Source organism: Saimiri boliviensis, chromosome 4 (genome assembly GCF_048565385.1).
Source record: "Saimiri boliviensis isolate mSaiBol1 chromosome 4, mSaiBol1.pri, whole genome shotgun sequence".
In the NCBI taxonomy this organism is placed as follows: domain Eukaryota; kingdom Metazoa; phylum Chordata; class Mammalia; order Primates; family Cebidae; genus Saimiri; species Saimiri boliviensis.
In genome coordinates, this window is record NC_133452.1 from 87,999,766 (window position 1) to 88,131,146 (window position 131,381).

The following is a 131,381-nucleotide window of genomic DNA, read 5'->3' on the forward strand; positions in this document are numbered from 1 at the left end:
GACTTCACCATGTGCACTCTCTCAGGTTCCTCTACCCGGAGCTCTCTTCTGTCTTTACGCATGTGATTTGGAGAACTCTTTTTTTTTTTTTTTTTTTTTTTTGCTAGTATTCTTCCTTCAGATTTGGAGAACTCTTACTCATCCTTTAAAAACCCAGCTTTAAAGTATCTCCTGTTTTCCCCTCTCTTAGTTTTTTGTGTTCTTTTGATTTTTTTTTTTTTTTTTTTTTTTTTTTTTTTTTTTTTTTTGAGACGGTGTTTCGCTCTTGTTACCCAGGCTGGAGTGCAATGGCACGATCTCGGCTCACCGCAACCTCCGCCTCCTGGGTTCAGGCAATTCTCCTGCCTCAGCCTCCTGAGTAGCTGGGATTACAGGCACGTGCCACTATGCCCAGCTAATTTTTTTTGTATTTTTAGTCGAGACGGGATTTCACCATGTTGACCAGGATAGTCTCGATCTCCTGCCTCGGCCTTCCAAAGTGCTAGGATTACAGGTGTGAGCCACTGCGCCTGGCCCTCCCCTTGTATGAACAGGATTGCCTACTCTGTCCTCCGATTCCTAGAGCTTTTCATTGACAACTGGGGACTGCCGGGTCCCTCCTTCTCTCCTAGCCTGCCCAGGGCCACCCCAAGCCCACAATAGATTTGCATTTATCTCTGTAAGAAGTTTACAAGGACTTGGAGCAAATTAGCATTACCCAAATGACGATGCTGCAAATGAGCGGTGTGCAGGGTTGGCGGGTGTTGCAGGCAGGTTTCCTGTCGTTGGCGCCACGTGCTGCAGAAAAAGGACCCCTCCCCCTGCGGGCCGCTGCTGCGCCCCGGCATCCGTCACAGGTACTATTCGCACGGGAGCTTGGGGCCCGGCTTCAATACCGTGGTGCTCTTTAGCTGCTCTGGTTTCTTTTTGTTTTTGTTTATCTGTTGGTTTCTACTTTTCTCATTTGTTTGTGTTGTTAGGGACAGCCTAGAGAGAAATTGGGCTTCAGGATGCACAGATAGAAAGGCCTCTGTATCTGCATCCCCGCCCCTGCGGGGGTGGGGGTGGGGATCCTTTCTGAAGTGGTAGGGAAGGAGGGTTTTGAGGTTTTTGACTATTTGCTTGCAAATATCTAAGTAAGAGATTTGTTTGCCCACATTTGCACTATCTTGGCTAGCAACCCGACAAAATATTTTCTGATGGTTTTGCGTATTTTGTTTTTGAGGGAGAGAATAATTTACACCTTGGTTAAATTGTGCTGAGATACAATGGCTGTTTTTAAAAATTGCTGATAACTGAGGGGTTGAAGCTAATATAATTCCCAGGGTCAGCCTCTTAGGAGGCTGAGTCTCCAATAGCATAGTCTCCAATAGACTATGCTATGAATTGTAACCAGCAACGAAAAACAAAATTAGACACAAGCAAAAGCAATTAAAGTATTTCTTCTCCAATATTTGCATTTCTGCATTTGTCAGCAGCTGTGGAGCTGTCATAAGATACGCTGATTTGGTTGTGGTATGTGCTTATCTAGAGGGGGGAGGATGAAGGCAGACTGTAAATAGATCATTACTATCACGTGTGATCAGTGGGTAACAGAGGTGTGTATCCAGTGCATAGAGAAGGGACTCACTCATTTTAAGCAATGTTTTTCAAGTGGGCGTCACCTCCATTAGTGGATCATGAAATCCTTTTACCAAGTGTCTAACAGCATTTAAAAAAATAAGACAATATAGAATGAAACACATCAAGATGCATCCTCCATAGAAAGTTTAGGTATTTTTTTCCAAAACCTTTGTTTCAATTATGTATCTACTGCATTACAATGTGAAATGTATTTCTTGGGATTGAGTCTCGAGCAAAGATGTTTGAAAGCCACTGAGGTAGGTGACCGGAGAAGGCTTCCCAAAGGAGATGGCATTGGAGCCGGGCCTTGAAGAATGGTGGACTTGTGCCACAGGAAAAGGGAATTCCAGGCAGGGGGAAAGGATATGTCCAAATCTGGATATGTTTGTTCAGGGCCAGGGTAATCTCTGTAAAGGGACCACCAGGTACTAGGAGAGGACTGGCTGCAGATGTGCCTGGGGAAGCAGGTGGAGCCAATTACTGAGCCATTTGAAAGTACGTACACCACTTCTCAGCTTGCCCCAGAAATTCCCATTCTCTGGTTGTGGATGTGGCTTTGAGAATCTGTTAGTTCTTTCTTTCTTTCTTTCTTTCTTTTTCTTTCTTTCTTTCTTTTTTTTGAGATAGAGTTTTGCTCTTGTTGCCCAGGCTGGAGTGCAATGGCAAGATCTCAGCTCACTACAACCTCTGCCTCTTGGGTTCAAGGCTCCCGCCTTAGCATCCCGGATAGCTGGAATTACGGGCACTCGCCATCATGCCTGGCTAATTTTTATATTTTTAGTAGAGATGGGATTTTGCCACGTTGGCCATGCTGGTCTCGAACTCAGATGATCCACCCACCTCAGCCTCCCAAAGTGCTGGGATTATAGGCATGAGCCATCGTGCCTTGCCAGCCAGCCCTTTTTTGGGCATCATGGTTCCCTGCAGCTTCTACCTACTGGGCTTAAGTAATCAGAGCAGTTTTGAAGGGTAGTTAAGTGATTTTTAAGAATAGTAAATGCTCCAGGAGACAGAAATTATTTTGTAAATGATTGTTTTGGAATTTGAGTGAGAGGCACATTATCTTGTGAAAAAGTCCCTCCAGGTGAGGTGTGACTGCATGTGTCAGTCTTCTTTTCTGTGACAAATAATTCGATTTCAGGGAGGAGACCTGAGGCAATTATGTTTCTCTTTTGGGGTCCAGTAGTTAAGGGAACTTGAGAGAACAGACATCCTGTGCTTTGAGAGAGACAGAGAACTGAGAGATGGGAGTTTGGGGAAGGAGAGGTCAGAGAGGCCTTGAGGCCGCTTCTTTAGTTCAGCATGTCACAGTGCCATATTTCAGGCTGTCATTTTTCTTATTTCTTCTTTTTCTTTTTTTTTTTTTTGAGACAGACTTTCGTTCTTGTTGCCCAGGCTGAAGTGCAGTGGTGCGATCTCAGCTCCCCGCAACTTCTGCCTCCCGGGTTCAAGTGATTCTCCTGCCTCAACCTCCCGAAGTACCTGGGATTACAGGCATGCACCCCCATGCCTGGCTAATTTTGTATTTTTAGTCGAGATGGGGTTTCTCTCCATGTTGGTCAGGCTGGTCTTGAACTCCCAACCTTAGGTGATCCGCCTGCCTCGGCCTCGGCCTCCCAAAGTGCTGGATTACAGGCATGAGCCACCACACCTGGCCCAGGCTCTTATTTTTCTGAGCCGGAACAGTTCCATCATTTGAGGGAGATAAGAGAATGAGGAGGAAGAAATAAAAAAAGAAAAAGAACAACAACAACAACACAAATGAGAATGAGGAGGAATCGTAGGCAATTGAAAAATATCCAGGGGTTGGTCTAGGTGAAAGGAGGGTGTTATAAACCTGCATAGAGACTAGAGAGGAAGAGCAAATTCAGAAAGGAAGATGATGACTCGAATTTTGGTTTTGCATGTGATTATTACTTGAGTTTGGTGCTTGCGTGGGACAGGAGTAACTCATCGCATTTTCACCAGGCTCCATGCAAAGTATCCCTTCAGAGCATCAGTGCCCTTTGCTCTGACCACCACTCTCTGAACATTCTCCTGATTGTCTTAGACCTGACTCAAGTTAACCTGACTCACAAGGATTGATAAACACACCTAACTGGTAGTTGATTGGAACATCTGGAGTATAGAGTACTTGTACCTTTGCTCAGGGTGTCACTTTTACAGTATGAGGGCCCCTGGGAAATGGAACTAGCAATTGGAAGATTTAGAAAAGAAAGAATTATATGGCCTAAGGGTTATTTCATCCGGCTCTAAAAAATGCCTGCTTAATTTTCTTGTGCTCCAGTAAGCATGGGGCTCTTTAGTGATCAGAATACTTGTCGGGGTTCACACAGTGTCTCCACTCCCACAGTTTGGGTTTTTTTCTTTATTGTCGAGGATATTTCTCGGCGCCTGCTTAGTACCCACTTATTTACTTGTCTTCCACTCATATTTACAAGTCATCTTTTTCAGAGTAGTTCCTTTTTCAGATGGTGTACTTCTTAGTAGTTTCATTTTCAGAAAGCACAGTGACATTTATTAGGCAAGTCTCTTTACACGGGTGTCTTATCTTAGAGACGGACTTTCTCACCAAGTTCCAAGTGTGCTTTGTAGTTAGCACCTTGAAGCCTGATGATGTGACCTCCATTCCACTTCCTCTCCACTCCCCCATCCTCCTGGGCATGGTGAAATTGAAGGAATGCTCTATTTAGGAGAGTTACAGAGTTCTGATAGAATACCAGGGGAACCTGGGAGCCAGTGAGTGGCACATCCTGAGCATGCCTTCCAGCAGCATGTGGTGCCCTCCTAACCTGATGGCTGACCTCCCCCAAACACACTCTGTGGGGAACAGTCTACAGGGTAAGACAGGAAGGCCAGTGGGAGTACTGAATGCCTGTTTTTTTTTTTTTTTCTTTAGCAGCTCTGCTATATTGTTTAATTCCTTATCCTTGTACTGAAAGCTTGTAGGAGTTCAGCTTTTTTTTTTTTTTTTTTTTAAGTCTGTCAAGGAAAATAACCAGTTTGAAACATATCATTTAATATAGAGACAAATAGCTTTAGTCTCTACAAAGATGATATAAAGTGTTTAAATTCATATATCAAATAAAATAATGTGGGCAAGGTGTTGAAAACATTTGTAATCATGCCAATAAATTGTTTATCGCTTTGAAAGTAATTCCACAGTACTTTTAATGATAACAACAAGAATGGCAACTGTTATTCAATACTATATATGGGACACTGAAGCAAGGGTTTTGTTTGTATTTATTTATTTATGAGTCAGAGTCTTGCTCTGTTGCCCAGGCTAGAGTGCAATGGTATGATCTCAGCTCATGCAAACTCCGCCTCCCAAGTTCAAACAATTCTCCTGCCTCAAGCGTCCCAAGTAGCTGGGATTACAGGTGTCCGCCACCATGCCTAACTAATTTTTCTATTTTTGGTAGAGGCGGGGTTTCATCAAATTGGCCAGACTGGTGTCAAACTCTTGATCTCGTGATCTGCCCGCTTTACCTCAGCCTGGGATTATAGGCGTGAGCCACTGCAGCTGGCCCTTATTTTTATTTTTATTCTTGAGACAGGGTCTCGCTCTGTTACCCAGGCTGGAGTGCAGTGGCTTGATCATGACTCACTACAGACTCGACCTCCCAGATTCAAGCGATCCTCCCACCTCAGCCTCCCAAGTAGCTGGGACCACAGGCACCTACCATCATGCCTGGATAATTTTTGTATTTTTTGTAGAAATGGGATCTAACCATGTTGCTCAGGCTGGTCTCAAACTCCTGGGCTCAAGTGACCCTCCTGCCTCAGCTTCCCAAAGTGTTGGGATTACAGGCGTGAGCCACCATACATGGCCAAAGGTTTTATATTTCTCATATTATTGAACTCTCCTCCCTGAGATATAGTTATTACTATCTCCATTTTACAGGTGAAGAAACTTAGGTGAGAGAAAATTTTAAAGAAGGCCAAAATCACATGACTAAAAAATGATAGTGATAAAACTGGAGAGAGAGAACTCTAAGCCTTTAGGCTATATAGTATTAACTGTAATCAACTGGGCAATGGTTTTACATCATTTAAGGAGACTTACTTTACCATCTTAATATATGGAGCTCTAGATGTAGATACACTAATTTCTTGTAGATCTTGTGGACTGGGCTGTTTTGCCTTTATTGCAAAATTATTGATTGTGAGCAAACTGTATACCAAATACTCTACTAGGCCCTTAGAGAATATAAGGATGGCGATGATGGTCTGGCATCCTTGAGGAGCTCCCTATCTAAGAAGGAACATAAGAGAAACATACTAGGTTGATTCATAGGAGATTGGCATTGAATATTCACATGGGAAGATTTAACCTGACACATAACTAAAATAAGGCAGTACAGTTGAATGTAGTGAACTCTCCTTATGTTCCAGGCACCATGCTAAGTATTTTACACTAGTTCCTGAAGCCTTAAAATAACTCTCAGATGTGGGTACCATAGTCATCCCCTATTCTATAGAGGAAGTTGAGGCCTTGAGTGGTAAAATGACTTGCCCAAAGCCACATACCTGTTAAGTGACAAAATTAGAATTTGAACCCAGGTCAGTCTGAGTATAGAGCCAGTACACTTAAACCTCAGAATATAAGTACCTCTGTAGGTATAAATAAAGGTATATACATTATTTATACACACTGATAATGTAAAAGATTTTGCTTTGCAAACACTCTATAGAACACTTACTAACTCTTCTGGTATGTGTTGCTGTTTCTGTGATCTGGACGCATCTGGTCATGCGTGTCAGTACTCAGTCTCCAGCATTTGCATTCTCCCCTTCTGAGACTGTTTAACCAACCAAAGGGAACATTTGGAGGGAGAGAAAGAAAAACACTTTCACTTTTCATTGTTCTGTGGACACTGGGCCTGTTTATTTGGAGATCCAAGCATGTGTTAGAACATTTCAATTATATTTACCTCCTTTTTTTTTTCCTGTCTGGTTGCCTTTCTAAGTCACATGCACAGATAGGAATCATAGGAGTTGCCATTTAATTGTACATAATTAAATTGTAGAGAATACAATTAAAGTTATTTGCATATAGTAAAGCCATTTTAAGAACTTTCCTCTTGGCCAGGTGTGTTGGCTCAAGACTGTAATCCCAGCACTTTGGGAGGCTGAGGCAGGCGGATCACGAGGTCAAGAGATCGAGACCATCCTGGCCAACATGGTGAAACCCCATCTCTACTAAAAATACAAAAATTAGCTGGGCGTGGTGGCACCAGCCTGTAGTCCCAGCTACTCGGGAGGCTGAGGCAGGAGAATTGCTTGAACTCAGGAGGCGGAAGTTGCAGTGAGCCGAGATTGCACCACTGCACTCCAGCCTGGCACCTGGTGTCTCACACCTGTAATTCCAGCACTAAAGGAGGCCAAGGCGGGCAGATCATGAGGTCAAGAGATCGAGACCATCCTGACCAGCATGGTGAAACCCCATCTCTACTAAAAATACAAAAATTAGCTGGAGGTTCGGTGGCTCTCGCCTGTAGTCACAGCAACTCAGGAAACCGAGGCAGGAGAATTGCTTCAACCCGGGAGGCAAGGCAGAGGTTGCAATGAGCAGAGATCGTGCCACTGCACTCCAGCCAGGCAACAGAACAAGACTCTGTCTCAAAAAAAAAGTTTTCCAATTTAGTATTCTGCTACCAAAATCCTGTCTATATAAACTATTATTTTAAATTTTAATATATGAAGGTATATCCCTCATTTAAACTAAGTTTTGTGGTAATCTGGGGAAAAAGTTGTTTTTGTTTTGCCATATTATTAAATAATTACAATTTTGGTTGTACCTGGAGAATCTGAAATTCTCCTACTGTTTCCCACTATTTTGCAAACTCTTCCTCCAGATTTAAAATTGGGTTGGACAACTGGCATTCTCAAAGTAGGTCTTCACTAATTAGACGGTTTTCCTTCTGTCTGTACCACACCACTGGACTCCAGTGTTAACATTGAAACAGCAAAGACTGCTTGTTCCCAAAATCCTTTTCAGGCCTGACAGAGAGGGTGAGTTTTGGGGTCAGCCAGACTTGGTTCTCCTGTCTGCCCTTATTAGACTGATGTCCCCAGGCAAATTCTGTTGGGAACCTCATCTACAAAATCAAGATAATTAAACCTTATTCTTCGGGTTTGAGTCAAAATTCATGTGATAATGTGTTTAAGTATCTAGCATAATGCCTGGTGGCACTTAGAAGACCCTCATTAAATGTCAGTGTTCTTATATTTGGACATTCTCTTTAAAAAGCCTGCAATGCCCTAGACTCTTTATGAGTATATAAATTCAGCTTTGTTAGGTCATCTTTTAAAGTCAGATTTCAGCTTCCTCTCAGTTTTGGCTGACTTGAGAGGATAGCTTTCTGAAATCTATTACTGTTTCACTGGAGGGCCCGACACTGTGGCTTACACCTGTAATGCCAGCAGGCTGAGGCGGAAGGATCACTTGATCCCAGGAGTTTAAAACCAACCAGGGCAACAAAGCAAGACCCTGTCTCTCAAAAACTAAAAAACTGGCCAAGACCTGGCGCAGTGGCTCATGCCCTATAATCCCAGCACTCTGGGTGGCCAACGCAGGTGGATCACGAGGTCAGGAGATTGAGACCATCTTGGCCAACATGATGAAACCCCTTCTCTACTAAAAATACGAAAAAAATTAGCCGGGTGTAGTGGCATGCACCTGTAGCCCCAGCTCCTTAGGAGACTGAAGCAGGAGAATTGCTTGAACCTGGGAGGTAGAGGCTGCAGTGAGCCAAGATCGCGCCACTGCACTACAGCCTGGGCAACAGAGCATAACTCTGTCTCAAAAAAAAACCAAAAAGTAAAAAAAAAAATGGCCGAGTGTGGTGGTGTGCACCTATATTACCAGCTACTAGGAAGACTGAGGCTAGAGGATTGTTTGAGCCCAGGAGTTCCAGGCTACAGTGATATATGATCATGCCTCTGCACTCCAGCCTGGGTAACAGAGGAAGATCCTGTCTCAAGAAAATAAAGAAAATACACACTCACAGACACATATATCATTAGAGCTATGGAGCAACAGCTGTAAAACTTGCTTGGTGGGTCCTAATTGCAATGCATAATATATGGACTCTCGAAATGTAATTCTTAGGAATCGGTATTATAATTAAATCTTAGCCAATCCAAAGGCACCTTAAAACATGATTAAAAAATTTTCCAAGCCAATTAGAAAACTAGTTGGTCCAACCATCAAGTATAGAGAAATATGCTAATTTATACAAAGACGATACTGTTCCAAGAAGCCCTTGGCTGCATTTGCAGCAAAATATCAGAGAAAACACCTCAATGATACTGTGATACTAAATCACTGAATATATTTTTAAGGCACATTTAAATATAAAGCATACATCATGAATGATAAAATGGCAGTACCAGAACAAGATACGGTGTTTTTCTTTGTTTTTGTTTTTGTTTTTGTTTTTGAGACAATCTTGCTCTATCATCCAATCTCAAGCGATTCTTATGCCTCAGCCTCTCTGGAGTAGCTGGGACTATAGCTGCATGCCACCATGCCTGGCTAAGTTTTATATTTTGGTAGAGACAGGGCTTTGCCATGTTTGCCAGGCTGCTCTTTAACTCCTGGCCTCAAGCAGTCCTCTCACCTTGGCCCCCCAAAGGAATTACAGGCATGAGCCGCTGCACCCAGCCAGATCTTTTTAATTTTATTATTTTTTAGAGACAGGGTCTCAAATCTTTTAACCTGGCTGGAGTGCAGTGGCATGATCATAGCTCACTGCAACCTCCAACGCATGGGCTCAAGCGGTCCTCCCGCCTCAGTCTCCCAGTAGCTGGGACCGAAGGCATGTGTCACACATACCTGGCTGATTTTTAAATATTTTTAGAGATGGGATCTTGTGCTGTGTTGCTCAGGCTTGTCTTGAACTTCTCACCTCAAACGATCCTCCTTTCTCAGCCTCTCAAAGTGCCAGGATTATGGGTATAAACCACTGCATCCTAACTAAAAAGATCTTCTATGTTGAAAACGACAACATGCCAGCCTTGACAGATTTAATTTATTCAATATAGTCTAGTTGTAGTATCCTTATATATGCAAGAAAGGTGTACTACCACTAAGAGTTTTTTGTGGGTTTTTTTAATGCTAAGGGGATATAGAAACCATGCAATCATTTCATTTAAATAATTTTAATCTGTGGATATTGAGAACTCACCAAATATCTGGGAGAAAAAGGTTTGAGCCATTTGAGAATGGCTACTCCATAGGCAGAGCAGCTGATCATTTGCTTTATCAGCATGATCCTATTGCTATATGCATTACAAATGAATTTTAAGGCAATTTATAATATTTCTGAGGCTTAATATGTACTTTTTTTTTTTTTTTTTTTTTGAGACAGAGTCTTGCTCTGTTGTCCAGGCTGGAGTGCAGTGGCATAATCTCAGTTTACGGCAGCCTCTGCCTTCCAGGTTCAAGCGATTGTCCTGCCTCATCTTCCTGAGTAGCTGGGATTACAGGGGTTTGCCACCACGCCTGGCTAATTTTTTTGTATTTTAGCAGAGACAGGGTTTTACCATGTTGGCCAAGCTGGTCTCGAACTCCTGACCTCATGTGATCCACCCACCTCAGCCTCCCAAAGTGCTGGGATTACAGGCGTGAGCCACTGCACCCAGCCAATCTATTGTTTAAAACCTGAATTACATTCTGTACAATTCATCTTTTACTTATCTGTGATGTTTATTTAAAATAAAAGACAACAGCAAAAACCCCAGTATATTTTGCGGGCATTTGTGGTTAACCTAGACTACAAGGCATCTGCTCCCACTCCAGGCCAAATAATTTTTTTTTTTTTTTGGTCTCGCTCTGTCACCCAGGCTGGGGTGCAACGTGCAGTCTTGGCTCACTGCAACTTTCGTCTCTCAGGTTCAAGTGATTCTCCTGCCTCAGCCTCCTGTGTAGCTGGGTTTACAGAAGCCCACCGCCAAGCCCAGCTAACTTTTGCATTTTTAGTAGAGACGAGGTTTTACCATGTTGGCCAGGCTGGTCTTGAACTCCTTACCTCAGGTAATCCACCCATCTCAGCTTCCCAGACTGCTGGGATTACAGGCGTGAGCCACCACACCGGACCTGGGCCACATAATTTAAATGCTTTGGATACTAGATGGTTTACGGAGAAGTGTCAACAATTTGAGATTTGAGATTAAAAATGGGTGGTAATTATACTTGGACCAAAGAATGTTAAAAGTTGACTAGCTCTCTTTTAAGAATGAGGGAACTATGTAATGAAAATTCTGCAAATATGGAGATAAAAGATACCGACATTAAAGAGAAGGCAGTAGAAAATGAATGTTTTGAGAGTGATTTACTCTGCCTCACTTTCCTTTTAGTAAAGTTTTTTGTTTTCCTTTTTAATGTTGACATACTGGCTTCACAGGTAAGGTTTCACAGAATTTTGGAATGGACAGTGTTGCAAAGGAAAAGTTAGTATATTTAAAAGTTAAGATGAACCAGTTAGTTGCCTAATAACTAAGTTAAAAGTGGTTTTGGTTTTAAATAGCATACGCAAAATGTATTTACTGAGGCTTGCTCTAATTAGAGTTCTAAACAAATCTTGCAGGGTGTTTTGTTTTATTTTTATTTTTTGGTCTTTAATCTCCCCCCTTCCCGTGTCAAGCTAAAACTGGGTGTGTGTGTGTGGTGTGTGTGTGTGCAGCCTGCAAGAGAAATTTAGCACGCACCTCGTGGATCTTAATAATTTTTTTAAAAGCCAAATAAAACTGCTTCTTGAATAAACCAATACAGTTCTGAAGTTAAAAAGAATCCCAAAGGAAACAGGAATGAACATCCTTGGAGCTTGATTTTACAGAAAAAAAAAAAATTTTTTTTTTTTTTAATTAAAAAAATCCTAATCTCCACATTTTTTGCCAGGCGAGAACCGAAGTTTGGAGGTAGACGAGCAGGCGAGCGGTTTGCCCGGGCACAGAGCATGAAGGCCGGGCGGGCGCGGGGAGCGGGCGCCCGCCGCCCGGCGCGGGGGTGAGCGAGAGAGAGAGCGGAGCGCGTGTGGCCGGCGCCGCTCGGCCGGGAGCTCCCGCGCTCGCGCCCCGCGCCCCGCGCCCGCCGCCGCCGCCGCCGCCCCTGTTGCGATGGCGCAGAAACCCCGTTGACAAGGCACTGCTTTTTCATGACGGTGAGTTTCCCTTTGAGTGTATTATAATTTTGTGATAAAAATTTCAAGGAGAAAAAAAAAAAAACACACAACCTCCTTCCTCTGCCTCTTTCCTTCGGGGAGGGGAAAAGCGAGGGAGGGGGGGCTGGAGATCTGTCTCCAGACAGACAGAAAAGAAAGAGGAGCAAATTAAACACCGAGTTGCCAAAACCAGGATATTAGGTTTCAGCCCAGAGAGCTATTGGCTAAGGCTGTGTTTTTTTTTTTTGGGGGGGGTGGGTTTGTGGGTGGGTGATGGTGGTGGTGGGTGGATGTTTAATGGACACGGAGAAAAGGGGAATCGGGTGTTTATGCCTTTCCCAGCGCCGCCGGGGCTCCGGGAAGACCAAGTTCAGTGTCTCGGGCGGGGGCGCAGGCGGGCAGGGGGCGGCGAGGCCGGGCCGGGGGCGCCTCGGCGGGGTGGGGGCCCGGCGCCTTTCTTTTTCCTTTTTTTTTTTTTTCTTTTCCGCGGATGCAAATTTCTGGAGCGGGGAGAGGGAGAGCCCGGGAAGGGGGTGGCGTGGCGGTTGGTGGTGGGGAGGGGAGGGGAGGGAAGCCTTTTAATGACTCATTGATTGAGCCGGTTTAAAATTAGTTGTGTGCGCGAGTGTGAGTGTGTTTTCCGCCCCCCGGAGCCGCCGGGAGCCGGGAAGGAGGGAGCGGGGCTCGGCGAGAGGAAGACGGCGCGGCGGGGCCGCGAGCAGGGGGCAGGGAGGGCCTGGAGTGACGGCGGGCGAGGAAGAAAAATAAGCTTTTCCAATCTCCACCCCTCTGTTTCCCCCCCCCCCCTCGTTTCTTTTCTCTCTCGGAAGCTCTAGGGTGTGAATCATATTTTCTTTCTTCTCGGCAAAATGGACCCCGCGTCTGGGGAGGGGGAGGGGAGGCGGTGGGGAGGGAGGCGGCGGGGACGGGGTTTATTTTTCATCCTGGCTTCCTCCTTCCCGCCGCATCTGCAGGAGGCCGCGGCGAGGAGAGCAGGTCCCGGCTGCGGCAGGGAGAGCTCCGGCCGGTGGGTCGCCCCGGCCCGGCTCCCGCTCAGAGCCCGCGGCGGCGCGCACCTGCCGGCGGGACTGCGCCTTCCCCGCCGCCTCGCCGACTTCCCGAAGCTCCTCCGAGGATCCACGGCCGGGTCGGGGCGAGCCCCCAGCCGCGCGGAGGACCCCGCGGCCCAGCCAGGCGCCGCCTGCGAGGCCCGCGCTGTCCGCCGCGCCGGCCAGGAGAGATGAGCGGCTGGGGCGGCGCTTTTTTGGCCGAGAGCGCACGGGCCTGACGCTGTTGGCGCCCCCCGAGTCGCCCCGAATGCCTGATTTTGCTTGGGTGGGGGGGTGCCGTTGGAAGGCGCTAAGATGGCGCTGGGCCTGGCCTGTCGCCAGGGCTGGTGGCGCAGTTGCTCGGCGGGCGCCATCTTTCTCGCGGCGCGGGCGGCGCCCTCCGAGAACATTTTGCTGACCAGGGTGCCGCGAGGCCGGGGCCAGCGGGAGCCGGGAGCAGGGTGCTGAATTCTGGAGATGGGGCGGGAGTCGCCCGGCCTTCTTCTTCCCCAAGCCCCCAGACCCAAAAGACGAGGCCGGCTTGGAGCGGGAAGGGCTGGGGCCAGCTTCTTCCTCCTTCCCACTTGTTTGTGATGGAAGAAGGGGGCTGAGGGTCGAGCCTCGAGGCTGATGGGTTCCCTCCCTGTTTGGCCCCGCACCCCCACTGCCCCCAGTCAAAATTGGAGGTGAGGAGTTCTAGCCATCTTCTCGCCTGCTATCTGAGAGTGGACGCCTTTGTCTTCCGTGGCCCGGCACAGGGCCGGGCATTGAGGCTTTGCCTTCATCCTCCTCCAGTTACTATTGAAAGTAGAGTCCATTCAGGTTACAAAATAAAAAAGAGTCGAGGACGGTGCGTCTGCCTTCCGGTAACGTGGTTCTCTATGGGTAGCTTACCCTTCGTTTCTTACTTTAAAACAACCCTGGGAAGACATTTACTAGTTGTCAGATTGTGGGAAGGTAATGGGTTCCAGTTATTTGAAACTTCTTGTTGGCTTTTATATTACTTCAAATCAAAACAGTTTCTTAAGAACTCTGATCTTTCAGTATGCTTTAAAACACTCTGAAAGTCTTCCTTTTTTAAAAAAGCATCCGTCTAAAGTATCTGTAGTATCTATTAGAGATGGGGGAGGGGTTTTTAACTTTTACATTGTTACTGAAAAGAGGAGGGGAAAGGTCTGTAAAGCTCTGATCTCTAGAAGTCCACAGACATGGAAAGTAAGTAGTTAATTTCTAAGAGAGGAAAGTAACACAGTGGTGTCACTAGGTGTGTCCTTGTGTTTATAAATACACATTAGTGGATGCTTTAGACCAATTTAAAAGACCGACCATATATTGAACACTTGCTGTATGCCAGGAACTGTGCTTGGTGCTTTGTATAATTTGTTTTATCAGTCCTGAAAGATTGATTTTATGATTTATCTACTTGGGAATGGATGAACGTTCATAGAAATATAGTAATTGTTCGAGATCTTGCTGTTTTACGTGGTAAAATTGGCATTGGATGACAGAAGCTGTGTTCTTCCCTCTACACTTATGATTTCTAAATCTGAGCATCAGAATTAACTGGGGAGATGTTTTTGAATATAGATTTGTAACATCACCTCTTTTACCATCATTTGCTAGGGCCAATTGGGTCATTTAATAACGTCTCAGACAATCCAGCTTCTTGATGTTCAATATTGAAATTCTGGCCCACCCTGTACCTGCTGCATCTGAAGATGTAGTATTCCATAGCTCTCCAGGAGATTCCAGTGTGACATAGATACACATTTGGGCTGCCTTGTACTATGCTTGCACTGTTCTGCTGGCTCTTTTTTGAATTGGAACATGAGAATTGAGGTCCATATCATTTTGAGTTTCAGCAGTTTTTTGCTCGTCAGTCTCATTTTTATTTTTCCTCTTCCAGATGCCATTTATCAAATAGTCAAAATTATTTTCTCAGAGAAAAAGGTTTAGGTATCCTAAGACTAAAATCTCAGTACATTTTTTAAAGTTATTGTCTCATTCTATTGGGAGGTTATACAACATACAGGCTTCTAGGTCTAGCTAGGCCATCTAGTTAAGTCAAGACAGCTGTGCAACAAAAATAGCATTGAGGCCAGGAGGGGTGGCTCACAACTGTAATCTCAGCACTTTGGGAGGCCAAGGTGGGTGGATTACCTCAGGTCAGGAGTTTGAGAACAGCCTGACTAACTAACATAGTGAGGCCCCATCTCTACTAGAAATACAAAAAAATTAGCCAGGCGAATCACTTGAGGCAGGAGAATCCTTGAATGCAGGAGGCGGAGGTGGCAGTGAGCCGAGACTGTGCCACTGCACTCAAGCCTGGACAACAAGAACGAAACTCTGTCTCAAAAAAAAAAAAAAAAAAAAAAGAATTGAATCTAGGCTTGATCCAGAAATTAAGAGTAGGGAAGAAAAGACCCTGAAATTGTCCGGGTGAGGTGGCTCACACTTGTAATCTCAGCACTTTGGGAGGTCTAGGTGGGCAGATCACCTGAGGTCAGGAGTTCCAGACCGGCCTAACCAACATGGAGAAACCCCATCTCTACTAAAAATACAATATTAGCCAGGCATGGTGGTGCATGCCTGTAATCCCAGCTACTCGGAATGTTGAGGCAGAATTGCTTGAACCCAGGAGGCGGAGGTTGCAGTGACGGAAGATCCCACCATTGTACTCCAGGCTGGGCAACAAGAGCAAAACTCTGTCTCAAAAGCAAAAACCAGCAACAAACTCTGAAATAAAGACCTGAAGATAAATCCTTGAAAGAAAAGATGGTTTCCTGAAGTTTGAATTGTGGACATATCTTCTGGGTATTGGGAAGTAGAATGGTCAAGTTATTCTAAATGTGGAACCTAATAAGAGCAGAATACGGATAAAAACACTGGTCAGGAAGAGGCATCTGTAGCAGGTGATGAATAGATCTCCTTACTAAAGTGAGAAAGAACCAAGTCAGTGATAGGATCATTAACTCCTCTGGATTAAGGATCATGTATTTTACTTATATTTTGTGCTTCCCCTTGTTGATTCTTCACAAATCATTGCTGTGTTTAGTAATTGCTAGGGAGAGTAGTTTAAAACTTAGATTTTTGGTGCAGATGTCAGAATTATACCATCTTTGCATATGTACACATTGGAAAATTTTTGTAAGGAGCATCTGTTGAATACCTCTGTATAGTCTGTGTCCAGTCTAGACCACTAGGTGGGTGGAGTGACTTCCAGTTTTTAAAGGGAAGTCACTTGTGGTTTTTCTCCCCTTGTTTTTTATGGTAAATGCCAAAGTAATTACAGTCTTTGACCAAAATCCATTTAAAGCTTGAAACGAGGGGGAAAATCTAAAATAAACCTGTGTAGAGGGAAACAGTAGCTTCTTTATCCTTTATTGGAATTCAAGACAGACAAGATCTCTGCACTCATGGAATTTACAGTGTAGTGAGGAAGGACAGAAAACAGTTAAACACAAAGATAATGACAGATTAAGAAAAATTGTAAGTGGCTGGTGGATCTAAAAGTATGTTGGGAATGACCATTTTGTCTAGTAAGGGTCAAGAAAAGTCTCTGTAGGGGTGACATTTGAGCTGAGACTTGAACCAGGAACTTGTGCTAGCCATGTGAAAAGCTGGAGAGATGTTCCAGACCTGGGAACAAGTGCAAAGACCTAGAAGGCTAGGTGTTAGACTGAAGAGAAGGCTCCTCTGAGCAAGGGAAGAGTGGAATGAGATGGAGTTGGAGAGATCCTATAGGTCTTATATTAAGCCATGGGAGGGGGTGATTTTTGGATTTTATTCTAATGGCAATGAGAATGGTTTTAATTTGGGCAGTGGTAATGTTTTTGTTTTTGTTTTTGTTTTGAGATGGAGTTTCGCTCTTGTTACCCAGGCTGGAGTGCAATGGTGCGATCTCGGCTCGCCGCAACCTCCACCTCTTGCGTTCAGGCAATTCTTCTGCCTCAGCCTCCTGAGTAGCTGGGATTACAGGCATGCACCACCATGCCCAGCTAATTTTTTGTATTTTTAGTAGAGACGGGGTTTCACCATGTTGACCAGGATGGTCTCGATCTCTTGACCTTGTGATCCACCCGCCTCAGCCTCCCAAAGTGCTAGGATTACAGGCGTGAGCCACCGCGCCCGGCAGTGTTTTTGTTTTTAAAGATAACTGGCTATGTAGAGGAAGAGAGGAAACAGAGACTATTGCAATAGTCAGTCCAAGATTGGTAGTATCTCAGGCAAGTAAAGTAGCAATGAGATGCAAAAGAGTAGACAGCAGTTTTCACATACATATTTTGGAGATGGAATCAGAAGGATTTGCTTACTGGGTTGGGTTGGCTTTGGAGGGAGAAGGAGGAATCAAGGGTCCCTTCAGGTTACAGGCCCAAGCCTCGGGCTGCCAGGTGGCACCATTTGCTGGTTGGACAAGGAACAGGTAGGGAGGGATGGGTAGCAAGAGTTCCATGTGGAACCTGTTGTATGTTTTAAATAATTGGGAGACATCCAAGTGGACAGTTAAGTAGGCAATGAATATTTAAGTTGAGCTGAGGGGAGTGACCTAGACTGGACATAAATTTTGGTAGTCACTAGTACACAGATGGCATGTCATGGGACTGATTGAGAATCTTTGTGGCCTTAGGATCAAGCCCTAGGAGACTGATTTGAGGACTAAAACTCTGGTCTCCCACACAGCCAGATCTGTGGCGGGCAGCGGGGTTGGGGGGGACCCACCCTAAAACACTAACAGTGGCTCAGCTTGGGCAAAGGAGACTGAAAGGCTCAGCCATTAAAGTGGGAGAATATTTTATCCTTTTCAAGAAAGAGGAAACGGTCACCTCTGTCAAATGCTGCTCAGAAGTTAAACAATGAGAACAGAGAGATGTCTGTTTGGATTTGACAACATGATGGTGACGGTTTTGACAAGGGGTTTCAGTGGCATATGAAGATCCAAGCCATATTGGAATGCTCTGAAGAGAGTAGGAAGTGAGGTGAATATTGACACCTTGTTAGGGAAATTTTGCTGCTGTAAAGTGGAGAGAAACAGCTTAGTGGCTGGAGGGAGATGGGGTCAAAGAAGAGAGCTTTTTCTTTCTTATTTTTTTGAGACAAGGTCTCACTCAGTCATCCAGGTTGGAGTGCAGTGGTGCAATCATGGCTCACCATAGCCTTAACCTCCTGGGCTCAAGTGATCCTCATACCTCAGCCTTTCCTGAGTAGCTGGGACCACAGGTATGCACCACCATACCTAACTTTTTTTTTTTTTTTTTTGTAGAGACAGGTTTCCCTATGTAAAGAAGAGGGCTTTTCTTTTAAACAATGAGAACTAGATAGGCTAATGAGAATATTTAGTAGAGAAGGTGAGGGTGAGACTAATCCAGAAGAGAGACCAAGTAGTACCAAAGGAGCAGCATTCTTTTTTTTTTTTTTTTGAGAAGCAGTTTTGCTTTTGTTGCCTAGACTGGACTGCAGCGACATGATCTTGGCTCACTGCAACCTCCACTTCCCTGGTTCAAGCAGTCCTCCTGCCTCAGCCCCCCAAGTAGCTGGGATTATAGGTATGCGCCACCACACCTGACTAACTTTGTATTTTTAGTAGAGACATGGTTCCACCATGTTGGCCAGGCTGGTCTCGAACTGACCTCAGGTGATCCACCTGCCTCGGCCTACCAAAGTGCTGGGATTACAGGCGTGCACCACACCTGGCCAGGAGCAGCATTCTTAAGGAATTCAAGACACAGGAAGAGCGCTTGCCTTTGGTGGCAACAAGAAAACACAGTGTGGCAGAAGACAGAGAATAGGGGCCCAAGTGCAAGGCGAATTGGAGGTAGAATATAGGACCTTACCTTCTGATGGCTTCTATTTTCTCAGTGAAGTCTGAGGCAAGACCAGCAGCTGAACAAAGAAGGGGTAGTGGATGATTTCAGTAGAGATGGATACTTCACCTTGAGCAGTAGGAAAAGGAACTGAGTGGGAAACAGGGTTGTTCCGATGCTGGGCCTTGTTGAATGCCTCACTGTGGCTTGGAGCTGTGCATTTAAGGTGAAACCAATCAGCTGAGCTAGTTGTGTGATTTTTCTGCCAGCAATATTCAGCTGTTATGAGGGCAACAAAGGGCAGGCAGGTGATCACCCAAAATTGGTGTTCTGCCCTGCAGGTTTGACAGAGGAGAAGCAGTGCCAGGGGCTTGAGAGTAGTTGCAGGGGGGTGATTTTGATGATGAACCTTGGAATGTTAGCTGGGTAGGAAAGGAAGAGAAGAATAGGAGTGGAGGCCATGAATTTAACCATGAAAATCGTGACTGGCTTAAAGTGAGTTAATGAGTACAGAGTTTCAGTTTGGGGAGTTGAAAATATTTCTAGCCAGGTGCAGTGGCTCATGCCTATAATCCCAGCACTTTGGGAGGCTGAGGCGGGCAGATCACCTGAGGTCAGGAGTTTTGAGACCAGTCTCACCAACGTGGAGAAACCCCATCTTTACTAAAAATACAAAATTAGCCGGGTATGGTGGTGCATGCCTGTAATCCCAGTTACTCGGGAGGCTAAGGTTTCAATGAGCTGAGATTGCGCCATTGCACTCCAGCCTGGGTGACAAGCGCAAAACTTGGTCTCAAAAAAAGAAAAGCATTTCTAAAGCTGGATAGGGCTATTGGTTTTACAACAATGTGAATGTATTTAATGCTACTTAACTGAACACTTTTTTTCCCCCCAAATACTTTTAAATGGTTAAAATTCTGTAATTCCACAGAGAAATAAAGGATTTTCCCAATCCTGAAAAGACAATGGTTAAAATTGTAAATCTTATATATGTTTCACCACAATAAAAAAATGAATTAGTCCGGGCCCTGTGGCTCACATATATAATCCCAGCAGTTGGGAGGCCAAGGCAGGTAAATCACTTCAGGCCAGAAGTTTGATCAGCCTGGCCAACATGGCAAAATCTGTTTCTACTAAAAATATGAAAAGAAAAATAGCCAGGCACAGTGACACACACCTGTAATCCCAGCTACTCAGGAGGCTGAGGCATCAGAATCACTTGAACCTGAGAGACAGACATTGCAATGAGCTGAGATCTCCCCACTTCACTCCAGCCTGAGCAACAGAAACTAGACTGTCACAAAAAAAAAAAAAAAAAAAAAAAAGAATGAACACTTAAACTTTTGTGGCAGATAGAGGTGTTATATGCATATGGAAGAAAATTACATTAGAAATGAAATCTGATTACTGAAGCTAAAGAGAAAGTATCTTTTCTTATGGTACCAAACTTGGGTGTGCATAAGTCACCTATACAGAGATTCTAGAATAGGACCAGGGAATATTACATTATCTGCTTCTGTGTTTACTGTTTTGTTCTAAGCCTTTAGCACGCATTCAAAACAAGTTGAGCACTCAGTAAACATTTGCTGACATAATACTTGGAGAACCTGGGTAGAATAGAATGACGGGAATCAAAAGGAAAACGGTATTCTGTAGAGATCAGCAATGCCTTACACTATTAGAGGGATCTGTGAGAAAAAGAATCAAGACCATTGACTATGTGGCAGCGTATAGCATTTGACATTCTGATCTGTGCAAGTGATGAGAAAAAAAATCCAATTTAAAAACGGAAGGAGAGAAATAAGCACTGAGTTTCATTTTTTGTCTGGTTTTGAGACAGGGTTTCACTCTGTTACCCAGGCTGGAGTGCAATGGTACAATTGTAGCTCACTGCAGCCTGGACCTCCTGGGTTCAAGGGATTCCCCCCTCCTTAGCCTCCCAAGTAGCTGGGACTATAGGCACATAACACCATGCCCAGATAATTAAAAAATTTTTTTTTTTTTTTTTTTTTGTAGACACAGGGGTCTCTGTCACCAGGCTGGTCTCAAAATCCGGGGCTCAAGCAGTCCTCCCACCATGCCCTCCCAAAGTGCTGGAATTGCAGGCGTGAGCTGAATCCTGCGTGAAAATCATTTTTTAGAGATTTAGGCTGGGCGTGGTGGCTCTTCCCTGTAATCCCAGCACTTTTGGGAGGCCAAGGTGGGTGGATCACCTGAGGTCGGAGTTCAAGACCACCCTGATCAACATGGAGAAACCCCATCTCTACTAAAAATACAAAAATTAGCTGGGTATGGTGGCAGGCACTGTAGTCGCAGCTCCTGAGGAGGCTGAGGCTGGAGAATCGCTTGAATCCGAGAGGCGGAGATTGCAAAGATCCGAGATCGTGCCATTGCACTCCAGCCTGGGCAATAAGAGTGAAACTCCATCTCAAAAAAAAAAAAAAAAAAAAGATTTAAACAATGTCAAATGAAAGTATGTAGCGCCCCCTCCTTACTTTCTTTTCCCCTTTCTTTCCTTGTTGAATCTCCTTGTCATTCCCTTTATCATGAGGTTTCTTTGCTCCCCAAATAGCCTAAACAATAACCATAAAGTGAGATTAGAGAAAATAAGAATGGAGTAGATGATGGAATTCAAAATAGCTGTCTATATTCTTCACTGAGAAAGATAGCAAGGCCATTTTTCAGGGACAGAGACAACAGGTTTGGAGTTAAAGGTGAGAAGAGCCAGTCTATGGAATGTATCCACTGGGGGGAAAACGTGAAACAGCATGATTTAAGTAACATACCAGTTGTGTTTCTGCATGGCATGGTTCTTGCTTGATGAATAATGTTCTGTATAGTAGAAGTGGAAAAGACAGCTAGTGAAGGAGCTGGCAGAAGGTGGGCTGGAGAGCTGGGGAAGAGTGAAATGAGAGAGGTGAGAGAGCTGACTGAAAAGGCATGTGGGGTGTGAGCTTTAAAAGGAAAGCCCTGAGATGGAAATCACTAAGGTGGTGCTTGGCTGCAAAGAGAGGGAGCCCAGGACTTGGCTGTGCTGGGGGTGGCCTTTGTAGTGCAGTTGAGGAGAGCTCAGGGGCTGCCAGCATGCTGTGTAGGAAGGTGGAAGAAAGCACCTGGGAGCAGCAGCTCTGTTCTGGTTTGTTGTTTACCCTCCCTACTTCGTGTGTACTCCCATTCAGGAAAAGATCCTGAGACCTCTCTGTACCAGATCTTCTTATACCCAGGTTCTCCTTAATCGCAATCACCTTTGATTTATAAAGTTACGATTTGTTTACTTATACATTTATTTTTAATAAAGTTGTGAAATCGAACACGTTCTGTTTTTGTGGGTTCTTTGGCTCTCTATCTTGCAAACACATTAAACACTTAACATTACTTAAAATTAAAGTCCTGTGTAAGAATGTGAGAGAATAAGATATGAATGGTGCTGCCTGTCTAGAATTGGTTTATTTCAGTTGAACCCAAATCCAGGACATTTTGGTTTATTAGGAATTGAACTTTGTGTCCTGGCCTGAAATTGATACTTTTTCACAAGGAAGAAAATGAGGAGGAAGAGAAGTCGAGTTTGTTAAACCTTTACCTTGTTTGAGACTCTGATGGGTTTTGTTTTTGTTTTTTGAGATGGGGACTCACTGTGTTGCATACGCTTGTCTCAAACTCCTGGGCTCAAGTGATCTTCCCACCTCAGCCTCCCAAAGTGCTAGGACTACAGGCATGAGCCACTGCACCTGGCCTCTGACAGATTTTTAATAAATACAGTCATGTGTCATTTAATGACGGATTTGTTCTGATGAATGCATCATTAGGTGATTTCATTATGTACAAACACCATAGAGTGCTCTTACAAAAACCAAGATGGTATGACCTACCACACACCTAGGCTATATGATATAGCCTATTGCTCTTGTATTGTAAGTCTGTACGGCATGTTACTGTACCTGGATACTGTATGCAGCTGTATTTGTCTATCTCAACATCCCTAAACATAGAAAGGGTACAGTAAAAATATGATACAAAAGGAAAAAATAGTACACCTGTATAGGGCAGTAACCATGAAGAGAGCTTGCAGGACTGGAAGTTGGTCTGGGTGAGTCAGTGAGTGGTGAACTAATGTGAAGGCCTAGAACATTACTGTGCACTACTGTGCACTTTATAAACACCATACACTTAGGCTACATTAAGTTTATAAAATATTTTTTCTCAATAATAAGCTTGGCTTACTGTAACTCTTTTTCTTAGGAACTTTATTGATTTTTTTCAGAGACAGTATTTCAGTCACACAGGGTTAGAGTCCAGTAGCATGATCACAGCTCACTGCAGCCTCTTAACTGCTAGGCTCAAGCCGCCCTCTGTAGAGTAGCTGGGATTACATGCGTGTACCACCATGCCCAGCTAATTTTTTTGAAATGGAGTTTCGCTCTTGTTACCCAGGCTGGAGTGCAATGGTGCAATCTCGGCTCACCGCAACCTCCGCCTCCTGGGTTCAGGCAATTCTCCTGCCTCAGCCTCCTGAGTAGCTGGGATTACAGGCTCGTGCCACTATGCCCAGCTAATTTTTTGTATTTTTAGTAGAGACGGGGTTTCACCGTGTTGACCAGGATGGTCTCGATCTCTTGACCTCGTGATCCACCTGCTTCGGCCTCCCTAAGTGCTGAGATTACAGGCGTGAGCCACTGCGCCCGGCTTTTTTTTTTTTTTTTAATGCAGAGATGAGTTCTTGCTATGTTGCCCACGCTGGTCTCAAACTCCTGGCCTCAACCAATCCTCCTGCTTTACCCTCCCACAGTGTTGGGATTACAGGGATAAACCACTCCACTTGGCCTAGATTTCATTTAACTCTGAGACTTTTTAGAAGTGCAAATAAGTATTTAGACATTGAAGCTGGGTGCAGTGGCTCATGCCTATCATTCCAGCACTTTGGGAGACCGAGGTGGGTGAATCACTTGAGATCATGAGTTTGAGACTAGCCTGGCCAACATGAGGAAACTCTGTCTCAACTAAAAATACAAAAATTTGCCTGGCGTGGTGGTGGGTAATCCCAGCTACTCGGAAGGTACGAGAATTGCTTGAATCTGGAAGGTGGAGGTTGCAGTGAGCTGAGATCGTGCCACTGCACTCTAGCCTGGACGAGAAGAGCAAAACTGTCTCAAAAAAAATAAAGAAATTGGTTGGTTGTTGATTTTATTTATTTATTTATTTATTTATTTATTTCGAGATGGAATCTTGCTCTGTTGCCCAGGCTAGAGTGCAGGGACACAATCTCGGCTCACTGCAACCTCCACCTCCCAGGTTCAAGCATTCTCGTGCCTCAGCCTCCTTAGTAGCTAGGGTTACAGTCGTGTGCCACCATGCCCAGCTAATTTTTGTATTTTTAGTAGAGATGGGATTTCACCATCTTGACCAAAGTTAGTAGTTAGCCAACTCCTAACTTCATTTGATCAGCCTGCCTCAGCCTCTCAAACTGCTAGGATTATAGGTGTGAGCCACCGCTCCTGGCCAGGTTGGCTTATTCTTATTTCCTGTTTGTATTGTGATTCTCCAGATCATGAGAGTTTTAGAATGGAGAAATCTGTGAAAGTCAACGCCTTTTCTCTAGGTGTAATCACACACATGAAGGTTTACAACTGGGATATATTTGGAGCTACTTCTATGCATGGCCTCAAGATGACTTTTTTTTTTTTTTTTTTTTTTTTGAGGCAAAGTCTTGCTCTGTTGCCCAGGCTGGAGTACATTGGCATGTTCTCAGCTCACTGCAGCTTCTCTAGTAGCTGGGCTACAGATGTACGCCACCATTTTTGTATTTTTTGTAACAACAGGGTTTCCTCATGTTGCCCAGGCTTGTCTTAAACTCCTGGACAAGATCACTTTAAAAAAATTTTAAAACTATGTTACTTGTTTATAAATCGGAGTAATAGAAAAAATTTGAGACAGGGGCTTGCTGTGTTGCCCAAGCTGGAATTGAACTCCTAAGCTACGTGATCTTCCTGCCTCAGCCTCCCAAATAGCTGGGATTACAGTCATGAGCCACCACTCCTAGCTACTATAAATTTCACTTTATATGTCACATGATGTACCTAGAATTTATTTTCTGTTAGAGCATGTATGATATAGATAAAGCAATCTGACAGTTAATGTCCAAAGAGAATATACAAAGAAAAATGACATTTGGGTAACCATGTTGTTTGAAAAAGAGGCTTGAGTGCCTTAACTTAGAAATGCAAAACATATTCTGTCACATAAAATACTTAATGCATGCCAGATAAAATTTACTTATCGTGTATGTGTGTGCGTGTGTGTGTATGTGTGTGTGTGTATTTTTTTGTCTGGCTGTGTACGCAGTCTGGCCTTGAACTCCTGGAGTTAAATGATTCTCCTGTTTACCTTGCCAAGTAGCTGAGACTACAAGTGTGCCCCATCATGCCTGGCTCATAAATATATATATATTTTATATGTTTTATGAGTACTAATATGTTACTCTGTTTTGTTTTTTTTTTTTTTCATTTGTACTGTCAAGTTGTAAAATTAAGTAAGAATTTACCGACCGAGGCCAGGCGCAGTGGCGCAAGCCTGTAATCCCAGCACTTTGGGAGGCTGAGGCGGGTGGATCACGAGGTCAAGAGATCAAGACCATCCTGGTCAACATGGTGAAACCCCCATCTCTACTAAAAATACAAAAAATTAGCTGGGCGTGGTGGCGCGTGCCTGTAATCCCAGCTACTCAGGAGGCTGAGGCAGGAGAATTGCCTGAACCCAGGAGGCGGAGGTTGCGGTGAGCCGAGATCGCGCCATTGCACTCCAGCCTGGGTAACGAGCGAAACTGCGTCTCAAAAAAAAAAAAGAATTTACTGACCAGGTGCGGTGGCTCACACTTATAATTCCAGCACTTTGGGAGGCTGAGGCAAGTGGATCACGAGGTCAGGAGTTCAAGACCAGACTGGCCATGGTGAAACCCTGTCTCTACTAAAAAATAAAAATATTAGCTGGGCATGGTGGATCGTGCCTGTAATCCCAACTATTTGGGAGGCTCAGGCAAGAGAATTGCTTGAACTAGGACCTAGGAGGCAGAGGTTGCAGTAAGCTGAGATCGTGCCACTGTACTCCAGCCTGGGCTACAGAGTGAGACTCCATCTCAAAAAAAAAAAAGAACTTACCATAAGTCACGCAAGAATCTATTTATTGATCTCCCCACCAACATTCACAAAGAGAATTATGCATGAACTACAGTCAAGACAACTGAAAAGATCTACATCTAATGTTAGAAAGTTGTTTAACTTGTTTTCCAAAACTCTCTGCTATTTGATTTTAAAATGTGACAAAAGGCCAGGTAGAGTGGCTCACACCTGTAATCCCAGCACTTTGGGAGGCTGAGACTGGTGGATCGCCTGAGGTCAGGAGACCAAGACCAGCCTGGCCAACATGGCGAGACCCTGTCTCTGCTAAAAATATAAAAATTAGCCATACATGGTGGCACACGCCTGTAATCCTAGCTACTTAGGAGGCTGAGGCACAAGAATTGCTTGAACTGGGAGGCAGAGGTTGTAGTGAGCCGAGATCACACCACTGCACTGCAGTCTGGGTGATGAATGGGATGTGAGTATAAGAGAATGAGCTGTCAAGGATAATGTGTAGGAAATGGAATTTGAACTGGAGCCCAAAGGAGAAAGAGGATTTTGTTGACCAGGAAAAGATGCATAAAAAGAGGAATTTAGGTGGAAAAGAACAAAGTTAGGTTGGGATTTTATAAGACGGGCAGACAGTAAGGAGACTTCTTTGGATGAAGCGAGAAGTTTAAAAAAAGACAGAGAAAAAGGAAGGCTGGGAAGGGACCTTGGGATCAGTTTGTGAAATGCACTAAATGTAAGGCCAAAGGATTTGAATTTTCTCTTATATATCAAAAAATCCTAAAGGTTTTCATGCAAGGAGTGACTTGACTTAAAAATGAAAAAAAAAAAAAAAAAAAGTTAGAGTTAACAGCTTTGGAACCAGACAGGTCTGAGTTCTAGTATCTTGCTGTAGGTACTGCCTTGAGTGAGTAACTTCCCTGAGGGAGTGTGCCTCAGTTTCTTCCTCGGGATAGAGGACTTACCTTTCAGATGGAATTTTGAAAGGGTGAAGTGAGATCATGCATGTAAATCATTAACATAATGCCAACCCATTTGGGTCTTAGCTATCACTGCTTTTTTATTATTATTCTTAAACTGTTATAGGTCAGGCATGGTGACTTATACCTATGAAAGCACTTTTGAAGGCAGGCGAATCACCTGAGGTCGGGAGTTTGAGACCAGCCTGACCAACATGACCAAACCTCATCTCTACAAAAAAATGCAAAAATTAGCCAGTTGTGGTGGTGCAAAGCTATAGGCCCAGCTGCTCCGGAGGCTGAGGCAGGAGACTCGCCTGAGCGCAGGAGGCAGTGGTTTCAATGAGCTGAGATTGCTCCACTGCACTCCAGCCTGGGTGACAAAGTGAGATTCAAGGAATGAATGAATGAATGAATGAATGGTGGATCCAGCTATGAAAAAGAATGAAATCATGCCCTTTGCAGAAATGTGGAGGTAGAGGTCATTATCCTAAGTGAACTAACTCAGAAACAGAAAATTAAATTACCACATGTTCTCACTTATAAGTAGGAGTTGAACAATGGTACACATGGTCATAAAGATGGAAATAATAGATACTAGGGACTTCAAAAGGGGACAGGGTGGGAGGGGAGTGAGGGTTGAAAATTACCTATTGGGTACAGTGTTGACTGTTTGGGTCATGGGTACACTAAAAGCCCAGTCCCCACCACTGTGCAGTACACCCATGTAACAAATATGCATCTGTGCCTTCTAAATCTAAAATTAAAATAAATCTTAAAAAAAAAGTCACATAAATCTGAAAAAGAAAAAAAAATTTTTTTTAATTAGAAAAAAAGGAGGCCGGGCGTGGTGGCTCACACTTGTAATTTCAACACTTTGGGAGGCCAAAGCAGACGGATTACTTGAGGCCGGGAGTTTGAGACCAACCTGGCCAACAGTGGTGAAACCCTGTTTCTGCTAACACTACAAAATTAGCCAGGCATGGTGGCAGGCACCTGTAGTCCCAGCTACTCAGGACGCTGAGGCAGGAGAATCCCTCAAACCCAGGAGGCAGAGGTTCCAGTGAGTTGAAATTGAGTCACTGCACTCTAGCCTGGGCAACAGAGGGAGACTCTGTTTCTAAATAAACAAAACAATTTTTTAAAAATTGTGTAGTGTTTGCATATAACCTACACAGATCCTCCTTTTTTTTTTTTTTTTTTTTTTTTTTTGAGACGGAGTTTTGCTCTTGTTACCCAGGCTGGAGTGCAATCACGCAATCTCGGCTCACCTCAACCTCCGCCTCCTGGGTTCAAGCAATTCTCCTGCCTTAGCCTCCCAAGCTGGGATTACAGGCAGGTGCCACCACGCCCAGCTAATTTTTGTATTTTTAGTAGAGATGGGGTTTCACCATGTTGACCAGGATGGTCTCTATCTCTTGACCTCATGATCCGCCCGCCTTGGCCTCCCAAAGTGCTGGGATTACAGGCATGAGCCACCGTGCCTGGCCTCCTTTTTAATTTTTATTTTTTATTACTGCTTCTTGCAGAGCCTGGCTACCCCATAGTCAGCACGCCCAGAGTAGCCAGTCATCTCCAGATTACTTACAATATCTAATACAATGTAAATGCTTTGTAACAGTTGTTATACTATATTGTTTTAAAATTTATTTTTATTGTTATTGTCATTTTTTTGTTGTTTTATTTTTCATTTTTCCCAAATAGTTTCTATCTATGGTCAGTTGAATCTGCAGGTGCAGAACCCATGGATATGGAGGGCCGACTGTATTTTTTTTTTTTTTTTTTGAGAGGGATTTTTGCTTTTGTTGCCCCAGCGCAATCTTGGCTCACCATAACCTCCGCCTCCCAGGTCAAGCGATTCTCTAGCCTCAGCCTCCCAAGCAGCTGGGATTACAGGCACACGCCACCACGCCCAGCTAATTTTGTGTGTTTTTAGTAGAGACAGGGTTTCTCCATGTTGGTCAGGCTGATTTCGAACTCCCAACCTCAGATGATCCACCCGCCTCAGCCTCCCAGAGTGCTGGGATTACAGGCATGAGCTACCGCACCCAGCTGGGCTGACTGTATTAACAGTGGAAATTTTTTACCCAGTAGAAATATATATATTTTGTAGAGACAAGGTCTCATTATATTGCCCGGGCTGGACTTGAACTCCTGAGCTCAAATCAACCTCCTGCCTTGACCTCCCAAAGTGCTGAAATTACAGGCAGGAGCCACCATACCTGGCCAAAATATTTTTATATCACATTATATTAGCAGATATCTTGAAAGATGACTGTTTCCCAAATGAGGGTAGTTACCAGATTCACCACTAAATCTTGTATTTTACTGCACTGATGAAGAATCACATATATGACTATTTAGGTTCACAGAGACAGAACAAAAAATATATACATAAGTATTATAATGAAAATTTTTTATAGTTGTAGTTCAATAAAATCGTACCTATATTATGCAGCTTGAAATATTATTCTGAGAAAAAATATATATTATTCTGAGAAAGAATCTATACTCTTTACCGGAGAGCAAAAGCACAACAAGGGTTGAGAAACCCATCCTTCATTAGAGTGATTTCTTACTATAGATGCATGATATGCCTGTCAGTAGGTTGTGGGGTGATCTGCCTCAACCTCCTATCCCATTGCTTGCTGGGGTTGAGTTTAATTGATGGGCCTGGATCCACTGTCTCCCGTCAGTGAACATCTATCCTGAAGCTACCGGCTTAGAGGAACAGGATACTTTTCCAGAAATACATTTTTAAAACATCAAAGATGTACAACTAGCTATATTCAAATGATTTCTTACAGTCTTTTTTTTTTTTTTTTTTTTTTGAGACGGAGTTTCGCTGTTGTTACCCAGGCTGGAGTGCAATGGCGCGATCTCGGCTCACCGCAACCTCCGCCTCCTGGGTTCAAGCAATTCTCCTGCCTCAGCCTCCTGAGTAGCTGGGATTACAGGCACGTGCCACCATGCCCAGCTAATTTTTATTTTTTAGTAGAGACGGGGTTTCACCATGTTGACCAGGATGGTCTCGATCTCTTGACCTCGTGATCCACCCGCCTCGGCCTCCCGAAGTGCTGGGATTACAGGCTTGAGCCACCGCGCCCGGCCTCTTACAGTCTTTTTAAATTCTTAATAAGAATATTTGTAGATGTGGCCAACACAGTGGCTCACGCCTGTAATCCCAGCACTTTGGGAGGCCAAAGGCAGGTAGATCACCTGAGGTCAGTAGTTCAAGACCAGCCTGGACAACAAAGTGAAACTCCATCTTTTCTAAAATTAGCTAGGCATGGTGGCAGGTGCCTGTAATCCCAGCTTCTTGGAAAGCTGAGGCCCAAGAATCGCTTGAACCCAGGAGACATAAGCTGCAGTGAGCTGAGATCAAGCCATTGCACTCCAGCCTGGGCAACAAAGTGAGACTCCCATCTCAAAGAAAAAAAAAGAATATTTGTAGATGCTTCATTCTTTTTTATTGTGGTAAAATATACATAACATAAAATTTTAACCCCCTTTTTTTTTTTTGAGATTGAGTTTTGCTTTTGTTGCCTAGGTTAGAGCTCAATGATGTGATCTCAGCTCACTGCTGTGATCTCAGCCCACTGCAACCTCTGCCTGCCAGGTTCAAGCAGTTCTGCCTCAGCCTCCCAAGTAGCTGGGATTACAGGTGCCTGCTACCATGCCCTGCTAATTTTTGTATTTTTAGTAGAGACAGGGGTTTCACCATGTTGACCAGCCTGGTCTCAAATTCCTGACCTCAGGTGATCTGCCTGCCTCAGACTCCCAAAGTGTTGGGATTACAGGTGTGAGTCGCCTCGCCTGGCCTTTATCCATAGTGTAGCGTTCTGAAGCATTAAATACATTAATATTATTGAGGACCTTCACCACCATTCTTTTCCAGAAGTTTGTTATCTTCTCCAACTGAAACTTTGTATCTCATGATCTCTTGATACAAATAATTGCAGTACAAATTCCAGTTCAGATCACATGGCATTTCTTAGGGTTTATTAAAGATTTCACGGTGTGACCAACATGGAGAAACCCCATCTCTACTAAAAATACAAAAATTAGCCAAGCTTGGTTGCACATCCCTGTGATCCCAGCTTCTCAGGAGGCTGAGGCAGGAGAATCACTTGAACCTGTGAGGCAGAATTTGTGGTGAGCCAAGATAGTGCCATGGCAGCCTGGGCAACAAGAGCAAAACTCCGTCTCAAAAAAAAAAAAAAAAAAGATTTCAATAGCTAGAAGTGTATGTCTCTTAAATAGAGTTTAGAAAGATGAGATTAAATCAGTATCTTTAAATTCTTTGTAGACACTCATTGTGGAACCTTGCTTGGAATAATATGTTACAAATATGTCCATATTCTTTCTTAGATCTTTATTTATTTATTATTTATTTCTTTTGAGACAGACTCTCGCTCCGTCTCCCACACTGGAGTGCAGTGGCCCCATCTCGGCTCACTGCAACCTCCACCTCTCAGGTTCAAGCGATTCTCCTGCCCCAGCTTCCCAAGTAGCTGAGATTACAGGTGCCCACCACTGCACCCAGCTAATTTTTTTTTTTTTTGAGGTGAACTTTTGCTCTTTTTGCCCAGGTTGGAGTGCAGTGGCACAATCTCGTCTCACCACAACCTCTACCTTCTGGGTTCAAGCGATTCCTCTGCCTCAGCCTCCCTAGTAGCTGGAATTACAGGCATGCGCCACCAGCCCAGCTAATTTTGTATTTTTAGTAGAGACAGGTTTCTCCATGTTGGTCAGGCTGGTCTTAGAACTCCCGACCTAAGGTGATCCTCCTGCCTCGACCTCCAGTGTTGGGAATTACAGGCATGAGCCACCATGCCCAGCTAATTTTTGTATTTTTTTTTTTAAGACTATTCAAGTGCAGTAGAGAAGAGGGGAAAGAGTAGAACAAGGAGTTTGATCTGTAACTGACTGTGAACAATCAATTGAGATAACTCACTATCTTTGGACCAGCCTAATTTTTGTATTTTTAGTAGAGATGAGGTTTCACTATGTTGGCCAGGCTGGTCTCCAACTCCTGACCTTGTGATCCTACTGCCTCGACCTCCCAAAGTGAATTTTTATATTTTTAATAGAAATGGGGTTTCGCCGCATTGGCCAGGCTGGTCTCCCAACACCTGATCTCAAGTGATTTGCCCACTTTCACCTCCCAAAGTTCTGGGATTACAGGCATCAGCCACTGTGCCAGACCTTAAATCTATTTTTTTTTTTTTTTTTTTTTTTTTTTTTGAGACAGAGTCTCACTCTGTTGCCCAGGCTGGAGTGAAGTGGCACGATCTTGACTCACTGCAACCTCCGCCTCCCAGGTTCAAGCTATTCTGCCTCAGCCTCCCAGGTAGCTTGAACAAAAGCACTCTTGTTTTCTCCTTGTTAAAAAATTGATTTTTCCACACATTTTTTTCTTTTCTTTCTTTCTTCTTTTCTTTGAGACAGGGTCTTGCATCATCACCCAGGCTGGAGTACAGTGGTGCAGTCTTGGCTCACTGCAGCCTCCACCTCCCAGGTTGAAGCAGTTCTTTTGCCTCAGCCTCCTGAGTAGCTGGGACTACAGGTTCGTGACACCATATCCAGCTATGTCCATATGTTTTCTATTTGCATCTGTCTTTATAAAAGAGAATCCTCAGTGTATCTTCCTTGGTAACACTGACTTTGTAAAGTGGAATTTTGTTTGTTAACATTATTAGTTATTTTAATTGGGCTTGTTTTTCTTGGAACATGCCATAAAACCAAAATATTTTGAATGTTACTCATTGAGAAAGAGCAGTCTCAAGAGTTTTTGTAATAATTTTAACCAGACCGTTAACACTGATGCTTAATAAAGGAAATATATGGCCAGGCGAGATGACTCAGATGCCTGTAATCCCAGCACTTTGGGAAGCCGAGGCCAGTATATCATGAGGTCAGGAGTTCGAGACCAGCCTCACCAACATGGTGAAACCCCATCTCTACTAAAAATATAAAAATTAGTCAGGTGTGGTGGCGGGCACCTGTAATCGCAGCTACTCAGGAGGCTGAGGCAAGAGAATCACTTGAACCCAGGAGGCAAAGGTTGCAGTCAGCCGAGATCACACGGTTGCACTCCAGACTGGGTGACAGAGCAAGACTCTGTCTCAAAAAAAAAAAGAAAAGAAAAGAAAAAGAAATGGTGTACTACTACTAGGCCATTTTGACTTTAATAGCTCAGTTTTTACCATACTGCATTTTAGTGAATGTTTTGACTGTGGGCTAGGGATACAAACAGCAGTGACCCATCCTTTTTACTGTTTATAACAGTAATCGTACAAAAATGTCCATTGTCTGTAAAAGTGGAAAATACCATGTTGGTAGTATTATTGCTTTTACTTCATTTAAAATGTTCTCTAAAATACGTTGGGCGTGGTGGCTCACACTTGTACTCCCAGCACTTTGAGAGACCAAGGTGGGCAGATCACTTGAGGTCAGGAGTTCAAGACCAGGCTAGCCAACATGGTAAAACCCTGTCTCTATTAAAAAACAACATTTAGCCAGATGTGGTAGCATATACCTATAATGCCAGCTACTCAGGAGGCTGACGCAGGAGAATTGCTTGAACCCAGGAGGACAAGATTGCAGTGAGCCAAGATCATACCACTGCACTCCTGGGTAACAGAGTGAGACTCCATCTCAAAAAAAATAAATAAATAAAAATAAAAAGTCAGCTGGGCATGGTGGCTCACACCCATAATCCCAGTACTTTGGGAGGCCGAGGCAAGCGGATCACTTAAGGTCAGTAGTTCAAAACCAGCCTGGCCAACGTGATGAAACCCCATTTCTACAAAAATACAAAAATTAGCTGAGTATGTTGGTAGGTGCCTGTAATCCCAGCTACTCTGGAGCCTGAGGCAGAAGTATCTCTTGAATCCAGGAGGCAGAGGTTGCAGTGAGCCAAGATTGTGCCATTACACTCCAGCCTGGATGACGTGTAAGACTCCATCTCAAAAAAAAAAAAAAAAAATTAAATGAAAGTTGCCAGGTAAAAAAAGAAGGAAAAAAAAAAGAAATTAATAAATACATAAAATGTTCCCTAAAATAAATTCTCTTTGCATTAGGAAAAGCATAAGTGACTTACATAAATCTCCATTTTGTTTAATAAAATATGTCATCAGGCTGGGCATGGTGACTCACACCTGTAATCACTTTGGGAGGCCAAGGCAAGAGGATTGCTTGAGGCCAGGAGTTTGAGACCAGCCTGGGCAACATGGTGAGCAATGCCTTCTGTATGAATTTTTTTAAATTAGCAGAGCGGCAGGCACCTTTGTTTCCAGCTACTTGGGAGGCTGAGGTAGGAGAATTACTTTGAGCCATTGCACTCCAGCCTGGGCAATAGAGCAAGACCTTATCTCAGGAAAAAAATATACACACATATGCATAAGTATTTTTCTCAATAAAACTAGAAATCAGATAAGTATCAGATGAGTTTCTGTTTAATATTCAGATAGTTTTTATGGAGAATATAGAAGTAATACTTACTTTTGGCTTTTTTGGCTTTTAGTTTTAATAGAGATGGGGGTCTTACTATGTTGCCCAGGCTGGTCTCGAACTCCTGCTCATAAATAATCCTTCCAACTTGGCCTCCCAAAGTGCTGGGATTACAGACATGAGCCACTGCACCCAGCCTGAGTTGTCTTATCTTTAAGTCTAGTGAATATACTCACTAGACCTTAAAGCCATACCTGGCTGTGTCAGAAATTCTTCAACTTAGACATTTACTTCTGAGTCTTTTAATGAACACAACTATTACTAACATAATAAATCCCTCTGCTAAGTTTTTGGAGATGTCAAAGAATTATTTTATATTTATGTTCAGCACATAAATACCTTTTTAAGGAGGTTTGTTAAATATTAAAAGGATTAAATATTAATGAAAAGACACACAATCTTTTATTCTGTGCATCTTTAGAACGGTATTTCCTTATGCCTGAGGGAAGTGAATTGTCTAATTTGGAGCAGATATGGGGAATCAGTTGATTCCTTACTTTTTCTATACTGGCTTGATAGATGCCTGGCTGGATAATAAGGGTCCAGCTTCAGCCAGTGGATACTGGACCATGGAGGACCAGCCTGCATCCCAAATCCTGTGTTGTACCATTGTGAAAAAGTGCTCACATGTAGCCTCGGTGCATATTCTTGGAAAGTAAATTAGTAACTGACATTACCCCTAAAAATGTCCTTTGGAGACCAGAATCTTAGGAATTAATTGAATTGAGTAAACAGTTATTAGGCAGGTATGTATCAGGCATTGCACTAAACTCTGCTAACACGGAGTTGAAAGGAAACTCATCCAGCCTTCATGGAACTTGTAAGTCAATGGAGAAGTCAGAAAAACCAAGTATAGTCTTGTGTTCCTTAACGATGAGGATACATTCTGTGAAATTCGTTGCTAGGCAATTTCATCATCATGTGAACATCAGAGTACACTTACACAAACTTAGATGATCTAGCCTACTGCAGACCCAAGCTATATGATATAGCCTATTGTTCCCAGGCACAAGGCTGTGCAGCATGTTACTATACTGAATACTGCAGGCAACCATAACACAATGGTAAGCATTTGTGTGTCTAAACCTATCAACGCACAGAAAAGGTACACTAACAATATCGTATTATACTCTTATGGGACCACCATCATGTATGAGGTCCACTGTATATGAAAGGTTGTTATGGGGCATGTGGCTGTATTATCATATATGTGTCAGGTGCTGTTAAGATGTCAGATGTCTTCTAGGGATATGAATAAGTGAATAATGAATTTTGCTTCTGGATTTAAATAAAACTAAAGAAAGGCAGTATCATTTTACTCAAGACCTTCGAGATAAGTAGGCATTGTCAGTTGACTGCTTGGAGGTTGGTGGGAATGTCTTCTAAGTAAAAGGAATGTGCAAAGTGAAATAATTGAAAAACAGATAAGTTTTGGGGACATCAAATGGTCAAAGTAGCAAAGAACTAAGGGTTTCTTACAGGGACAAGTGGGGTGGGTGGAGATATAAATGAGGCTAGCTAGTGCCTATTCAGTATATTCAGCTCACTGATGCCAAAAAATCATACAGTCTAAAAGTTGCCTGCCTTTGGGATGGGAGAATTAAATGCTGTCTCATCAGCACTCTCATAGCACTTTATGGTGTGTGTATTCATTTAAATTTGGGCTCTGATTTTTTTTTTAATTGGGTCTCACTATGTAGCCTAGTCTGGTCTTGAACTCCTGACTTCAAGTGATCCCCCTGCCTTGGCCTCCCAAAGTGCTGGAATTACAGGTGGGATCCACTATGCCCAGCCTGGGCCCTGCTTTAATTGGAAACAGAACATAAGCATAATAATCACAGAGAGCAGTGTCTGATCAGTGTCCAAAGATGTGGTTGCTGCTTTTAGAATTCTGGGCAGAGAATTCTAAAGACAGCTGGGGTTGTCAGAGAAAGATTCACAGAGATCAGATCCATACTAAGTTTTGAATAATGGTTGTATTTTCATTAGATACGGGAGAGGTAAAGAAATTGTCACCTGGACCAGGACAGATGCTGGGAAAGTGTGCATCACTGTGTTTGGAGGCTAGGAGAGTGGCAGTGGGCTAGAAGAGAGGGAAGGGGAATAGTGAACAATAACTTTAGCCCTGTTGTATGTTCTCAGCTTAAATCAAGTTCTTTGTTTTCCACTTTAGCTTGTTCTCCTATAGGAATAACCTGGTCTCCAAAGTAAGAAAAATGTGCTTTCTTGGAAAACTGAAGTTTTCAAGGAAAAGTGAATAAACACACTCTCCCTGTGTGCAGGTTTGCTATCTTGTGACCAACACATTAGAAGGAGTGATAAGTTCATTTTTAACATGTTTCCTGAGCTCCTGTGATGTGCCAGGGGCTGTTCTGGGTGCTAAGGTTCATTGGTGAACAGACACAAACCTCTGCCCTGATGGAGCTGACTTTCTAATGTAAATATGAATGAGTCAGTGTGCTAAAGAGAATAAGGAAGAAGTAAAGGAATTATTTGGAGGAAGGAGAAGAAACAGATTGATACTGAAGGTGGCTTGGGGTCATGAATTCCCAAATAGATTTTGCCCACAGCATCTTTCCTTCAGATTGCCAAGAAACAGGATTCGCCCCTTAAGTTTGGAGAGTTGGAGCCTCAGTTTGCGTTTCTGAGTCAACCAGAGGCCCTTATTTGCAGGTTCCACCTGACTCCACTCAGACCTGAACAGGTTCCCCAGTTTGCCTGAAATTTTCCCAAGGGCAACTAGTAACCCCAGATTCCTGGTGAATCAGAATCTCCAGGGTTGGGGTGGGGGAGGATAGGAGTCCATGGTTTTTGTTTTCTTGAAACAGAGTCTTATTCGGTTGCTGAGGGCAATGGAGCAACCATAGCTCACTATAGCCTTTACCTTCTGGTTTCAAGCAATCCTCTCACCTCAGCCTTCCCAGTAGCTGAGACCACAGGCATGTGCCACCGCAGCTGGCTAATGTTTCGTTTTGTTTTTGAGGTGGAGTCTTGCTCGGTTGCCCAGGCTGGGGTTCAGTGGTGTGATCTCGGCTCCACCTCCCCAGCTCAAGTGATTCTCCTGCCTCAGCCTCCTGAGTAGCTGGGATTACAGGTGTGTACCACCATGGCCAGCTAATTTTTGTATTTTTAGTAGAGATGGGGTTTCACCATGTTGGTCAGGCTGGTCTCAAACTCCTGACCTCGTGATCTGCCCGCCTCAGCTGGGACTACAGACATGAGCCACCATGCCTGGCCTTGTTTTTTTTTTTTTTTTTTTAAGATGGGGACTTACTCTGTTGGCCAAGTTGGACTGCATCTTGGCTTACTGCACCCTCCACCTCCTGGGCTCCATTGATCCTCCCACCTTAGCCTCCCAAGTAGCTGGGACTACAGGCATGTGCCACCATGCCTAGCTAATATTTGTATTTTTAGTAGAGACAGAGTTTCACCATGTTGCCCAGGCTAGTCTCAAACTCCTAAACTTAAGCAATCCACGCACCTTGACCTCCCAAAGTGCTGGGATTACAACCATGAGCCACTGGGCTCATGTGGCTTTTCATGTTTTTTGTTTGTTTGTTTTTTGTGGGGTTTTTTTTGAGACAGAGTGTTGCTCTTGTTGTCCAGGCTGGAGTGCAATGGCGCAATCTCAGCTCATTGCAACCTTCGCTTCCTGGGTTCAAGCAATTCTCCTGCCTCAGCCTTCCAAGTAGCTGCGATTACAGGCATGTGCCACCATGTCCAGCTAATTTTGAATTTTTAGTAGAGACGGGGTTCTACCATGTTGGTCAGTCTGGTCTCAAACTCCCGACCTCAGGTTGTCTGCCCATCTCGGCCTCGCAAAGTTCTGTGATTACAGGTGTGAGCCACTGCATCGAGCCATTAGAGTTTATCTTAATGAAATATGGCCCCTATATTTATTACTATTCTCTTGCTTTCTAAAATAATCTTGGATGTCTTGATTTTCGTGGATTCCTGTTTCCATTGCCAGATTGACCACTGTTGATGGTTGGTCATTTCTTTTTAATAGATGACAAGTTACGGAGTTCCTGGAGTTTCGGGAGTTTGGGAGCTGGTAAAGTTAAATGATTTTCAAACTTTTTTCTTGCAGTTGAGTAAAAATTGAGCTACTCAGCTGAAGGGTATGTGTGGGGAGAGGTGGAAGTGTCAAGAGTGCCTCCACCACAGCTCCTGGATACCTCAAAGAATACTGGGTCCCAAAGTTAAAAAATCACTGATGTGGTCTATTAAGTACATTAAGAAATGGGGACCATGACCCAGAGGTTGGAGCTTGTTCATCATCACATGGGTAGTAAATGTCAATATCCAAAACAACCCAGGTGACTTCGAAATGCAGTGTCCTTGACCCTGTGTCCCAGCCTCTGGAAAGCCTTGCCAGAAATTCTCCCCAGCCCTCTTTTTTTTTTTTTTTTTTTTTTTTTGAGACGGAGTTTCGCTCCTGTTACCCAGGCTGGAGTGCAATGGCACGATCTCGGCTCACCGCAACCTCCGCCTCCTGGGTTCAAGCAATTCTCCTGCCTCAGCCTCCTGAGTAGCTGGGATTACAGGCATGCGCCACTATGCCCAGCTAATTTTTTGTATTTTTAGTAGAGACGGGGTTTCACCATGTTGACCAGGATGGTCTCGATCTCTCGACCTTGTGATCCACCCGCCTCGGCCTCCCAAAGTGCTGGGATTACAGGCTTGAGCCACCGCGCCCGGCCTCCCAGCCCTCTTTATGGTTGGTCATTCTTTCCCCCATGCTACAGCACATTGTTTTGTCAGCTGGATTGCTTAATATGTTAGACTTATTTCCTTTATTTATTTATTATTTTTTTTAATATACTTTAAGTTCTGGGATACTGTGCAGAATGTGCAGGTTTGTTACATAGGTATACATGTGCCATGGTGGTTTGTGGCACCCATCAACCTGTCATCTACATTAGGTATTTCTCCTAATGCTATCCCTCCCTTAGTCCCCTACCCCCTGACAGGCCCTAGTGTGTGATGTTCCCCTCACCGTGTCCATGCGTTATTATTGTTAACTCCCACTTATGGGTGAGAACATGCGATGTTTGGTTTTCTGTTCCTGTGTTAGTTTGCTGAGAATGATGGTTTCCAACTTCATTCATGTATTCATGTCCCCGCAAAGGATATGAAATCATGCTGTTAGGCTTATTTCTGCCCCATCTCGTTCCTACTTCAAGTAAGAATTAAAGCAGTTTAAAGACCTTCAAATTCTTTATTTCGTGAGATGAACCAAGGTCGTATATTGCCTGTTAACTGTCTTTTCCAACTCTGGGAAACTTTTTTTTTTTTTTTGAGATGGAGTTTTGCTGTTTTGCTCTTGTTGCCCAGGCTGGAGCGCTGTGGCATGATCTCGGCTCATGGCAACCTCTGCCTCCTGGGTTCAAGTTATTCTCCTGCCCCAGTCTCCCCAATAACTGCAATTACAGGTGCCCACTGCCACGCCTGGCTAATTTTTTTGTATTTCAGTAGAGACAGGGTTTCACCATGTTGACCAGGCTGGCCTTGAACTCCTGACAAGTGATTCACCTGCCTCGGCCTCCCAGAGTGTTGGGATTACAGGTGTGAGCCACTGTACCCAACCAATTTTTTTTTTTTTTTTGACAGAGTCTCTCTCTCTCTCTGTTGCCCAGGCTGGAGTGTAGTAGTGCATTCATGGCTCACTGCAACCTTCACACTCCGGGCTCAAGCAGTCTCTCTGCCTCAGCCTCCTCAGTAGCTGGGACCACAGGCCCAAGCCACCACACCCAGCTAATTTTTTGTAGAAATGGACTTTCACCATGTTGCCCAGGCTGGTCTCGAACTCCTGAGCTCAAGCGATCTGCCTGCCTCAACCTCCCAAAGTACTGGTATTACAAATGTAAACCAGCTGGGAATTTTTATTTTTATTACTTTTTTGAGACAGAATCTCATTCTGTCACCCAGGCTGGAGTGCAATGGCACGATCTTGGCTCACTGCAACCTCCGCCTCCCAAGTTCAAACCCATTCTCCTGCCTCAGCCTCCCAAGTAGCTGGGATTACAGGCTCATGCCACCACACCTGGCTGATTTTTGTATTTTCAGTAGAGACAGAGTTTCACCGTGTTGGCCAGGCTGGTCTCGAACTCCCGACCTCAGGTGATCCACCTCGGCCCCTCAAAAGTGCTGCAATTACAGGTGTGAGCCACTGTGCCTGGCCAAATTTTTTAATTTCTAAGTTTTTCTTCTAATAATTTGTCTCACTCTTCTCCACCTTCTCCTCCTTGCTTTTAGAAGGCTCTAGCTGGTGACAAAATAAATTAAGAAATTTTTGGTTGGATAATAACAAAAAAACTTCAAGCCAATCATGCCGAGTTTGACAGCTGCTTTTCACCACAAATGGATATCATTGTGAAAATATTGTCGTGTTTTCTTCTAGCAAAACGTCATATTATTTCACAAAAAGCCCAGCGATTTCACCTGAAGAAGCTTGGGAAACTCCTGCCAAAAATTGTAGCACTTCTCACATTGCAATGGTAATGAATTGTTGCATGTCTGTCTTCCAAAGGAGAGTTCCTTCAAAACGGGAACCATGCCAGAAGGTGGAGTCTTATAGAACTTAACAGCACAGAACAAGTACAATATAGTAAAAAGAATAAGCTCAAAATACTTTATATCCTTATCGACATGAATAGTTACTTGCCCTGCGTAAGTGGCTATTCATGGCATAACTTTTTGCTGATGACACTCATTGGAAAACTGTTTGCTCAAACACAGTAGTTCACTTTTCAGCCTTGCTTCTTCTGTTCCACAAAATGTGAAGGATTTTTACATTTGTTATTACATTTATGTCGTATTATATTCCCAGCCACAAGAATAGTACCTAGTGCTAACGTTTGTTAAATGAATAATGAATATTCTTGATACCCATTGAACAGCTTTATTAGAAATAGGGATTAAGGGGCCGGGCGCGGTGGCTCAAGCCTGTAATCCCAGCACTTTGGGAGGCCGAGGCGGGTGGATCACGAGGTCAAGAGATCGAGACCATCCCGGTCAACATGGTGAAACCCCGTCTCTACTAAAAATACAAAAAATTAGCTGGGCATGGTGGCACGTGCCTGTAATCCCAGCTACTCAGGAGGCTGAGGCAGAAGAATTGCCTGAACCCAGGAGGCGGGGGTTGCGGTGAGCCGAGATGGCGCCATTGCACTCCAGCCTGGGTAACAAGAGCGAAACTCCGTCTCAAAAAAAAAAAAAAAAGGGATTAAGGAAGGAGCCTGTCTCATTCCCTAAGGGTATAAACAAAAGGAGGCACAGGAGAAAACTGTGTAAACAATTTAAATATATCTGTCTTCCTTCCTCCTTCTTTCTCCTATCCTCCCTCTTTCTGGATACTCTGATCCTATAATCTCTGCGGATAAACTCATATAACCCATTCAAGAGATTTGGTTCAAGACCTTACAAATGCAGCAGGGCAGGGTGGCTCATGCCTGTAATCCCAGCACTTTGGGAGGCCAAGATGGGTGGATCACAAGGTCGGGAGTTCGAGACAGGCCTGGCCAACATGGTGAAACCGCATCTTTACTAAAAATACAAAAGTTAGCCGGGCATGGTGGCACACACCTGTAGTCAGTCCCCAGGTACTCAGGAGCCTGAAGCCGGAGAATCACTTGAACCAGAGAGGCGGAGGTTGCATGAGCCGAGATCACATCATTGCACTCCAGCCTGGGCAACACAAGAGTGAAACTCCCATCTCAGGGAGAAAAAAAAAAAGACCTTACAAATGACTATGGGGCCAAAATTGAGTAACTGGGACTGGATTTAACTTCCTGTGTAAAAAGTTAAAAATCAGACACAGTATCTGAAACAATGGTTTTTTTAGATATTAGATATCAGGCAGCAGAGGAGAGTGACTCCTGAGAGAAGAAAACAAATAAGATGGGCCCTGCAATTGATCCAGCTTACTGTCAAGAGAGTTGCCTTGCCATAGCTCAGGAAGGAGGAACACACAGGAAGGCTGATAATCCCTGAGTTGAGCTGGTGTTGCTGGGAGGTTAAAATGGCCTAAGTTCACAGGGCAGAGTACCAGAGAAACAGAGAGCACTACACAGAGAGAAAACTTTGGAGATCTGCAGAGTGTCTTTCTCAGGGTTTCAGCTGATAATTGAGGTAGTTCTGGGAAATAACACTATTGCAGCTCACATAGGGCAGAGAATAGTTTGTGTTCCCATCTACAAGAGAGCAAAAATCCTTGTAATTCATAGGACATCAAATGAAGTACTCGTAGGGTATTTATTGCCTCAATACAGGGCAAAATGAAACCTAAAGATTGACAAAGCTTTAAAGCAAACCTTAAAAGGATCAGACTCTTTGTAAAGAAACTTTGTAAAGTAACTTAATTGTGTTGGGAAATAACCAGCACCTGATAATGTAAACTTAACAATGTCTGACATCCAATAAAAAATGACCAGGCATGCAAAGAAGCAGAAAATACCACCCTTAATTGAGACCAATAATAACAAAAAGATCAATCAATAGAAACAGACTCAGAAATGATACAAGTGATAGAATTAATCAATAGAAACAGACTCAGAAATGATACAAGTGATAGAATTAATCATTAAAAAGTTGGCCAGATGAGTTGGCTCATGCCTGTAATCCTAACGCTTTGTGTGGCGGAGGCAGGCAGATCACTTGAGGCCAAGAGTGTGAGACCAGCCTGGACAACATGGCAAAACTCTCTCTCTCCAAAAAATACAAAAATTAGCCAGGCAGCCGGGCGCGGTGGCTCAAGCCTGTAATCCCAGCACTTTGGGAGGCTGAGGCGGGTGGATCACGAGGTCGAGAGATCGAGACCATCCTGGTCAACATGGTGAAACCCCGTCTCTACTAAAGATACAAAAAATTAGCTGGGCATGGTGGCACGTGCCTGTAATCCCAGCTACTCAGGAGGCTGAGGCAGGAGAATTGCCTGAGCCCAGGAGGCGGAGGTTGCGGTGAGCCGAGATCGCGCCATTGCACTCCAGCCTGGGTAACAAGAGCGAAACTCCGTCTCAAAAAAAAAAAAAAAAAAAAAAAAAAAAATTAGCCAGGCATGGTGGCTCATGCCTGTAATCCCATCGCTTTGGGAGGCCAAGGCAGGAGGATCACTTGAGACCAGGAGTTCGAAACCACCCTGAGCAACACAGTGAACCCCTGTCTCTTCAAAAAAAATTGTTTTTAGTTGTTACTATCTTGCATAAGTTCAAGAAAAATGAAAAGTGAGAAGATTAAACAAATAATGGCATGGAATCTCATCCTGGGCCAAGACAACAAAGCAAAAAAAAAATTTTTTTTAATAATGATGGAATATGTTAAAAATACCTAAATTGAGCTTCTGAAGACGAAAAATACAATGTTTTAAAATAAAAGTGCACTGGATGGGATTAAGATAAAGATTAGAGACTGCGGAAGAAAAGAGTTATGAATTTGAAGGCCTATGAATAGAAGCTATCCTAAATGAAAGCCAGGGAGATTAAAAGACTAAAAAAGGCATGTGAGCGTGATGGCTCACACCTGTAATTCCAGCATTTCAGGAGGCCAGGGCAGGGGGATAGCTTGAGCCCAGGAAGTCAAGACCAGCCTGGACAACATGAGGTGGGAGGATCTCCTGAGCCCAGGTGGTCAAGGCTGCAGTGAGCCGTGATCCTGCCGTTGCACTGCATCCTGAGCAGCAGAGCAAAACCCTATCTCAAGAAAGCAAATAAATTTAATTAAAAAATAAAAGGCTGAAAGAAAATACAGCATCATTGAGCTGTGAGACACTTCAAACAGTCTAATAATGTACGTGTAATTGTAGTCTCCAAAGGGGGGGGGCATAAAATATTTGAAAAAATTAATGGCTGAAATTTTTCTAAATTGGAAGGAAACTATAAACCTGTAGATTCTAGAAGCTTAGTGAACTGCAAAGACTGGAAGCATGAAGAGAACTACACCAAGGCATTTCATAATCAGATTGCTTAAAACTAGTGGTAAAGAGAAAAATATTTAAAGTGTCCAGAGGAACAAAAGACACATTGTGAAAAAAAGAAAGGTAAGAATGATGGCAGGCTTTTCTTTGGAAATATACAAATGAGAAACAGTACATCAGTATCTCTAGAGAACTGAAAGGAAAAGAAAAAAACCCTTTCAATCTTGAACAGTATGCCCAATGAAAATATATTTGAAAAATGAAGGCAAGATAGACACTTTTTTGGGGAAGGGGGACGGAATCTCTGTTGCCCAGGCCAGAGTGCAGTCACACAATCACAGCTCACTGCACCCTCAACTTGCCCAGGCTCAGGTGATCCTTCCACCTCAGCCTCCTGAGTAGCTGGGACTACAGGCGAGTACCACCATGCTCAGCTAATTGTTTTATTTTTTGTAGAGATGGGGTTTTTCCATGTTGCCCAGGCTGGTCTTAAACTCCTGGACTCAAGCAGTCTGCCCACTTTGGCCCCCCAAAGTGCTGGGATTACAGACGTGAGCCACCACGCCCATTTCACAGTCTTTAAAGATATGTCAAAACTGAAAGAATTCATCAGCAGAGACCCACACTACAAAATATATTAAAGGATTCCTTTCAGGAGAAGTAAAATGATACCAGGTGGAAATCCGAATTTACTTAAGAGAATGACGCACACTGGAAATTGTAAATATGTGAGTAAAAATAAAGTGACTCTGGTTCATTTTACCTTCAATAGGTCAGGAAGTAAAAATGTAATTTTGGGCCGGGCGCGGTGGCTCAAGCCTGTAATCCCAGCACTTTGGGAGGCCGAGGCGGGTGGATCACGAGGTCAAGAGATCAAGACCATCCTGGTCAACATGGTGAAACCCCGTCTCTACTAAAAATACTAAAAATTAGCTGGGCATGGTGGCGTGTGCCTGTAATCCCAGCTACTCAGGAGGCTGAGGTAGTAGAATTGCCTGAACCCAGGAGGCGGAGGTTGCGGTGAACCGAGATCACGCCATTGCACTCCAGCCTGGGTAACAAGAGCGAAACTCCATCTAAAAAAAAAAAATGTAATTTTGAAGACTGCAACTGTTCCATAGTTCATGTCTGTTTGAAATCTCTCAGCAATCCCTTTGCTAACCTCAATACGTTTTAGAGGTAAATTTGTTTGTAAATTATTGGGAAATTACGACTCTTGTTATACCAAGTTAATACAAGTAAAGCAAATGTCAGTAGTTTTTTGGTGAGGTTATCTTGTATTGACTCTTAGTTGTTTTGTTTTGTTTTTTGAGACAGGGTCTCACTTTGTCACACAGGCTGAAGTGCAGTGGCTCACCACAACTTCCGCCTCCTGGGTTCAGGCAATTCTCCTGCCTCAGCCTCCTGAGTGGCTGGGATTACAGGCACGTGCCACCATGCCCAGCTAATTTTTTGTGTTTTTAGTAGAGATGGGGTTTCACCATGTTGACCAGGATGGTCTCGATCTCTTGACCTCGTGATCTACCCGCCTCGGCCTCCCAAAGTGCTGGGATTACAGGCGTGAGCCACCGCACCCGGCAAGACCCTTTTTTTTTTTTTTTTTTAAGAAACAGAGTCTGGCTCTGTTGCTTCCACTGGAGTGCAGTGGTGTAATCATAGCTCACTGCAGCCTTGACCTAGGCTCAAGCAAGCAATTCTCCCACGTCAACCTCCCAAGTCGCTGGAACCACAGGTTTGCACCACCACACCCAGCTAATTTTTAAATGTTTTCTAGAGATGGGGGTCTCACTACATTGACAAGCAGGTTCAGGAACATTTTTATTGCCCCAGAAAGAAACCTGAATCCCAACCCATGACATCTAGGATTTTGCAGTCCTTTATTAAAACCAGTAATAAAACTAATAATAATAATAATAATAATAATAATAATAATACTGCCCTGGATATTCTTATACACATATCATTTGGCACATGTGCAAGAATACCCACATGACAGCTGGTTTTGCTGGCACACACCTGTAGACCCAGCTACTTAGGGGGTTAAGGATCTCCTGAGCCCAGCAGTTCAAGTCCAGCCTGGGCAACATTGAGGGACCCCACCTCTAAAAGAAAAATGAGTTTTAAAAAAGGATATCTGCACGGCAAATACCTGGAAATGGATTTGCTTGGTAAGCTGATTTGTGCACTTGAGATTTTGAAAGACACTGCTAAACTGCCCTCACTAGAGGTTATATGATTCTGTATCTGGTCAGTTTATAAAAAGTTTCTCTTTCCCCACTCCCTGCCAGCATAATCCTTCATCCAACTTATTTATCTTTGCCAATCTGACAGGACATGCAGTATCTCACTGCAATATTAATTTATATTTCTCCTATTGTAAGTAAGGTTGATTATTTTATATGCTTAAGAGCTACTTGTGTTTCCTTTTTGTGAGTTGATTGCTCATAAACCGATTAAGTCTTTGACTGATATTCTGGACGGATCCTGATAAGAAACTTTCCTTATGTATAGGAGCTCTTTATGTATTAGGAAGAAAAGCCCTCTGTGGCATGAATTGGAGGTATTTTTCCCAGTTATTTTTCTTTATTTGTCTTTGACTTTGCTTACGATGTGTTTTTCTTTTATCATGCAGAAGTTTTAAATTTTATGTCATTGACTTTGTCAATCTTGTATGACTCGTGTCTTATGACATCTTTAGACATTTCCCACTCCAAGACATTAAAAAAATTCTCCCATGTGTTATTCTAGTATTCTATTACTAGCATTCTACTTTAGTATTCTGTTATTCTATTCTTTATTCTGTTCTATTCTGTTCTTTTTTTCTTTTTTGAGACGGAGTCTCGCTCTGTCACCAGGCTGGAGTGCAGTGGTGTGATCGTGGCTCATTGCAATCTCCACCTCCTAGGTTCAAGTGATTCTCCTTCCTCGGCCTCCCAAGTAGCTGGGACTACAGGTGCACACCACCACACCCAGCTAAATTTTGTATTTTTAGTAGAGGTGGGGTTTCACCATCTTGGCCAGGATGGTCTCGATCTCTTGACCTCGTGATCTGCCCACCTCAGCCTCCCAAAGTCCTGGGATTACAGGCATGAGCCTTCGCACCTGGCCTGTTACTCTATTTTTTTTTTCCTTCTTTCTTTTGAGACGGAGTCTCAATCTGGAGTGCAGTGCCAGGCTGGAGTGCAGTGGTGCAATCTCAGCTTACTGCAACCTCCACCTCTCAGGTTCAAGTGATTCTCCAGACTCAGCCTCCCGAGTAGCTGGGACTACAGGCATGCACCACCACGCCCAGCTAATTTTTTTTTTTTTTTTTTAGTAGAGATGGGGTTTCACCATGTTGGCCAGGATGGTCTCGATCTCTTGACCTTGTGATCTGCCTGCCTCGGCCTCCCAAAGTGCTGGGATTACAGGCGTGAACCACCACACCTGACCTGTTACTCTATTCTTTAAGGTTCTTTCTCCCCCATTTAACTTCTAGATCCATCTAGAATTTATTTTTGTGTAAGAGATGAGTTATGAATTCACCTTTTTTTCTCCATATGGTTAACAGCTTTTCACCACTGCTTTGAAATGTTATTTTTACACTGTGTCTTCTTCATTAAAAGCTGTTATTTTAAGATGTTTGTTGGTACAATTCAGAACAGTTTTAAATATTAGCTTTAATTTTTTTTTTTTTTTTTTTTTTTTGAGACGGAGTCTTGCTCTCTTGCCCAGGCTATAGTGCAGTGGTGTGAGCTCAGCTGACTACAACCTCCACCTCCTGGGTTCAAGCAGTTCTTCTGCCTCAACCTCCCAAATAGCTGGGATTACAGGCACCCGCCACCGCGCCCAGCTAATTTTTGTATTTTTAGTAGAGATGGGGTTTCACCATTTTGGCCAGGCTGGTCTCGAACTCCTGACCTTGTGATCCACCCGCCTCGGTCTCCCAAAGTGCTGGGATTACAGGCATGAACCACTGTGCCCGGCTAGCTTTAATTTTTTAAGAGAGCTAGTCAGCTGTTCAGGGCAGTGATGTCTGAATTCTTGGGGTGCCTACAGCCCCGTTCCCTCCATGACAAATCCCAGTGTCAAGGCCTGCTATTTACAGAGGGGAATACGTTTTGCTCACATCTGTTGGGCCAAGAAATAATTTCCAACCGCTCATCCAAGGATTTCTCCTTAGCCTCATAAAATCCACCTGGGGTCAGCCACCCATCTAGGGATTCCAGGGTTGTTACTTGAATGAGAAAAGAGCCTTAACAGGAGTCCAGAAGTAAAGGGAGAATCTTCCCAGAGAAAACAGAATTCTTCACTTTTGTGTCATTAGTGTCTGATCTTATTATCTTCTCATTTTATTTATTTATTTTATTTTATTTTATTTGAGATGGAGTCTCACTCTGTCATCCAGGCTGGAGTGCAGTGGCATGATCTCAGCTCACTGTAACCTCCGCCTCCCATTCTCTTTCCTCAGCCTCCTAAGTAGCTGGGATTACAGGCGTGTGCCACTACACTCAGCTAATTTTTTTTATTTTTAGAGACAGCGTGTTGCCATGTTGACCAGGTCTCAAACTCCTGACCTCAGGTGATCTACCCAAAGTGCTGGGATTACAGGTGTGAGCCACCGCTCCCGGCCTGTCTTCTCATTTTAAAATCATAGTCAGTTTTTACAGTTTTGCTTTGGTAAATTTACTTTGATGGACCATAGATCATCCTGGTGAAAGGAACCCCTGGATTAAGCCCCTATTGTGGCTACATTCTGGCATTATTGAAAGCTGGAGAATACAAGGCTAAGGGTCATCTCTTTTAATTTGAAACTGTTTAAAGTGAGAAAAGAGTGTGGCCCTTTAAAAAGCAGAATTCTCAGGGTGCCCCTGACTGTAAAGACTCCTAGAGTTCTCCCTACTGGGACCAGAGGAGCAGGCCTGCCTGGCAGTTCTTGATGCTGCTGATAGGGGGCAGATATCCCCAGGGAGCCTTCTTTCAAGCCAAACGTTTGACCCCTCGTTTTGTTTGGTAGAGAAGGTTGCACAATGGCTTTTAATCTCACTCAATATTATAAAATGGTTCCATTTGCGCTACTCAGGAATTAGTTCGTCACTCTGAACTTAGGGGTCACAGATGTTCTCTGTGCTTGAAAGTGCTAGTGGCAGTGACACCTCAGTGGAGTGGCTGGAGTTGACAGGGTTTGTTTAACCCTTAGGGCACCTCATCAGGTAGAGGAACTAGGCAAGTGTGTCGAGTAAGAAGGGGAGCTGGGAGAGTTGTGGAAGTGTTCTTCTTTGATGTAGGCTATTTTTCATTTACATGTTTATTAATTAGTTTGTTCCAGTGACAGACACTTAAAAAAATGAATTCGGCCGGGTGCGGTGGCTCAAGCCTGTAATCCCAGCACTTTGGGAGGCCGAGGCGGGTGGATCACGAGGTCAAGAGATCGAGACCATCCTGGCCAACATGGTGAAACCCCGTCTCTACTAAAAACGCAAAAAATTAGCTGGGCGTGGTGGCGCGTGCCTGTAATCCCAGCTACTCAGGAGGCTGAGGCAGGAGAATTGCCTGAACCCAGGAGGCGGAGGTTGCGGTGAGCCAAGATCGTGCCATTGCACTCCAGCCTGGGTAACAAGAGCGAAACTCTGTCTCAAAAAAAAAAAAAAAAAAAAAAAATGAATTCACAAACGATCTAAGGGAATTCAGTTTAAGTGGTCATGTTAAAAAAGTAATATCTGCTTTGCAGGCTTAATGTATGTCATATTTGGCTGATTTATTCCATATGATTGTGATGCCGGAGAGACAAGTTTATGGTATGCTGATGAGCCATGGTTAACACAATTTGTCTTACTAAATGTCGTCAGGATTTTAGGGAAGACCTTCACACAGGTTTCTCTGTATCTGTGTGGTGATCGTTTTCCTGCTTTTCCTTTCTGTCCCATCTTCACTCCTCCACTGTCATGTTAATGCTAGTATATTCATGCCAGTCTGCCCTTGAGTAACTCCAAGTCTGAGTCCTAAAAAGCAGGCCTCACTTAGACAGCTGCTCTTGTCGATTTCAGCCTTGGGAGTCACCTTTTTGTATCTTTTCCCACTCCTTCTTCCTCCTTTCTCAACCATCATTTCTCCTCTCCACTGGATTCTACTCACAGGGCTTGTAATCTCCCAGACCATTCAGCAGCTGAAGGAATTCACCAGCCAAGGGGAAGATCCCACAGTGGGGGTACTTACCCCTTCCAGACTCTTTCTGAGGAAAGCTATTTACCTTCCACGTGGCAGGAGTACGTGTTATATTAGTTTGGCCTTGTGACTGTTAGAGGGGGAAGTCTGAGGGAACTGGAGAAGAGATGCCGTTTCAACAGAGGAAAAACATTTAGTAGAGACTGTCCCTTCTGCCTTCTTCGGGCGTGTCCCTCTTCTGGGCATCTCTTCAGGATTTCATTCCTCCGTCCAACTGCCGTTCACAACTGCCCTTTCCAACTGCTCCAGAACTCTTGGCCCTGGCATTCCGTGATGTAAATTATGCCACGCATGGTTCAAAATGGGCGTGAAGTGGTGTTGCCAGGTGTCGGATCGCTAGTGTAAGTTTCCCGGTCTTTGGGGAGAGCCACTCTTGGAATCTGTGCAGTTGTTCTTTCAGCCGAAGAGTAGTCATTTCACTGGCTAAGCTTGACGCTGTCGCTGGCGGGGGAGAGAGGGACCTCAGGGCCTGGAGCTGGGGTGAACGTTTTGGTTGAGATTCTCTACTTTAAGGGTTCTAGTGTTGGGATGTAGATTGTTTGGAGCTGAACAGTCCTGGTACCGATGCAGAGGGAGAACGCAGGACATGCTGGCCAGAGCCTACAGAGACTGCCTGCGGCTAGGGTGACCCCTCTTCTCTCTCTAAATGCAGGAAAAACTATTTTCCTGTCTTCCTAAAGATGGCCAGAATATGGCAGAAAATGTAGATTGCGCACCATGTTTAGGAACATTGAGTCACAAAATTAAAAGACCTCTATATCTATGAGATCTTTTCTAAAACATAAATACTGTTTCTCCCCGTGTTTATGGTACATTTTGAGGAAGTTACTATTCATGGTTTATAGCCCCTCAGGGGAATCTGCATGTGACGGAAGTTGCTGCCAAGGGACTGATTTGTCTAGATTCTTTTTTGACTTGTAAGTTAAGGTTTTGTTTTCAATAAAAAGTTTAAATCGAATACTTTATCTCTCAAATGACCACAAAAATGTTAAAAATTACATTAATAATAAGCCATTAGAGGAAAACCCTGTGAATTATAGTTGTTTACCCGGAAAAGCATAAGGCATACTTCTATGTTGCATTCGTACCACTGCCTTTCATCTGCTTCACTGAAACGTGCTTTCCTCTCCCTTTTCTTTATAGTTGTCATGGATGATGATGATGACTCGTGTCTCCTTGATCTTATTGGGTAAGATGCTTATTCCAAAACCCAAGTAAATCAAATGTTTGAGGTTTGCTGACCACTAAAACAACCTAATAGCATATTAAAATATGGTAGGTATTTTAAATAAAAATTAAATAATAATCATAGGTTTAGTAGGGAAACAAAGAGACATGATTAACATAGGGGTCTTCAGACAGGGTCTTACTCTGTCACCCAGGCTGGAGTGTAGCAGCACAGTCTCAGCTCACTGTAGCCTCCACCTCCCAGGCCCACACAATCCTCCCACCTCAGCCTCCCAAGTAGCTGGGACTACAGGCTCGCACTACCATGCCTGGCTAAGTTTTTGTGTTTTTGTGTTGTTGTTGTTGTTGTTGTTTTTGTAGATACAGGGTTTTGCCATGTTGTCCAGGCTGGTCTCCAACTCCTGGACTCAAGTGATCCTCCTGTCTCAGCCTCTCAAAGTGCTCAGATTACAGGCATGAGCCACTGCACCCAGCAAGTAATTCTTTATTAAATTTATTCTCTTATAAATCCCAGGAGGCAGAAATGAATAATAATAGGAAATGGTACAATATCAAAACAAAAACAAGATAATAATTTTTAAAAACTACTAATTGTTTTTAAATAGGGAGAGGATTTTACTCAGGTATTATATCATTTTCTTTTTACTCTAGTAAAAATTAATTCTAAATATAGATAGTATATTTGTTTGTCGTTTCATCTCTTTTTCTCTCTCTCTTTTCTAGAGACCCACAAGCATTGAACTATTTTCTACATGGACCTAGTAATAAATCTGTAAGTAATATGTAGAACACCACAGACATATGTTTTTTTCTTTACAGTTAAAGTAGTAACCACCTATTGAATTTGTATATTTGCAGAGCAATGATGACTTGACTAATGCAGGATATTCTGCAGCCAATTCAAATTCAATTTTTGCCAACTCTAGTGTGAGTATTGGAAACTAAAAGCAATGATTAAATGGTTTCTGTCTCATTGATGCCTTATAAATTGAGCCTTTAACTGCCTTTATATCATAAGAATCCTTACCTTATCTGTTGTATTGTGTTTTGTTTTATTTTATTTTATTTTTTTTAGGGACGGGGCCTCACTCTGTCACCCAGGCTGGAGTACAGTGGTGCAGTCACAGCTCACTACAGCCTTGGCCTCCCAGGCTTAAATGATCCTCCCACCTCCCGAATGGCTGGGACTATAGGCGTGTGCCACCACACAGGCTAATTTTTGTATTTTTAATAGAGGTAGCGTTTCACCATGTTAGCCAGGCTGGTCTGGAACTCTTAGGCTTAAGCAATCTGCCTACCTTTGCCTCCCAAAATGTTGGAAGTATAGGTGTGAGCCACTGCGCCCAGCCTGTTGGAATTTATATAGGAAGAAAATCTATTGAATTATGTAGACATTTTTCTACTTTTAACTTAGCCAATTAAGATATGCTATAATGGCCAGGCATAGTAGCTCACATGTAATCTCAGCACTTTGGGAGGCCTAGGTGGGAGAATCATTTGAACTCAGCAGTTCAAGACCAGCCTGGGCAACATAACAAGACCCTATCTCTATTTTTAAAAAATAAAATAATAAATAATAAAAAGACAGGCTATATGAGGTTGTCTTATGAATAATAAAAAGACAAGCTGTATATCCACTTGCCATTTTTCTAAGCTTTCAACTTTTTTTCTCTTTTTTATGAGACGGACTCTTGCTCTGTTGCCTAGGCTGGAGTGCAATGGCACAATCTCAGATCACTGCAGCCTCCACCTTTGCCTCCTGGGTTCAAGTAATTATCCTGCGTCAGCCTCCCTCGTAGCTGGGATTACAGATGCCCACCACCACACCTGGCCAACTTTTGTATCTTTAGTAGAGATGGGATTTATCCATGTTGGCCAGGCTGGTCTTAAACTCCTAACCTCAAGTGATCTCCACCCTATTACAGGCGTGAGCCACTGCACCTGGCCTCAACATTCTTTCTAAAATGACTCAGGAATGTTGCAACCTGAGAAAGTCATATTAGAATGTTTTGAACCTTGTTACATAATAAGCATTTTTTTTTTTTTTTTTTTTTTTTTTGAGACCGAGTCTCACTCTGTCACCCAGGCTGGAGTGCAGTGGCATGATCTCAACTCACCTCAACCTCCGCCTGCCAGGTTCAAGCAATTCTCCTGCCTCTGCCTCCCAAGTAGCTGTGACTACAGGCACACGCCACCATGCCCGGCTAATTTTTTGTATTTTTAGTAGAGATGGGGTTTTACCATGCTGGCCAGGCTGGTCTCAAACTCCTGACCTTGTCTCTACAAAAAAAAATTAAAATTAAAAAAAAAGTAGATGAGCATGGTGGTGCATGCCTGTAGTCCCAACTACTCAAAAGGCTGAGACAGGAGGATCCTCTGAGTCCAGGAGTAGGAGGCTGCAGTGAGCCAAGATCATGCCACTGCACTCCAGCCTAGGTGACAGAGTGAGACCCTATGTCAAAAAAAGAAACCCAAAACACGTATTAACCTGATTTAATCTTCTCAATGATTCCATGAAGTGATTCTATTAACGTCCTTTTTTTTTTTTTTTTTTTAAACGGAGTCTTGTACTGTCGTCCAGGCTGTAGTGCAGTGGCATGATCTCAACTCACTGTAACCTCCACCTCCTGGGTTCAAGCAGTTCTCCTGCCTCAGCCTCCCAAGTAGATGGGACTACAGGCATGCACCACCACACCCAGCTAATTTTTTTTAGTAGAGACAGGGTTTCACCATGTTGGCCTGGATGGTCTTGATCTCCTGACCTCCCAAAGTGCTGGGATTACAGGCATGAGCCACCGCTTCCTGCCAACATCCATATTTTAGAGATAAAGAAACTAAAGCACAGAGAGATTAAGTTACTTGGCCAAATAGTACACAGTTGCAGAGCTAGGATTCTAACCCAGGCCACCAAGCTCTGGAACTCATGTTCTTTTTTTTTTTTTTTTTTTTAAGACAAAGTCTCGCTCTGTTGCCCAGGCTGAAGTACAGTGGTGTAATCTTGGCTCACTGCAACCTCCATCTCCTGAGTTCAAATGATTCGCCTGCCTCAGTCTCCCTAGTAGCTGGGATTACAGGCACGTGCCACCACGCCTGGCTAATTTTTGTATTTTTAGTAGAGACGGAGTCTCACCCAGTTGGCCAGGCTGGTCTTGAGTTCCTGACCTCAAGTGATCCACCTGCCTCAGCCTCCTAAAGTGCTGGGATTACAGGTGTCAGCGACCATCCATAGCCCGCATGTTCTTAACGTCTAGGAGCATCTAGACAAGAAACCTGACCCTGGGGGGTTGGGGTGTCCTGCCTGGAGACTGTATCGAGATTACTGTGTTTCAGCCTTAGGTTCCCTTACTCTCTTCAGTTGCTTTGTTCTGCTGTGGATGGTAGTCAGGAGTTACACTGCCCAAGGTTGAATCCTTGCCCTACCGCTTATTAGCTGTGTAACCTTAGATGTAACACTAAATCTCCGTGAGGTTCAATTTCCTCATTTATGAAACCAGAATAATAATGGAATTACCTCAGAGGGTGGTTGAAATGAATTGACTAGACCATTGAAATCACTTGGTATGGTACTCAGTAAATATTAACTTATCATCAGGACGTATGTTTTCTTCACCTATGAAATGGAATGGTGTTCAGAAAGTCCTTGGGTTGGACAGTTCTTTTTAATAGTCATGTGTGTGTAAGGTACATAAGATCATATCATGCAAGACATCTCTGTCACAACAGTGATCTGTAAGGCTTGTGAATCAGTAGCATTTCTGACATTCATTTAGAACAAATAATCACTATATATGATGCCATTAAGCCCATAAAATAGGTATTTAGCCTATCCCTCAACATGAATGATTTTTATTTACCAACTCTCCTACTCCCATGTGAGTATGAATTCTAACTTTTCACATTGCTTCATTCAATATGTATTTATTGGCAACTTTTTTCACGTCGTGTCAGGTATAGTAGAAATACCAAGAATGCTCTGAGGCTGGGGATGGTGCCTCACGCCTGTAACCCCAGCACTTTGGGAGGCTGAAGCAGGAGGATTACTTGAGCACAGGAGTTCAAGACCAGCCTGGGCAAGATGGTAAAACCTTGTCTCTAAAAAACAAAAATGAAAAAATTTAGCTGCGTGTAGTGGTACATACCAGTAGTCCCTGCTACTCAGGAGGCTGAAGTGGGGAGAATCTCATGAGCCCAGGAGTTCACAGCAGCAATGAGTTATTATTGGGATCCTGCGCTCCACCCTGGGCAAAAGAGCGAGACCCCCTGATCAAACAATAAATAAGTAAATAAATAAATAAAGTCTGTGGCAGAATCTCAAAAAAATGAGGCTAAGCTCCAAGTAGTCCTAAGTGTGTTCATATCATCTGTCTGTTCTCTATGAAATAATTGACCAGCATGATGGATGCCAATATTTATAACATTAAACATTATTACTATGGAAATAAAATATCAGAATAAGGTGAGCAGTTTAGAGAGTTGTGCCTGAAAAGCGGACTGTTATGCTTTATTCATATTCAAAAGTAAGATTAACTTGTATGCATCCTTTTCAAAGGTTGCAGATGCCATGTAACATCCTGTTGATTTTTTTAGAATGCTGATCCTAAGTCAGCCCTCAAAGGTGTAAGCAACCAGCTTGGAGAAGGACCCAGTGATGGACTGCCACTTTCAAGTAGCCTTCAGTTTCTTGAAGATGAACTTGAGTCTTCTCCTCTTCCTGATCTCACTGAGGACCAACCTTTCGACATTCTTCAGAAATCCTTGCAAGAGGCCAATATCACTGAACAGACGTTGGCAGAAGAGGCATATTTGGATGCCAGTATAGGTTCAAGCCAACAGTTTGCACAAGCTCAGCTTCATCCTTCTTCATCAGCATCCTTTACTCAGGCTTCTAATGTTTCTAATTACTCAGGTCAGACGCTGCAGCCTATAGGGGTGACGCATGTGCCTGTTGGAGCATCGTTTGCAAGCAATACAGTGGGTGTACAACATGGCTTTATGCAACATGTGGGGATCAGTGTTCCCAGCCAGCATTTGTCTAACAGCAGTCAGATTAGTGGTTCTGGTCAAATACAATTAATTGGGTCATTTGGTAATCATCCTTCCATGATGACTATTAATAACCTAGATGGATCTCAAATCATATTAAAGGGCAGCGGGCAGCAAGCCCCATCAAATGTGAGCGGAGGACTCCTGGTTCATAGACAGACACCTAATGGCAACTCCTTGTTTGGGAACTCCAGTTCCAGTCCAGTAGCACAGCCTGTTACGGTTCCGTTTAACAGCACAAATTTTCAAACATCTTTACCAGTGCATAACATCATCATACAAAGGGGTCTTGCACCAAATTCAAATAAAGTCCCAATTAATATACAGCCAAAGCCTATCCAGATGGGTCAGCAAAATACATACAATGTGAACAATTTGGGAATTCAGCAGCACCATGTCCAACAAGGGATCTCTTTTGCTTCTGCAAGCTCACCCCAGGGCTCAGTAGTTGGTCCACACATGTCTGTGAACATTGTAAACCAACAGAACACAAGAAAGCCAGTCACCTCACAGGCCGTGAGCAGCGCTGGGGGCAGTATTGTTATTCATTCCCCCATGGGCCAACCTCACGCACCCCAAAGTCAGTTCCTCATACCTACAAGCCTTTCTGTCAGTTCCAACTCGGTACACCACGTCCAGACTATAAATGGGCAACTTCTTCAGACTCAACCGTCTCAGCTCATTTCTGGCCAAGTGGCCTCAGAGCATGTCATGTTGAACAGAAACTCTTCCAACATGCTCAGGACCAACCAACCATATTCTGGACAGATGCTTAACAACCAGAATACTGCCGTCCAGTTAGTGTCTGGACAGACCTTTGCCGCCTCTGGAAGTCCAGTGATAGCCAATCATGCCTCTCCTCAGCTTGTGGGTGGACAGATGCCCTTGCAGCAAGCGTCCCCAACCGTATTACACCTGTCACCTGGGCAGAGCAGCGTTTCCCAAGGAAGACCTGGCTTCACCACCATGCCCTCAGTGACAAGTATGTCAGGACCTAGTCGGTTCCCTGCTGTCAGCTCAGCCAGCACTGCCCATCCTAGTCTTGGGTCTGCAGTTCAGTCTGGTTCATCAGGATCAAACTTTACAGGAGATCAGCTGACTCAGCCAAACAGGACTCCAGTACCAGTCAGTGTGTCTCATCGTCTTCCAGTTTCTTCTTCCAAGTCTACCAGCACCTTCAGTAACACACCTGGAGCAGGAACCCAGCAACAATTCTTCTGCCAGGTAATGCCCTTTCCCAAATCAATGTTTGGCTGATTACAGAATGGAAAAATGGGATGTATATTTACTAGAGTATAATTTTCATCCTAAACTCCCAATTTCTTAACCAAAAAATTTTAGGCCGGGCACAGTGGCTCATGCCTATAATCCCAACACTCTGGGAGGCCAAAGCCGGAGGATCACGTGAACCTAGGAGTTTGAGGCCAGCCTGAGCAACATAGTGAGACCCTGTCTCTACCAAAAATTTAAAAATTAGCTGGGTGTGGTGGTCCACACCTGTAGTCCCAGCTAATCTGGAGGCTGAGGCAGGAGAATAGCTTGAGCCTGGGAAGTTGAGGCTGCCATAAGCCATGATTATACTACTGCACTCCAGCCTGGGTGATAGAGTGAGACCGTGTCTCAGAAAAACATCTTTTTCACACTTATGACTGGTTATCTTTTTTCTTGTTCTTCTTCTTTTTTGCCAAGGGAACAGGGGTACGGGGGTCTCACTCTGTCACCTAAGCTGGAGGGCAGTAGTGCAATCATGGCTCACTGCAGCCTCAACCTCCTGGACTCAGATGATCTTCCCACCTCAGCCTCCCAGGTAGCTGAGACTAAAGGCATGTACCAGCACACCTAGCTAGTTTTTTGTATTTTTTGTAGATTTAGGGTTTCACCATGTTGCCCAGGCTGGTCTTGAACTTCTGGGCTCAAGAAATCCCCCAGACTTGGCTTCCCAAAGGGCTGGATTACAGGTCACCGAACCTTTTTTCTTCTTAATTAAATTTTTTAATCCAGTGTAGCATTGTAGAGTGGGGACTCTGGAGTTAGACTCCTGAGTTTAAATCTAAGCTTTATGACATGGGAAAAGTTAACTTACCCCTCTAGACTTAATTTTTATTAGTGAAATGGAGATCATGATACTGCCATCCCATAGAGTTTTCAGGAGGGCAAAATGAGATATCTATACAAAGCATTCAGACGTAGTCCCTGGCAAATAGCAAATACTCAATAGGAACCTGTATTTATACGTAATTAAATGCATTATGGGCATTTAAAATGAAAGCTTATTTTAGATTATTTCTTTACATTGTATAGCAGGCTACTAGGACATATGACTGTGGACTTGGTGAAGATGTGGTAGCTGCTTCTTGGTGGCCAACAGGAAGGGCTTAGGGACTCAGTGTGACTCATTAGTGGGTAACTGGCCTGCAGCACAGGGAAGCACATGGAGGGACAGATCGAGGCACTCTCATTTGACCAAATACCTAAGCCTGCTCTTATTATGCTGTTATGCAGGTTAACGACTGTGAGTAACTAGTAAACCACATACGTTTCTGAAAAGAATCTCAAGTGGTCATGAGCTTTAGTCCTTCACTGCCGTCTGCTGATCCTTCGACGACTCCATCTTTTCGTTCCCACTCATTCTGAGCGTGCTGTATGGTTCCAGCTCCTCCTCTTCTCATCTGGGAGGACCTATGCCGTACCCTGCTTTCCACCCCTCCTCAGCCTTGCATTTCCACTGCCTTTCTCCTCCTCCACATTCAGAAAGATTCAGAAACTTCTGTTTGTATATATCAACATATTTCAAAATTTTTTTTTTTTTTTTTTTTTTAGAGACAGTCTCACTCTGTTGCCTAGGCTAGCATGCAGTGGCAAAATCTCAGCTCGCTGCAACCTCCACCTCCCGGTCTCAAGCAATCCTCCCGCCTCAGCTTCCTAAGTAGCTGGGAGCACAGGTGCAAGCCACCATGCTCAACTAATTTTTGTATTTTTTTGATAGGCAGGGTTTCACTGTGTTGCCCAGGCTGGTCTCGAACTCCTGGGCTCCAGCAATCTGCCCTCCTCGACCTCCCAAAGTGTTGGGATTACAGGCGTTCGCCACTGTGCCCAGCCAGTATCAATCTTTTAAATATATATGTATCGACCGGGAGCTGTGATTCATGCCTGTAATCCTAGCACTTTGGGAGGCCAAGGTGGGCAGATCACCTGAGGTCGGGAGTTCAAGACCAGCCTGGCCAACATGGTAAAATCCTGTCTCTACTAAAAATACAAAAATTAGCTGGATGTGGTGGTTCACACCTGTAGTCCCAGCTACTTAGGAGGCTGAGACAGGAGAATCACTTGGACCTGGGAGGCAGAGGTTGCAGTGAGCCAAAATCATGCCACTACACTCCAGCCTGGGCAACAGACTAAATGAGACTCCATCTCAAAAACAAAAAACATATACATATATATATATATATATATATGAATGCATTTATATATATATATATATATATATATTTTTTAAAGCCATATACCTTTGACTTAGTAATTTCACTAAGAATCCTAAGGAAGGAAGATTGCTTATGATTAAGGATGTTCAGTGTATTTGTTTTGGTATCAAATATATCAAAGGTGTATGTATGTGTGTGTGTGTGTGTGTGTGTGTGTGTGTGTGTGTGTGTGTTTGAAATAATATCAGATTTATAGAAAAGTTAGTTGCAAGATTAGTACAAAGAATTCTCATATCCCCTCACCAAGATTCCCCAAATCTTTTCTCTCCTTCTCTCTCTCTCTCTCTCTCTCTCTCTCTGTCTCTCTCAAATACAAACACATGCGCACACATACATACTTCACAGAGTAAATTACAAACCTGATGCTGATGCCTCTTGACTCCTAATTACCTCAGTGTGTATTTCCTAAAAGTGGGCATTCTCCTACATAACCACAGTACAGTTACCAAAATCATGAAATCAGCATTATTACAATATTATAGCTAATCTGCTGATCTTACTAAGATTTAGTCAGTTCTCCCAGTAATGTCCCTGAGAGCAAAAGAGAAAACAAATTATTTGGTCTTGGTTTTGGTGTTTTGTTTTTTTTTCTTTGGAGATGGGATCTCACTATGTTACCCAGGCTAGACTCTTGAGCTCAAGCAATCCTCCCACCTCAGCCTCCTGAGTAGCTGGAACTACAGGCTCGTGCCCCTGCATACGGCTTTGTTTTGTTTTTGTTTGTTTTTTGTTTTTGAGACAAGAGTCTCACTGTGTCACCCAGGCTAGAGTGCAGTGGCACGATCTTGGCTCACTGCAACCTCCACCTCCTGTGTTCAAGCAGTTCTCCTGCCTCAGCCTCCCTAGTAGCTGGGATTACAGGTGCCTGCTACCACACCCAGCTAATTTTTATATTTTTAGTGCAAACAGAGTTTCTCCATGTTGGCCAGGCTGGTCTCGAACTTCTGACATCAGGTGATCTGCCCACCTCAGCCTCCCAAATTGTTTTTATGGTTCAGGATCCATTCAGGATCACCATCTCATTCCATTGTCAGATTTTTACATCTGCAACAGTTCCTCAGTTGTTCTTGGTCTTTCATGATATTAATATTTTTAGAATGCAAACCAATTATTTTGTATAATATCTCTCAATTTGGGTTTCTCTGATGTTTCCTCATGATTAGATTCGGTACATCTCTAACAGGATTGCCACAGAAGTGAGGTGTCCACAGTGCTCATGACGATGTGGGTTTGTCCCAATACTGCTGATTTCACCTTGAACACTTGCTTAAGATGGTGTCTTTCAGGTTTCTCCACTGTTTTTCCTTTTGTCATTAATTAGAATCTTCCAGAAGATAATCTGAAACTCTGTAGATATCCAGTTTCTCATCAAACTTGCACATGATCATTTAAGTTTCCATTGATGATTCCTGATTGAATCGGTTATTACAGAGCTATTATTGTGAATGGCCTCCAAATAGATTCTAATATCTTCCTTCATTTGTTCTATACTTACTGTTGGCATTCTACTCTAAGGAAGAGCTTTTTCTTTTCTTCCCTTTATTTTTTGTTAATATATGAATTCCTAGATTATTATTGTAGTCAGTGGGTTATAAACTGTTACAATAATTTATTTTAATGCTCAAATCTACCCACATTTGGCAAGTGGGTACCCCTCCAAATTGGCTGCTCATCCTTCTGACATGTTTCCATCATGCTTTGAGCACTTCCTTCAATTTCTGGCAAAACAAATATTCTCTTTATCTTTTAATTTTCCTGCTCCTGCCCTAACATCAACTATTTTTTTTAAGAAGACTTGCTCCTTCTGGTGGAGAACAATATTTAGAAACCAAGATCTGAGCATTCTGTGTGTTCATTGCTACTAAGGTCATCTCAGCTGGGAAATATGTGTATTTATACACCCAACACCTATAGCTATTTACATTTCTGTGAATCTATATTAAAAACTATGAGTTCATATTGATAATTCCAATTCTAATCCATGACTACAGAATTCATCCAAGCCTCTCTCTTATCCATATTTGTAAAGCCTTTTTTTCTTTTTCTTTTTTTTTTTTTTTTTTTTTTTGAGTCAGAGTCTCACTCTGTTACCTGGAATGGAGTGCAATGGAGTGATCTTGGCTCACTGCAACCTCCACCTCCCAAGTTCAAGTGATTGTCCTGCCTCAGCCTCCCAAGTAGCTGGGATTACAGGCATGTGCCACCACACCTGGTTAATTTTTATATTTTTAGTAGGGTTTTACCATGTTGGCAGGACTGGTCTCGAACTCCTGACCTCTGGTGATCCACCCGCCTCAGCCTTCCAAAGTGCTGGGATTCACTGCAGCCAGCGTGTACCTCCCTTTTCTAACAGTGAGAAAGCCAGCTCCACAATACGTTTACTTATTTGTTCAATCCTATAACATACAGAAAATAGTCTTAGAATTGCTAATCCATGTTTTTCACCATTGTTAAAACAAACCTACTAATTAGACTTTAGTATTGGTTTACAGTTCTGTCTTTATCCTAAGGGTTTGCAGTCAACATACTGTGTTCAAAAGTTACTTGGGGCTGGTTGCAGTAGCTCATGCCTGTAATTGCAGCACTTCCCAGCAAGCAAGCGGGCCAGATTGCTTGAGCTCAGGAGCTCCAGACCAGCCTAGCTAGCATGATGAATCCCTGTCTCTACAAAAAATACAAAAATAAAGTGGGCACGGTAGTATGTGCCTGTAGTCCCAGCTACTTGGGAGGCTAAGGTAGATCATCTGACTCCAGGAAGGTCAAAGCTGCAGTGAGGGTGATCGCACCACTGCACTACAGCCTGGGTGACAGAGCAAGACCCTGTCTCAGAAAACAAACAAACATAAACAAACAAAAAGCATGCAATTAATTAGTAAGAATGTAAAACAGTTCCAGAGTAGTGCAGAGTGAAAAGCAAGCCTTTCCCCAACCTCCGGTTTCCTTCCAGAAGCCTCACTGTCGGTTCTTTCTATTCCCCCAGAGCTATCCTCTGCATAGACAAGCACACATAGTGCATATACATACTTACCTGCAGCACACCATAGACGTTTTCTTTTTTTTTTTTTTTTTTTTTTTTTTTTTGAGACGGAGTTTCGCTCTTGTTACCCAGGCTGGAGTGCAATGGCGCGATCTCGGCTCACCGCAACCTCCGCCTCCTGGGTTCAGGCAATTCTCCTGCCTCAGCCTCCTGAGTAGCTGGGATTACAGGCACGCGCCACCATGCCCAGCTAATTTTTTGTATTTTTAGTAGAGACGGGGTTTTACCATGTTGACCAGGATGGTCTCGATCTCTCGACCTCGTGATCCACCCGCCTCGGCCTCCCAAAGTGCTGGGATTACAGGCTTGAGCCACCGCGCCCGGCCACCATAGACGTTTTCACTTCTTTATAGAACTTGAGGATTATTTTATATAATGTATGTATCGATCTGCTTTATTTTTATTATGATTAATTTAACAATCATCCATAGCATGGTCATTTCCTTTGCTGTATGATAAATAATGCTTCAAAGTGGGGTGGGGGAACACCTCTTTCTCTCTGACTCCCAAAAGTTTCAGTTACTCAAAGGTAAAAAGAAGCCTACACTAAGGCCAGGCCTGGCGGCTCATGCCTGTAATCCCTGCACTTTGGGAGGCCGAGGTGGGTGGATCACAAGGTCAAGAGATCGAGACCATCCTGGCCAACATGGTGAAACTCCGTTTCTACTAAAAATACAAAAAAAATTAGCCAGCCGTGTTGGTGCATGCCTGTAATCCCAGCTATTCGGGAAGCTGAGGTAGGAGAATTGCTTGAAACTCGAAAACGGAAGTTGCAGTGAGCCAGGATCGCACCACTGCACTCCAGCCTGGCAATAGAGTGAGACTCTATCTCAAAAAAACAAACAAACAAACAAACAAAAGCCTACACTAGCAGCTTCAAAGCAGCTGACTTTTTATGCCAAAAAGCATTGGGAACTAGGTCAGTTGCATTATTTCAAGTGTGTTTCTGCTATAAGTTTTCAAGTGAAAGAGAACAAGTGAAATGCAGGTTTATTAAAATTAAGGGACATAGCCTTGGATGCAGAATGAGTTGAAAGAGTAGTATTTAGGTCAGCTACCATTTAAATTTCCAGGACACCCAGAAACACAGCGATTCTTTTCTGTATAGTTTCTATGTCATATGTATTTATTTTTCTTTTTTTTTTTTTTTGAGATGGAGTCTAGCTCTGTCGCCCAGGCTAGAGTGCAATGGCACAATCTTGGCTCACTGCAACCTATGCCTCCTGGGTTCAAGCAGTTCTCCTACCTCAGCCTCCCAAGTAGCTGGGACTACAGGCGTGCACCACCATGCCCAACTAATTTTTTTTTTTTTTTTTTTTTTTTTGAGACAGAGTTTCGCTCTTGTTACCCAGGCTGGAGTGCAATGGCGCGATCTCAGCTCACCGCAACCTCCGCCCCCTGGGTTCAGGCAATTCTTCTGCCTCAGCCTCCTGAGTAGCTGGGATTACAGGCATGTGCCACCATGCCCAGCTAATTTTTAGTATTTTTAGTAGAGACGGGGTTTCACCATGTTGACCAGGATGGTCTTGATCTCTTGACCTCGTGATCCACCCGCCTCGGCCTCCCAAAGTGCTGGGATTACAGGCTTGAGCCACCGTGCCCGGCTAATTTTTTTTATATTTTTAGTAGAGTTGGGGTTTCACCATGTTGGCCAGGGTGATCTTGAACTCCTGACCTCAGGTGATCTGCCTGCCTTGGACTCCCAAAGTGCTGGGGTTACAGGTGTGTCTATGTAATATTTCTTTTCTTTTCTTTTTTTTTTTTTTTGAGACGGAGTTTCACTCTTGTTACCCAGGCTAGAGTGCAATGGCGCAATCTCGGCTCACCGCAACCTCCGCCTCCTGGGTTCAGGCAATTCTCCTGCCTCAGCCTCCTGAGTAGCTGGGATTACAGGCACGCGCCACCATGCCCAGCTAATTTTTTGTATTTTTAGTAGAGACGGGGTTTCACCATGTTGACCAGGATGGTCTCGATCTCTTGACCTTGTGATCCACCTGCCTCAGCCTCCCAAAGTGTTGAGATTACAGGCTTGAGCCACTGCGCCCAGCCCCTAATATTTCTTTTTTTAATTTTTGTTCTTTTTTCCTGTGTGATATTTCTATATAAATTACTTTATAGACTGTTATAATGAACAAAAATATCATTATCAAAGACTTTATATATTTATGGAAATGTAATTCAGAAGGTTTTGATACTATAAAGGGTTAATGTTAGAGATTACATTTTTAAATATAAATATAATATTGTTTTTAATATAGATAATACATTAACTTGGTTTAAAAAATCAAATGGGGCTGGGCACTGTGACTCACACCTGTAATCCCAGCACTTTGGGAGGCCGAGGTGGGTGGATTACCTGAGGTTGGGAGTTCTAGACCAGCCTGGCCAACATGGTGAAACCCCATCTCTACTAAAAATACAAAAATCAGCTGGGTATGAGGCAGGTGCCTATAGTCCCAGCTACTCGGGAGGCCGAGACAGTAGAATTGCTTGAACCCTGGAGGTAGAAATTGCAGTGAGCCGAGATCGCGCCATTGCACTCCAGTCTAGGTGAGGGAGTGAGACTCTGTCTCAAAAAAAAAAAAAAAAAAAATCAAATGGTACAGAAAGATGTATATTACAGTGAAGTTTCTCTCCTAGTCTCGTTCCCCAGTCACCCACTTGCTGTCAGGCAACGAGTAAAACCAGCTTCTTATGGTGTGAGCTTAAGTTCCTACCTCAGTTTTGTACTGGGAAAACTTTCAAACCCATGAACAAGTTGGAAGAATACAGTGAATACATTCAGGTGGTATCACCAGTCATTTATGTTTTGCAGTATTTGCTTTATTGGTGCTCAGTGTCTGCAGTCTCTCTATGTGTATGCACACACACATTTATACTTAACTGATACACTTTTTTCTCTTAACCATTTGAAAGTACTCTGTGAACATCACCAGCGTTTTACCCCTGAATACTTCAGCAGATGTCTCCTAGGAACTAGGACCTTTTAATACAATTACATCAAACTTCTTCCAGTTGGCCCAGTAACACCAAAAACAACAGTTTTTCAGACAGCACTGATTTCATTTAGTTGTCACAGCTCTTTAACCCTGATCAGTTGTCTTCGAGAGTGTCCTTGTCTGACTGGAATCATGTTTCCTCATGAGTCAACTTCATTAGACTAAATGGTTTGGGCAAGACACATGTTGGTTTGTCCCATTTGTGGTGATGCTGGATGTGGGCACTTGGTTAAGTGGCCTCTCCCAGATTTCTCCGCACAGTTCTCAAAGGTGTCTTGTTCCCTTTGTAAAGAAGATACAATCTCTAGGATAGTGCTTTGAAGCCACGTGTCTATTCTGTTTCTTGGCCTCTCACCCTTTCATGCCCCTCACCTGGATATTATATTGGTGGTCACAAAATGATTTTATAATGGTAGTATCCTATCTGTATTTATTGCCTGGGATTTTTCCAGAAAAAAAAGAGGGTTTTTGGTGGGCCCAGTGGCTTACACCTGTAATCTCTGCATTTTGGGAGGCCAAGGCAGGCAGATCATTTGAAGTCAAGAGTTCAAGACCAGGTTGGCCAACATGGTGAAACCCCATCTCTACTAAAAATACAAAAATTAGCCAGGCAAAGTGGTGCGTGCCTGTAATCCCAGCTACTCGGGATGCTGAGGTAAGAGAATCACTTTAACTTGGGAGGCAGAGGTTGCAGTGAGCTGAGTTTGTGCCACTACACCTTAGCCTGGTGACAGAGCAAGACTCCGTCTCAACAAAATAAATAATGGATAACCTGAAGTCAGAAGTTCGAGACCTACCTGGTCAACATGGCGAAATCCCTCCTCTACTAAAATTATAAAAATTAGCCAGATGTGGTGGTGCATACCTGTAGTCCCAGCTACTCGGGAGGCTGAGGCAGGAGAATCACATGAACCTGGGAGGCAGAGGTTGCAGTGAGCTGAGATTGTGCCACTACACTCCAGCCTGGGCAGCAGAGTGAGACTCATATACTTTGAGAGGAAGAAAAGAGCTTTTTCTTCCTCTCTTTCCCATTTTTAATAACACTGTGAACTCATAGGTTTCATTATTGTTATGATGTATTCTTCTTATTATTATTTTAAAAAACACAGTAGGGATCTTGCTGTGTTACCCAGGCTGGCTCAAACTCCTGGGCTCAAGCGATCTTCCCACCTCAGCCTCCCAAAGTGCTGGGATTACAGATGTGGTCTACAAGGCCCAGCCCAAGATTTTTTGTGTGTTTTTTATTATGAGAAATTTTAAACATGAACAAAAGTAGACAAAGCACTGTCACGAGCCCCCATACTCACTCAGCTTGAGTACTTACCACTCGTGGCTACTCTCGTTTCATCCACACCCTCGCCCCCTCTGCCCCTGCCTGGTATTATTTTGAAGCTCACCCATCATATCAGTTCATCTGTCATATGTTAGCACATATCTCTAAGAGATCATGTATTCTTTCTGTATTTAATGTATTCTGTCCATAGTTAATATAATTTATTGCTTTCCTCATTCTTTTTGATGCTTAAATTGTCCCAAATTTGATCAATGGAAGCCTGTTTGTGCTGGATCCTATATTTTTGACATGTCTTTACTTCCTCTGAACACTTCCTTGCTTTGTGGCACAAGACACTGTAGACTGCCTTGGGTTACCTTGCCTCAAACCTGGAATCAGCCATTCTCGAAGGAATCTGTGAACTAAGTCTCTTAGTGCAGAGAGTAATTTATACGATTTATACTTTCTTATAAATGGGTTGAAATTCAAAAGTCAGTTATTAAAGAGACAATTTAAAATAATCTGTCAAACCAAGGTAAACAATTTAGTTTAGGTTCAAGTCTCTCCATTATTTATTTATTAGAGATGGGGGTCTCGCTATGTTGCCCAAGCTGAACTCCTGGGCTCAAGTGATCCTCCTATCTCAGCCTTTCAAAATAGGTGGGATTACAGGCACGAGCCACAACACTCAGACAGATCTCTTTATTTTTGTTCCGTTTTTGTTTTTTGAGATGGAGTTTTGCCTTGTTGCCCAGGCTGGAGTGCAGTGGTGCGATCTCGGCTTACAACCTCCACCTCCTGGTTCAAGCAATTCTCCTGCCTCAGCCCCAACTAGTAGCTGGAATTACAGGTGCCTGCCACCACACCTGGCCAATTTTTGTATTTTTAGTAGAGACCGCACCTGGCCCCAAATCTCTTTGGATCATTAAAGGATTTCATAGATTCAAAATTTATTGAGAACAAGCGGGGCGCAGTGGCTCACACCTGTAATCCCAGCACTTTGGGAGATTGAGGCAGGTGGATCACTTGAGGTCAGGAGTTTAAGACCAGCCTGGTCAACGTGGTGAAACCCCATCTCTACTAAAATACAAAAATTAGCCAGGTATGGTGGGGCACACCTGTAATCCCAGCTACTCGGGAGGCTGAGGCACAAGAATCACTTGAACCTGGGAGGCGGAAGTTGCGGTGGGCCAAGATCATGCCACTGAACTCCAGCCTAAGCATCAGAGCAAGACTCCATCTAAAAAAAAAAAAAAAATATATATATATATATATATAGAGAGAGAGAGAGAGAGAGAGAGAGAGAGAGAGAGAGAACAGCTGAGCTCATGTCACCTGTAGTAACTACCATGTTTTGGATGTTAGAGTGCCTGAATCATCCCTCTGAATTTTTTTTTTTTTTTTTTTTTTTTTGAGATGGTGTCTCACTCTGTGATCCGCCCACCGCAGCCTCCCAAAGTGCTGGGATTACAGGCATGAGCCACCACACCTGGCCGATCACTCTGAATTTTTACTGAAGTTTCCAGTCCCACTCTGCCCCTCCCTACTTCCCTCTCCCCGCCGTAGCTCAGCCTACCCACGTTATATGGAACCATTGTTATTTTCAGACATCTGGACTTAAAAGCCTAGATGTTCTTGTTTTCTTCCTCTCCTTCTATGCCTTTAATGAATTACCAAATCCAGTAAATAATTTGAAAATATCTGTCTATTCTCTCCAATAACAATGAAAATACTAATCATACTGTTAACAACAAGGACGGTGCTGGGGCACCACACACTATTTCTAATTACTTTGGAGCTACATGTAGCACTGTTGTTCCCACAGCACAGCAGAGAAGATGGGGTTCAACTCGGACAAATTACTCATAAAGGTGAACGTTACCTACTAGTTATCCATAGCACACTGCTTCCCATTTTTCTCCTTTTCTTCTTTTCCTAAGGTGGACTTTTAAGAGAGACTGGAATATAATGGAAAAACTCAGCAGTCCTCGCTCAGTCGTAGGTCCCACTCTGCCAGTGAGCGGTTTCTGAGCTAAACTTGTATCTTAAAACTCTCTGAGCCCTCGTTTTGTCTTTTCTAAAATGAGGAACTCTAGCCGTGCAATAGAATTACCTGGGGAGCTTTTTAAAACTATGGATGCGTGAGCCTTACCACATAAATTCTGACTTAAACCGTCTGGAGAAACGGCTTTCGGCATCAGCATTTTTCAAAAGCTCCCCAAGTGATTTTAAAGAGCAGACAGGATAGAGAAGCACTGTGCTACCTGATTTCCCAAGCCCACTGCAACCCTAACGCCTCCTAATTAGACAGCTGCAACAATTGTCTAGGTGATTAATCTGCCTTCAGCCTCTTCCTACAGAAAGCAGATTTCCACACATTAATCCTCCTAAAACAGGCATCCCCAAACTTTTTACACAGGGGGCCAGTTCACTGTCCCTCAGACCGTTGGAGGGCCGCCACATACTGTGCTCCTCTCACTGACCACCAATGAAAGAGGTGCCCCTTCCTGAAGTGTGGCGGGGGTTGGGGCGGGGGGACAGATAAATGGCCTCAGGGGGCCGCATGCGGCCCGAGGGCCATAGTTTGGGGACGCCTGTCCTAAAACATTTGAACCAAATCATCAGGGAGTTTCTCATTCCTACAGGAGAAAGTACACATCTCCGACCTAGGCAGTCAAGATTCTCTAGTCAGAAACCTCCACTTCCACCAGGCTGGTCCCCTGTTGTTCCCGGGAATAGGCCAGACTCATTGTGTGTTCAGGCCTTTACTGATGGGTATGCATTGAACATCCTTTCCTTTCCTCTTTAAATTCTTCCCCTCCTTCAGGGCCCCTCCCAAAGCCCCCCTCCCAAAAATGAAGCTTTTAGTCCCTTCTCTGATCTCGTTCTGCCTATTATACTTTTTATTTGTGCAGCCTGCTTAGTTACATAACCACTTAACTTTGTTAAATGTTTTCTTCATTGATTCACTCATCCATGCCAGTCCCAAACATATAACAGTGTATCCCGGACAGACAGACAAGCCAGCAGTCACAACATATTTTTTTTTATTTATTTATTTTTTGTGAGACGGAGTTTCGCTCTTGTTACCCAGGCTGGAGTGCAATGGCGCGATCTCGGCTCACCGCAACCTCCGCCTCCTGGGTTCAGGCAATTCTCCTGCCTCAGCCTCCTGAGTAGCTGGGATTACAGGCACGCACCACCATGCCCAGCTATTTTTTTTGTATTTTTAGTAGAGACGGGGTTTCACCATGTTGACCAGGATGGTCTCGATCTCTCGACCTCGTGATCCACCCGCCTCGGCCTCCCAAAGTGCTGGGATTACAGGCTTGAGCCACCGCGCCCGGCAAAGTCACAACATATTTTAAGTGTGCTGCTAGGAGTAGTCCAGAGTGCAGGCTCCGAAAAGGAGCCTCTAACCCAGTTGGGATGGTCAGGGAAGGTTTCTGTAAGATGGTGTTCTCTGAGAGTTATTCAGGCAGCGGGGATCTGGGTAAGACTGTTCCATGACATAGAAAGAGCAAGTGCAGAGCCTGGAGAAAAGAAGCCATGGTGCTGTGGGGAAAGGAAAACACATTCAGGTGGGGCGAGGAGGGTGTTAGGTGGGAAAGGTGAGCCGGGACCAAACCATATGGGTCTTGGGTGCCATGTTAATAGACAGTGTTGCCATCTAAGCATGAAGTAGACCTACACTAGCCCAGTGGCAGCAAAGATGGTGAGACATGAATGGATTTGAGACAACTAGATTAGATAGAACCTGTTACTGACTGGCCACAGTGGAAGAAGAAGGGTGACTTACAGGTTTCTGACAGTGACACACAGGTTCACTGAGTTAGAGAAATGGGGAGAGATTTTGATTTGAAGGGAAGTTACCGAGTTTAGTTTATGGTATGTTTGTTAAGTGTGAGGTACCTGTAGGAGAACCAAATTATCTGATATGTGGCTATATATGCTGAAGCTTGACACTGAAATATGAGCTGAACGGAGATTGATCAGCATATAAATTTCGATTGAAGCAGTGGGAGTGGAGGAAATGGACCGAGGAGAGCATATAGAGAAGAAAACAGCCAGAAGAGAGCCTCACAGCACCTCAACATTTAGGCTAAGAAAAGAGGATGTTGCTGGCAGAAAAGATGTTCCACAGAGTGATGCACCACTGAGAACGAAGGTCGGGAGTGGGTGTTCTGATAGATTTAACAGCTGGGAGGCTGCTGGTTGGTATGACTTGTTCTGTGGAGCAGTAGGTGCAGAAACCAGATTGCAACAGCCTGAGAAGAGAGCAGGAGGTATGCTCACCAGCATAGGCAGCTGTCAGGCAAATAAAGGCAACTGAAGAGCAATAGCTATGAGGATGTGTGGGATTAGGGAGTTATTTTTGTAAGATAGGAAAGATGAACTTTTTTCACAGCTGATGAGAAGGAGAAAGACATTCATTCTAGAGCACTGGTAGGATTCTTTGTAGCCAGAGGAGGGACACCTCTTCTCTTGTAACAAGAGAAGACAGGAAAGGGTAAGACTGTAGCTTTGGTGGTAGAAAGTTCTCATCTGGCTTATAGGTTTGCTTACAATGAAATAGCATTCAAAAGAGCTGACTAAGGGAAAGAAAAGATTGCTGGACAGGTGTAGGGTTGGATTCCAGTTGAGGCTGGGCACCATAATTATTACACATTGATCGGACATGTTTCTGTGAGCCTGTGTGTTTCCTGGCTGGTAAACTTTCAGAGAATAAAGACTGTTTGGTATCCGTCGGCTTTTGGTCTTTGGTTTTGTTTTGTTTGTTTTGTTTCATTTTGTTTTGTTTTTTGTAATCCCAAAATGCTGGGATTACAGACATGAGCCACCGTGCCCAGCCTGCAAGTCCACTTTCAAATAACACTATACTATTTTGTAGGTAGTACAGACATCTTATAATAACAGAATAGTATTCTTCCCTCCTGTGCTTTGTATTACTGCTGTCATTCATTCAACTTACACATAAGCATATGTCATCAAATACATTGTTGCTATTATTATTTTGAACCAGTGGTTATCTCTTAGATGGATTAAGCATAAGAAAGAGGCTGGATGTAGCGGTTCATGCCTATAATCCCAGCACTTTGGGAGGCTGAGGCAGAAGGAGTGCTTGAGGCCAAAAGTTCAAGGCTAGCCTGGGCAACATAATGAGACCCTGTCTACAAAAAAAATTAAAACATAAGAATTAGCTGGGCATGATGGTGAACACCTGTAGCCCTAGCTACTTCAGAGGCTAAAGTGGGAACCCAGAAGGTCAAGCCTACAGTGAGCTATGATCTCACCACTGCACTCAAACCTGGGCAACAGAGTGAGAGCTTGTCAAATAAATCAAGAAGAAAAGTTTTTTTTTGTTGTTGTTTTGTTTTGTTTGTCTTGCTCTTGTCACCGTTTATTAGGATATGCCTGTAGATGAAGAGTAGCATTACCATCCCTACACAAAAGAGGCTTGTAACTAGATCAAGAAAGACTAACATCCAAAAGTGCCAGTATCTTTCTTCCCTCTCAGTTACATTACATTCAGATCCTGGGATTTTGATTGCTGACAGTAAGAACATATCTATTCAGGTACATTCATTCTTTTCTGAGGAATAGCTGAAAAGGGATGCAGATAAGAATGGTGGAAAGGTGCAAGGCTGAATGAAGGCTCAACATTCCCATTAGGAGGGAATTTTTTTTTAATGTTTGTATTGGTTATATTTAGAAATAAACCTTATGATTTCTTGCGTATTTTAAATTTTTCATTTAATGTACAACTTTTTTTTTTTTTTTTTTTTTTGAGATGGAGTCTCACTTTGTCACTCAGGCTGGAGTGCAGTGGCACAATCTCGGCTTATGGCAACCTCTGCCTCCTGGGTTCCAGCGATTCTCCTGCCTCAGCCTCCCAAACAGCTAGGACTATAGGCACATGCCACCACACCTGGCTAATTTTTGTATTTTTAGTAGAGACCGGGTTTCACCATGTTGGTCAGGCTGGTCTTGAACTCCTGACCTCAAGCAGTCCACCCACCTCAGCCTCCCAAAGTGCTGGGATTACGGGCATGAGCCACCACACCAGGCCTGTTTTTTGCCTTTTGATGTGCCTTGTAATTTTTTGTTGAAAGATGGACATGCTATACTGGGTAAAAGGAACTGCAGTAAACAGGCCTTTAGTGATGGTAAGGTATGGGGCAGCGGAAGCATTCAATAGTCTATGACTAGGTCTCAGTCTTTTAGTAAACCTATGTCCCTGGACCCTGGACTACAAAATTCACCAATGTTTCTAAGTTTCCACCACTCCCATCCTCGACCTTAGCTGGAACAGGATGGCTAGAGAGGTCTGGAATTAGATATTTCCCTTCTCCCAGGTAGATGAGGCTCTGATAAAACACCAGCAGGTTAGGCTCTGGTAAAGTAGTTTCTCCTGGCCAGGCAGGGTGGCTCACGCCTGTAATCCCAACACTTTGGGAGGCTGAGGCGGGCAGATCACCTGAGGTCGGGAGTTCGAGACCAGCCTGGCCAACATGGTGAAACCTCGTCTCTTCTAAAAATACAAAAAAATTGGCCAAACGAGGTGGCATGCACCTGTAGTCCCAGCTACTTGGGAGACTGAGGCTGGAGAATTGCTTGAACCTGGGAAGTGGAGGTTACAGTGAGCTAAGATCTTGCCACTGCACTCCAGCCTGGGCAACAGAGCAAGACTCCGTCTAAAAAAAAAAAAAAAAAAAAAAAGTTTCTTCTCCTAAGGCAATCCTTGTTAAGAATACTCTAGCATATTTCAAAATGGTTCCTTTTCCTTCCCCATCCCAGAAGCATGAGGAGATTTTTCTCTGATATTCTTTGTGAGTACCGACTAGAGTTCCTGAAAGTAAAACTCACAAAAGTGTGAGGACCCCCCATGACAAGGTCCCCTTGGAGTTTTATCTCTCTCAGGCAGGTCACACTGAGCCTCCTGCAGCTCATCAAGGCTTTCCTACCTCAATACAGATTCCTGAGGAAATGTGTGTTCATGGGTTTCTGGTGTGGTAAATTATGACTCTCTGTATCTGCCTGTCTGTCCCTCCAATTTTAGCGGCAGTGGTTTTGCCCTGTGACCGGAATTTCTCTGACAGATCTAAAAAGAGTTACTGTCTTTCCATTTGTTCAGCTTTTTACTTGTTAGAATAAAGACTTGTAGGCTGGTACGCTGGCTCACGCCTGTAATCCCAGCACTTTGGGAGGCCAGGGCTGGTGAATCACCTGAGGTCAGGAATTCAAGACCAGCTGGCCAACATTGCAAAACCCCGTCACTACTAAAAATACAAAAATTGGCCGGGCGCCGTGGCTCACGCCTGTAATCCCAGCACTTCGGGAGGCTGAGGCAGGTGGATCACAAGGTCAAGAGATCAAGACCATCCTGGTCAACAAGGTGAAACCCTGTCTCTACTAAAAATACAAAAAATTAGCTGGGCGTGGTGGTGCATGCCTGTAGTCCCAGCTACTCGGGAGGCTGAGGCAGGAGAATTGCCTGAACCCAGGAGGCGGAGGTTGCAGTGAGCCGAGATCGTGCCATTGCACTCCAGCCTGGGTAACAAGAGCAAAACTCCGTCTCAATTAAAAAAAAAAAAAATACAAAAATTAGCCAGGTGTGGTGGTAGGTACCTATAATAACAGCTACTTGGGAGGCTGAAGCAGGAGAATCACTTGAACCCAGGAGGCAGAGGTTGCAGTGAGCTGAGATTGTGCCACTGCACTCCAGCCTGGGCAATAAGAGCAAGACTCTGTCTCAAAAAAATAAAAAATAAAAGAATAAAGACTTCTAACCTCCTTACATGTTGGACAGAAATTGGAAGTCCTTTGTGTGCTTCCCAGCCTTGCTGGGCCCCAGCCTGTTTCTGTGGCAATGGGCAATTCCCAGAGAAGAACTGCTAGGCAGACTTTCTTTTTCTTTTCTTTTCATTTTTTCTCTTTCTTTTTTTTTTGACAGTCTCTCTCTGTCACCCAGGCTGGAGTGCAGTGGCATGATCTCAGCTCACTGCAACGTCCGCCTCCCAGGTTCAAGAGATTCTCCTGCCTCAGCCTCCTGATTAGCTGGGATTAGAGGCGTGCACCACCATGCCCTGCTAATTTTTGTATTTTATTAGTAGAGACGGGATTTCACCATGTTGCCCAGGCTAGCATTCACTTGTTTTTATTTAACAACTATTTATTATGTGCTCACTGTGGTGTCAGGCCCTGTTCTGGTGCCAGGGATGTGGCAGTGAACCAGGTAGATAAAAGTCTTATTCTCAAAATGAAAGGACTAGGAATGACCAGTTTACTAATAAACTTCTACAGATGCTGTAGTCCCAGGCAGCAGAGCTTTCTAAAAACACATGCCTAGTACATGAAGGGGATTCCAATGGAGGAGGCAAAACAGGTCCCTTAGCGGATACTGATCACAGCCACCTTGGCCGCAGTCACACCACCCCAACGCCTGCCCTGCAGTGTAACATTTGGAGTGGTTATTCTACTTCCAAGGAAAGGGGCTGGGTATGGAGGCTTTCACCTGTAATCCCAGCACTTTGGGAGGCCGAGGTAGGAGGATCGCTTGAGCCCAGGAGTTCAAGACCAGCCTGGACAACATAGGAAAACCTTGTCTGTACAAAAAAAAAAAAAAAATTAAAAATTAGCCAGGCATTGGCTGGGCACAATGGCTCACACTTGTAATCCCAGCACTTTGGGAAGCTGAGGAGGGTAGATCACAAGATCAGGAGTTCAAGACCAGCCTGGCAAGATGGTGAAACCTCTTCTTTACAAAAATTAGCCAGGGGTGATGGCAGGCCCTATAATCCCAGCTACTTGAGAGGCTGAGGCAGGAGAATCGCTTGAACCCAGGTGGCAGAGGTTGCCAAGAGATTGCTCCACTGCACTCTAGCCTGGGTGACAGAGCAAGACTCTGTCTCAAAAAGAAAAGATTACTGGGTTTAGAAATTCCCAGCTGCAGCCTTTTCATCTGGGCACCACAAACACAGCAGTCCCAGGAGCAAGAAACTAGCTTGGCATCAACTCAGCATCCGTACTGAATGGCATCAGGAAAATTCAGTGTGCCTGCAGATTTTTGAAGGATGTACTTTGCAATTCCCCTGCTGTAATAAGAAAATACTATTTTTAAATTTTTACTTTGTTTATAATCTAACCTGAAGGTACTAGGGAGGCATGAAGAGGCTTGGTTGGTACTTAAAATAATCTATTAGAGCTTTAGAAATGAAATTAATGTTTTCATCTTGGTCATATGTTTCACAGGCTCAGAAAAAATGTCTGAATCAGACTTCCCCCATTTCTGCTCCCAAGACCACAGACGGCCTGAGGCAAGCACAGATCCCTGGGCTCTTGAGCACCGCACTGCCAGGTCAGGAGCTTCCTCAGTTTGTCCCTGTCCTCCCGATACCCAGGGGACGCTCTTCCCACTCTTCTCCCTCATTCTGCAAGAAAGCTTTCTGGCTTAATCTCGCCTCCACTCTGATTATTCCTTTTTTGTGTAACCTTTCCGCCCAGATAATATACTATGTTGCATCCACTCTAAGATAGCATCAATTGTAAGATGTACTATCATTTTTTATACTACCAAAAAGAAAGAAAAAAAAGCACTTCTAACTAAATTATGACACATTAAATTACGCAGGGAAAAAAAATCCTTCTTAGAAACAATGAATTTGGGCCGGGTGTGGTGGCTCACACCTGTAATCCCAGCACTTTGGGAGGCTGAGGTGGGCAGATCACAAAGTCATGAGTTCAAGACCAGCCTGGCTAACATAGTGAAACCTGTCTATACTAAAAATACAAAAATTAGCCGGGCATGGTGGCACATGCCTGTAGTCCCAGCTACTTGGGAGGCTGAGGCAGGAGAATCGCTTGAACCCGGGAGATGGAGGTTGCTGGGAGCCGAGATCACGCCACTGCACTCCAGCCTGGGCAACAGAGTGAGACTTCATATCAAAAAAAAAAAGAAAGAAAGAAACAATTAATTCGGTATTTGGCAGGGAGAGGTGGTTCACACCTGTAATCCCAGCATTTTGGGAGGCCGAGGCAGGTGGATCACTTGAGGTCAGGAGTTTGAGACCAGTCTGGCCAACATGGTGAAACCCCATCTCTATCAAAAAGTACAAAAGTTAGCTGGGGTGCAGCAGCACGCACATGTAGTCCCAGCTACTTGGGAGGCTGAGGTGGGAGAATCACTTGAACCTGGGAGGCGGAGGTTGCAGTGAGCCAGGATCACGCCACTGCACTCCAGCCTAGGTGACAGAACAAGACCAAAAAAAAAAAATTTGTTTTAAGGTATTTTATAGTGCTTGTGACTTTGTAATTATCCCCATTATTTCCATGTTGCTTTCTATATGCATATTTGGAATTATCCACCCAGACTGAAAATACAGACTATGTCTTCCATTTTTCCTAAGGCTTTGAACATCTGCAGTACCCCATAAGTACTTTTAAAAAAGGCAAGAAAGAAAGAAATTTAAGTATTCCCAGTCAATTGCCTCTTTGGCTCTTTGGGCCTCCCTTTCCTTAAATTGTACTTTGGGGTTCTGTAATGCTGACAGATTACTGGCATGAGGCCTGTTTTTCAGACTAAAACTAACTTGAAACTATAGCATTTAGAGCTTCTATTTATTACTATTTACTTATTTATTACTTAAATAGGCTTTAATAACCTCTTCCTTTAGAGCTTGTAAATAAATGCACCCTGCCCTCCTTCCTCACAGCAAGCATCCATGGTAAAGAAACCCATTTCAGAATGCTCAGCAGTCTGTACCCATTGGGCTCTAGGGTTATATGATGGACCCAGTTTACTGTTTCTTTTGAACACTATCTTATGTATTCTAATAGGACAGGATTCTGGAAGCAAAGTTATGTCGGCGTCCTTAGGAACCGCACCACCACAGCAGGAAAAAGTAGTTGGATCATCTCCTGGCCATCCAGCTGTGCAGGTAGAAAACTATTGGCATGGCCTCTTCCTAATGCCTAGCATAATTGAATGAAAATGTAGTTGTGTCATGTTTGTGGTTGCTGGCTAGTGTTGTATGCAGAGTCCACCCAGTCCCCTGTGTGCCCACAACAGGGTGATCACTGAAGACCTTCCTGGTGGGCTGGGCCTTGTAATGTTTACGTTTCTGAGATGAATGTCTGTTCTATTTCTGACATGTTTACAGTGCTTCATTAATCCACATTTGCTCATGAATTAGTAATATGCCAGCAGCTAGTACATACTAGGCACTCAAAAAATGTCATTTACTATTGGGTGGTATCGTTCACTATTATATCAAAGTGGATCTGTTCTTAGTTATGCTGAGGGACTCCTTTTTCTATAGTAGTATCCAGAAGTGTAGGAAGAAGGCAGTCCCTACAGTCTTTTGACCCAACTTTGACACGTTTTTAAGTCCAACTTGTTGTTTTTTTGTTTGAGTCAGGGTCTCACTCTGTCACCCAAGCTGGCATGCAGTGGGATGATCACAGCTCACTGGAACCTCAACCTCCCAGGTTCAGGTGATCCTCCTGCCTCAGCCTCCTGGGTAATTAGGACAACATGCAGCTACTTTTTTGTGTTTTTTGTAGAGAAAGGATTTTGCCACATTGTTCACGCCTGTGTCAAACTCCTCAGCTCAAGCCATCCACCTGCCTTGGCCTCCCGAAGTGCTTAGATTACAGGCATGAGCCACTGTGCCCCACCTAGTCCAGTTTTTTCTTTTAGTTTTTCTGTTTTATTTTGTTTTGTTTTGAGTTGGGATCTCGCCCTGTCACCCAGACTGGAGCGCTGTGGTGTGATCACAGCTCACTGAAGCCTTGATCTCCTGGGCTCACGCGATCCTCCCACCTCAGCCTCATGAGTAGCTGGGACTCCAGGCACACACCTGGAAAAATTTCTTGTTTTCAGCTTACTAAGACTGTAGTTTCTTCTCCATCAGACCTACCAATTAGTAGTTTACTGAAACTTGCTGCGGTGTGAGACTGCCTAGAATACACAGTGAAGACTGTTCAGTTCTAAGGTTCTGAGAAAAGGCATAACAAAAGATGGAAAAAATGTCCCTTTAGATCACACACCTGGACTGTATATAACAGGAGCTTAAAAGTGTGTACATCCTGTACTTATCCCTGAGAAGATGGATTAGATGGTATCTACTGACTTTTGAGATGTTTGTGGAATTTTAAAAAATATAACAATGGGTTGACGGAGGAGTGGCTCACACCTGTAATCCCAACGCTTTTGGGGAGGCCAAGGTAGGCAGATGGCTTGAGACCAGGAGTTCGAGACAAGCCTGGGCAATATGTCAAAACTCCATCTTTACAAAAAATACAAAGAAAATTAACAGGCATGGTGGTGCACACCTGTAGTCCCAGCTACCTGGGAGGCTGAGGTGGAAGGATCCCTTGAGCCTGGGAAGCAGAGGTTGCAGTGATTGTGATTGTACCACCACAATCAGTGCTGAGATTATACCACCACACTCCAGCGTGAATGACAGAGCAAAACCCTGTCTGTCACACACAAAAAAATGATGATTATGATAATGATGATGCATTTAGAGAGGAGTTAGGGATTCAGGCTTTAAAGTGCAAACTGAGGGGGGCTGGGGCGAGCGCGCCTGCTTGCTGGGTGGCCTTTTCATGTGTCGCGAGGGCCGTATTGCGGGTCTCTCCTTATTGTGGTGCGCCAGAGCAGAGTACAAGTCTGAGGCGGAGGGAGTCATGGCAGGACAGGCGTTTAGAAAGTTTCTCCCTCTCTTTGACCGAGTATTGGTTGAAAGGAGTGCTGCTGAAACTGTAACCAAAGGAGGCATTATGCTTCCAGAAAAATCTCAAGGAAAAGTATTGCAAGCAACAGTAGTCGCTGTTGGATCGGGTTCTAAAGGGAAAGGTGGAGAGATTCAACCAGTTAGCGTGAGAGTTGGAGATAAAGTTCTTCTCCCAGAATATGGAGGCACCAAAGTATTTCTAGATGACAAGGATTATTTCCTATTTAGAGATGGTGACATTCTTGGAAAGTACGTAGACTGAAATAAGTTACTATTGAAATGGCATCAATGTGAAGCTGCCCATTCCACTGAAGTTGTGAAATCTTTCATCATGTAAATAATTTCCATGTCTCTCTTTTATAATAAACTAATGATAACTAATGACAAAAAAATAAAATAAAGTACAAACTGAGTCCATTTCAGGAACTGATTATACAGCTTTCTGTCATCTTAACACAGTATAACTTTGCTTTATGGAGTCTGTGCACTGTTTGTTTTGTTTTGTTTTGTTTTGTTTTGTTTTCAGCAGGGCTCGTTCTCTAGTCTTAGATTATGTTCTTTTTTTTTTTTTTTTTCTGAGACGGAGTTTTGCTCTTGTTACCCAGGCTGGAGTGCAATGGTGCGATCTCAGCTCACCGCAACCTCCGCCTCCTGGATTCAGGCAATTCTCCTGCCTCAGCCTCCTGAGTAGCTGGGATTACAGGCACGCGCCACCATGCCCAGCTGATTTTTTTTGTATTTTTAGTCGAGACGGGGTTTCACCATGTTGACCAGGATGGTCTCGATCTCTTGACCTCGTGATCCACCCGCCTCGGCCTCCCAAAGTGCTGGGATTACAGGCTTGAGCCACCGCGCCCGGCCAGAATATGTTCTTGATAGGTAGTTGAAAATACTGTATGTGAATGATAGTAACCTTTATGTATAACTGTATTCGTTTTTCTACAAAAGGGAATAATAAGAGGTATGTTTTGTCTTTAGGTGGAGAGTCATTCAGGAGGACAAAAAAGGCCTGCTGCCAAACAGCTAACTAAAGGAGCTTTGTGAGTTACTGACAAATCGATTCTGAACATTTGTCTGGGTCCCTAACCTTTAGTAAAAGTGCTACAGAGTCAGGTTATAATAATGAGCATATTAGCCTTTTTAAAAATATACTTTGGGGCAGGGCATGGTGGCTCACGCCTGTAATCTCGGCATTTCGGGAAGCTAAGGGAGGAGGATTGCTTGAGCCCAGGAGTTCAAGTGAACCCTAGGCAACATGACGAGACCCTGTCTCTACAAAAAGTACAAAAATTAGCCAGACATGGTGGTACAGGCCTGTAGTCCCAGCTACTCGGGAGGCTGAGGTCGGGGGGAGGGCTTGAGTCCTGAGGTGAAGGTTGCAGTGAGCCTGAGATTATGCCACTGCACTCCAGCCTGGATGACAGAGCAAGACCCTATCTCAAAAAAAAAAAAAAAGGACTTTGAAAATATGTTTCTATACTTTATTTTCATTAGAACTTATAAATATATCAAATGTAGTTTTAGCCTCTACTGTTTGCTCTTTTCTTCTTAAGGAGAATAGTTCTTCGTCTTTTCAGAAACAAAGCGTCTCTGAGGAAAAGCATGGTTTGGTAAACTTCCATGTTTAGAACAGAAATGTTAGCATGAGCTTAGATGGCCAATGGTCAGGCACTGCCAAGGTTTATGGGGGTGCCAACACGTAAATGGTTGGTGGGAACCTGTGCTTTTGAGGTCAGGATCATAGTTTGAGTCCTCTGTAGAGCTAAACTGAGCTATCAACCCACTATGGTATAAAAAATATAAAACTGAAGAAAAGACTGCCGTACTGTTCCTGCATATCTTATTTTCTTTGCATGCAAATGAATGTGATTAGATTTGACTTCCTAACATGACTCTACATTGACATTGGCCATTTCCCTTGTAAAGCATCCTCCAGCAGTTGCAGAGGGACCAAGCCCACACTGTGACACCGGACAAAAGTCCCTTCCGATCACCAAGTGATGCGGTACAGAGACTGCTCTCCTACCACGTGTGCCAGGGCTCCATGCCCACTGAGGAAGACTTGAGGAAAGGTAAGCAGGCCGGAACCCTACGGCACCCCTCTGAAACGAGGCACCCTCCCATGACCACCCCCAAGAAGAGCAAGAGCCACATCAGCCCCTGATTGTAGGCAGGTTATTGTTTTTACTCACAGACCAAACTTGTTCCCTATTTACCTAATTTCCCAGTTCATGTTTAAGGTCGTGACTTACACTAAATCATATTTTTTGAAGGGAAGCCAGGTGCAGGGGCACACGCCTGTAGTCCCAGCTACTCAGAAGGCTAAAGCAGGCATCCCCAAACTACGGCCCGTGGGCTGCATGCAGCCCCCTGAGGCCATTTATCCGGCCCCCGACCACACTTCAGGAAGGGGCACCTCTTTCATGGGTGGTCAATGAGAGGAGCACAGTATGTGGCGGCCCTCCAACGGTCTGAGGGACGGTGAACTGGCCCCCTCTGTAAAAAGTCTGGGGACGCCTGGGCTAAAGCAAGACAATCACCTGAGCCCAGGAGTTTGAGAGTATAGTGTGCTCTGATCACACCTGTAAATAGCCATTGCACTCCATTGCACTCCAGCCTGGGTGACATAGGGAAACTGTCTCTTAAAAAAAAAATTGTTAGGAGGATACCCTAATGTCAGAGATTTTTATTTGTTTGTTTTTTGGGGTTTTTTTTCAGTTTTTTGAGGCAGAGTCTTGCTCTATTGCCAGGCTGACGTGCAGTGGCGCGATCTCAGCTCACTACAACTTCTGCCTCCTGGGTTCAAGCGATTCTCCTGCCTCTGCCTCCCGAGTAGCTGGGACTACGGGCACCCACCACCACACTCAGCTAATTTTTGTATTTTTAGTAGAGACAGGGTTTCACCATGTTGGCCAAGCTGGTCACAAACTCCTGACCTTGTGTTTCACCTGCCTTAGCCTCCCAAAGTGCTGGGATTACAGGCATGAGCCACCGTGCCTGACCAATGTCAGAGTATTTTACTGACAAATTGGTGGCAGTAAATCCAAAATTTTGTATGGACTGCTGGCTCCAGATGAAATGGCTGTGCACTAGACACTCCATACAGTGGTTTGGCATAGTCCTTGCCTTTAGGCAGTATGCATACTCTGAACTGGTTTGTTTGTTTGTTTATTTTTGAGATAAGAGTCTCTGTCACCTGGGCTGGAGTGCAGTGGCAGGATTTCGGCTCACTGCAGCCTCCACCTCCTGGGTTCAAGTGATTCTCCCTGCCTCAGCCTCCTGAGTAGCTGGGATTACAGGCGCATGCCACCACACCCAGCTAATTTTTGTATTTTTTAGTAGAGATGGGGTTTCGCCATGTTGGCCAGGCTGGTCTTGAACTCCGGACTTCAAGTGATCGGCCCACCTCGGCCTCTTGAAATGCTGGGATTAGAGGCATGAGCCACTGCGCCCAGCCAAACTGTTTCTAGTTTTATGAATTAGGCACTTGAGCTCCCAGAAGTATTCTCCGAGGTTCCAAAATGAGTCCATGGTATTGGCCACATATGAAGAAACTGACAAAAATGTTAGATAAGGGCCGAGTGCAGTGGCTCACGCCTATAATCCCAGCACTTTGGGAGACCAAGGGAGGCCGATCACCCGAGGTCAAGACCATCCTGGCCAACGTGGTGAAACTCTGTCTCGACTAAAAATATAAAAATTAGCTGGGCGGGGTGGCGCACACCTTCAGTCCCAGCTACTTGGGAGGCTGAGGCAGGAGAATTGTTTGAACCCAAAAGGCAGAAGTTGCAGTGAGCCAAGATCATACCACTGCACTCCAGCCTGGGTGACAGCAACGCTCTGTCTCAAAAAGAAAAAATAAAATTAAGGCCGGGCGCGGTGGCTCACGCCTGTAATCCCAGCACTTTGGGAGGCTGAGGCGGGTCAATCATGAGGTCAAGAGATCGAGACCATCCTCGTCAACATGGTGAAACCCCGTCTCTACTAAAAATACAAAAAATTAGCTGGGCATGGTGGCGTGTGCCTGTAATCCCCGCTACTCAGGATGCTGAAGCAGGAGAATTGCCTGAACCCAGGAGGCGGAGGTTGCGGTGAGCCGAGATCACGCCATTGCACTCCATCCAGCCTGGGTAACAAGAGCGAAACTCCATCTCAAAAAAAAAAAAAAAAAAAAAGGAAAAGAAAAAATAAAATTAGAGATAAGCGCTCCTTCCCCCAACCTGGAACTCCTCCTGTCCCAATGCCTGGCCATGCACTTTCCCACCACCACCACCACTAAAGCCTGGCTGTATCAGTGCCCTCCTCTTTTCTAATCCCTTCCTCAGCTGCTACAAGTCTTGCTTCTCCTAGAAGGGGCCTCTGATCTCTAGGCATAGTGGTTTCTGTGAGTCCACTGTGGGCTTCCCTAGGACACCAGGTAATAGGGTCAAGATCCAGCATTAAACACGGGGTGTGAAGACTGAAAGGAAGAGTGAATTAGAAGGTGTTCAAATCTTTGGAGACCAACAGACAGAGGACAGAGCCACAAGACCATGACGGTTTAATATAAAGCTGTGTCTTCATTTGTTTCAGCTATTTTAGTTTTTCATACCGTTAGGCTTAGGTCATCTAAACTAGCAGATCATTCTCTATTCATTGATATTTATTGTGAGTCTGTTACATGAGGTTATTTTATAGGTGATATCAAAGTGATTATGTTTTGGTTTCCTAAAGTTAAAAAAGCTGATACTGAAATGAGTTTCCATGACCTGTGGACAGTGAGGGAAAGCGGTGTAGAAGAATGATGCTTAGCCAGGAAAAAGCTCGTCTAAGAGAAAATTTCCCCAGATAAGCCATGTTTGAATGATGGAAGAGTAATATATTTCAGTCTTAAGAAACAGAAGACCTAGTCAGTGATTTACACTCTCTTACTATTTCTCTCTCTCTCTCTTTTTAAAGTGGACAATGAATTTGAAACAGTTGCCACTCAGCTCCTAAAAAGGACCCAAGCTATGCTTAACAAATACAGATGCCTGCTCCTAGAAGATGCCATGGTAAAAGTCATGCTACTGATACTTGTTTTTTAAAACTTTATAGGTCACAGCCACTAAATCAGAGATAAAAAGTTCAAGGAATTATAGAATATAATTTAAAAGGCACAGATATTTCACACTGTAGAAAAACTTACACTAGGCCAGGCGTGGTGGCTCACGCCTGTAATCCCAGCACCTTGGGAAGCCTAGGCAGGCAGATCACAAGGTCAAGAGATGGAGACCATCTGGCCAACATGGTGAAACCCTATCTCTACTAAAAATACAAAAATTAGCCAACTGTGGTGACGCCTGCCAGTCCCAGCTACCCCAGAGGCTGAGGCAGGATAATCGTTTGAACCTGGAAGGCGGAGGTTGCAGTGAGCCAGGATCGCGCCACTGGACTCCAGCCTGGTGACAGAGCGAGACTCCATCTCAAAAAAAAAAGAAAAAAGAAAAGAAAAACTTATACTTAGCTGCTACAAAACAGCAATGAACATTTGCTGCACTTTACTTGGTGGGTCAGTACTATTCTCTTGTTTAACAAATAAGGAAACCAGGGCTTTGGTTAAGTAACTTGCCTGAGATCAGATAGCCAAGAAGTTTGCAGAGTCATTAGTAGAGACTCTAATACCATCTACTGCCTTTCACCAACCCAGAGATGCGAGAGAAGGTGCTCGCTTCGGCAGCACATATACTAAAATTGGAATGACGCGGGAGAAGGACTGGAGGCACATCTGAAAAGATAAGCTGGTGACAAATGTCAAAATTAGTTGTGTTATTAATTGAAAGATCACTGACATACCATAAAATTAACATTTAAAGTGTACAACTCCGGCCAGGCACGGTGGCTCATGCCTGTAATCCCAGCACTTTGGGAGGCCAAGGCAGGTGGATCACCCGAGGTCAAGAGTTCGAGACCAGCTTGGCCAACATGGTGAAACCCTGTCTCTACTAAAAATACAAAAATTATGCCAGGCACAGTAGCTCACGCCTGTAATCTTAGCACTTTGGGAAGCCGAGGTGGGTGGATCACCTGAAGTCAGGAGTTCAAGACCTGGCCAACGTAGTGAAAATCCATCTCTACTAAAAATACAAGAATTAGCCTGTAATCATAGCTAGTTGGGAGGCTGAGGCAGGAAAATCGCGTGAATCCAGGGGGCAGAGGTTGTAGGGAACAGAGATCACACCACTTCACTCCAGCCTGGGCAAAAGAGTGAATCTCTTGTCAAAAAAAAAAAAATTAGCCAGGCATGCTGGTGCACACGTGTAGTCCCAGCTACTCAGGAGACAGAGGTTGCAGGGAGCTGAGATCACACCACTGCACTCCAGCCTGGGCGACAAAGTGAGACTCTGTCTCTCTCAAAAATTAAAAAAAAAAGGCCGGCACGGTGGCTCATGCCTGTAATCCTAGCACTTTGGGAGGTTGAGGCTACTCAGGAGGCTGAGGCAGGAGAATTGCCTGTACCCAGGAGGCGAAGGTTGCAGTGAGCCAAGATCACGCCATTGTACTCCAGCCTGGGTAACAAGAGTGAAACTCAGTCTCAAAAAAAAAAGAAAAAAAAAAAGAGAGAGAGAGCTGGAGACCATCATGGCCAACATGGTGAAACCCTGTCTCTACTAAAAATATAAAAATTAGCTAGGTGTGGTGGCACATGCCTGTAGTCCCAGCTACTCAGGAGGCTGAGGCAGGAGAATCACTTTAACTCGGAATGTGGAGGTTGCAGTCAGCCAAGATCCCGCCACTGCACTCCAGTCTGGCGACTGAGTGAGACTCCATCTCAAAAAAAAAAAAGAATTGTTTTCATTTTGACAGCCATTTCTGAAACAAAACTCTGAGACATCAATAAAGGCCAGCTCCATTGTTTGTAAGGAAAACAATACTGGCCATGAATCTGCCGTGAATTTTCATGTTAAATAATACCCAGTCCAATACTAAGTGGAAAAGAAATTTTAAAATAATAATAAAAATAAAATAAAAGACCCAGAAATATAAGATTTGATTCTGTTAATAGCAAAAGCTTTAATAAAAAGGAAAGCTTTACTAAAAACACAATTAAGGCATAGCAGAATATAAAGTAAAAGGTCATCCTAATGAAAAGATTTCTAAAATATGTTATTAAGTAGAAGATAAAAAAATACAGAACAGTATATATAGTTGCTACTATTTGAGTACAAAAAGAAAGAAGTGTATATGTGTGTGTGTGTGTGTGTGTGTGTGTGTATATATATATATATATACACACACATATAAAATAAAGCATATACATATATATTTTTTTTCTTTTTTTTTGAGACAGAATCCCACACTGTCACTCAGGCTGGAGTGCAGTGGCGGGGATCCTGGCTCACTGTAGGCTGCCCTCCCAGGTTCAAGCAGTTCTCCTGGCTCAGCCTCCTGAGTGGCTGGGATTACAGGCATGCAGCACCATGCCTGGCTAATATTTTGTATTTTTAGTAGAGACGGGGCTTCACTATGTTGGCCAGGCTGGTCTTGAATTACTGACCTCATGATCCGCCTGCCTTGGCCTCCCAAAGGCTGGGATTACAGGCGTGAGCCACCACGCCTGGCTAAAGTGCATATATATTCTTATGAGTGTCAAAAATATCTCCAGAAGGGTACTGAAAACTGCTAGGCAGGCAAATGCCTCCAGGGAGAGGCACCGGGTGGTGGTGGGTGCACAGGGGAGATAAAGAAGGGAGGTTCACTTTTTACATACCCTGTAGTATTTTTTGAACTTCGTACCAATGTGTAAGTTATTTTTTCCAAAAACAACAATTTTTTAAACATTGTATATGTATCCTGTGTGACTCAACAGGACATGACTACAACCTAGACACCAAACTGTCAGTTCTGATTGCTTCCGTTGTTCCAAAGACACAGTGAGATGTTTGCAGTTGATAAAAGGCATCTGAAATGACTGGCCTCTCTCTTTCAGCGAATCAATCCCTCTGCTGAGATGGTGATGATTGACAGGATGTTCAACCAGGAGGAAAGAGCTTCCCTATCCCGAGACAAGCGCCTGGCACTTGTAGACCCTGGTAAGAAACTTCACAGTGAAAGTAGACAGCTTCTGCCATGGTTCAGGGACTGTGGGGCCTGTGGGAGTCTGTCTGAACTTTGAGTAAGAAACCTGAAGGTGCGCTGGGCATGGCAGCTCACACCTGTAATCCCAGCACTTTGGGAGGCTGAGCTGGGCAGGTCATCTGAGGTCAGGAGTTCAAGACCAGCCTGGCCAACATGGCAAAACCCTGTCTCTACTAAAAATGTAAAATTAGCCGAGTGTGTTGGTGCATGCTTATAATCCCAGCTACTCGAGAGGCTGAGGCAGGAGAATGGCTCGGCCCTCTGGAGACAGAGGTCGCAGTGAGCTGAGATCGCACCATTGCACTCCAGCCTGGGCAACAACAGCAAAACTCTGTCTCAAAAAACTTGAAGGTAAAATGTGAATTCTGGGGAGAGCTGGGCACAGTGGCTCACACCTCTAATCCCAGCTACTTCCTTCTCCTCCTCGGCCTGCACAGCCAATGTTTGTTGGATGGAATCATCTTTTTAGATTTCAAGGCTATATGCCCTAGAACTCACATTTTAGAAGTCGGTGAACAAATTTCATGTTCACACTATACATATTCTTTGTGGTTTTATAGTTGTCATCGAAGCCCCATTTCACTTCAGTTACTTCCAAAGTTAACATTTTTTCCCACTCTTGCTTAACAGCAGTCTGCCTACCTCCACCTGTACCCTCAATGTTCTCAATCCTCACGGACATCTTTTTTGCCATCCTTGGGCTCCTGAAGCCTGGTGCAGTTGAGTGCTCACTCACAGACGCAGATCCTGCATACCCATTGACTTCCATATCATTTTGGATGAGTGTTGACTATTCATTTTGTGGTCTTGGCAAAGTGATGCCAAGTTTCTCCTATGTGTCTAAAGGCATTGAAGTGCCTTCGCCCAAAGACAAGTAGCTTTCTTCACCCAGAAAGTATGTAAGATAGATGGGTTTTCTGTTTCCTGGTGTCTGTCCCCCTTCCCTGCAAAGCCCCATTCCAGGCCCTTCTGCTGTAAGGAAGAAACCAGGCTAATACCAGCACCTAATTTCTGTTTTCAGACTGTTTCAAGGAGGTCATTAGCTGAAAACTAATTTAAAATAATACTTAGAGGCTGGGCACAGTGGCTCACACCTGTAATCCCACCACTTTGGGAGGCCAAGGAGGGCAGATCACCTGAGGTCGGGAGTTCAAGACCAGCCTGACCAATGTGGTGAAACCCTGTCTTTACTAAAAATACCTAAATTAGCTGGGTGTGGTGGCAGTGTCTGTAGTCCCAGCTACTTGGGAGCCTGAGGCAGGAGAATCACTTGAACCCAGGAGGCAGAGGTTGCAGTGAGCCAAGATCGTACCACTGCACTCCAGCCTGGACAGCAGAGCAAGACTCCGTCTCAAAAAAATAAAATAAAATAATACTTAGAGATCAGGACTGAGCGCAGCATTTTACTCATCACGTTTTTCCATTTGTCATTAAGCAGCTACCTTTTCAAAAGGCTTAAGCTCCCCGTCTGGAAGCCGGGGCCCCACAGCTTTGGCTGCCTTTACAGGATGCCCTCTCAGGCTAAGGGTCCTGCTTCTGCATGTTCCTGTATGTGAAGCAGACGGACTCCACGAGCAGGGCTGGCGTTGCCGTCCACACCTGACCCACTGAGGGTCTGTTGTGTAATCCCTACTCTCTCAGTCACTCGCTAATGTTCCTTTTGTTCCCATTTCCAGAGGGTTTTCAGGCTGATTTCTGTTGTTCCTTCAAACTCGATAAAGCTGCTCATGAGACACAGTTCGGCCGCAGCGACCAGCATGGCAGTAAAGCAAGCAGCTCTCCACATCCACCGGCCAAGGCCCAAGGCAGAGACCGAGCCAAAACCAGTGTGACAGAACCCATGAATCATGACCAGTTTCATCTAGTGCCTAATCACATCGTGGTCTCTGCAGAAGGAAACATTTCTAAAAAAACAGAATGCCTTGGCAGAGCACTGAAATTTGACAAAGTGGGCTTAGTTCAGTACCAGAGCATGTCTGAGGAGAAGGCCAGCCGGAGAGAGCCTTTGAAGGCCAGCGAGTGCTCTCCCGGCCCCGAAGGGCACCGGAAAACCTCATCCGGGTCGGATCACGGTACTGAGAGCAAACTCTCAAGCATCCTAGGGGATTCGCACTTGGAGATGGCATGTAATAATTCCTTCCAGGACAAAAGTCTGAGGAATTCTCCAAAGAATGAAGTTTTACACACAGACATCATGAAAGGGTCAGGTGAGCCCCAGCCAGATCTCCAGCTGACAAAGAGTTTAGAAAACACGTTTAAGAACATCTTGGAACTCAAAAAGGCGGGACGGCAGCCGCACAGTGACCCCACGGTTAGCGGCTCTGTTGAGTTAGATTTCCCCAACTTTTCTCCTATGGCTTCACAGGAAAACTGCCTGGAAAAATTCATCCCGGACCACAGTGAAGGTGTCGTAGAAACGGACTCCATTTTAGAAGCAGCTGTAAATAGTATCCTAGAGTGTTAATAGCCGCAGTAGTCCCCTGACCCGCCCTGAGACCCCACCCCGGACCAGTTACATTCTTTCCTGGCAAAAGCAAATGGAAATGGTCTCCTGTCTCCAGCCTGCTTGATCTTTCATCACAGGTTATTCTTTCTAATCTCAATCCTGTTCTTTGTTTAAGAGCAATACTTGTCGTGATTACAGGGAGATCCTTTAGTAAAATTAATCCTTGTTAGAAAGCAGTCTGATAGGCCCCACTCATTTCAAGTGTTATGAAAGTGCATATAGTCATTTTGTTTATTTGTTTTATTTTTTTAAAAACACTGTAACTCCATGAGACCACAGTATACTTGGCCCGGCTTAAAATTTTGACAATCATAAGTCATTTGAAAAGAACAGACTTAACTAAAATCAAATGAGACAGATAGAAGCTACTTTTTAAAGAATATCCCACTGCATCTCCAAATTTAGTTTTGGAGTTTTTTTTTTTTAATTATTTTGAGTTTTGTGTGTATGTTTTGTTGTTATTGAGGGGAAGGCCACATGATTCTTCCCCCTCAGCCATCCTTGAGCAGTAAATTGCTGGCTGCATTGCCAGGGACCCGCAGCCCTGGTGGGAAAGCCAGTAGCACATAGCAGGGCATTGCAGGGCGTCCCTGTGGATGGTTCAAGTGCTTTTCTGATGCTCCTGGAGCAAAACCTCATGCTTTTAGGCATATCCATGCTGAACTTCATCTAGGGAATGTTCTGTTCTTAGTTACAACAGCAGAATTTGAAATCATTTCACCAGGCTAAATAAAGGAAAATGGAAACCACTTAAGAGGCACAGTGTACAGGGGAGGCCGGGATAGAGCCATGAAGGTTATAATATTAATATGTATATATGTAAAAGCATATATATGTTAACTATTGAGAAAAAAACAAGTTTTGCATTTATAATTGGATATAGTCAACATATGCTGTATGTTTTTGTTTGTTGCTGGATTTTGTTTCGTTTAACCTCTCTTTGCACCCTCTCCCACAACTAATAACCGAGAATCAAAAGCACCTTCATTTGAAAATTATGTCGTAATTTTTCCGTTTAAACTTGGAGGGGACTTTGGCCTTGTTTTTATGCTTCTTGTCTGAGAACAGTAGTCAGCCCTGGCAGCAATTCATTACCAAAACACAGACAAACCAAAGGTAACCAGCTAGCCCACCACTAAAAGGAACGATCTGAGACCTGAGATTCTCACTGGAGAGCCAAAGGATATGCCCTGTCACGGTTTGTGTTTGGCCCGTGTTCACAGTAGCGAGCATGACTTACTGCTTTATTTATTTTTCTTTCTTGTCAGGAGCTGTTCTCCATTTTCCTTTCTTGTCTACCTGCCCCAGGTTATTCCTTTGCTGTTGTTACCTTTATTCTCCATGTCATCGTAACCAGCACTCATCTCCTCTCATTGGGAAGGCTACGTGGTAGTATTTTTATGCACTCTTCTCCCACACATACCCACGAATGTGTCTCTGAGCTGCTCAGATCCAGAGGTCATTTTGGTTACCGTGTGTGCACGCTCACTCTCCCTCTTAGCGTGTGCACTCCCTCGTTTTTCTCCCTGGCTCTAGAGGTGCATCCGCTGGTGTCCACTTTAATGCGTTGCCAGAATCTGCTTCTGGCTGTCGCCAGCCTGGGGATGACCCTCACTGTCATCACGTTGGGCATTTCTTTTCCAGATTGGCCCATGATGGAAAGGAAGGCTTCTGATTAGAAAACACAGCAACAGAAGACCTGTACCCCCGTGCCCTCCGTCCCACTACACACACACAAAAAAACCCTATGAGATGGCCAGTCTTCAGAATAGCAACGTACCTTCACCCCAACCACTTGCCCCAGCCAATACAAATTGGAAAACCTGGGCCATTTTAGGGTTACCGGTTTTTCCTTATTTGTGCCAATGTCGAATTTGCAGATTTCCCCTTTTTCCTGTATTGTAACATATTAGAAAAATGAGTTGGTGTTGCCAGTCGGTACTTTGTGTTTGGGTGGCGCTGGGATAGCACCCTGCCCTGAACTCCATAATTTCCTAGGCTCTTCTTCCCTTAGGCTTCATGCTCCCCTAATTCCTAGCAAGACTTAAAGATGATCCCTCCTAATCAGATTCTCATTGTGAAACTTTATACCTGGAAGCAAGCCTTCATGTCAGCTGCTAATGAGTTACATTAATTACTGCAAATCAGTGGAATTCTCAAGAGACAAGATAAGCTTCATGTACATTTGTCACCTCTCTTTCTCCCCTATCCTGCCCTGCCGTCCCAATCCTAGCTTTGCTATATACCATCTTAAAGGGTTTTTAAGCCCTAACACTTGTCTAGCAAATGGAGAGTCTAATTTACCAAAATGAAACTTGTAAATTTTTGTGTCTTTGTACGTAAGTTTACTTTTTATGGAGGAAGGATTCTAGATAATGACAGATGAAGATTATGAAATGTCTTTTACTCCCGTGATTAGGTTCTACGCACATGGATCATAACTCTCGTGTCGAGCCCCCTCTGGTGAAGGTTAGGAGAGCTCAGCCTCGGATGGCCAACATTCAGTTCATTAGTCAAAGTTACACTTTAGAACTATTTGCACTCAGTAACAAAAATCATTTTCTTTTTTTTTTTTTTTTCCTGTTGTTGTGGAAAAGTGAATTTGTTATTAAGCATTTGATTTTCTGTGTCCTTAAGAACTTCCTAAAGATAAAGCAAAATTTTAATCTGGCAATTACGAAAAAAATATTTTAGCTCTGAAGGATTTAGTAGATTCTGTTAGATTAGGGAGGCCTTACAGACTGACTTGACTGAAAGAGGACGCGTCACTCGCTGTCAGTGTGGTGTGGGCTTTATTTGCTTAAATACCTTCATTTGTATAGTATGTCTCACTTGAAATTGCTTTGTATACATTTTGTAAAAATATTTATAAAATGTTTTGTAAAAAAAAAAAAAGTATAACAAATTGCAGTTTATTTTGTTATGTTGGATAAATACTGTTAAAAGAAACCAGTCAGTAACTATATTGTTAATCCATGGTTAGGAAATGTTTAGATGGAGATTACAAAATGAAACAACCATTGCAATACAGCCAAAGATTTGGGAAAATGTGCAACTGTGATTGTCTTGATTTTGCAAATAGGAATGGCTGCTTTTCCCAGAAGGAAAGGGTAAGTGTTCAATGAGAATTCTATTTCAATAGATTAACCATTATTAAAATCAGTTTACCCCAGTCAGAGAAAGGATAGGATTTTAATTGATTGGCCTTTCCAAACAGTTTCAAATGAATGAAGCTGGTCAGTGAGGAGGTTTGGTCCCGTGCACCTCTGGCCTCCATCCCCACTCCTGTCGCGTAAGTCCTTAGCTATGGAAGGAAAAGTGGGGTTGTGAAAAGTCAGGTAAGTGAGCCTCACTCTGCAGGAGGTTTTCTTCAATTGTTATGTTTGTTTCTGCAAGGACAAGGAGAAAGTTAAGGGATAAATGACTTTACATAAGACATATTCCAGAATTAACATGTTTCTCTTTGGATTCAACATATCTGACCAAATGTATTGAAAAATAACTCTATAACCTTATGTATAAAATCAGCCCCACAAGCCCCTTCTGAATTCCTGCCCTCGCAATTTTCCACCCAAATTGTTAGGGAAGCTTCTGTATTTCTGGGGACAAATTGTTCTTTAGGGCTTAGAATTTACACTTGTACTCTCTTATGGTTTAATTAGATTCTCTCCTATGTCCTAAGAGCAGTAGGAAATCAAGATTCAGCAATAATCAGTACATAAATAGAAAGTCACTCTCTAAAAAGAAAAAAAAAAAAAAGTCAATACTGGCCGGGCGTGGTGGCTCATGCCTGTAATCCCAGCACTTTGGGAGGCTGAGGCAGGCTGATCACTTGAGGTCAGGAGTTCATGACCAGCCTGGCCAACATGGAGAAATCCCGTCTCTACTAACAATACAGAATTAGCCAGGCGTAGTGGCTCATGCCTGTAGTCCCAGCTACTCAGGAAGCTGAGGCAGGAGAATTGCTTGAACCAGGAAGGCAGAGGTTGCAGTGAGCTGAGATCGCACCATTGCACTCCAGCCTGGGCCAACAAGAGCAAAACTCCATCTCAAAAAAAAAAAAAAGTCATTCTCAAACAGTGTTGCCCTGATGTCAAGCTTCTCTTCTTGCTAAGGATAAACATGTGTCCAGAAGGACATTTTTGTCCCTCTTCAGGTCATTTACAATGGGAGTGCCCCAGGAATTAATAATTAAAAGGAATGATCATCTGGCTGCTAAGTTAGGATCTGTGTCTGTTCCCTGGGGTCATGCCTAGAGGAAAGACAGGCATCTTCTCTTAGGACGGTTAAAGTCCTCAGCCCTGTGTATGGGAGAACATTCCAGGAAAGGGGCCCTAGTGCTCCCTGACACAGAAAGTGGCAGGTGAATTACTGGGGGAAAGGTAAGGGAAACAAAAGAAACCTTTACAATGTGGGGGCTCTGGAACAGCACTGCTCAGACAGGGCTCTGGCTCTGCTGTTCTCAAAAGGGCTAGGCCCTGGCGTCCAGGGTCATGGATTATTAACCAACATTATTACTTGAGCAGTTGACTGTGTGGCAGGCACTATGCTAGACATTGGGATATGCAGATAATTCAGACATGCTTTCTGCTTTCAAGGGGCTCAGAGTATACAGGGGGAACAAGCACACAAATATACATTCAGGAACTGACGAGTTCAGGAGAGAAGAAAATGGGATGCTACAATTTTTCTGGGCTGGGCATGTGGCTCATGCCTGTAATCCCAGTGCTTTGGGAGTCTGAGGCAGGAAGATTGCTTAAGGCCAGGAGTTCGAGACCAGCCTGGGCAACACAGTGAGACCTGTCTCTACAAAAAAATGTTAAAATTAGGCAGGCCAGGCATGGTGGCTCACGCACAGCACTTTGGGAGGTCAAAGCAAGCAGATCACCTGAGGTCAGGAGTTTGAGACCAGCCTGACCAACATGGTGAAACCATATCTCTATCTCTACTAAAAATGCAAAATTAGCTGGGTGTGGTGGCAGGCACCTGTAATCCCAGCTACTTGGGAGACTGAGGCAGGAGAACTGCTTAAAACCCAGGAGGTGGAGGTTTCAATGAGCCAAGATTGCACCATTGAACTCCAGCCTGGGCAAAAAGAGTGAAATTCTGCCGGTGCAGTGGCCCATGCCTGTAATCCCAGCACTTTGGGAGGCTGAGGCTGGTGGATCACAAGGTCAGAAGTTCAAGGCCAGCCTGACCAACACGGCGAAACCCTATCTCTACTAAAAATACAAAACTTTAGGCGGGTGTGGTGGTGGGCACCTATAATCCCAGATACTCAGGAGGCTGAGGCAGGAGAATCGCTTGAACCCAGGAGGCGGAGTTTGCAGTGAGCCAAGATTGAGCCACTGCACTCTAGCCTGGGTGATTGAGTGAGACTGTGTCTCAAAAAAGAAAAGAAAAGAAAAAAATGTGAAATTGCGTCTCAAAAAAAAAATTAGCCAGGCATGGTGGCACACGCCTATAGGCCCACCTACTCAGGAGGCTGACGCCAGAGGATTGCTTGAGCCCAGTTCAAGGCTGCAGTGAGCCATGATCATGCTACTGCACTCCAGCCTGGGTGACAGAACAAGACCCTGTCTCAAAAAATAAAATTCATCTGAACTGCCATTATAAATTGCAGAGAGCTATAATTTACATTTCCATGCCCTGATTCTTAGTAGTTTTCTGAGTTACACTTGAGAAAAAAATATATACTTTCTTCAGTAACAAATATAAAAGACTTTCGTAATTAAATTGTTAATTATGTGGAGAAATCTGGTTCAGTATGCTCACAAATGGCAGGAGCACATATGTAGTATAAAGTGGATTCTGGAATATGACCTGCCTGCCTACACTGCTGCAGATAAAAGACCTTTACAAGAAACTCAGGCCGGGCGCAGTGGCTCGTGCCTATAATCCCAGAACTTTGGGATGCCGAGGCAGGAGGATTACTGAAGGTCAGGAGTCTGAGATCAGCCTGACCAATATGGCGAAACCCCATCTCTACTAAAAATACAAAAATTAGCCGAGCATGGTGCACCTGTAGTCCCAGCTACTCTGGAGGCTAAGACAGAAGAATGGCTTGAACCCAGGAGGTGGAGGTTGCAATGAGCCTAGACTGCACCACTGCACTCCAGCCTGGGTGATAAGAGTGAGACTCCATCTCAAAAAAAAAAAAAAAGAAAGAAAGAAAGAAATCCTAATCTGCATTACTCTTGGGTATGTGCTGGAGTCTGTCTTTTGAAACCAATTGCAAAGGCAAGAAGTTCCTTGGGAAAAGATTACTTTTATGAAGGTCAAGGAAGGCAGTTCAACTGGGTGGGCAAAAAATGTCTTTGGCAGCAGAATGTGGAAATGGGTTTTCATACTCCATCTATCATATAATCACATATCTTTATACAACTTAACTCTCAGTCACGGTGTCTTTGCCCACAAACTAGGAAGACTGGTCTTGGCCCCTACGTCTTAGGGTCTAAAGTGTGTTACTAAGGCCAGGCAAGGTGGCTCCCGCCTGTAATCCCAGCCCTTTGGGAGGCCAACTTGAGTGGATGACCTGAGGTCAGGAGTTCAAGACCAGCCTGGTCAACATGGTGAAACCTGTCTCTGCTAAAAAAAAAAAAAAAAAAAAATAGCGTGGTGGCAGGTGCCCATAATCCCAGCTACTCAGGAGGCTGAGGCTGGAAAACAGCTAGAACCTGGGAGGCGGAGACTGCAGTGAACCGAGATCGTCTACTACACTCCAGCCTGAGTGACAGAGCGAGACTCTGTCTCAATTAATTAATTAATTAATTAAAAGTGTGTTACTGAAGACCTATAGAAAGTAAAAAGAGCGAATCAGACTCGGTGGCTCATGCCCGTAATCCAAGCTGAGGCGGGCAGATCACCTGAGGTCAGGAGTTCAAGACCAGCCTGGCCAACATGGCGAAACCTCATCTCTACTAAAAATACAAAACATTACCTGGGCATGGTGGCACAAGCCTGTAGTCCCAGCTACTCAGCCTGAGGCAGGAGAATCACTTGAAACCGGGAGGCGGAGGTTGCAGTGAGCTGAGATCATGCCACTGCACTCCAACCTGGCTGACAGAGTGAGACTCCATCTCAAAAAAAAAAAAAAAGTAAAAAGGGCCATGTTCCATTATCCTTGAAATAATTCAGAAGTTTGGGTTGTTCTGGTTTGCTTTTAGTCTTACCTGCTACATACTTTCACCTTCCTACCCCAGCTTTCCTGTCTATCCTCGAGTCTCAAAAGGCTGCTGCCCCTCACCTGTTTTCTCCCCTTCCTTCCTTCCCACTTTTGCTACCGTATGCTTGTTTTTCATCAGGATCAAAAGCTGTTGTCCACGTTGTCTTCCTCAACTCCAGGTTCATCCACTGCTCTCATACTAACCTCTTTCCTACCTGCTTCCTGATAACATCTTGTCACTCTCCAAGAACACAAGCAAAGCTTGAAGCAAAATGAAGCTACCTGACTGCAAGAAGTGTCTTAATACAAGAAAGAGGACGGAGAAGATGGGAAATTGCAGATAGAGTTCCCTTTAGGGTGTGTTGGGTGCAGCAGCTTTGCTTTAAGTAAAAGAATAGGATTCCAAATAGTCCAGAAGTACAGAGAATATTGAAATTAATCAGGGACATGTTAGGAAAGGGATTCTGAAGCCAATTTGGAGAACCACAAAAATCCACTTACTTACAGAGCTTTCTTTTTCTTTTTGAGGCAAGGTCTGGCTCTGTCACCCAAGCTGGAGTGCAGTGGTACAATCTCTGTTCACTGCAACCTCCGCCTCCCATGCTCAACCCGTCCTCCCATCTCAGCCTCCCAAGTAGCATGACTACAGGCACACACCACCATACCCATCTAATTTATATGTGTGTGTGTGTGTGTGTATGTATACATATATACGTATATACAACAGATGTGAGTATACAAATATACATATATACACACATATACATACACACACACACACACACACACACACACATATATATATATATATATATATATATATATATATTTTTTTTTTTTTTTGAGATGGAGTCTTGCTGTCACCCAGGCTGGAGTGCAGTGGCATGATCTTGGCTCACTACGACCACCAACTCCCAGGTTCAAGCAATTCTTCTGCCTCAGCCTCCTAAGTAGCTGGTATTATGGGCACCCGCCACCACACATGGATAATTTTTTTTTTTTTTTTTTTTTTTTAGCAGAGACGGGGTTTTCCATGTTGACTAGGCTGCTCTTGAATGCCTGACCTCAAGTGATCCACCCACCTCAGCCTCCCAAAGTGTTGGCATTACAGGCATGAGCCACCACACCCAGCCATCTGTCTGTCTATCTGTCTATGTATCTATCTATCTATCTATCTATCTATCTATCTATCTATCTATCTATCATCTATCTATCTGTCTGTCTGTCGAGACAGGGTCTCACTCTCGTTGCCCAGGCTGGAGTACAGTGGCAGACCTCAGCTCACTACAGCCTTGACCCTCCAGGCTAAAGCAATCCTCCCACCTCAGCCACTCAAGTAGCTGTGACTACAGGTGTGCACCATCACGCCTGGCTAATTTTTTATATTTTCAGTAGAAATGGGGTTTCACCACGTTGCCCAGGCTGGTCTCAAATTGCTGGTATTAAGTGATCCACCCGCCTTGGCCTCCAAAAGTACTGTGATTACAGGTGTGAGCCACCGCACCCAGCCTATTATTTATATTTCTTGTAGAGATGGGGTTTCACCATGTTGCCCAGACTGTTCTCAAACTCGTGAGCTCAAGTGATCCACCCACCTGGGCTTCCCAAAGTGCTGGGATTACAGATGTGAGCCACCAACCTGACTCAGAGCTTTTTAAAAAACTAATACATATGTGGTAAACAAAAGGCATATCACAAAATGGAAATTTTCCTCCCATTCCAGACCCTACTACTATTTCCCAAAAGACCCCCATCAGCACTTTTTCATATATGCTTCCAAAATTGTTACATAAATATATACCCATAACCAGCCGGGCGTGTTGGCTCACACTTGTAATCCCAGCACTTTTGGAGGCCAAGGCAGGTGGATCACCTGAGGTCAGGAGTTCAAGAGCAGCCTGACCAACACAGTGAAACTTCGTCTCTACTAAAAATAGAAAAATTAGCCGCGCATGGTGGTGGGCACCTGTAATCCTAGCTACTCTGGAGGCTGAAGCAGGAGAATTGCTTGAACCTAGAATGTGGCAGTTGCAATGAGCTGAGATCATGACACTCCACTCCAGCCTGGGCATCAGAGCAAGACTCTGTCTTAAAAAAAAAAAAAAAAAGGCCGGGCGCGGTGGCTCACGCCTGTAATCTCAGCACTTTGGGAGGCCGAGGCAGGTGGATCACGAGGTCAAGAGATCGAGACCACCCTGGTCAACATGGTGAAACCCCGTCTCTACTAAAAATACAAAAAATTAGCTGGGCATGGTGGCGCGTGCCTGTAATCCCAGCTACTCAGGAGGCTGAGGCAGGAGAATTGCCTGAACCCAGGAGGCGGAGGTTGCGGTGAGCCGAGATCGCGCCATTGCACTCCAGCCTGGGTAACAAGAGCGAAACTCTGTCTCAAAAAAAAAAAAAAAAAAAAAAAAAAAAAAAAAAAAAAAAAGTCTTGTCTCAAATCTTGTACTTCATTCCATCATCACTCTGCTCAAAATTCAAAATCACGGAGAAATTTAGCGTCTCATACCCACTCCCAATGGGGTATGAAAAAAGTTGAAAAGATCTTCCCAAGACTCCTTCAATTTAAGTATTGGAGGGCAAGCGTTGGGATTTGATATCCTCCCCCCAGCCGCCCAACTGTACATGATGAAGAGACAAGTTCACAAGAGGACTGGGAATTTTTTTTTTTTTTTTTGAGACAGGGTCTCACTTTGTTCCCCAGGTTGGAGTGCAGTGGCATGATCTCAGCTCACTGCAGCCTCTGCCTCCGAGACTCAAGCGATTCTCATGCCTCAGCCTTCCAAGTAGCTGGGGTTACAGGCATGTGCCACCACACCTGACTAATTTTTGTATTTTAGTAGAGACAGGGTTTCACCACGCTGGCCAGGCTGGTCTTAAGCTTCCGACCTTAGGTGATCTGCCTATCTCGGCCTCTCATAGTGCTGGGATTACAGGCATGAGCCACCATGCCCAGCCTCAGTAACCTCACTTTGAAAAAAGGATCTAGGGCACATGCTGAATGCTCAGTAAACACATATTCAGTTAGTGAATAATTGTTCGATTGAAGAGGAGGGCTCCTTTCTTTTTCCCTGGGTCAGTCTGGTGGAGTAATAGCTTTGCCGTTGAGAATAAGTACTCTCCTAGCACCATCTGCTGGCAGTGGAAAACCATTTCCGTAATCCTGGCCTCAATCCCATTCAGCCTTGAAATACTGGTCCTTTGTTTTGTTTTGTTTTTTTGTTTGTTTTAAAGAGACGAGGTCTTGCTATGTTGCCCAGTCTAGAGTGCAGTTGCTATTCACAGGCACGATCCCATTACTGATCAGCACGGGAGTTTTGATCTGCTCTTGCTTTGTCACCCCGGCTGGAGTGCAGTGGTGCAATCTCAGTTCACTGCAACCTTTGCCTTCCAGGTTCAAGTGATTCTCCTGCCTCAACCTCCCAAGTAGCTAGGACTCTAGGCGTGCGCCACCACACCTGGCTAATTTTTGTATTTTTAGTAGAAATGGAGTTTTGTTTTGCCAAGTTGCCGAGGCTGGTCTTGAAATCCTGAGTTCAAGTGATCCACCCACCTCAGCCTCCCAAAGTGCTGGAATTACAGGTGTGAGCCATCAGCGCCTGGCTGGAGTATTGTTAACCCTAAAATCCCTCCTCCTCTAATATTATTGGTACCACAGAATCTACCTTTTATCCCTAGACAGGAGAAACCACAAAACATTAACTTTCTGCTTTTTGGTTTACTATTTAGTGGATGTCTTACACTTTAGCGACACTTGTGTTTTGCCTCTTTATGAAGATACATGGTGAGGTGCTCAAAGAGAATGAGCTTTCCTCTTCCAGTGCGTGACCCTGAAGACTGTGTTGTCCTGACATTCATCAGACAGTGACCTCTGCCCATGGCACTCTTTCTGGCTGGACTAGTTACATGGCAATACGATGCCTTCAGCTGCCACCAATATCAGTATCAACAGTGCCAAAATCAAGAAATTGGTGCTAGAGCCTTAGGATCAGTGATGAGTAAGCAGGCATGGTTCCTGCCCTCCGAGTATCACCTGGAAGAAATATTAAAAATATAATAATGTGCTGAGGGAATTCAGACTCTATCTAGAGTCTTATTAGCCAGCCCATAGACCAGTAGCACCAGCATCACTCCAAAGCCTGTTAAACATGCAGAATATCAACTCCCCACCCAGCCTTCTGAATAAAAATCTGTATTTTAGTACAATCTTCAGATGACTCCCATTCAATATTCATGCTTGAGAAGTGCTGCTCTGGAGGTTTCCAGAGATGACAGGACTTGTGTTGTTTTTCAGAATTTTTAATTTATAAAGAAACTTTCAATTTTTTTTTTTTTTTTTTTTTTTTTTTTTTTTGAGACAGTCTGTCGTCCAGGCTGGAGCGCACTGGAGCAAACGGCTCATGCAGCCTCCCCCTCCCGGGTCTCCCGGGTTCCATCGACTTTCCTACCTCAGCCTCCCTAGTAGCTGGTCCTTCAGGCACGAGCCACCATGCCCAGCTAATTTTTAGTAGAGACGGGGTTTCACCATGTTGGTCAGACTGGTCTCCAACTCCTGACCTCAAGTGATCCACCGCCTTGGCCTCCCAGAGTGCTGGGATTACAAGTGTAAGCACCACGCCCGGCCTACTGTTTTTCAGGCTTTTATATAGACCGGGAGGGAAGAACGCATATTCCAGGCGATGAGAGCTGTGTAACGAATTTATTTATTTATTTATGAGACGGAGTCTTGCTCTGTCACCCAGGCTGGTGTGCAGTGGCGTAATCTCGGCTCACTGCAACCTCCACTCGAGACAGGGTTTCTCCATGTTGGTCAGGCTGGTCTCGAACCCCTGACCTCAGGTGATCCGCCCGCCTCGGCCTCCCAAAGTGCTGGAATTACAGACGTGAGCCACCGCGCCTGGCCTGTATAACGGTTTTATATGGCAAGGAAGCATGTTGTAGTTTTCGGTCCAGCAGTAATAGTAACAGACACTGTGCTAAGCACTTTCTATAGGGAATCTCCAGTAATCCTCGTAACGCCATTAGGTACATCTATTATTACTGTATACCCACTTTATGGGTAATGAACCCGCAGTATATAGAGGGGTTAAAGAACGTGTTTAAGGACCCGACGGAGCCCAGCAGACGGAATCGCAGCTACCTTCTTTACCAATCTTAAGTCCTCAACCAACACTTCCACCTACATATGAGACCCAAAGCCATGGCCTCCCATAGACCGACAACGCTTCCCGGAGCTGGCCAGTCCTTCTCCTGAGAGACGCTCAGCAGAGCCACGCCGGAAGTGCGGCGCCGTCGCTAGAGCGGAAGCCGGAAGTACATTGCGGGAAGCACTTCATTGTTCACCGCCAAGCTGTCAGTATGGTGAAACTAACTTACAAGAAAAGGGCTGAGTTTTGAAAATGACACAGGCTCTAAAAAGCTTGGAAGCCCTGCAACTTTGGGCAGGAATTGTGGTTAGCAGGACCTCAGCGGCTCACTGCTCCTAAATGGAAGTTGGCTCTTTGGGTCCTCCAGCCTGAGCTAGAACAGACGTCTCTATGGTCAAGTAAGCCGCACGAGTGCTGTTTTCCTCACGTGGTGGGGTTGCGCATGATCAGTAGCTGCTACACCGGGAAGATGGCGGAGCCAGAGTGAGTGTTTGGGGCTTTGAATTCTTGGAGTTGGGTCTTGAGTATCTGGTGCCATCCACGGTGTTTATGCTTCGGTGGCCGATTCTTGTGGGCTCTAGGAATAGAAAAGGCCACAGTTTACAGAGGTTTGGGATGAGGAGCCGTGGCTTTGGGGTGGAGAAGAGAGGGGACCGCGGTCAAGTTCGGGTTATCTAGAGAAGCGAGAATTGACAGGCAGCGGACTGGAGTGCCACAGTGGAATTCACCCAGTCTAACAAGTATATGACCTATCTGACCCTGCAGATAGATCTCCACCCTCCCGACCCCATGGGGTTTTACTAGACTCATCGCTGCTAGTGCCTATAAAGAGTTGTGGCAGTGAACACCCTGTTAACTTACAGGAACCCAGGGGCCAAAGTCTTCATTACTTTCGGAGGCTTTGGGGGGGTGAGTGAATATTAGGAGTACATTTTGAGGGCTGGAGTCAGAAACCACAGGTTTCAGGGGAATCGTCAGACACTTGAAAACAGTAATGTTCCCTGAAGCCCAGTATATTGAATTGGTTTGGGAATCCATTGAATGTTCGTTTTCTTTTTTGTTGTTTTTGCTTTGAGATGGGGTCTTGCTCTGTTGCCTAGGGTGAAGTGCAGTGGCGCGATCTCAGCTCACTGGAACCTCCGCTTCCCGGGTTCAAGCGGTTCTACTGCTGAGCCTCCAGAGTAACTGGGATTACAGGCGTGCGCCACCACGCCCGGCTAATTTTTGTATTTTCAGTAGAGATAAGGTTTCACCATGTTGGTCCGGCTGGTTTTGAACTCCTGACCTCAGGTGATCAGTGCTGGGGTTACAGACGAGCCACTTTTCTAAATGTTATCTCTGATCCCAATTTTCTGCATCAGGCAAAGAAAAATCCCTTTGGTTCCAGAAAATCTCCTGAAAAAGAGGAAGGCTTATCAAGCCCTCAAAGCCACTCAGGCAAAGCAGGCACTTTTGGCAAAGAAGGAGGTAATGGTGGGGAACCAAGAGGAAGTAATTAGAATTTGTATTTGGTGAGTTTTATCCAGCATGTGTTAGACTGTATTTGATATTGACAAGTTCCCGGCAACGGTTTGACAAACTAGGTATAGTCATCCCGCAGTATCCTTAAGGGGTTGGTTCCAGGACCCCCCACAGATGCCTAAATCTGACACTGCTGGAGTCCCTTATATAAAATGGTTGTAGTATTTACATACAATCTATACGCCCGTGTGGTTTAAATCATCTCTGGATTAATAGCTTGCTTTTTTGAGGCAAGAGTCTCACTCTTGCCCAAGCTCCAGTGCAGTGGCAGAATCTCACTGCAACCTCTGCCTCCTGGGCTCAAGCAATTCCCCTGCCTCAGCCAACCGAGTAGCTAGGATTACCGGCATGTGCCTCCACACCCAACTAATTTATTTTATTTTATTTTATTTTATTTTATTTTATTTTATTTTTTGAGAGGGAGTTTCGCTCTTGTTACCCAGGCTGGAGTGCAATGGCGCGGTCTCAGCTCACCGCAACCTCCGCCTCCTGGATTCAGGCAGTTCTCCTGCCTCAGCCTCCTGAGTAGCTGGGATTACAGGCACGTGCCACCATGCCCAGCTAATTTTTTGTATTTTTAGTAGAGACGGGGTTTCACCATGTTGACCAGGGTGGTCTCGATCTCTTGACCTTGTGATCCACCCGCCTCGGACTCCTAAAGTGCTGGAATTACAGGCTTGAGCCACCGCGCCCAGCTATTTTATTTTCAAGATAGTTTCACTCAGTCACCCAGGCCGGGGTGCAGTGATGCTGTCTTGGCTCACCAAAACCTCCGCCTCCTGGGTTCAAGCTATTCTCCTGCCTCAGCCTCCCAGATAGCTGGGATTACCAGGATGCACCGTTGTGCTGGGCTAAGTTTTGTATTTTTAGTAGAGGCGGGGTTTCACCATGTTGGCCAAGCTGGTCTCCAACTACTGGACTCAAATGATCTGCCCACCTCAGCCTCGAAAAGTGCTTCAATTACAGGCATGAGCCACCCCTCCCAGCCACCAGCTAATTTTTGTCTTTTCAGTAGTGGTGTTTTGACCTTAGCCACACTGGTCTCAAACTCCTGGCCTCCCAATGTGCTGGGATTACAGGCCTGAGCCACCCCACCTGGCCTCATATTTTTCCCCCTGATTTTTTGTTTTTTGTTTTGAGATGGATTTTCCTCTTTCGCCCAGGCTAGAATGAAGTGGCATCTCAGCTCACTGCACCTCCCGGGTTCAAGCAATTCCCCTGCCTCAGCATCCCCACTGGCTGGGATTTTAGGTGTCTGCCACCACACCAGGCTGGTCTCTTAACTCTGATCTCAGGTGATCTGCCCACCTCAGCCTCCCAAAGCTAGGATTACAGGCGTGAGCCATTGCACCTGGTCTTTTTTTTTTTTTTTCTTAGGAGTAAGGTCTTTTGCCAGGAGGCTGAGGCAGAAGAATTGCCTGAACCCAGGAAGCAGAGGTTGCAGTGAGCTGAGGTTGTACCACTGCACTCCAGCCTGGGCAGCAGAACGAGACTCTATCTTGAAAAAAAAAGGAGTGAGGACATCTTCCGTTGCCCAGGCTAAAGTGCAGTGGCAGGATCATAGCTCCTTGCAGCCCTGAATTCCTGGGTTCAAGAGATCCTCCCACCTCAGCCTCCTGAGTAGCTGGGACTACAGGATGAGCCACTGCATATGGGCTCCTCTGAAATATTTTACATCTGGGATTGGTAGAATTGTAGATGCAGGGCGCCAAGTGTATATGGTTGATGTCTTCGTTTAGCAAATATTGAACACCTGCGGGCAAAATGCTGGAGTTCAGGAAACTTGTTAGTAAACATTGATTAATAGCATGTAAATTAATTTTTTGTTTGTTAATTATTTTTCCCAATAATTCCCAAGTTTTCTCTACTCCACTTTTACTTTGGTTTCTAATTTTTCTTTTATATGAAAACAGAGGGTCTTGCTTTGCTCCCCATTGTAGAACACAGGGCAAAAGCTCTATCAGTTGTCACTCATGAATTACTGTTCTAAAAGTAAAAATGTATGGAGGCACAAAATGATGATGGTGATGATGGTCTGTCTTCTCTGTAGCAGAGGAAAGGAAAAGGGCCCAGGTTTAAGCGATTGGAATCATTCCTGCATGATTCCTGGCGGCAGACACGTGACAAGGTGCGTGTCAGACGACTAGAAGTGAAGCCTCACGCCTTGGAATTGCCAGATAAACATTCTTTGGCCTTTGTTGTACGCATCGAAAGGTAAGGAACTGGTGTCTTCCTAATTGCATGAGGCTGGGGCAAACTGCTGGTTAAACTTTAGACCCATTTCTAGGGAGATAAGATATTAGGCCCCAAGCCACTCAGGCGAGTTACCCTAGGATGTCAGGGTTAAGTACAATTTAGTCTGCAGTATTTGGAAGACCTCCTTAGACAGATAGGCTTGGAAATAAGTGATGTGAGGGTAAAGTGCTCACTAAGGAGATGGGTTGAGGACACCCTCTCTAAAGCAGGAACTTCAGCCTGAGACCTGAAAGATGTTAAAGGTGTTCACCGGTGTTGGGAGACTTTGTAGGCATACGTGCTAAAGTCCTGAGGTGGGGAAATCATTCTAGGAACTGAAACAAGGCCAAGTGGATGAAGCATATTCTTTGAAGGGGAGATATTTTCCCTCATTTAGTAGAACTTTCCTGACCCCATCCCCACCCCTTTGTACAACTCTACTTCTTGCTGTTTCCCCTACCCAATCACCCTGTGGCTTTTGCATATTTCTGAGCTCTGTCCTTTGTGGCCCTCTGCCATTGTGCATATTTTTCCTAGACTATTAACATTCCTCCTGGATTTCCTTGTCTCTAGTGTCACGCTGTGATCTGTCCCATACACCGCCCTTGGTGATTGTCAGAAGGAAATCTGGTGGTGTTGCTTCTGCTTAAAATCTTCAGTAGTGGTTAGGCACGGTGGCTTATGCCTGTAATCCCAGCACTTTGGGAGGCCAAGGAGGGCAGAGCACGAGGTCAAGAGATCAAGACCATTCTGGCCAACATGGCAAAACCCTGTCTCTACTGAAAATACAAAAATTAGCTGGGCATGGTGGTGTACGCCTGTAGTTTCAGCTGCTCAGGAGGCTAAGGCAGGAGAATTGCTTGAACCCAGGAGGCAGAGGTTACAGTGAGCCAAGATGGTGCCATTGCACTCCAGCCTAGGTGGCAGAGTGAGACTCCGTCTCAAAAAAAAAAAATCTTCAGTAGCTTTTACTGCCCATACAAGCACATCCAGCTTGCTTAGCTGGACATGTGTAGACCTACATAACACCACTCCCCTCACCCCTGACACACACACAAATTCAGGGACTTTCTCTGTGTTTCCGTAGCACTCCAGGCATTGCCCCACATCATGAAAGGATATGTTTTCATAACCATCTCCCACTAAACTGAGCTCTTAAAGGCATGGTCTTACTCCAGATACCCAGTGTAGTGACCTCCAATACTGTGCTTGCTGGACTGACATAAACTGGAGGGAGTCTGTCTGACTTGTGTTGCTATTCATTTCAGGATTGATGGTGTGAGTTTACTGGTGCAGAGAACCATTGCAAGACTTCGCCTAAAGAAAATTTTTAGTGGTGTCTTTGTAAAAGTCACTCCCCAGACCCTAAAAATGCTACGTATAGTGGAACCTTATGTGACCTGGGGGTAAGTAAGATTTCCCGTGTGAATTCACATTAGATTTCTCTTTGAGTGTGTTAGGGTGCACTGGGTCTTGCTCTCCAGGCTTCATGTTGCTGTAGAAGGAACATTTTGCTGTGACCACAGTCACCCTGAAATCAGCAGGTAGCTGTAAGAACCATAGCACACGGGTTAGGGAGGGGTCTTAACAGTGCTGGAGTAGGGCTGGTTCAGTTGTAGGCTAAGGCTGGATCAAGCAGAGATTGGTTCTTGGAAGTCTTAAAGCAGAGCTAAGTGGGCAGTGCTTGTGTAAGAGTAGTATTGCTCAAACATTGAAACTCAACAAAAGCTTGGATTTCATTTCTAGCTCTTGCGCCATCTTGAGTCCTAGACCCTAAGCTAGGACATGGTTTCTGTTTTGTTTTTGTTGGCGATGTTTTCCCTGGTGAACATTTACATCCATAAATTTAAATTTCTAATTATGTAAGTGGGGTCACATCAGTTCTTAATCAGGAATGTTTCCAAGCATCCCAGATGGCATGTGCTTACAGAACACTTGCTGGCAGGGAGAAGGGGGTGGGTGGGAAAACCTCTCCAACCTTCTCGGCCAGGCTGCGGGACTGGTATATAGTGTGCCAGGTGCTGGTGAAAACTGTGCTTTCTTTTACCCACATAGATTTCCAAATCTGAAGTCTGTCCGGGAACTCATTTTGAAACGTGGACAAGCCAGGGTCAAGAATAAGACCATCCCTCTGACAGACAACACTGTGATTGAGGAGCACCTGGGTGAGTGCTGCAGCTTAGGGATCAGTTGGAGAAAGATTTTTTTGATGTGAGATTCTGGTTGTATTATTTTTGGGGTCCCAAGAGCCTGCCAGAGTGCCTAGCTTAGTATATGCTGGATACATGTTGAATAAAGGAATATGTGCCTTTGTTTCTTAGGGAAGTTTGGTGTCATTTGCTTGGAAGACCTCATTCATGAAATTGCTTTCCCGGGGAAGCATTTCCAGGAGATCTCATGGTTCTTGCGCCCTTTCCACCTCTCAGTGGCCCGTCATGCTACCAAAAATAGAGTGGGCTTCCTCAAGGAGATGGGCAAACCTGGCTATCGGGGTGAACGCATCAATCAGCTCATCCGCCAGCTGAACTAGAACCAGGTGAGGCAGGGCTGAGAACTGCTCTTGGACTGTGGGTGGGCCACGCCTTGCCACTTTAAAAGTTCTTTTTGCATTTACCAGTTATTGAGAGTAACCTTGAGATTGGGAGGAAAGAGGAGGTGGGTACAAGTAGTTGGAGACCTGGGAGCAATGAATATCTGATTAGGATGTGGGGCTATGCATAGCCTAGTAGTTATAGGCTTAAAAATGTCAAATAACTAAAAACTATTGCCGTAGTCATTTAGTTGGAAATGAGGAAAGAATATTAATAACTGATTGCAAAAAGGACTTGAAGATGTGAATCATCTATATTGCTGAAGAAATCTTAACTCTTTCTGAAATTACATTTTATTCCTGTTGTATTTACTCTAGGTGCCAAACTGCAACAAATTTTTATCAATGAAGTGGAAGCATGTGTTTTTGGTTTTGGAGAATTTGTATCAAGGATCTTCAGAGAAGATTATTTCCTGTTCTATCTTTAAAAACTGGAAAGGAAGGGTCAAAGAAAAGACAGTAGCTGGCCAGGCGCAGTGGCTCATGCCTGTAATCCCAGTACTTACTCCTGCTGAGGAGGGCGGATCACCTAAGGTCAGGAGTTCAAGACCAGCCTGACCAACATGGCGAAACCCTGTCTCTACTGAAAATACAAAAATTAGCGGGCATGGTGGCCCATGCCTGTAATCCCAGCTACTCGGGAGGCTGAGGCAGGAGAATCGCTTGAACCCGGGAGGCAGAGGTTGATGTGAGCCAAGATCACACCATTGCACTCTAGCCTAGGCAACGAGCACTCTGTCTCAAAAGAAAAAAGAAAAGAAAAAAACAGTAGCTTATGTTCATGGCAGGCACCTCTCATCACAGTCCAGTTCCAAGGAAGAATTCCAGCGTGTTCTACATTGGCTGCTGCCTCGTCTGAAATCAGCACATTCCATGGAGGAAGGAGTTCTGCTTTGCTGCATCTCTTATCCTAGGGTTTAATGTTGGTAATCGAGTAACTCTAGCATTTGTACACGACTCCCTAAGACTCCTGCAGCAGTGGACAAGCCCAGGGACATAATTGAATCTGGCGATTCCTGGGGCCTTGTGAGAAAGACTTGAAATACACATAAGAGGAAAGGTACAAAAATAAATGTTTACTTGTCTCTGCTCAGTCTGTTCCAGCTTTTCAGTGATGGCTTTGAGAGCTCTCAGAATTGACTGGCTCTAAGTGTGTCTGGTGGATTTTGTATCCCAATCTGACACTGGCTTAGTACTTTTTCCTAAAAGGAAAAAGTATTTGAGAATGAGGACCCCTTCGCCAGGAAAACACGTATATGCTCAAAATTTTGCTTGCCGTTCTAGGACGTTTAGAACCTTGTCAGATACCTGTGTACCTTATGGGTTTTTGGGTTTTTTTGTTTTTGTCTTCGTTTTGAGATAGAATCTCTTGCCTACGCTGGAGTGCAGTGGTGTGATCTCATTTCACTGCAGCCTCCAACTACTGGGTTCAATTGATTTTCCTGCCTCAGCCGCTAGAGCAGCTGGTAGGCATGCTCCACCATGCCCAGCTAATTTTTATATTTGTAGTAGAGACAGACAGGGTTTCACCACGTTTGCCAGGCTAATCTCAAACTCCTGACCTCGCCGGGCACGGTGGCTCAAGCCTGTAATCCCAGCACTTTGGGAGGCCGAGGCGGGTGGATCACGAGGTCGAGAGATCGAGACCATCCTGGTCAACATGGTGAAACCCTGTCTCTACTAACAATACAAAAAAAAATTAGCTGGGCATGGTGGCGCATGCCTGTAATCCCAGCTACTCAGGAGGCTGAGGCAGGAGAGTTGCCTGAACCCAGGAGGCGGAGGTTGCGGTGAGCCGAGATCGCGCCATTGCACTCCAGCCTGGGTAACAAGAGTGAAACTCCATCTCAAATTAAAAAAAAAAAAAAAAATCCGTCTCAAATTAAAAAAAAAAACAAAAAAAAACTCCTGACCTCAAGTGATCCACCCAACTGGGCCTCCCCAAATTGCTGGGATTACAGGCATAAGCAGCCATGCCTGGCCCTTGTGTACCCTATATGAGGAAGTCCTGCTTTTAATCAGGATTGGTCATGCAGGCCCTGGTTCCATGTCCTGTGGAAGACAAAAGCTTACCAAGATCGCTTTTTCCCTTCATGGTGGCAGATAGTGTTGCCCCCTGTACATCTACAACTTGGAAATGCCCACCATTTTTTCCCCTAGGCTTCAGAATAGAATCACCTGGTTCTCTGATGATCAGCACTCTTCCTTAAAACCCAGGTCAGGAAGGAGTGAACAATTTTGTTTGCCTGGGATGAAATTAGCACTGTTTGGCTTTGTAGGCCCCAGATAGGCAGGCAGCTTAATTTTTTCCTTGCATATTCTAGTCTCCAGAAATATTGCCCTTTGTCCTGCTGGTAATGACATAGCAGATAGTAGATCAGCAACTGGGCATCTGGGGGTTTTCGTCCTGAAAACAGTGAGTCTGATACTGCTCATGTTTTTCATCAGTGTCCACCCCAAATGGTTCTTCCTGCTACTCACTTCACTTAGTTGCCCCCCACTTGCCATCTGAGCAATTGGTAAGGATGCTCAGGCCGAGGATAAACTTGGAAACATACCTGACCATTCTATTCCCTGGTCCTATCAGATCAATTTGGCTGCAGTTTTGGCTCCTGGGACCCTCAAGCATAGCTGGGACTTAGAGGTGCAACTGCCTTAAAATGTGCCAGCTTATGAAGTAATTAGATGGGTTCTCTCCAGAGGTAACCTGCCAAGAAGAGAAGCTATAGATGTTAATCTTATACTGTAAAACATTGTGAAATCAGATTACTTTAAAATGATGTATTACAAAGTTATGGAAAAAAATTGTGACTTTGGAAGCCCAAGGCTTGTATCTCAGCTCTTACAGTAAATATGGGTACAATGTTTCCACTCTGTAAAATGGGAGCTAATACCCTCCAATCTGTGTGCCTGATACGGTGGTTAAAAGGTTTAAGCAAAACAATAGTTTGTGATGTATTCTGTCGGAGCAAACTGCTGGTAAATAAATAAAAGGGAGGGCCTGGCGTGGTGGCTCACACCTGTAACCCCAGCACTTTGGGAGGCCGAGGTGGGCAGATCACAGGTCAGGAGTTCGAGACAAGCCTGACCAACATGGTGAAACCCCACCTCTACTAAAATTACAAAAATTAGCTGGGCATGGTGGCATGTGCCTGTAATCCCAGCTACTTGGGAGACTGAGGCAGGAGAATCGCTTGAACCCAGGAGGTGAGGTTGCAGCGAGCCGGGACTGCACCACTGCACTCCAGCCTGGCGAAAGAGACTCCTCAAAAAAAATAAAAGGGAGGCCGGATGCGGTGGCTCACGCTTGTAATCCCAGCACTTTGGGAGGCCGAGGCGGGTGGATCATGAGGTCAAGAGACCGAGACCATCCTGGTCAACATGGTGAAACCCTGTCTCTACTAAACACAAAAAATTAGCTGAGCATGGTGGCATGTGCCTGTAGTCCCAGCTACTTGGGAGGCTGAGGCAGGAGAATTGCTTGAACCCAGGAGGCGGAGGTTGCAGTGAGCCGAGATCACGCCATTGCACTCCAGCCTGGGTAACGAGCGAAACTCCGTCTCAAAAAAAATAAAATAAAAGGGAGTACGTTGACTAAAAATAAGGTGTTTTTTTTTTTTTTAAAATAAAAAGCATAATAAGACAAGTTTGTAACTTATAATTGTATACAAATAAGTTATAAAATTTGTGCACTTGTATATATGTACCATGACATAACTAATTCTTTGAACAAGTTTTGAGACAATCCTTATTTTTGCGAAAAGCTAGACCTGTTACATAATCTGTGGGTTAGGGTATGTTCATGTCAGCACGCACCAGGTACACTCTAGCTTTTGTAAAGAAAGTAAAATCGCCGGGCGCGGTGGCTCAAGCCTGTAATCCCAGCACTTTGGGAGGCCGAGGCGGGTGGATCACGAGGTCGAGAGTTCGAGACCGTCCTGGTCGACATGGTGAAACCCCGTCTCTACTAAAAATACAAAAAATTAGCTGGGCATGGTGGCGCGTGCCTGTAATCCCAGCTACTCAGGAGGCTGAGGCAGGAGAATTGCCTGAACCCAGGAGGCGGAGGTTGCGGTGAGCCGAGATCGTGCCATTGCACTCCAGCCTGGGTAACAAGAGTGAAACTCCGTCTCAAAAAAAAAAAAAGAAAGAAAGAAAGTAAAATCTAGTGTTGAGAAAGTAAGTGGACTGAGCCAGGCGGCGTATTTAACATAAAAGGACTAATTTCAGAGTAGCTGTGGTACCCTTTCCAAAGTTCTAATTTTCTAGCCCCTTGCCTGATCCAGCTGATTCCAAGAGCCAAGATTTTAGTCTTGGTTTATTTAAATGCTTTGGGCTTTCCTTTATTTAATGTATCTTCAAAGTCATTTCTGGGCCCAAGTTACATCATCAAACCTTTTATTACATATACGGGCTGAAACAGAATTTTTCTTAACTGCGTATCATGTCCCAGAAATGCAAATACAAAACCCCGATGGCGGTTGCAGGAACAAGTCCAGCTGAGACAGGTCAGGGCGAAAAGATGAGTAACTGGCATTCAGGGTACTGGAGCCACGCCCTCCAGATCTCCGCGGGAAAGGACCTCGAACCTCAGGACCCCACTGTATGCCATGAAGAAGGTGCAGTCGTTGCCTCAGCCAAGCCAGGGTCCGCCGGGGCCGGGGCCGTTCCTATCTTGAGGGTCGGAGCAGGGGACTCGGCCAAAGCCGCGGCCTCCCAGGGCTTGGGCCTCCGCGGGAGCCGGGACGCTGTGGGTTCGCCGTGGATCGCCTGGATGTGGCGTCTCTCTAGGCCCGGGATCTCCTGGCCCTGCTGAACCAGCTGCAGGAGCTGCGCCAGGGTGACCGAGGCAGAGGCCGGGGCCGATCGGTGGGGACTGCGGGGACGCTCCATGTCGCGAAGCCTGACGGGCAAGCAGCGAGCACTTCCGGACGGAATGGGTGCAACTACCACGGCGCGGGGGTGGGGGGGTGGGGGGGTGGAGAGAAGGGGACGCCGTAGACCGTACCAAGCCGGCCCAGAACGGGGGGAGCACTTGAGAGCTCTGACCCAGCTTCCTGCAGAAACGCTTTAGACGCATGCACGATTTAGCCAAACCCAGAGTGCCCAACTTGGAATGTGCTTTAGAAGAAAAAGTGAGGGACGCGTCAAAACCTGAAGTCTAGCACAGGACGGAACGTGCCTGCGGACGCGCCGCTGCAGGCAAAAAGACCCGTACATGCATCGGCACCGCGCACATGCCCACTTTTGTGCACACCCACAGGCGCTCCTACAGGGATTCAGGTACAACGCATGGCGGGGGATAATCCCCATTCTAGGCTTCGCAGCACCGGACAAAGCATAACTGTAGAGTTGTTCCGAGGGGCCTCAGGAGTGACACCGCCACCAAGCTACGCTACTTTTTTTTTTTTTTTTTTTTTTTTTGAGACGGAGTTTCGCTCTTGTTGCCCACGCTGGAGTGCAGTTTCGCTCTTGTTGCCCAGGCTGGAGTGCAATGGCGCGATCTCGGCTCACCGCAACCTCCGCCTCCTGGGTTCAGGCAATTCTCCTGCCTCAGCCTCCTGAGTAGCTGGGATTACAGGCACACGCCACCATGCCCAGCTAATTTTTTGTATTTTTAGTAGAGACGGGGTTTCACCATGTTGACCAGGATGGTCTCGATCTCTTGACCTCGTGATCCACCTGCCTCGGCCTCCCAAAGTGCTGGGATTACAGGCTTGAGCCACCGCGCCCGGCGCTACTCTCTTAATAATAATTATTATTATTATTTTGAGACGAAGTCTCACTCTGTCGCCCAGGCCGGAGTGCAGTGGCACGATCTCAGCGCACTGCAGCCTCATCTCAGCTCACTGCAACCTCCGCCTCCTGGATTCAAGTGATCCTCCTCCTGCCTCAGCTTCCCTAGTAGCTGGGATTACAGGTTTAGGCCACCAAGCCCAGCTAATTTTTGTATTTTCAGTAGAGACGGAGTTTCACCATGTTGGCCAGGCTGGTTTCGAACTCCTGACCTCAAGTGATTCCCCAGCCTCGGCCTCCCAAAGTGCAGGGATTACAGGTGTTAGCCACCGCACCCAGCCAGAGCCACATCACTCTCTTCACACTTCCTGCCATTCTTCAATTCCTGGTGCTCCCAGAGAAGATAGAAAGTGAAGGCAGGTCAGATGTGCTGCAGCTGCTCTGACTGCTTGGAAAGTCAGGTTTTTAAATTATCAAAAGCGGCCAAGAGCACGGTGGTGGCTCACTCCTGTAATCCCAGCACTTTGGGAGGCCAAGGTGGGTGGATCACGAGGTTAGGAGTTCCAGACCAGTCTGACTAAAGTGGTGAAACCCTGTCTCTACTAAAAATACAAAAATTAGCCAGTTGTGGTGGTGCGCACTTGTAATCCCAGCTACTCAGGAGGCTGAGGCAGGAGAATCTCTTGAACTCAGAAAGTGGAGGTTGCAGTGAGCCAAGATCACATTACTGCACTCCAGCCTGGGCAAGACTCCGACTCAAAAAAAAAAAAATTATCAAAAGCTAGACTGATCTGGTGAACATCACCTTAATCAAAGAATCAAAGCTTAATGGCCAGGCTTGGTGGCTCACACTTGATATCCCAACCCTTTGGGAAGCAGAGGTGGGCAGATCACCCGAGGCCTGGTGACAGGCGAGACTCCGTTTAAAAAAAAAAAAAAAAGTACAAAAATTAGCTGGGCATGGTGGTACCTACTACGTGGGAGGCTAAGACAGGAGAATCACTTGAATCCAGGAAGCAGGGAGGTTGCAGTGAACTGAGATCATACCACTGCACTCCAGCCTGGGCAACAAAGTGAGACTCAGTCTTTAAAAAAAAAAAAAAAAAAAAAAGGACAAACTGGCCTCATGTGCCTCCTGATGTGATGCACTGGCATTGGGAAGGACACAACATTATCTTCTGTAGTAGTCCTGCCCAAAGAATGTTCCCTCACATCTAATCTTGAGGAAATAGAGACCAAAGTGAGAGACATTCTGCACGATGATTGGCCTGACACTTTACAGATGTCATTGTCATAAAAGATAAAGAAAAAGCTAAGAATGATCTCAGATTAAAGGAGACATAAAAAATAAATACAGAGCCAGGCGCGGTGGCTCACCCCTGTAATCCCAGCACTTTGGGAGGCCGGCAGGCTGATCACCTGAGGTTACGAGTTCGAGACCTGCCTGACCAATGTGATGAAACCCCTGTCTCTACTAAAAAATATAAAAATTAGCCGGGCGTCGTGGCACATACCTGTAATCCCGGCTACTCGGGAGGGTGAGACAGGAGAATCGCTTGAACCTGGGGGGCGGAGGTTGCAGTGAGCCAAGATTGCGCCATTGCACTCCAGCCTGGGTAACAGGAGCGAAACTCCGTCTCAAAACAAACAAAAAAAAAAAAAGAGAGACGTTCTTCGCCGCGGTTTCCTGCTTCAGTAGTGCTTGGACAGAACCCGGCGCTTGTCCCCCACCCGGCCGGCCACCCACAGCCAGCCCTCCATCACCTCCACACCGCGCCGTCGGACCGCCCCAAGGCCTCAGCCGCCGCTCCAGCGCCGCGCAGACCCCGCCGCTCCGCCGCCTCTCCTTAGCCGCCGCCATGACTACCGCATGCCCCTCGCGGGTGCGCCAGAACTACCACCAGGACTCAGAGGCTGCCATCAACATCCAGATCAACCTAGAGCTCTACGCCACCTGTTTACCTCTCCGTGTCTTACTACTTTGACCGCCATGATGTGACTTTGCAGAACTTTGCCAAGTACTTTCTTCACCAATCTCATGAGAAGAGGGAACATGCCGAGAAACTGATGAAGCTGCAGAACCAAGGAGGTGGCCACATCTTCTTTCAGGATATCAAGAAACCAGATCATGATGACTGGGAGAGCGGGCTGAATGCGATGGAGTGTGCATCACATTTTGGGGAAAAAAGGTGAATCAGTCACCACTGGAACTACACAAACTGGCCACTGGCAAAAATGACCCCCGGTGTGTGACTTCATTGAGACACATTACCTGAATGAGCCGGTGAAATCCATCAAAGAATTCGGTGAGCACGTGACCAACTTGCGCAAGATGGGAGCACCCCAGTCTGGCCTGGCAGAATATCTCTTTGACAAGCACACCCTGGGAGACAGTGATAATGAAAGCTAAGCCTTAGGCTAATTTCCCCATAGCCACGGGGTGACTTCCCTGGTCACCAAGGCAGTGCTTGCATGTTGGACTTTCCTTTACCTTTTCTGTGAGTTGTACCAAAACATCCACTTAAGTTCTTTGTACCATTCCTTCTAATAAAGAAATTTGGTACCCCCCACCCCCCAAAACTGTTTTCACGCTACTAAGAAAAAACAATCGGGCCGGGCTCGGTGGCTCAAGCCTGTAATCCCAGCACTTTGGGAGGCCGAGGCGGGTGGATCACGAGGTCGAGAGATCGAGACCATCCTGGTCAACATGGTGAAACCCTGTCTCTACTAAAAATACAAAAAATTAGCTGGGCATGGTGGCACGTGCCTGAATCCCAGTTCAGGCAGGAGAATTGCCTGAACCCAGGAGGTGGAGGTTGCAGTGAGCCGAGATCGTGCCATTGCACTCCAGCCTGGGTAACAAGAGCGAAACTCCATCTCAAAAAAAAAAAAAAAAAAAAAGAAAAATCAATCAATCAATCAATCAATCAATACAGGCCAGACACAATGGCTTATATCTTTAATCCCAGAACTTTGGGAGGCTGAGGTGGGTGGATTGCTTGAACTCAGGATTTCAAGACCAGCCTGGGCAATATAGTGAAACCCTGTCTCTACTAAATAGTAAATACAGAAAAAAAAAAAAAAATAGCTGAGCATGGTGGTGTACATCTGTAGTCCCAGTTATTCAGGAGGCAGTGGTTGAAGAATTGCATGAGCCAGGCCATGGTGGCTCATGCCTGTAATCCCAGCACTTTGGGAGGCTGAAGCAGGTGGGTCACCTGAGGTCAGGAGTTCAAGACCAACCTGACCAACATGGCAAAACCCTGTCTCTGCTAATACTACAAAATTTAGTCAGGCGTGATGGTGAGTGCCTGTAATCCCAGCTACTCAGGATGCTAAGACATAAGAATAGTTTGAACCTGGGAGGCACAGGTTGCAGTGAGCTGAGATCGAACCACTGCACTCCAGCCTGGGAGACAGAGCAAGACTCTGTCTCAAAAAAAAAAAGAATAGGCCGGGTGCGGTGGCTTACACCTGTAATCCCAGCACTTTGGGAGGCCGAGGTGGGTGGATCACAAGGTCAGGAGATCAAGACCGTCCTGGCCAACATGGTGAAACCCCATCTCTAAAAAAAATAGCACTTTCCGGAGTTCTGTGAGTTGTTGTAGTGACTTATTTAATCTGAGGTGAATCATGAAAAACCTCCGTATTTGTAGCCAGTTAGAAGTGTGGGTGACCTGAGGATCCCCTGACCTTGCATCTGACCTCTGAGGTGAAGGCAGTCTTGTTGGGGACTGAGCTTTTTGACTTGCGGGGTCTGCACTAACTCTGGATGGTGAGTGCCAGAATCGAACTGCAGTACGCCAATTGGTATTTAGCAGAATACTACGTGAAGGAGGAAATCGTTTTGTCTGTGGCCGAGATCAGTTCCCTGGGCAGACTCCTTGCCCTAAGGATTTTCTCCTAACTCACCAGATTCACCTTCTTTCTCAGATGTCCTTGGCCTTGGTTGTACTCCCAGGATCCTTGCTGGGGGGGCTCTGCTTTCCTGCTATACCATTGACTCCTTTCCTACTAGCCAAGTGCAAGATGAAAGCATATCTATGACGTCAAAACAACCTTGCGTGTTCTCCCAGCCACAGTGAAAGTCAAACGTGCTCAGAATTAGGGAGAATGATGTGCATGTGGTTGGGAAGTCAGGAATCATCTCAGTGTCTTTTTTTTTTTTTTTTTTTTTTTTATTAGACAGAGTCTTGCTCTGTCACCCAGGCTGGAGTCCAGTGGTGTGATCTTGGCTCATTGCTACCTCCACCTCCCAGGTTCAAGCAGTTCTCCTGCCTCAGCCTCCTGAGTAGCTGGGATTACAGGTGCCAGCCACCACGCCCGGCTAATTTTTATATTTTTAGTAGAGACAGGGTTTCACCATGTTGGCCAGGCTGATCTCAAACTCCTGGCCTCAAGTGATCTGCCCGCCTCAGCCTCCCATGGTGCTGGAATTACAGGCATGAGCCACTGCACCCAGCCCTCAGTGTCATTCTTATTCTTCACTCACATTATCTCATTTTTGTCCACAGCACAACCCTATAAAATGATCAAACAAGTTAGGAATTCGGTATTGACAGGCCCTCAAACATCATTGAGTCCAAACCCCCCTAGATAGTTAACCAAGTCCATGAAAGGAAGTTACAGCTGGGTTTGGGACCTAGGTCTCCTGACTCCTAACCCAATGCTCTTTCACTAAACCAGGGTGCCTCCCCTTGATAGGGCCCAGAGTCCCCTGCCCTGTGGGCAGCCATCTAAGACCGTGCACTGCCATAGAGGTGCATGCAGAAGGCAAGGAGAGAAAATAAGGAAAACTGAATAAACAGACAGAAGCAATGGTATTTCCCATCCAGGTACATCCAGAGCCTCTCCTTGAGTCGGCCAGGATCCTGGAGACCAAGAGGTTATTGCAACAGCGGGTAGCAAGGCCAGGTATCAACCTCTAAGTCTGGAGATCAGTTCCAAACATCCCTAAGCTCATTTATAATTCATCAGACATCTTTCATTCATTATTTAGATTTAATATATACATATATATTTATATATAATATGTAAATATAGAATATATATATACCTTGGCCGGGTGAGATGGCTCATGCCTGTAATCCCAGAACTTTGGGAGGTCAAGGCAGGCAGATCACTTGAGACCAGGAGTTTGAGACCAGCCTGGCCAACATGGCAAAACCCCATCTCTACCAAAAATACAAAAAATTAGCTGGTGCACACCTGGGCAATGAGAGTGAGACCCTGTCTCTAATAGATATAGATATAAATATAGATACAGATATAGATATAGATATAGATATAGATATATAAATAGACTCTGTCTCAATAGATATAGATAGGTAGATATAGATAGACAGATAGATAGGCAGACAGACAGACAGCAGACGTGGCCAGGTGTGGTGGCCCATGCCTGTAATCCCAGCACTTAGGGAGGCTGAGATTGGCGGATCACCTGAGGTCAGGAGTTCCAGACCAGCCTGGCCAACATGGTGAAACCCTGTCTCTACTAAAAATCCAAAATTAGCCAGGTATGGTGGTGGTGGGCTCCTGTAATCCCAGCTACTCAGGAGGCTGAGGTGGGAGAATCACCTGAACCCGCGAGGCACAGGTTGCAGTGAGCCAAGATCAAGCAATTGCACTCCAGCCTGGACAAAAAGAGCAAAACTCTATCTTAAAAAAAAAAAAAAAAAAAAAAAATTAGTTGAGCATGGTGGCACGCAACTGTACTCCCAGCTACCCAGGAGGCTGAGGCAGGAAAATCACTTGAACCCAGAAGGTGGAGGTTGCAGAGATCATGCCACTGCACTCCAGCCTGGGAAAGCGAGACTTTGTCTCAAAAAAAAAAAAAAAAGACGCTGGGCGCGGTGGCTCATGCCTGTAATCCCAGCACTTTGGGAGGCCAAGGCGGGTGGATCACGAGGTCAAGAGATCAAGACCATCCTGGTCAACATGGTGAAACCCCGTCTCTACTAAAAATACAAAAAATTAGCTGGGCATGGTAGTGTGTGCCTGTAATCCCAGCTACTCAGGAGGCTGAGGCAGGAGAATTGCCTGAACCCAGGAGGCGGAGGTTGTGGTGAGCCGAGATCATGCCATGGCACTCCAGCCTGGGTAACAAGAGCAAAACTCCGTCTCAAAAAAAAAAAAAAAAAAAAAGACATCCAGAGAGATAGATGATGATAGATGATTGATTGATAGATGATAGATAGATAATAACATATATATCAACAGGAAATGCCCTTCCCTCTCTCTCAATTATTGAAACTCAATTCATCCTTCGAAGACCTCAATGAGCTCGCTGATTGCACAGTTACTATCATTTAATTGGTCCTTTTCTCATGTACCCATAATCGCTTACTGGTCTTAGTATGCACATGTAGTCTCTTAGATTAGATTGAGTCTTACTCGTCTAATACCTACATGTGCCTAGACCAACTCATGTAGAGACCTAGTGGTACTCAGAAATATTGACTAAGTGACTGACCGACTGAATCCATTCTTAGAAACTCAAGGAGTAAAGATTGGATTCAACTCAATGCAAGCACTGATTGAAAGCATTTGGCCATACATAAACCAGGCACAGTATCACATGCCTGTAGTAGTCCCTGCTATTTGGGAGACTGAGGTGGGAAGATCCCTTGAGCCCAGGAGTTCAAGGCTGCAGTGAACTATGATTACGCTGCTCCACTCCAGTCTGGGAGACAGAGAGAGACCCTGTCTCTAAAAAAAAAAAAAAGTTATCAAATGCTGGCGCACAGATTCCTATCTGCAAGGGTCTTATGACCTCTCCAGGGAAGAAGTCGCTGAAGTAAGTTATTATAGTAATTATTACATACATGGGTCATATAGTCTATTACATAAATAATCTAGTGCAGTACCTGCTGCAGTAATAGTATTAGGTGCCAAGAAAAATGAGAAGGCCACACTTACCCCGGGTTTTTTTTTTTTTTTTTTTAGATTTTTTTTTTTGAGACAGAGTTTCCATCTTGTCACCCAGGCTGGAGTGCAGTGGCATAATCTCAGGTCATTGCAACCTCCACCTCCTAGGTTCAAGCAATTCTACCTCAGCCTCACAAGCAGCTGGGACTACAGGCATGCACCACCAAACCTGGCTAATTTTTTTCTATTTTTTTTTTTTTTGAGATGGAGTTTCGCTCTTGTTACCCAGGCTGGAGTGCAATGGCGCGATCTCGGCTCACCGCAACCTCCGCCTCCTGGGTTCAGGCAATTCTCCCGCCTCAGCCTCCTGAGTAGCTGGGATTACAGGCACGCGCCACCGTGCCCAGCTAATTTTTAGTATTTTTAGTAGAGACGGGGTTTCACCATGTTGACCAGGATGGTCTCGATCTCTTGACCTTGTGATCCACCCGCCTCAGCCTCCCAAACTGCTGGGATCACAGGCTTGAGCCACCGCACCCGGCCTAATTTTGTATTTTTAGTAGTGATGGAGTTTCGCCATGTTGGCCAGAGTGGTCTTGAACTCCTGACTTTGTGATCTGCCCACCTTAGCTTCCCAAAGTGCTGGGATTACAGGTGTGAGCCACTGTGCCCAGCCCTATCCTGGTTTAATGTATTTGATCTTCTCAGCTCATGTAAGAGCTGCTCTTATGGCCACCTTCTGAGCCTTTAGACTGGACCAAGCCAGGCTGAGTCCAGTCCTAATCCACCTTGGCATTCACAAGCTGTGAGACTTTGCAGCAAGTTATTTCATTTCTCTCTGCGTCCGATTTCCTATCTATAAAATGAGAGTGATGATAGTGCCTACCTCACAGGATTGTCCTGAGAACACGACAGATTCAGTGGGATCATAGCAGCTATGAAGATTCTCAAGTGGGTGGCCATGCTGGGTCTCCTGTATTGCCCCTCCAGGTCTTCTGTCACCCTTCCCCATCCAGCTTCCTGGACAATGACATCTACAGACCCCTTCAATAGTCTTCCTGGCCCATTGGCTTTTAGATTTGGCCAACGGGGGTGGAGGGAGAACAGAAGGAAGAAAAATAAAGATGTCAGACTATTTCTTCCTCAGTTTCCCTCCTTGAGGTGCAGGGTCACTACTGGCATCAGGGTCCCTCCAATCAAAACCCTGGCTTTGGGGGCTTGACACTGCTTCATCCCCTCACTCCCTAAGGCTTGTTATTAATCCCAGGACTGCCTTGTCTCTTGGGATTTCCCTTTAACTCTGTAAATAGACTCTTTATTAAATTCTCCTCAAATTACCCAGCATCAGTGTGTCATCTGTTTCCTACCCATGCTTACCTGTATAGCAGCTGGTGCCAGGAGAAGTCCCAAACGGGATATTGGGATTGGATTGATTATGCATTCAAGAGTACATGGGGAAGCCTCTTTGCAAACGGGGAAATGCACCCAGGTAATCTCCAACATGTGGAGGCATCACCATTGCCCAAATGAGCTCTGAGGCAGTGAGGAATGAGGCATGGGGAACAGGGGGGAGATGGGAGCTGAAGGGGCTGTGGTCCCTCACCGCTATGGCATGGACTTATTTGGGTTTTCCTGATTGCCGCAGGGAATATGGGCCGGGGGAAAGAGAACTGAAAGTTATCAATGCCTGGATGAAATCAGAATCCCTTGTTGCAAAAAAAACAAGCAAAAAAAGCTGGGCATGGTGGCTCACGCCTGTAATCCCAACACTTTAGGAGGCCAAGGCAGGCCAATCACCTGAGGTCAGGAGTTTGAGACCAGTCTGCCCAACATGGTAAAACCCCATTTCTACTACAAGTACAAAAATTAGCCAGGGTGTGTGTGGGGGGAGAGATCCAAGATGGCTGATCACTAGCTGCTCGGGATTGTAGCTCCCAGTGAAAGTGCAAAGAACGAGAGGACGCCACACCTTCACATGAATTCTTGTTGCTCACGAACCAGGAGATTCCCAGCGGAGGAGCCCCACGGGTCGCCAGCGCGACTCTTGTGACCGGCGAGGCGGTTTTGCCGGCGCCTCGGAGCGTCGGTTCTTGGTGCAGAGAAGCACCATCAATCTTTTTTTTTTTTTTTTTTTTTTGAGTAGGAGTTTCACTCTTGTTACCCAGGCTGGAGTGCAATGGCACTATCTCGTCTCACCGCAACCTCCGCCTCCTGGGTTCAGGCAATTCTCCTGCCTCAGCCTCCTGAGTAGCTGGGATTACAGGCACGCACCACCATGCCCAGCTAATTTTTTTGTATTTTTAGTAGAGATGGGGTTTCACCATGTTGACCGGGATGGTCTCGATCTCTTGACCTCGTGATCCACCCACCTCGGCCTCCCAAAGTGCTGGGATTACAGGCTTGAGCCACCGCGCCCGGCCCAGCACCATCAATCTTAATGCAGCTGAATTAGTCGACGCAGTGGGTTGCTCAGATTTCGGCGCTGAGATTCAATAAGTTGGACGTCCACTCGGAAACCCAATTACAAAGACGGTAAATACAAAGACCACAGATGGATAAATCTACAACGAAGGGAAGAAAACAGCCAAAAAAGGCTGAGAATACCCAAGATCAGAACGCCTCTCCCTCAGCAGGGGATCCCAGTTCCTCATCAGCAACGAAACAAGACTTGATGGAGAACGACTGTGTTCCAATTACAGAAGCAGGCTTCAAAAGGTGGATAATGAGAAACTTCTGTGAATTAAAAGAACTTGTTTTAACCCAATCCAAAGAAACTAATAACTTTGAAAAAAGGTTTGATGAAATGTTAACAAGAATACACAATTTAGAGAGGAATATAAGTGAATTGATGGAGCTGAAAAACACAATACGAGAACTACGTGAAGTATGCACAAGTTTTAACAGCCGAATTGATCAAGCAGAAGAAAGGATATCAGAGGTTGAAGACCAACTCAATGAAATAAAACAAGAAGACAAAATTAGAGAAAAAAGGATAAAAAGGAACGAGCAGGCTGGGCGCGGTGGCTCAAGCCTGTAATCCCAGCACTTTGGGAGGCCGAGGCGGGTGGATCACGAGGTCAAGAGATTGAGACCATCCTGGTCAACATGGTGAAACCCCGTCTCTACTAAAGATACAAAAATTAGCTGGGCATGGTGGCGCACGCCTGTAGTCCCAGCTACTAGGGAGGCTGAGGCAGGAGAATTGCTTGAACCCAGGGGGCGGAGGTTGCGGTGAGCCGAGATCGTGCCATTGCACTCCAGCCTGGGTAACAAGAGCGAAACCCCGTCTCAAAAAAAAAAAAAAAAAAAAAAAAAAGGAACGAGCAAAGTCTCCAAGAAATATGGGACTATGTGAAAAGACCTAATCTACGCTTGATAGGTGTCCCTGAATGTGACGAAGAGAATAAATCCAAGCTGGAAAATACGCTTCAGGATATTATTCAGGAAAATTTTCCCAACCTAGTAAGGCAGGATAATATCAACTCCAGGTAATACAGAGAACACCACAAAGATATTCCTCAAGAAGAGCAACTCCAAGGCACATAATCGTCAGATTCACCAGGGTTGAAATGAAGGAGAAAATACTAAGGGCAGCCAGAGAGAAAGGTCAGGTTACCCACAAAGGGAAGCCTATTAGACTTAACAGCAGATCTCTCAGCAGAAACCCTACAAGCCAGAAGAGAGTGGGACCAATATTCAACATCCTTAAAGAAAAGAACTTTCAACCAAGAATTTCACATCCAGCCAAACTAAGCTTCATAAGTGAAGGAAAAATAAAGTTTTTTGTGAACAAGCAAGCATTCAGAGATTTCATCACCACCAGGCCTGCTTTACAAGAGCTTCTGAAAGAACCACTACACATAGAAAGGAACAAACAGTATCAGCCTTTCTAAAAAATACCAAAAAGAGCATCAATATAATGAAGAATTTACATCAACTAATGGGCAAAATAGCCAGCTAATATTAAATGGCAGTATTAAACTCACATATATCATTATTAATTCTAAATTTAAATTGACTAAATCCCCCAATCCAAAGACAGACAGGCAATTTGAATAAAAAACTAAAACCCATCACTGCATCCAGACCCATCTCATATTCAAGAATACACAAAGTCTCAAAACAAGGGATGGAGATTTACCAACCAACCAGAGAGCTAAAATATATAAATAAAAAGCAGAAGTTACAATTTTTGCCTCTGATAAAATAGTCGTTAAAGCAACAAAGATCAAAAGAAGCAAAGAAGGACATTACATAATGATAAAAGGATCAATGCAACAAGAAGAGGTAAAGATCCTAAATATATATGTACCCAATACAGGAATACCCAGACATACAAGATGATAAAGAGACTTAGACTCCCACACAATAATAGTGGGAGACTTCAACATTAATATTAGACAGATCAATGCGACAGAAAATTAACAACGGATATCCAGGACTTGAACTCAGATCTGGAACAAGTAAACGTAATGAACATTTATAGAACTCTCCACTTTAAATACACAAAATATACACTCTTATCAGTACCACATCATATCAACTTAGAAGTTTAAACGAAATGTTGGTTGGCTCCTTGTTTGTTATTCTCTTCCCTCATTTTCTTTCATGTCTCCATTATTAAGGACAATTATAGGCATACCCATATTTAGACTGCATTCTAGCCCGGGCAATAAAGCAATACCCCCATCCTCTCTCCCTCTTCCTCTTTCTCTTTCTTCCTCTTCTTTATTCTTTTTCTTATTATAAAAAAAAAAAATCTAATCTCCTTTCCTTCTGCCCCACCTTTCCTCCCCATTCTCTCTTCTTAAAAAAAAAAAAAAAAAAAATTAGCCAGGTATGATGGCGGTTGCCTGTAATCCCAGCTACTCTGGGCTGAGGCAGGAGAATCGCTTGAACCCAGGGAAGTGGAGGTTGTAGTGAGCCGAGATCGTGCCACTCTACTCCAGCCTGGGCAACAGAGCAAGACTCTGTCTCAAAAAAGTTAGCCGGGCCTGGTGGCGCACACCTGAAATCCCAGCTACTCAGAAGGCTGAGGCAGGAGAATTGCTTGAACGAGGCAGGTGGAGGTCGAAGTGAGCCCAGATCACATCACTGCACTCCAGCCTGGGAGACAGAGTGAGACTGCTAAGGTAAGGGCATTGCTGGGAAAGGACTGGGAGCCTGAGATGGGATAGACACGAACAAGACTGAGAACTTTGAACCCCCAAATTTCCTTGAAATTCTCATGTCTGTGGAGTTCAAGCACTCTAATACTCCCTCCTCCCAAGACATCAGCCTCAGAACCCTTCCTGCCCGCAACCCTCTTGGCCCCAGGCCCTTTGTGAGCTGGGTCTCAGCACAGCCCACGGAGAAGCACAAGGCCACGCTGAGAGAATGCAGGGCCGAGTTACAGGCCTGGCCAGCTTGTCTTGGCAGGAGCTGCAGGAGTGGGTGTGGGAGTGGGTGCTGAGGGGACTAGACCAAGGCGGGGGATGGAAGTCTTGGTTTAGCCAAGCTCACCGCAGTAGATGCTTATCCAGGATTTGGGATTTACTGTGTTGGCCTGGGCACCTGGCAGGAGCGTTAATAGTCTGCTAGACTGGCTAATTAAAGTCTGGATTAAGTAGTAGCCTACAGTTAATAAGCATGAAATGCCAGAACTTCCCTGGCATACTATAGAGGAGGGAATCAGAAGTCTCGGGGAGATAGGAATGCTGGACTTTATGATACGCAACCTTTTTTTTTTTTTTTTTTTTTTTTTTTGAGATGGAGTCTCGCTCTGTGGCCAGGCTGGAGTGCAATGGCACAATCTCGATGTGCAACCTTCTTAGCCACTGCTAGCTGCATATTTTAGGAAGGTCTGGAAAACACTCCCTTTACGAAAGCATTAAGACATACGTTGGTAGGCTGGGTGTGGTGGCTCACACCTGTAATCCCAGCACTTTGGGAGGCCAAGGTGGGTGGATCACGAGGTCAGGAGTTGAGTTCAAGACCAGCCTTGCCAACATGGTGAAACCCTCTATCTACTAAAAATACAAAAAAATTAGCCAGGCATGGTGGCGTGCACCTGTTATCCCAGCTCCTCAGGAGGCTGAGGCAGGAGAATTGCTTGAACCCAGGAGGCGGAGGTTGCAGTGAGCCGAGATCACACTACTACATTCCAGCCTGGGTGACAGAGCAAGCCTACATCTAAAAAAAAAAAGCCTACATCAATGTGAAGTAAAAAATTAGATAAATAAAATTTTATAAAAAAGAAATGCGTTGGTGAGGGCCACCAGCATCCTTGACTTGCTTTGACGACTGTCCTCTCTTGACTAGAGAGCTAGTGGGGTGTGCTGGATGGATCAGTGGAAGTGGATTCCCTGATCTCAGTGAGAATAATGGCACCCTGATGGTACAAAGGCCAAATGGTGATGCTTAACAGTTAAAGGCAAGGTGGGTACAATAACCCACAATAAGGCAAAGGGACAAAATGATCACCAGGTGGACAAGGTGACAGTCCTGTGGATGAAGGTCAGCTGCTTTCCCAGCTCCCTGCAGGGCTTGTGCAATGCTATAAAGTAGCCATGGTGGCAGGGATGGAAGCTACGCCGGGGCCCCCTAACAGTCTTCGCTCTGAGGCTGATCTGGCTGTGGTCAGTGCTGAGTGTCCACCTTCCTCACGGTCCAGGGCCGAGTCCTTGATTGGGCACCATTCTCACCTCATTGTAGATTGGCTTGATTGGGTCCTCCCATAACAGAGGGGCTGTGTTTTACCTTCATGAGGATAGGCACATATTTCACATAGGAATTTGCTTTCTCTACCTACAGTACTTCTCAGCACCACCACTCATGGGCTTACTGAATGCCATATCCATCAGCATGGCATTGAACATAATATAGCCTCCAACCAGGGCAATACATGTTATGGCCAAGGAAATGTACAAATGAGCTCACACTTGTTGGGAACCAGCCCAACCCTGTTCGTGGGTGCCCATGTCCCGGCAGTGACCAGGGAGTGAAAAAAGAAAGACAAAGACACAAGAGTAGAATTTTAAAGCATGGGTCCAGGGGTCCAACGCACTCTCTCAGGCTCCAAGTGCTTTTATTAGGTAAATTGTCTTGTTAATTTTGCAGGCTGTGGGGAGGAGGGTTGAGGAGGAAGATGGCCAGAGGAAGAGCTTGTGTCTGCAGCATTCAATAGCATACATGGCTCTCCTAAGAAATGCTAACTAAGGACACTGAGACCATTGTCTATCCAGGTGTTTTGGCGAGAGAGCTGCAGCAGATAAGGCGACATAAGGTCTGACCACACGCATGCATCAAGGGGCTTTTATCTCCCAAGCATTGCAGACACAGAGCAATCGGAATTGCTCCATATTCTGAGAACACAGGCAGAGCCTATGGTGTTCTGGTGTCTCTGCCCTGCAAGGCTTTCCGGCCTTACTAGCACCCACCTGCCAAGACCCTCCTGAGTCTTTTTTTTTTTTTTTTTTTTTTTTTTTTTTTTTTTTGAGACGGAGTTTCGCTCTTGTTACCCAGGCTGGAGTGCAATGGCGCGATCTCGGCTCACCGCAACCTCCGCCTCCCGGGTTCAGGCAATTCTCCTGCCTCAGCCTCCCGAGTAGCTGGGATTACAGGCACGCACCACCGTGCCCAGCTAATTTTTTGTATTTTTAGTAGAGACGGGGTTTCACCATGTTGACCAGGATGGTCTCGATCTCTCGACCTCGTGATCCACCCGCCTCGGCCTCCCAAAGTGCTGGGATTACAGGCTTGAGCCACTGCGCCCGGCCAACCCTCCTGAGTCTTATGAGCAGATGTTGCATTTCCTTCCCAGAGTCTTCTGCATAAGCTCCCTTTATGAGATCCTTCCACAAACTCTATGTTGGGAAGAGTCCTGGGACCAAAGCAGTTTTTCTTTTCTGCTTTGCAGCCACACCACAGTGTTCCGTGGTTGTAGGGCGCTCTCAATGGTCTTTCCCATAGGCCTCCTGTTACTGCTTGATCTCTGCTTTTATTTCACTGCACCATAGTTTGGATATGATCCGTGGCACAAATCTCAGTGTATAAAAGGCAAAGCAAGCTTGTAATCATTTAACTATAAGTAACACAGGTCTGTCCCTGGCCATCTCATCCCACAAACACTAAAGGAATTCACTGGGTTACCATGTGCCCCGTGGACCAGAAGCAGCTGGCTGCATAGAGTGGTGGATTGGCCTCTGTTAGAGCATAGCTGGGACACTATATCTGGCAAGGTAGGGTGCCACCCTACAGGATGCAGCGTATTTTTAAAATCAAAACTAGAATCATATATACCACCAAGAGGGCGGGGTGGCAGAGATCTCTTCACTATTACATCTAAAGTCTATAACCACTGGAAGTATTTTTTTGTAAAGAAAAGTCTTGCTATGTTGCCCAGGCTGGTCTCAAACACCTGAGCTCAACCAAGCCTCCACTTCCCACCTTAGTCTCCCAAAGTCCAAAGTGCTGGGATTACAGGTATGAGCCACTGCATCCAGCCTCAAGTATAAACTTTTTTTTTTTTTTTTTGAGATGGAGTCTTGCACTGTCACCCAGAGGCTGGAGTGCAGTGGCACAATCTGGGCTCACTGCAACCTCCACCTCCCATGCTCAAGGGATTCTCCTGCCTCAACCTCCAGGGTAGCTGGGATTACAGGCACCCGCCACCATGCCCGGGTAATTTTTGTATTTTTAGTAGAGTCGAGGCTTTACCATGTTGGTCAGGCTGGCCAGACTGGTCTCAAACTCCTGACTTCAGGTGATCTGCCCACCTGAGCCTCCCAAAGTGCTGGGATTACAAGGCGTGAGCCACCGCGCCCAGCCCACTTTTTCTTAATTTTATTTTTCACCTCCTTTGTGGCTCATCTCAGCTTACCAAGGGCACCTGTATGTAAGAAAAAACGGAGGGTAGGTATGGGTGAGCACACAGATGGGCGTCCCTGTTTCATTTCTCTGTCCCGGCAGCCTTGTGAAGGAGCTTTGGAAGAGACGCCTTGTAAACTCATCTCTGTGCTGATCGATCTGACGGCTCCAGCCCACTCTACCACTGGCCTGCTAGGGTAGCTTCAGCGTTGCTACTTAGTTTTTCTCAGCCGTTTCCTTAGCCGTCAACTGGGAGTGATAACACCTGGTGGGGTGGTGGTGAAGATTAAATTAGATAATTTAATCAAATGGTAGGTTCGCCCAAAGCGAGGAGTTCAAAGGCCAACGCGTCCGCCCTGGGCAAGGCGTCTTCAGGGCCAGCAAGACTATGGGGTCCGAGGGAGACTCCTGGGGATCCTAGAAAGAGAAGACCGATTTGAGAAGCAGGCAAGGAACGGTTTCAGGCTGCGATAGCCAGGGACGCCTGAGTCCCGCGGAAGCTGGAGCGGATAGGGGAACGGCCAGCTACCGCAGAGGGAGGCGGCTGGCGCGGGCGTGGGGAGGGTCTTTCTCTT

General features: G+C 44.8%; 3 protein-coding genes and 2 pseudogenes across 7 annotated transcripts; 4 read left to right on the forward strand and 1 right to left on the reverse strand.

Annotated features, from left to right (window-relative positions):
- Nucleotides 1–228: 228 nt before the first annotated feature.
- On the forward strand, nt 229–93,750 carry BICRAL (BICRA like chromatin remodeling complex associated protein). 4 transcript variants are annotated; one of them, XM_039467678.2, is made up of 13 exons: nt 229–11,771; nt 40,620–40,716; nt 51,477–51,522; nt 52,245–52,293; nt 52,380–52,448; nt 56,109–57,788; nt 76,608–76,713; nt 78,192–78,292; nt 81,071–81,132; nt 82,019–82,164; nt 85,031–85,125; nt 88,041–88,143; nt 89,866–93,750. In XM_039467678.2, the coding sequence occupies exons 3-13, from the start codon at nt 51,482–51,484 to the stop codon at nt 90,651–90,653; spliced, it is 3,240 nt and encodes a 1,079-aa protein (XP_039323612.1). In that variant the 5' UTR covers nt 229–11,771; nt 40,620–40,716; nt 51,477–51,481; the 3' UTR covers nt 90,654–93,750. The 4 variants fall into 4 exon arrangements, with proteins under 4 accessions (XP_039323612.1, XP_039323614.1, XP_074253913.1 ...); XM_039467680.2 differs by lacking the exon at nt 40,620–40,716 and having other exon boundaries at nt 11,534–11,771; XM_074397811.1 differs by lacking the exon at nt 229–11,771 and having other exon boundaries at nt 20,056–40,716.
- LOC120363228 (10 kDa heat shock protein, mitochondrial pseudogene) lies at nt 78,299–81,061 on the forward strand (annotated as a pseudogene).
- Nucleotides 93,751–103,192: 9,442 nt separating the features above from the next.
- On the forward strand, nt 103,193–113,091 carry RPL7L1 (ribosomal protein L7 like 1). 2 transcript variants are annotated; one of them, XM_074397814.1, is made up of 7 exons: nt 103,193–103,493; nt 104,372–104,477; nt 106,585–106,745; nt 108,035–108,172; nt 108,822–108,931; nt 109,088–109,302; nt 109,675–113,091. In XM_074397814.1, exons 1-6 carry the CDS (start codon nt 103,453–103,455, stop codon nt 109,294–109,296), a joined length of 765 nt encoding a protein of 254 aa, XP_074253915.1. In that variant the 5' UTR covers nt 103,193–103,452; the 3' UTR covers nt 109,297–109,302; nt 109,675–113,091. The 2 variants fall into 2 exon arrangements, with proteins under 2 accessions (XP_074253915.1, XP_039323674.2); XM_039467740.2 differs by having other exon boundaries at nt 103,194–103,493; nt 106,582–106,745.
- On the forward strand, nt 104,484–117,671 carry LOC104652808 (ferritin heavy chain pseudogene; annotated as a pseudogene).
- Nucleotides 113,674–114,306, reverse strand: PEX39 (peroxisomal biogenesis factor 39). The gene has a single exon (XM_039467741.2). The coding sequence runs from the start codon at nt 114,247–114,249 to the stop codon at nt 113,947–113,949; it is 303 nt and encodes a 100-aa protein (XP_039323675.1). The 5' UTR covers nt 114,250–114,306; the 3' UTR covers nt 113,674–113,946.
- Nucleotides 117,672–131,381: the final 13,710 nt, after the last annotated feature.

Excerpts from the sequence above, each read along its gene's own strand:
- PEX39 (XM_039467741.2), bottom strand. The coding sequence starts at position 114,249 with ATGGAGCGTCCCCGCAGTCCCCACCGATCGGCCCCGGCCTCTGCCTCG.
- BICRAL (XM_039467678.2), top strand. The coding sequence starts at position 51,482 with ATGGATGATGATGATGACTCGTGTCTCCTTGATCTTATTGG. Across the intron at positions 81,133-82,018 it reads CAGCTAACTAAAGGAGCTTT|CATCCTCCAGCAGTTGCAGA; the intron begins GTGAGTTACTGA and ends TCCCTTGTAAAG. Across the intron at positions 82,165-85,030 it reads TGAGGAAGACTTGAGGAAAG|TGGACAATGAATTTGAAACA; the intron begins GTAAGCAGGCCG and ends CTCTTTTTAAAG.
- RPL7L1 (XM_039467740.2), top strand. The coding sequence starts at position 103,453 with ATGATCAGTAGCTGCTACACCGGGAAGATGGCGGAGCCAGA. Across the intron at positions 103,494-104,371 it reads GGGAAGATGGCGGAGCCAGA|GCAAAGAAAAATCCCTTTGG; the intron begins GTGAGTGTTTGG and ends TTTCTGCATCAG. Across the intron at positions 108,173-108,821 it reads GAACCTTATGTGACCTGGGG|ATTTCCAAATCTGAAGTCTG; the intron begins GTAAGTAAGATT and ends TTACCCACATAG.